The sequence below is a fragment of the Lissotriton vulgaris genome, chromosome 8 (genome assembly GCF_964263255.1).
Source record: "Lissotriton vulgaris chromosome 8, aLisVul1.2, whole genome shotgun sequence".
Lineage (NCBI taxonomy): Eukaryota > Metazoa > Chordata > Amphibia > Caudata > Salamandridae > Lissotriton > Lissotriton vulgaris.
In genome coordinates this window covers 82,646,070-82,790,248 of record NC_141696.1, presented here as the reverse complement: position 1 = coordinate 82,790,248, position 144,179 = coordinate 82,646,070, and the positions used below count along the sequence as shown (strand labels likewise).

The 144,179-nt window shown below is 43.8% G+C and overlaps 1 protein-coding gene across 1 annotated transcript; it reads left to right on the top strand.

Moving 5' to 3' along the window:
* The first annotated feature begins 43,931 nt into the window (after positions 1–43,931).
* Positions 43,932–100,860, top strand: LOC147693456 (vomeronasal type-2 receptor 26-like). The gene is made up of 5 exons (XM_086935996.1): positions 43,932–44,140; positions 48,473–48,764; positions 72,265–72,492; positions 91,718–91,841; positions 99,944–100,860. The coding sequence occupies exons 1-5, from the start codon at positions 43,932–43,934 to the stop codon at positions 100,858–100,860; spliced, it is 1,770 nt and encodes a 589-aa protein (XP_086792122.1).
* The last annotated feature ends 43,319 nt before the right edge of the window (positions 100,861–144,179 follow it).

The window sequence follows — 144,179 nt, the reverse complement described above, 5'->3', positions numbered from 1 at the left end:
GCATTCCTTGCCTCTCCGATATCCTGTGAGGAGAAAGACCCACCTAAGTACCTTGGTACATTTCTGTACCTTCACAGCGCTGAGGTCATTCGATTGAATTACAGCCCTGCAGTCAACAAATTGAAAGCCCTAGGAGATAAATGGATGGCGTTTCCTCTGTCCATGACCAGCAGAGTTGCTATTATTAAAATGGTTGTTCTACTACTATGTCTCCTATACTTATTTCTCAATATTGCTATTGCAGCAACTACTGCGTTCTTTGATACGCTGCGTAGCATTCTTTTACGTCCGGTGTGGGCAGGTAAGCAACCCAGGATTAGCTGGCAGACTCGAACTCTAAAGTATGCGTGTGGGGGCTTCAAAGTACCAGACCTTTACCTTTACTACTTAGTGGTGCAGGCTCACTTTGCGTACCACTGGTATCATTATGATGCACTTCTACAGTTTTTAAAACCTGAGGCATCGCAGATATATCCCTCCCCTCTCCCTACACTTCTCCAACGCGGGCTACCTTGGAAACATAATGAAATCCATACCATCTCCACCACTTGCGCGGCCTGGACCAAGCTCCAAAGATACTTGTGCCACGATTATCTATACTTCCCTTGTATTCCGCTGGCTGACAACCCCTAGCTGCCTCTTACTGCTGAGAAGCCTATGAAGCGCACCCTGACTGACTGTTAATTGTTCACACTGAGGGACTTGTTTAAGGATGCACTTTTGTGCCCCCCACATGCTTTGTAAGTGGGCGCATCGACTTGCACATGGTTATGTTCATCATACATCGACTACACACTTCTGCCCGCGCCCTGATACCTGTGGCTCTGGAGGAGCCCCCAGAATTCCCGTTATTAACGCTGGTCATATCCACTGCATCCATCGTGTGTCCCGTCTATACCATGCTGCTTAACTGTTAAAACCTGTCTTGGAGAGGGGGGATGGGGGGCTGGGGGCAGACCTGGGGAATCCTCTGTCAGACAAAATCTGGCATTTCTGCTGTAAGTAGACTAAGCTGTTTTCCAACAATTACTGGCATAAACTTCTACACTTTAAGTACATACATCTTGCATACACCACCCCGCAATTGTTGGCTAAATTTGACCCCTCAATGTCCCTCTGCTGTGTAAGGTGCACTGTGGGCCACGCATACTTTCTCCACTTAGAATTGGACTGCGCGCAGGTGGCTGCATTCTGGGAGCTGGTGTTTCAGACCCTATCACAAAATGGTTGAGATGGAGCTGGCCCCATCCCCACTAACGGCTCTTCAGGGCTATGTTAAGCCACTCCCAGTTGTTATCAGGCGATATACTGCCATTGCATTTTGTCTTGCAAGGCGACAGGTGTCATTGCACTGGGGTGCCGCATCAGCCCTCACGCTGAGAGGGTAGCTGAGGAACAAAGTTGACTGCGACACTATGAGTGACGAATATGCCACACTGCAGCCCCCATCCTCCAGGCCCAAAAATGTATGGCAGCCCTTGCATCATTACCTGCTGGCTCATACTTCTAATGGTGACCCCCTAGACTGAGTCCTGTATTGCCCCAAACTGGGAAGGGGGCTGATGAGGCATTAAGAATCGGCGCAGAGCCCTGCGATGAGTCCTTCTACGCTGCACTATTTTGACCTGTCCATTATTAGCCCTACTACTGCTGGGTCTATTTGCCTTCCTTGTGATGCTGAATGATGGGATCTACCATGTTTTCCTTTGCTGGCACCATTTATGTGATGCTATAATGCTGTGATTGTACTCCTTAAACACACTGTCCAGGACTGTCTGGTGTAATTATATGCACTTTGATTATATGTGACTTCCCCCAATGATACTTGCGGCATATCTCACCTGCAGCACATGCTGCTCTGTTATAATCTGCATATCTTTTGTCTTCTTTTTTACTTTGTATTTGGTTTTCTTTCTCCTAATTGGTTATAAGGTTCTATAAAAAATATTAAAAACACATTTTTTTAAAAACATGCGTCACAAGCAGGTTACAGACAGATCTCTGGAGCGGGTGCTTAAACAACTGAAAGGAATTTATAGGTAAATGGATGAGTATGTGTCAGGTCCCATCAGGGTGCCACAAGGCAGACGTGGTCTATAGGGCCCCAACAGCTATGTTTGAGATAATTTGCTGCTGAGTCCTAGAACCAGTGCTGCTATGACTTCGTAAATTAGAACAATGACTAGCAGGGTAGTGACGACAAGTAGTTGCTGCCTCTCCAGGGAGAAAGTATGGGAGTAGGAGTTTAGCACTGAACAATCAACCAACAGACACAGCAATAATGAAGTCCAGTCAAAAGTCTATCGTTTGGGAAAAAAGTTTTTTAATTACACAACTATACATGAGATTACACAATTCAGTTCAGGATACAGGGTACCACACTGATCGTAACTCTCTTGTGGGCCTGCACCGCTTAACCCCTGTCTGTGTTTTCTCCCACCAGGATGTCCCTGGCTGGATCTATCCCCCTGCAAAACTATGAATGAATACTACTTAGGTGCAGATTTCATTCCCCGCAAGTCAATTGCATTCTCAGTCACTGTTCACTCAATTTCCTACCCCCCGGTGCGAAGCACTGTGACAGCCATAGTAACAAAGTGGCATATTCATAAGTATTAGCCCTTTTGCGTCACCTTGGCACCACGTAACATGGTGCAGGAGCAGTGTCACATTCAAATGAGATTGATAAAGCCACACATGGTCACCTTGGGTGGCCCCGAGTGGCTTCACAAATCTAGAGTAATGGCAAAAGGTGTGCAAATCGCTCCCACGCAACATCCGTTTCCAGATTTACCAGAAGTGGTAGACCTGAGAATATGCCAAAAACCTATGCCTCCCCAGGTGAGGCATATGAGGACAAATTTATTTATTTCTCCTCGCATCCTATTCTTTCTTTGTGTGCTGCAGCACACACTGAAAGAGGAAATAGCCTCAGGGAGCTATTTTTATTCTGGATGGTGCCCCTTCCTGCAGCAAAATAATACTTCTTACTACACAGGTAGCCTTGTACCATGGTGCAATAGTGCCTGCGTTGGTGCTAGGCAGCCAAAAGGCACCAGCGCAGGAGAGAAGGCAGGAATGTGCCATATTGATTTAAATACGACATATTCCAACCCTTTCCCAGTGGCGTAGGTGGGGGGAGGGGGGTGGCGGTGGGGACGGTCCACCCTAGGCGGCAACATTTTGAGGGGAGCGGCCGCGCAGCACTGGCCTGTTGCGGCGGCCTTTATAATTTGTTTGGGGACACCCACTGACACTACTGTCAGTCAGTGCACCCAAATAAATTATAAAGTCCATCGCAACGGGCCAGTGCCGTGCGGCTGCCGTTTGAAGTGCAAGCGATGCACCCAGCAGGTTTGGGGGTTTCTGCTACAGTGTAACAACCATGCTGTTCATCTGTGCAGCAGCACCACACGTGACTTCCTGCTGCTGCCAGATGCGAAGTCAGCGGTGTCTGCAGTGAGTGAGAATGAAGTTGTGGGCGGCTCCAGGGGCAATGAGCGCACCTCACACCGCAGGAATTATTTTCAAAAATGTGTCCCTGCAACCGGACCCACCCAACCCAACCCCAAGGATCGCAGTAGCCTCCGTAGCCCAGGACTGCTGCTGCTGAACCAGAATCATGCCCGGGCGGCATGGTTTGCCCCGGGAGTCAGTGGGGCCACGAGAAGGCCGGACCGTCCCGAATTGCTGCTTGCCTGCAGTGAGGTAAGTGTATCTCTCAGTCAGCTAGTTTTTAATAAAATTAAGAATGTGCCTTTAAATTATACAGCACTTTCTAGCGCGTGGCGCTGGGACGATCGGGGTCACTGAGCCACACTGTGACAAAGTTGTGGGACAGTGGGAAGCTGTGGTGGCAATCAGCGCTGCTCGCACCATGGGAATTATTTAAAACATCAAGTGAGCCCTGCCGCCTGTGACCCTCCCGATACCACCCCACGGACCGCCGTGGCTGTGGATCCTAGAGCACTTGGTTGTGCAGCTTTGCTGCTTAGCTATGTTTGAATAATGGACAGGCGGCATGGTTTGCCCCCGGAGTTATTGCGGCTATGAGGCAGCCGCGCCGTATTGAATTGCCGCACGTCTCGAGTCAGTGCATGGACTGAAGTAATGGTATCTCTCACTCTGCTAGTTTCTCATAAAATTAAAGATGTGCTTGCCTTTTAAACTAGCAGTGCCTAGTGCACAGTCATGATTATCTTCAGCTGCCTGCTCTGTTACAAGATGTATTTTTGCAGTCACTCACAGCCTGTGTCTGTTGAATCACTCATTTTCACGAGACGCACCACTCCAAATACAGCCGAAAATCGTGTTAGGCGGTCGGGGTTTCTGAGCCACACTGTGTCACTTAAGTCAATAGAGCCTAGTGTAGCTGAGACAGCATGTGGGGGTTGTGGTGTGATCTGTGCCTTGGGCAGATAGATGTTCCCCAGACGGGGAGGGGTAGACGCGGACCTCTCAGGGTTAATGGTGTTTATTACAGTTGGCATCAAGTTAGCTTTTGGCAAAAAACATTTCTACTCATTTATGTTGCATTTTTTTATTCAACTTCAGCTTGTTTTCCTTGTCTTCATTGCTTAATGTTACTCTCGTGAAGGTGTCACTCATTGTCATTGAAATGTCACTCATCCTTTCACTAAAATTATGAAACGTTACACATAGCATTCTGAAACCTTGGCAGCTATGGTGCTTTCTTTGTTATGTGTAGAGGGAGTGGGTTGCAGGCTCTGGCCTTGGCCTTGGACAAGGACAAACCGGCACAGTAACAGGGGCAGTGTTTTAAATGGGCCTGCACTTCAAAATACTCTTCTCTTCAGTAATGGAACTTTTGTTTAGCAGTTTTGTAACAGTACAGAGGTGTTAAAAGTACTATATTGTTCCCTGTATATTGAGCAGTTTTCGGGCAACACACAGTGTCAAGTAAACTCTGGTGATTAATTTACCTGCTGGAGAGAGATGGGAGTTTCATCTAGTGGCAGGTTTCATTTGTGTGAGGTAGCGCAGGTGGTTAATATCATAGCTGTCAAGTATTCACATTGCTAATGTGACATTTCCATTGATGCAGTGACTTATGAAAGACATTCCACAGCTAAATGTGACAGTTCAAAAAAATTTTGTACTGTGTTAAAATAATGAGTTGCATATTCATTGTGCTTTAAGTCATAGGCTGGGCCATCACAGCACTTTAAATACAGAAGTCGTTCACCACCACTCCTTACCCACCACCACCAGGAATCGGGATACAACCTTTACAACGCAACTTTTACAACGCACTACCATTACAACGAAACTTTTACAACGCAACATCCATTCCATCGCATGCCATTACAACGCAACCATTACAACGCATGACACTACAACGCATACCACTACAGCGCAAGTCATTACAACGCAGTCATTACAACGCATACCATTACAACGTATACCATCACAATGCATAGTACCCTTACACTATCCAACACTTACCCTACTGTTGCACCCCCTGGAGTTAGAATAGTAATTTTTACCCCTATACTATCCAACACTTACCCTACTGTTGCACCCCCTGGAGTTAGAATAGTAATTTTTACCCCTATACTATCCAACACTTACCCTACTGTTGCACCCCCTGGAGTTAGAATAGTAATTTTTACCCCTGACTATCCAACACTTACCATACATGCAATGTAATGGTATGCATTGTAATGGTATGCGTTGTAAAGGTAGTATGCGTTGTAATGGAATGCGTTGTAAAGGTAGTTTTTAAAACTTTGTTGTAATGGCATGCGTTGTAATGGAATGCGTTGTAATGGATGTTGCGTTGTAAAAAATGTGTTGTAAAGGTATGCATTGTAAAAGTATGCGTTGTAACGTCATACATTTGCAGGAATCTATTCCTTTACTGTCTGGTTACACTCATATGTAGTGATTGAATTAATCAATAAAATATCATAATACAAACAAATGCATTTCCTACCTATCACTTTAACTTGGATTTATCTTTAAACATATAGCTAGCCTTTATTTTATATGCTGTTACCTGAAGGTGAAGACAATCGAAACTTGGGACAGAATAAACATATTTTGTCCTTCCAGCTTTGTTTTTAACTTACTGCCCCTCCCAAACCTCTTCACCCTCATCCGGCATGGTACTGCCCCAACTGCAGAACTCAAGTTAGTCTAGTGATCAGGTGTATTGGACTCACCTGTAGTATCCTGAAGGTGCTGCCAGGGGAATCATGGACAAACCCAGTGTGGTGGACTGATCTGCAGACATTGCATAGATAGGGAACAGGGGACAAGGGTCCTGCACAAGCTGTGATGTTATGAGTGAGATGTCACAAACAGGGTAGGTAGAACTGATGTAAGTTTTGGGTTTCCTTCTGCTTTTCCTTCAGCGGCGTAGCTAGGTGGGGGCAGTCCGCCCCAGGCGGCACTATTTTGGGGGCATGGGCTGTCTATCCCTGGACCATGTCATGTATGTGCATGTAACTTGCATGATCAAGGTAACTATTAGCGGCGATACTACGTGTTTCTTGAACCTCTTTCAGGTGCTTGCCGTCCTTTTTCCCTAGCACCCCCCCCAGGGGGCGGCAATCTGAAGGATAGCCACAGGCGCCACAAGCTCTAGCTACGCCTCTGCCCTTTCCCAGTCATGCAGTGCAACGCAGAAAGGTGGCTTGCTGCACTGCGTGACTTGGCCTTGGATATGGCTCTAAGCTCTAGTCAATCACAGAGATGCCAAAGTGTATCACAGCGGTTTTGAATGTACGCGCATAAGACACTTTGTAGACCCATCCTCTGCTGCACCTGTCCAAAATTTACTTTGCGCACCCCTATCTTCTCCCAGAATACCCAGCACAACCATCACATCAGTGTACACGAGCCATGGAAGTGGGGCCGGGTGGCCATGTATTCCATCGGGCATTTCCACGGGTGCCTGGCACCACGTGAGGGCCGGTGTTTGAAGGCCTCTGTCTCCAGCACCTTGCCCTATATGGCAGCAGGCAAAAAGAGAGCGAGGGAAAGAGGCAGAGAGAGAAAAAGAGACAGAGAGGGAACGTTTGCAAGGAAAAGGCAGTAAGCAAAGAGATAAGGTGGCAACGAGGCCCGGTATGAACATTTTTGCTAGAGTGGCCCTCAATAGAGGACCCCATACCTCTTAAGGAGCCGAGCAACCTCCCACACCTGCAAGCACACTGTACAGATGTTATTATTGTGGCAATTTCTGCTGACAAACAGCTGGAAGAGAACCAGCTGTTCAGCAGGTGAACCACCTCAATGGTTCACACATCTACTCACCACTATAAGCGATAGAATCTCCGCCTTTTAGCAAACTGAGCACCTGAGAATTAACAGATGTCAAAGACTTGGGCGAACTTCTGTGATTGTGATCAGCTGCACAAACTGGGCATTTCAGGGGCATCATTCCAATGGGTCTGAGTGACAACGTTTTATGAGCACCTAAAATCAACTTAGATGGAGAGTTTTAGAAAACTCTCAAAGAATTATATAAAGTAACACATGCAGAAAAAGACCATTTGCAGCTTCATTTGACAAAATCTGCATCTGGTGAGGGTCACACGCCCCATTGAACATTAATGTTATAGAGAATCCGCCATTGCTGTGCGTTTCCTACGGCACCGATTTATACTTAATAGTGGGGTGAGGGGTGCCCTACGGGTAGGGGAAAGGGCAGGGGGTGGGTAATTGGGTAAAAGGGTTCAAAAAATGGCCGTGAGAACCCTGATCGGTCTCCCTCGTTGGTGCCCGGTCAGAGCAACAATGGAAAAACTACATTGGCTCCCGATTGCATCTCGGATTCAGTTCAAAGCTCTGGTTACGGCGTTTAAGATTCTTAAAACTGAGAGTCCGGCCTTACTACGCCCTTTGTTGACCTGGTATGGCCCGCGGCGCAGCTTCCGCTCGCTGGGCCAATATCTGGTGAACGTGCCACGTATCAAACTTTGCCGCATGGGTGGCTGCTCTTTTCGGTTTTGGCGGGCAAACTGTGGAACTCCCTGCCGATCCACATTCGTGGCATGGAGAACATGTTGGTCTTTCGGAAGGCCATTAAAACCCTTTTGTTTCCATCATTATAGTTTTCTCCTGCTAATTTCTGGCTAGCCTCTGTTTTTGTCTCTTGATCTGGTAATTCCGGGACACCTCTTTGCTGGGGCAGCTGTTGCGCTTAAAAAATCTCTTAACATAACATAACATAACATTTCCAAGGTACTGATGGACCCCCGCAGAGCCAGAACTCTGTGGCTTTCAGAATCGTGTGCACTGGTTTTCTCTCACCTAAAGTGGGCATATTTGTGCTGAAAATCCTATTCATATGTGTGCAAACTCAGTATGAAAAATATCCAAACTCTAGATATTTTACAGAAATCCGTTTCTGTCTGAGATTAAAAATGCATATATTACTTTTCATTTTCAGTAGACAGCCCACTGGAGTACGTAGGACAGCATGTTGGCCCATGGAAATCTCTGACTTGTATGCATTTCCATCCTTACCCGGGAGATATCTGTACACTTGGAAAATACCAGAAATCTATTTAAGAAAAAGAATATTGAGTAGGTTTGTGAATCTGAACACAATGGTCCTCATTTATGAGACCTTGCGTCAGTTTTGCGCTTCCAATGCGTCACTTTTTGTGATGCATAGGCGGCGTAAAACATGCCTCATGTTGCGCACTATTTACAAAGTGACGCATCTAAACAGATGCGTCACTTTGTAAACCCCTGCGCTACATTTTACCTGCGTCAGGTATAATGTATGCAGAGGGCGCGTTCCCCCCACAAAAAGCCTCATAGAAGTGACGCAGTGAAATCTATGAGATTTCACTGCGTCACTTCTAGGATGCTGTTGCGTCAAAATCTTGCGCCTGCCTCACAACAGGCGTAAGACTGACACAGGCCCTGTCACATGGGGCCTGCCCCTTGTGAAAGGACGCATTGCTGGAGTTGCGTCACTTTTGTGACACACTCCAGCAATGCGTCACTTTTGCCCTTACAGATACGTCAGAAATACTGACGTATCTGTAACTCCTTGCGACACGATGCGTCATATTTAATGTATGTTGCAAGGAGTGCGCACTGAGAAGTGACGCATCGCTGCTTTCACGCAGCGATGCGTCATTTCTCATAAATGAGGCCCAATGTTTGTAATTCGGCATCAATCGGATCACAATCTCTCAATCGTGCCACACCCTTACATAAGGTGTGTTTATAAAGCACACAGTTCTACCTTTGGGCATCTTGGCACTGAATAAAATGTCTTTATAGTTACCCAGTTCAATGGCACTTACTTCATCCACTTCAGGATATAGAGATGAAAGCGCCTGCAGGATGAGAGCCTGTGACCATGAGGGTGAACACAGATTCTTGGGGCCGCATCACATAAAGTGATTACTGTGAGCCATGAAGACCCCACCTCTGCCACAGTCCTGAGCTGACTGGTGTAGTTGAAGAGAGGGAGCAACGCTAAGTTACAGCCTTAGACAGTGGTAAATGCTCGCTTGTCACAGGAGCTTTCAAGGCATGTGTCGCACTTAGCTGGAAACGGAGCAGCAGTTTTGACATATCTCAAGTAGAAAAAAGAACACAGCAAAGCACCCTACCCAAAGCAACATAACAACACAATTGAAATATAATGTCACAACAAAATAGTCAAGATAGAACGCAACACAACACTACAGTGGCAAGCAACATTAAAATACGGGTCAGGGCATATTACCCCCAAGACATGAGGATACCGCCTCGGGGACTGGCGCACTGCACCTCTAATAAATGGTGATATTGTTGCAGGCACCGACATATACTACCGTGAGAAACAGGCACTGCCACTGGGATCAGCACATATTACCACTAACACACGTAGATACCACCACCGGGACTAGCAGTGACACATGCTACAAAGGAAATAGAGACAATTTCATGGGGACTGACACATGTTACCTCCTAGACATAGAGATACCGCCACTGGCGCTGGCACAGTTTACCACTAAGAAATGGAGATGCCACCGCTAGGCCCCGCACACACTATCACTAGAACATGAAGATACCGCCACTGGGACTGGAACAGAGAAGCACCGCCACTGGGATCAGCACACATTACCACTAACACAGGGAGATACCGCCACTGGGACAGGAAAAGAGGGGAACCACCACTGGGTTCAGCACAGCTTAACATTAATTCAGGGAGATACCGCCACTGGGACATGAAAAGAGGGGAACCGCCACTGGGATGATCACAGTTTACCATTAACACTGGGAGATACCGTGACTGGGACAGAAAAAGAGGGGAACCACCACTGGGAACAGCACAGCTTACCATTAACAGAGGGAGATACCGCCACTGGGACAGGAATAAAGGGGAACTGCCACTGGGAGCAGCACAGCTTACCATTAACACAGGGAGATACCACCACTGGACTGAAACAGAAGGGCACCGCCACTGGGATCAGCACACATTATCACTAACACAGGGACAGAGAAATACTGTCAGTGGGATAGGAATAGAGGGGAGCCGCCACTGGGAGCAGCACAGCTTACCATTAACACAGGGAGATACAGCCACTGGGACAGGAAAAGAGGGGAACCGCCACTGGGATCAGCACAGCTTACCATTAGCACAGGAAGATACAGCCACTGGGACAGGAAAAGAGGGGAACCACCACTGGGATCAGCACAGCTTACCATTAACACAGGAAGATACCGCCACTGGACTGAAACAGAAGGGCACCGCCACCGGCCCAGGGAGTCACTCCCAGTGTGGGAGGTAGAAGCAGAAACGAAGACAATGAGATAGAGAAATCAAAACATGGAGGCAGACAAACATGCGCAATACATGGGTTGGGTGGGGTACACATCAAGACCCGACCCCCCCAGATGTTAACTCGTAGGGACGCACAGAGGCAAGCATAGGGTACCCTACTAACCGCGGCTGCCGTAAGCCGTTAGACGTAATCAATGTGAAGCTTGGTGCTAGAGTGCAGAACACATCCGAAGCTGTTTCTAATATCATTCATATACACTCCAACTGCGCCTATTGGTTCAGATCCAAAAATTCCACTGCAAAAACCTTATCACAAGCTGAAAGCTGCAGGGGTTGCAGGAGTCCTTGGAAACAGCACAAAGGGCAGACTTCCTGCCAAATACATTTGTGGAGAAGTGTGGCTCAATGATTGTGGAGAAGTGTGGCTCAATGGTTAGAGCGGCAGACCCTGATGCAGAGGTCTAGCCCAGGATCAGGGTTCAATTCCTGCCTCGGCGGGTCTTGGGCTCAAAATTCCACGGACCTGACCTCATAATTCTCGCCTTGTGTCTATTCCAATCATGGAGTCCCACTCTGCAACTCTGGACAATAGCTTGCTTAATCTCCACAACGGCCCCCATAACGCTAAGGATGCCTGGCCTCCACCCTGGGGGTGCCCAGGAGTGGACGCCTCACAGGGAAAGCCAGGATGGGTTCCACAGCAGTATTCGTACAAGCGCCTTGAGACCCTTGCATGTGAGTAGTGCGCTCTACAAGTATCAATTTACATTTACATTTGTTTCAAGTGCACCTAAATAAATAATATGTTACGCAATACATCACATTTTAAAAAAACGCAAACCTACAAGTTAAAATTCCGCCTACGCTTGTATAAACAACCCGACCGTCAGATAATACTCATCCTGAAGGCAAGAAGGAGCATGCTTCTGAACAGAGACTTGTACCAGGAACACGTGACAGGAACTGACGTCACAGCCGTACCTGTCCATGCAGGACGAGTTCGATGGATGGCTCCGTCAACGTGAAGGAGTCCGAAGGCAAACTTACAAACGTATTTTTATTTTCAAGAAGAAATACAGAAGCAGGATGCTATTTTTGAGAAGAAAAAAAATGTTTCCTCTTTGGGAAGGCATCGGTGTCAGAGCAATGGACCTCTGGACCACTGCCTTCTCCCGGGATAGATTCCCCTTTGTAGTGCCCGTTGCAACTCTTGGGTGGGTAACTGAACACATGGTTTGCAAACACATTTAGATTCACAGTTGTTTACGGTTCTGAAATAGGAGGCGGGCGCACCTGTCATGCCTCTCCACATCAGCGATTCGCAATGGGTCACAAAAGCTCCTTTATGAGTTAGAAAGACTTCTCCAAATAGAAAAGGGCCTTTGATGTATTGCAAAATGGTGTTTTGCAGTTGCAGCACTGCTCGGAAAGGAGCTTGACAAGAGAGGCAATGTGCACTAACTGCACGCACTCTCTACTGTGATGCGTTAATTTCTGAACATATTCTAGTCACCACACTCTTTGAACAAACATGTTGCCTGTTCGAGTTGGGGGAGTTCATTAGCTTTGGATGTCATGTAGTAGATCCAATGCTTGCACACCCTCTCCTCCCACTGCAGGGTACCCACCGTTCTCTGGGATCACCCACCGTTCTCTGGGATGCCTCCCCTGAAGTCACCTTCACTTGGAGAAGCCTCTGGATAACCTGGGTTGTTTTTACCAGCCTCTATATGTGGAGTTATTTAGTTCTCTTGTGTTATTCCCACTCTCAGGAGGAAAGTGCGTTCGGTGATGGCAGCTCATTAACAACACAACTTTAGTAATGTAACACAAGAGGGAAAACTGCAAATTAAGCTGTCTAGCGCAATCCTCAGAGTTTCGAAACATTCCTGCCCAGGTCCCAGCGGGCAGTGTCTGAGAGAATGTGCTTTCGGAGCTGACCTTGGTAAAATAATTAGTTTTCTGTCTTGTTTGGTGCAAATGTTAAGTTCTGCACATATTACATGTGTCAGCATAGTGCAAAGGTGTTTGTGTGAGTCAAGGTTAGGTTTTCTGCAGGAAGGGTACCTTTCCTCTACAAAATGCCATAGGGCAAATTTATGAAGGTTTTGCATCACCCTTGCGTCACACAAGGGGGCGTGAGGGCGATGCGAAACCTAAGTCGGATTTACCAAGCCATGCGAGGCCACCTTGCGTGGCCCTGCATGTCCCATGGATTTTGGCTCATTCCCCGGTTTACCAGCACTGGTAAACCTGGAAATGTGTCAAAATGCTACACCTCCCCAGGGGAGGCGTGATGAGGAGAAATACCTTTATTTCTACTAATAATCCATCTTTCTTTGTGTGCTGCACAAATAGAAAGAGGAAAATGCCTCCCAGGATTGTTTCAGTGCAGGAAGGTTGATCTTTCTGACCAAAAACAATCCTGCTTACTTTGCAGACACCTTTCCACTAAGTGTGGGCGGCCAGCTACGCTCCGTTTGCGGAGTGTGCGTAGTGCCGCCTACTCCGCATTTTGCAGAGCCGGCGGAGCCAGGCGGCACTACGCACACTCCGCAAACGGAGCGTAGCTGGCCGCCACCCGCCTCCCTCCCGCCCTCCCTAAATACTTTAAAGTAAAGGAATAAATTAATTTAAAACGCACTTACCTTGCCGGCCGCTGCCCGCCGCGTCCCCGGGGCTCGCTATCTTCCGTCTTCGTCTTCTTTCGTAATGCGCATGCGCGGGCGGCCGCGCATGCGCATTTTCTCGTGAGAAATGCGCATGCGCGGCCGCCCGCGCATGCGCATTACGAAAGAAGACGGAAGATAGCGAGCCCCGGGGACGCGGCGGGAAGCGGCCGGCAAGGTAAGTGCGTTTTAAATTAATGTATTCCTTTCATTTAAAGTATTTAGGGAGGGCGGGAGGGAGGCGGGAGGCGGGTGGCGGGGCTGGCGGCCGGGTGGTGTTTGCGGAGTGGGGCTACGCGGAGTGCGGAGGTGGGCGTAGTTTCTCGCCCACTTCGCGTAGCTCCGCGAAGCCCCACTCCGCCAACTCCGCCCAGGGTTACTTTCCACCATATGCCCCCCAGTCTATACTTGCTTTTAAAATCTGCCTACTTTGTAAATGTGCTGCACAGTACAGCAGATATGCAAAGCTAGAAAGGTTTGGAGATAAGAAAACCTTTTCACTTCTTTGCCCCTGCCTCAAGGAGGAATATGGGCAGATTTACTACAGTGTCAATGTAACAGAGAACAGAAACCAAAGATACTCTGCTACATTGTGTGAAAGAGAGAGAGCAAAACACTTCCATATCTGCTAAGGGATGGCGCTGCTGCCCTCTCCCCAGGCGATGTAGGCTGCTTTGCATCAACCGATGTCAGGCATAGGTTTTGTACCCGAAGAGAATCCTCCAGTACAAGATACTATGCTTTCAAAAAGTTTTACACTTTTTCCATTTTGTATATGTGCTGTACAGTACAGAAGACTTGCAAAGTTGGAAACGTTTTGAGAAAAGAAAGTTACTAATGTGAAGGTGACATCAGTGAGGTTTGTTCTACTAGCAGAAACCAAAGGCATGACCTAGCAAAATACTCCATTTCAAAATTTCAAAAGGTACTGTCACATGTTAAGCGACTCTACTTGCTGCTAAAGACTATTAAAAAAAGATATCACTCCAGAAACCCATGTGCACTGCCCAAGTCTGTGCCCATGCACTATAGAGTTGAGTATTAACAAGTCAAGTGCTAAGAACCCCAATGTACCCCAATCCAGGCCTGGGTAGCTGCACAACCTTTTACCTACATTTATCCTACCTTGCTCTACATAACGGTTCTGGTGCTGACCTTTCACCTAGTTAAGTGCTGAATAAATGTTGTGTGATTTTCTCTGAAAACTGGTCTAATTTATTATGCATAGGGATTCCAAGTATCATATCCTAATCCCCTGCCTATGATGTATACAGCAGTATTACCATCTTCTGAATAATACCTCTGTACAAAAGTCTCCGCTATTGTCATCCTTGGACGACAGGCTCACAGTACCATTACACATCTAGTTAGAACCCCTGAGGTCACCTTTTTTGGTAAAAAAAACACATCTTTGTTGGGAAACCAGAGGAGATGCTTCCATGCTGACACAAGACACTGAAGTCCATCCATGCAGAAACTCCAGCACACAGAGGTCTGACGTCCCTTACAGGGTGTCCAACTCGAGACCAAGATGAGGTCCTTCGTTCTCTCCCACAGGTAATGGGTTGGCTCTTTCCTCTGGGAATTCTTGGCTTTACACCCACATACATGCTAGGTACCCTTAGATAAGGTTTGCATAGTTGGAGTACGCTTGATTGCTGCCATGTATGTATATGCCCGCATAGCTTCACTGTTTTAGCACCATGGTAGAATTCTACCATTTATTTACTTTGTTGGTGCTTGTAATCTTATACATCTGTTTCTGTCTAACGATTGTCACAGCAAACATGTTTTATACTAGAACAAAGCTTGTTCAATGAAGGCTTATTGAAAACGTCCCAATAATGTATTTTGTGTATCTCTCTGAGACTGAGGGGGTCATTAGGATGGCGGACGAACTCAAGTCCATCCGCCATCCTGTGGTAAACCGGGACCATCAGCAATACATGCGGCGGTCCCGCATACCAAATCAGGATGCGACTGCCACCATGGCGGTCACAATTTGGTTTCTAACATTGCAGCGGATGCTGCTCACAGCAGCACACGCTGCAAAGCAAAAAAGCCATGTTGTGCATTTCACTGCACTATGTGGTAGGCCCCACACAGTGCCTGCCATTTGGCGCAGTGAAATGTGGGGAGGTACCATGGGTGCCCCTCCAGTGCAGCCACACCTCCCCCAAAACTAGGAGGACCCAAAGCAATTCTCCACCAGCTTTTCCATGGTGGTATCGCCACTATGGAAAGGCCTGCAAAATCCATCAACATAATCTGGTGGACGGTGCCTGCTAGGCACCGCCACCATTTTATGCTCCCTTGTCCATCCGCCAGGCAATCAGACTGATTGCTTCTGGCGGACCAGTGGCAGACGGTCTTTCCGTCCTCCGCAGACATAATGGGATTCCCACCGCCATCCTAATTTGACGGTGGGAAAATTGAGGTCCGATGGTGGAAGGACCGCAAACGCATGGCTGAAGGTGGAGGTCCTTCCTCCATCCTAATAACCCCCTAAGTGAGCATGAGTGACTGAGCAAAAAGTGCTGTACTGTTTCCACGATCCCTGAGGGGTCAGGGTTGTCATGTCTGTTATAATGCATAATACAGTCTAGTGTTTTGGGGGTGGAGTCGGGGAGTTGCAGGAAGAGGAGGAGCGGACACAGGAAAGGGGCAGTAAGGAGAAGGACGGGGTAGAGAGCAGATGCAGTAATAAAGGCTCCTTAAAAGATATCAAGTGTCTGTCATTATTTTAGGGACGACACTACAGCTGGCGACGAGGGTGGGATGGCAGGCTATGCCATCACCCAGACTAAACACGAGTGACCCCGTCCGATGAGGAGCGTGCAGAAAGGCGCCGCCGTGACACACGCGCCCTGAGCAACCGGCGTCGCAGAGATTGCACCGGCGAGTGGTGAATGTCTACAGCTGCGTGGCTGGCCCGCCACGTGGAGCGAAGTTGTGACAGCGCTGTTGAACGCTGAGTCTGAGCGCCTAAAGAGATTACAGTGGCCAGCGGTGAAGATTGGCAGCTCCGCGGCTGAGCGGTCGCGAGGAGCGTAGTGCGAGAGCGCTGTCGATCGCTGAGAGTGGGAGCCTATCCCAGAGGTGAGCGAGTGTGCAGGACCCCTGCTGGGAGCCCACCCCGAACTCACCGTCTGCCTGGAAGAACACTGGCTGCTTCGGTGAGTGCTGGATGATAGAAACCGGGGCCGGGAGATTGAATGAGACCAAATCTCGTGGGAAACAAGATTTCAACAGCGGCGGCCATCTTGAAGTCAGGCAGTGGCTCCCCATCCCCATCAAGAACACAGGGCGGCCATTTTAAGGTCAGGCCAGTGGAAATTTGGGGAAACAAGCACAAGCGAAGGCAATCCCAAGAAGAAAACAAGCACAAGCAAAGGCAACAAGAAAAAAATAAGACAAACAAGCACAAGCAAAGGCCCTAACATGCGAAGCAAACAAGCACGAGGAAAGATAACAATAAAGAAGATAAACAAGCACAAGCAAAAGAAACATCAAAGAAGACAAAATGGCGACATCGCCGCACAGGAATGCTACAGGTCCAGCTGCAGTTGCACCTGCGCCAGCTCCAACAGCCAGGACGGGTGTCACGTATTTGCGGACCCCAGAACCACTTGCTCTCATCGCTGGAGGAGGAATGGGCCTCAGGTGGGAGGAATGGTTCGAGGATTTCGAGGACTTTATGCTGGGGTCAAAAGTCACCGATGATGATGAAAAACTAGTTGCCCTGCGCAACCTGGTTGGAAAAGAGGTCTGCAAACTAATCAAGGAACTGCCGACTGATGAGACCGGATCGTATACGAAAGTACGTGATGCTCTGAATAAAAAGTTCTTACACAAGAAAAACGTAGCTTATGAGAGATATATTTTCAACCTAGCCTGGCAAGAAAAGAAAAAGACGAACTAATGAGTACGTTCATAACAAAGCTTCGACGACTCTCCAGGTATTGTGACTTTGACAACTTCTCCACAGAAGATGCTATCAGATTACGAATCATCGAAGGATGTCAGTCAGAGACCCTCAGAAGGCGTCTCCTACGGAAAAGTCATACTTTAGATGAAATCGAAGAAATGACCCGAGTTCATGACCAAGCGAATGCGAATGCCAAGAAAATGGAGGGAGGACGTGCTGAGAACCGAGAACAAGCATACCGGATACAAGCCAGCACCACTCGCAGACATTCTTGAGAGAGACGGCGGAAAAGCCAGACCCACTTCCCGTCAACACTATACCGGACACAAGCGCCATGAGTCAGGCCGCAGAGACAAGAGACGGGAACGTCCACTTAAGTGTTATCGGTGCAGATATGATTTTCCACACTCGGATGCCTGTCCAGCGCTTGGACAGCAGTGTCGAAAGTGCGGAAGAGAGAACCACTTCAAGAACGTCTTCGGGGAACATCGTAAGGAAAGGCCAAAGGATACAACAAGATCTTCTCGCCCTGTCACTACGCGCCATCACGCAAGAGCGGTTCAAGATCGTCAAGGGTCATCCTCTGTTTCCTCCCACTCAAGCAGAGAGTCTCGCAAGTCGCAATGGATGAGAAGATCGCCATCCCAAGAGTCAAGGTCAGCGTCTCCAGTGTCGTTGTACAGTGATGAATACGTCAGCATGGTCGCTGACCCGGACCAGTTAAAGAAATTCCCCAGATTAGACATTTGTGTAGGAGACCACGCAACCAAATTTGTGTTATACAGTGGGGCATCACTTAACTACATTCCAGTCACTGAATATCAGAAGATGCAGCCGCAGCCTGCTCTCAGCCCGGCATACGTCCGAGTGGATACGTGGATGTCAAAAAAAAAAACTCCCTTGTCTTGGAAAATTTGCAACCACTCTCAGACACAAAACCATGTCTGTGCCAGCCCACATTCATGTCATCGATGGGCTGGAAGCTGACTGTCTCCTCAGTCTACCCACAGCTGAACGTCTCCGGCTTGTGGAAATCCTGTATCGAGTGAGCGATGACCCTGATATCATTCACAAATTCCCTAAAATATTTTCTGGGCTTGGGAAAAGGGCCAAGTGTCAAATTTGTTTACATATTAACGAACAGGTACGACCCATAGCGCAACACCACAGGTGAGTTCCCTTCCACCTTCAACAAGCAGTGGAAGACGAAATTCAAGAGTTACTGCGAACAGACATCATCGAACCGACAGAAGGCCCAACCCCGTGGGTTTCACAAGTGGTGATCGTGCCGAAGAAAGGCACCCCAGGAAGGTGCGCCTGTGCGTAGATATGAGGGTCCCAAACACAGCTATTGAGCGAGAACGCCATCCAGGACCTCACTTGAGTGATATGATCTTCGCCCTTAATGGCGCGGGAGTTTTCTCCAAATTAGACCTGAACTAGGGGTACCACCAGCTAGAATTGCATGAGAAATCACGATATATAACCACCTTCGCCACTCATCTCGGACTATTCCGCTACAAGCGACTCCGTTTTGGAGTCTCGTCTGCTGCGGAGATTTTCCAAGAAGCCATTTGCCAGATCATACATCACATACCAAATGCGCTGAATTACAGTGATGACATTTTAGTTTACGGTGCAAGTGTTCAGGAACATGACAAGGCACTGGACCGAGTGTGCCACGCCCTCCTTGAGGCCAACCTTACACTCGACAAGGAGAAGGGCGAATTCTACAGGTCCACCCTAAAATTCTTTGGACATGTGTTTTCAGGAGCCGGGATGAAACCTGACCCGAGAAGGTGATACCTATAAACAACACCAAAAGCCCACAATACGTGAGTGACATTACATCTTTCCTGGGAATGGCGAGTTACTGTGCCAGGTATATTAAAGACTATGCTACCATCAGTCACCCGTTACGTGCTCTTTCCAAACAAGGGCAGCCATTCATCTGGACTCCACAATGTGAGCACGCGTTCCAAGAGATAAAAAGAGCTGTCGAGTCCGCTGACAACCTGGCTTATTTCAGTCCCAAAAGAAAGACGGAGATCACTGGTCATGCCAGCCCAGTCGGGTTGGGTGCGTTCCTTGCTCAATTCGACCATGACACGGATCAAAGGCACATCGTGGCATATGCCAGCAGAAGTTTGACGGATACTGAAAAGGCTTATTCACAACCTGAAAAAGAAAGTCTTGCCGTGGTGTGGGCCTGTGAACACTTTCACATCTTTATATACGGCAAGCATTTCACACTTGTAACTGATCACCAAGCACTGGTTACCATATTTGAAAACCCCAGGGCCAAAATGCCACCTCGACTTGAGCGCTGGGGATTACACTTGCAAGAGTACACTTACACCATAGTTCACAAGCCTGGAAAGTCAGCCAATCCGGCCGATTACATGTCAAGACACCCTCAGATGTCGCATGTATCAAAACCATCCCAGGCCGAGGAGTACATTCACTTTCTGGTGGACCAATCCAGACCACCGGCGGTTCCCCTGGAAGCTATATGTGAGGCCACAGCCCAAGATGCCATCCTGCAGAAGGTGAAGCGCCGGTTACAGACCAACAGTTGGCGTCATTCCAATGAGGATGAAGATGAAGACGCGAACTTCCGACAAGAGATGCAGGCCTTCAAACACGTGAGTGAGGAATTGTCGGCCACTGGAGAAGGACTCATACTGAGGAATCACCGTATAGTCATTCCTATGCAACTCCGTCAGGGTGTGATTAATCTTGCACACAAGTGCCACCGAGGAGTAGTGGCCACTAAATGAGCGTTCAGGGAGAGGATATGGTTCCCTTTATTGGACCAGATGGTTGAGCTCACTTTAAAGGATTGTCCTCAGTGCCAACTTGTGAGTCAAGGAGATCCTCCAGCTCCTCTCCAGATGTCAACACTACCCAGCAGCGTATGGCAAGAGCTCGCTTTAGACTTCTATGAACCCCTCCAGTTCGGAAAATATGTCCTAGTTCTCATGGATGAGTACTCCAGATTTCCCATAGCCCAGTTCGTCCCGTCCACCAATGCCACCAGCGCGATTGCTGTTCTGGATGAAGTCTTCGCTGCATGGGGTGTTCCGAAGGAAATTAAGACGGACAATAGGCCGCCATTCAATGGTCACGAATTTAGTGAGTTTGCAAAGCATCTCAACTTTAGGCATCGCAAAATCACTCCCTTATGCCCCCAAGCCAATGGAATGGAGGAGAGGTTCATGGCCACGCTAAAAAAGACATTCCAGCAGGCTACCCTCGACAAGAAAGACCTTCAAGCGGCACCAAATGAAGTTCTGCGAGCATATCGCACTACTCCACATGCTACTACAGGGAAGTGTCCTGCCACACTCATGTTGGGACGACCAATCAGAACGCGGATACCTACCTGGGAAGGTGCCTTGCTCCCAGTATCCTCCAAGAGTGCACATGAAGAGCTGGTTGTTGCTGATCGTGAGAGCAAAAACAAGATGAAGTTCTATGCCGATGCTCGGCGGAGAGCTAGATCTCCATCTATTCAAGACGGAGACTGGGTGCTGGTCAAGCAGGAACAACAAAAGAAAACAGACTGCCAGTTCAGAGCGGAACCTTTAGTAGTTACACAACAAAAAAGGAACCATGATAACTGCGGAGTCAGAGAACAAGAGAATTACACGAAGCGTCTCACACTATCAACGGTGTACTCCGGCAGTGAAAGATGCCCTCAGCAAAGTGACTGAACGACCAAGCAAAGAGAGGTCCGAAACTGACTAAGTCGCACAGATGCCTGAAAATCAGACTGAAGTTGAATCCGGGAATGACGATGTGCTCCTGAGGCCCAAGCGGACCATCCGCCGACCTGTACGACTGATTGAAGAACTATGACCAAGTCAGAACTTTATTTTCCTTTGTTGTTAAGAAAGGGGGAGGTGTTGTAATGCATAATGCAGTCTAGTGTTTTGGGGGTGGAGTCGGGGAGTTGCAGGAAGAGGAGGAGCGGACACAGGAAAGGGGCAGTAAGGAGAAGGATGGGGTAGAGAGTAGATGCAGTAATAAAGGCTCCTTAAAATATATCAAGTGTCTGTCATTATTTTAGGGACGACACTACAATGTCCGATAGTCGCCAGAAACTATTCGCACCTTGATAATGTTGGGGGGCTTATAGTGGCACTGTGAGCTAGCTGATCCACAGGTTAACATATCCTTTGGAGTGTCCAGAATCATTCTGGACACCAAACCCGTAGTTTATGTTGTCTAAATGCGCAGATTCTATATACATTTATAGGAACTACATGACATGGCACCGTCAATGTTGGTTTGGTTCTTAATTAACTGTCAAATCTGAGTAGTTCAGTTGGACATTTACCCAGAGACGTCTGGAGGGGGAAGAGAAAACTCCGCCACACCTCAGAAGGTATATCCTATGTATTGGCTGTAGGTTTGTTCAAGTTTGAAGGATCATAGATTTCCATATTGTGCAAATCTTTTCCTTAAAAACTTCCTCCCATGATGTCTAACCACGGAGAAGCTGCACGAGCAGTGCTAGTACGGGAAGAAGCTGAGCAGGAAGGTGCTCTTAACATTTCAGAGAATTGCAGGCATGCACTTACTATGAAATTAGTCGATTATGGCCTCCCAGCAAAGGGTGGAACTGTTACCTTTGAGATTGAGGCATTCTATTCTTGGATCAAATTCCCACCTGCAGATGAATACACACATTTGTTTCATACTTACACTCCCCCAAGCGCAGAAATCTGCTCTGTAGATAGCGTGTAAGTTTCTCCACCAAATAATTAGGGCCTCTGTTTTTAAGTGCTTTATGGACCAAAGAGCATATTTTAAATGTTATTCTTTAACGAATAGGAAGCCAGTGGAGATGTCTTAGTAACGGAAGAGAAGCTGTTATAGGCGGAATATTGAGGGCCAGTAGTGCTGCCAGGTTCTGAAGCACTTGCAACCTGTTCAGTACGGCTTTGTTTGCTGCTGCTAGAAGAGCATTACAGTAGTCAAGACGATTGATTACCAAGGCTTGAATCAGGGCCTTGCGTACTGTTAAAGAGAGGAGATGGAACATACTCCTTGGAAGCCTCAAAGTATAGAAACAGGTGCCTGAGGTGGAAGCTGCTTGATCTCTCATAGATGTATAATGTTCTAGATAGACTCCTAAGTTCTTCGCAGCCTTTGTAAGGGCAGGGGCAGGGCCTAACTCTGACGCCACCAGTCAGGGGACCACAGTATTTGAAAAATGCTGAACATTAAGATTTCGGTTTTATCAGAATTAAGCTATAGACAATTTATCATCAACCAGTCAGAAATTGCTCTCATGCCTTCTGTGAACCGATTTTGTGGTTACATACGATCCATTATCAAATTACAAGAGAAGTTGGGTGTCGTCAGCATACAAGAAGGGAGTAAACCTGTGGTCTCTAATCATTTTTGCATGAGAGTGTCCTCAGACACATTGAACACTGTGGGGCTAATGCACGAGCCCTGTGGCACCCGCTTCATGAGAGGTCTAACACCAGAGCGAAAGGGACCTAAATTTACTGTCTGTGTCCACTTCTCCAAAAAGCTAGAGAGCCATTGAAGTGCAGACCCTTGAATTCCAGTTTCATGGAGTCTTTGAAGGAGTTTACAGTGAGATATAGTATTGAAGGCTGCTGACAAGTCTAGCAGCACTAGCAATATGGCCTTATTATTGCCCACAGCTAGTCTAATAAAATCTGTAAAACCTATAAGAATAGATTCAGTGGAATAATTTGGTCTAAAAACAGAATGCGGGAAGTCAAGATAGCCTCGGGTTCTAGGTACTCCATGAGCTTCCATTAATATGTCTTTCAAGTAGTTTGCTCATGAGTGGAAGAAGTGATATGGGACAGTAGTTAGATAGCTCTGTTGGGGGTACATTTGGCTTTTTACAAATATGAAGCTCTTGCACTGCTTTCCAGGCCAGGGGTATTTTCCCTCACTCAAGGATAGATTGCATAGAGTGCAGTTTGAAGGAGAAAGGTGTTTAGCCAATAATGCAAACATGCTAGTTGGCATTAAGTCATTAGGAGAGCCCGACTTAGCTGTTCTAATCATCCGTTCTACTATAGAAACCTGTAAAAATGGGAAGCTTGTTAAGACAGCATCTGATCCTCTTGAGACTAAAGGGAGTGTGGTAAAAGTAACTAATCTATCGGAATCATTTGGAAATGGATCATATATTCTATTACCTTTTTCTTCAAAAAAGTTAGAGATGTTATCACATAAATCTTGGAAGTGAGAGATTGAATTAGCACAGGCCGTAGTTCCTTTGAGGAGTTGCCAGCTTGACTTAATTGGGAGGAGATATGGGCTTTCCGAACCATCTTGAGGTTTTTATGGTGAAGAGAAACAGTGTTTTTAAACTTTTCGTTTTCTGTCTGAGTTTGGGTTTTTCTCCACATCTTCTCCAGTTTTTTGCATTTAGATTTCTCTCTGCGCAGTTCAGGAGTAAATCAAGTTGTATGCTTTCTTTTTTTGGGTTAGAATGCTATTTCTTGGATGGAGCCAGCACATCAGTACCTGATTTTATGACTTCCTGCAGTTCGTTTAGCCTGGTGTTGATATCACCAGTTTTATCAAAGTTGGGAGGTACAAACTCTTCACAAACTCCTCACCGGATATGAATTATCAAGTGAAGTAAAAAGACAGGCAACTAATATTTCAGGAAAATGTGCGCTGCTACAACCTCCGAAAACTCAGAAAAGTTTACAATGCATTTTAGGATTCCTAAATTTTGTCAGAGCATACATTTTGGATTACACAGAAAAAGTTAAACCTTTCTATGACTTAATTAGACCTGATATTTCAGTTCAACATCGGACATAGGAACACACAGAAATTCTCTGTTATGTACAAGCTGACATGATAGCTTCGAAACACTTACATATACGTGTAAACACTCAAATTTGGTGACCCGTTTAATCGAGGGTCAATCAGGTTATACTTACCTAACCGTCAATGGAGGCGAAACTGTACCCATTGCATCCATGGAAAAGATACTGATAGCAGTACAGACTCCGCTACCAACCTAAGAAGCTGTTACCAAAGCAGGCGATAAATACAATGGTTTAATTCTCTCACTGTAACAGATGTAGACTACAAATTTAATTTGACTCTATATTGAAAATACAAGCATTTATGCAGTACAAACAAGAATATCCTCTCCTGAATTAAATAATTTCTCTATAGCAGTATGAATACATCATTTACTCTGACGGATCTGCTGGGCATGCTGTCGGAAGTAAACAGCAATACAGTGCAGCAAGTGCAATTGTAAAGGGATGTATGTGGGACAGCAATTTCTGTCCTTGCAATGCACTGACCCAGTCTCTAGCAGATTGCACGGCACAGCTGGCAGAACCAAAAGCCCTGATACTGGCACTGAAAAATACAGATCAGCAATTCGATTTGTTTTACCCCGTCCATTCATACAATAAATATATTCACAATTGGGGACAGAATGGGTTTAGGGATTCCAAAGGTTGCACAATAAAGCACAATTTGCTGTGGGAACAAGTGGCAAAACTGAAAAAAGGCTTGCCACAGACTCATGAAAGTCACACATTGAGTCATCAGCGTGTTGGCGTGCACGTTGAAGGGAATTCACTGGCTGATGAAGCCGCCAAGGCGACAGTGAGAACTGCTGCCATTGCTGGAATCACTCGTTCTAGCACAAGGATAGCCGGACAGATAATGATAGCTGTAAACACTACACACAACAACAGCTCAGCCTTGCCAAAAGGTTTTCCACTCAAGTACTCCTACATGTTAGATGTGCAAAACATTTGCATGCTCAAGTTCCAGGATTGGGGGATAGAGTACTAACAAACATGGATCGCAGATTAGGATTAATTCTGGCGGCACACAAGGGTCAGGGTTCAGAACATGCAAGCATCACTGCAACTGTTTCACTACTGAACCCCTGTTATTGGTGGGCAAGTCTCGGTCTCACTAAACAGACCAAGGCTTTGTCTTCAAATGCAATGTCTGTCAACAGATGATGGATTTCACCATAGCACGTCCACCACAAACACCGTTACTGATATCAGAGAGACCTCTTGCATGTATCTATTTGGACCTCTGAGTGCCCTTACATCAGACAGAGCTAACAAGTACCTCCTGGTGGAGGTGTATTCATGCTCTAGATTCCTGTTGGTTTGGCCTCAGCACTCGGCTGATGCCCAAACTGTTATAAAGAATTTGCAAATCTTTATAGGGGCATACGCAATTGGCACATTACATTCGAACCGTGGGCCTGCGTTCAGGTCTCGAGCTTACAAAGAAGTCATGGAAATTTTGGATGTGGTCATGGGGTACTCCTCTCCTTATCATCATGAGAAAAATTCAATTATGGAGAGGAAAAACTGGGACTTAAAGCAATCCTTAACAGCAAGGGTATAAGGCTCGGGTGGCAGTTGGGTCAATCACCTATATGGGGTCCAGAGGGCACTTACCAACATGTCAAGAAGTTCCTTAGGGGGCCGTACTACATATGAAGTCCTGTTCGGGACTAGAATGTGGGTCCCCAGCTCGATTGTGGCAGGACAGTGGCAGTTTAAAAAACAATTTGGCATCAATTATCGTTTGGCTGTTTTACAGGAACTCAATAGATTCCGAGCATTATATATTTGTCCAGTAATATTTGTCCATTTCCCAAACAATATCTACCTAATTACTTGAAGTGTATAGCTCTTGCACCTGTTTATCTATTTTGATTTGTATATTTCACTTGTTTGTTTCATTATCTTTTTATCTACTTGTATGCCATGTTTGCTTTATATTATCTTCTCATGTAAAGCGCTCTGATACCTCTGGGTCTAGCCAGCACTATATAAAACTTGTTAAATAAATAAATAAAGCAACGTCCAAATAAAATGCACGACCACTGGGGAAGTGAAAGCTGTTTTGGCAAGACATGCATGGGTCCTGAAGATTGGCAAATGGTCAGAGAAATATTGTGGACAAAAAAAGAGTATGGGCCATCCTACGGAGCGCCTGTACCTGTCCTTGGTGTTGAAGGAGCAAGAACAGTACTTCTTCCACCTTTTGCAGGCAAGAAAGAAAAGAGATTCTTCTCAATTGATCTGATCAACCCACACGATGTGGCCGATACTGAATAGTAGGCTCCTGGGAAGTCGCCGATCTCCTCTCGCTAACATACAGGAAGTTCAGACAGAAAGACTATTAACCTTTGAAGATTCTACTCTATGAATCTTAGAGGTTACCAACAATGGAATGCAACTTATACCTGTTGAAATTGAACAGCGACAAAATACAAATGAAACACAGATCACAATCCGGCCTAAAACCGACATCTACGTAAATATGTCTCGAAACAAGTCATCTGCTTGTTCTACAAAACCTGCTGAGCTATCAAAGATAGATCAAACAGTGTCTGCCTACTTCATCGATTTTGACACTTTCTCTCTGAATCCAAGTGAACCCAAATTACCGCCACCGTCTGTTTCCCACAAACAACAAATTTGTGATTTTTACCTTTGTCTGAAAAAGACTTACCTTGTTTCTCCCTGGCTACAGCTCTGGATTGTAATTGGTCTACTGTAATGACTGTCTTTTTCTGCTCCTGAATTGACATTATCTCTTGGTCCTGAAACCACATGCATCAACACACAGTCAAGAGAGAGATCTATCCTTAGTGAACATTACAATAGTTCTGGTTCCAGAAAGAATAGTTTGGGACAGAGTTTCATATGATGTATATTGACCAACTGAACTTTTTTGAAAAAACTACACTTGTTAACATTTCTTTAAGTGATATCATCACCTTCAGGAATTTCTCTGATGATTGAGACTTTGAAACCGAATGTTATGCTGTCTGATTTAGAACAATCTGCTGCATTTTCAAGAGATGAATTATATGATGATACATCTGGTTTTAAAATCATGTTTTGTTATAACACTATGGTCATCATTTCTTGCACAAAGCAAGTATCCAACATAATGTTGTCTCTTACCATCAATAGGAACATTGCCCAACACCACTGAAAGGTAGTTCACAAGCGTTTGCACAAAAGTTTGCTTATTTTTCTGTGTTTAAGACATCAGACCAGACCTCTTATTATCATAATCTTGCACCTACACCTGCAACGAAAAATATGCTCACTAACACAATATTGTGCTTAATTTATTTCCCAACAGTCTGTACAGGGCTTCAACATATGGAAGGACACTATAGACACAAAATCTGTCTGGGGGACTAAAGAGTGGCAAGTTCAAAGAACTGAGGCCTTAATTAGAGCGTGCCTCACACCAAATCAGATTATCTTCCTGAACAACACAGTGCAACAGACTTCCTGTCTTGGACTAGCCAAGGCCAAGGACATGAACATACCATGAATTCCTTTGCTTTCACACTTTAAGGGTTGGCAAAATTATACATCACACAGTGAGGATACTTTAGGTACCATGCTACACACTTAAAATTCATCATAATCCAATTGGAAAGAATGGTTGATTTGGCCTACCGACACACATATTGCTGTCAGTCAAGATTCCGGGGTACCACCAAAGGGTTTAGTGTCCATAGGCCTGTACAACGAGAACACTCGGAGTGGTGACATCTTACAGTGTTGGGAAGTTATACATAGGGTGGCTAAAACCCTCAGCACTATCCCAGGTCAAACAACACTCTTCCTTACTCTCAGAAGTCATGAATCTTAGGTATTTTCTGTTAGGTCCCCAGAAGCCACATCAAAAATGCTTCTTGTATGCCATTTACAACGAGGTATGGAAAGTCTCCCAGCAGAAGACTGCTATCATTCAGGATTTATTCACTGGGCAACATTGGGTCTTCTGCAATAGATATAGTAGAACAGGATTTGTCTATATGACAACATGGACAGTTACAATTGTGATCCATTCTATTATTAAGCTGGACGCTACACTTGTGCTAGGTTCATGTGCCCTGGCGGTATATCAACAGTACGGCTCTGTTTTCTGCATACAATCTAACAGAAAGACAGACAAAAATAGCACAAAGAGATGCAAAATACACCATGCTGCACATTGAAAAATTGAATCAATTACCTTTTACCGTGGCTGACTCACATTCCACCGAATGGTTAATCCATGACCATATTAAACTGACAGTCAAGACATTCCAATTTCAATACTGTCTACGGTATCACCAAGCCGGCAGGTGTGGAGCATTGGGACAGGGATTCATACATGAATCTTGGGATTTAACGTACATATTTAGATGCAGGAATGAGGACACTGAAGTTTTTCTCAGCAGTTCCAATTGTGAGAGTTCTTTAGGTGGGTCTCTGATTTGTCAGGCAATTATGCTTCATGGAGCCTGTACTGCTTTGGTTGCAAATCTATTGTTTCACTTGAAAGGATCCCCAGCTGCCGTGATTCATCCGGTGTTCAAACTGCACTCGAATGGTAGCTTTTTGATGTTGAATTATCAAGGTTGTGGTGGGATGGTACCATCGTATATCTGGTCACAGTAAGTTCCAGGGTTCCTTGTTTTATGAAAGTATTGTTTCCTCTGACCCACACAGTTTGGGAGGTGACCCTATGGCCTTCATTGAATGTTCCTTTATAAGATTCTCTGAGTAGACTGAAAGCATGCTTTCATATAGGCCTTAGCCTTAGACAAGAGACTTTTGATCTCTAGGTTGCAAGGTCTTCAGCTGAGATACAGGCACTAGTCCGAACAAACGTCCTGCTCCATTTTGGGGAAATGGTGTATCGTATCTTTAACATGTCTGATTCTAGGGGAATCGTACACCAATTTAAGAGCATAGGTTCTGGATTATTAAGCAACTTTCAAACAATCTTTGGAGTTATGCCAGCAAATATGCACTCTGTATTGGGAAATGTTTTTTGAAGGGCTTCCGCTGGTCCTACTAATTGTAGTGGGTATCCTGGTTTTAATTTTCCTGCTACGTAAAGGACAGCCCAGTTATACCAAAGATGGAAAAAGCACTCCTTGAGCTACATTGCCGTGAATGCATGGTACTCCATCTGGGTGCTCCCCAACTTCGGGAGCTAAGCGAGCATTGGTTCCACTCTGGGTTGACTACATCATGCCTGTGTTCCGCTGCTTGTTCTGCGGACATAAATGCATGTTGGATATATGTCTGACCCTTCCATCGGTTGTGTCACCCAACATAGATGTACTACTGAACCCCTTAAAGGCCTACGTATTACAGTGGTCTCTAACGTTGGGTGTTTGGGAGAATAAGGCGCTCATACGGGAATACACTAGTTCGAAAACTTTAAATAATAATCTCTTTGGTGCTTACAAACGAAATGGGAGAGAAAAACACCCTACTTCTCTCTATATGCAATCCTAAGATTGAACAGAAATTTTCAAACAATGTTAGCAGCACACCACTGTATCAACATCCGTATTGCACAATAATAAAACAATCCATTGGGCTCTTGATGATTCCTTCTTTCTTTTATAATTTATTTTCTCAACTACAATCCCTTATGCCAACGCGTTTCGCCATGGTTAATGTCCCCCACGGGCTTCCTCAGGGCTCAACTTCGCGTTATTTCGTGGTACCTCCTTGGAAATTTCAATTGGCTCCCCGTAAAGCATCTTTTCATAAATAAAATCTTGTTCCTCAGTATCCGTTGCAATCTGCACGCTCATTAGCCTAAAAATGTGTGCACCAATAACAGAATCTTTCATATGTGGTTGATCAACATCAGCACTCCAATCTCACACTCACACACAACCCATACATACCAGTCAATATTTACAATTTAAATGTCATAAACAAAGAATTTTTAAAGTACACCAAAGAAACTCGTTTGGTTTGATCAGAAGTTATTAGACCATATCAAAAAAAACATTTAGTGAATTGAAATCTTATGGTGAAAACTGACGGTCTACGCGTTTCGAACCCCTAACTGGTGAGGGGGTTCTCATCAGGACCTCATAACTGTGGGGAAGAGAAATGAGATCTGGGTCACTAAATGTGAAAAGTATTGGAAACAGATACTAGCTACCCTTGAGGGTGGATGCCTCTTACCTTCGAAAAGGAGTGTGCACTGATTAATGCCAAAACCGGACGTTGACAACTAAAGAAAGAGGGCACAAATGTACCAATCAGAACCACATATATGCACTATAGGTTAATATTCACCCTAATAGGTTTGAAAGGGAGACTTACTTTGCTGCTGCAATTATGTCTGTTAGATATCTGTGAAAGTAGTGGAAAAGGGAGTTTTAACAACAGTGTCATTTGGACCGGAGTCGGAGGAGGAAATTAAATGCTGCCAGGCTTACTTGTGATGACTTCGCAGGGCTTGGGAGTGCCAGAAATAAATTGTGGACCTGTTGGAAAAGGAGGTGCCCATGAGAAGGATGGTGAGACATAAGATAGGCATCAGAGGTGAAACGTGGCTCGAATTATCAATACAGCGTGTCCGGGCTTACTTGTGATTGTTGATATGCCGCGAAGTCTAGGAAGGATCCAGGACCAGATCAAGGACCTGTGGAGAGAGGGCGCGCCCGTGAGACAAGTAGTTTCATGTAGGCGTCTGAAAGCGCATCGTTCGTTTTCACGGTTTGGATGCAGTTTGTATCAAGCGCGCTTACCTTCGAGGGCTGCCGCTCTCCTGAACGTGGTGTCCGGTAATCAATCGTGAATACACGACTAGATCACTGGTGTCCTGTTTGTGCTGTAAATGCCGATCGCCTCTTTAGTTGCAAATTTTTTAAGGAAACTCAGACAAACCAATTGCCATGAAGTGGCTTGTGTAAGAAAGTGGTTTAGTAATTGGAGTTGATAGTAGTCCACCATAAGCGGTAAAATCACTAACCTGTTCTGACAAAGGTTTCAATAACTTAAACCTGAACACAATTCCTGGTAATTATAATACAGAGCAAATAGGCTTAACTTAACAAAAATTTGTAAAGCATTTACCAGTCACAAAACAGTTAAAAGTCAAAAACACATACAATAAAAATCCCCTTCTAATTTCTAAAAAATCACTAAAATGAAAATAATCCAACAAAGGTAACCGGAAAAATTAAGATTTATTTCAAAAAGAGCTAATCAGTAATCAATGTTTGTGGTTGACCAGGACCTAGGTGCGATTTCAGATGGATGGCACTGAAGTGCAGGTAAGGTACAGTAAGCAGATTGGTCTGGGTCAGAGATTTTAACTTCTGACTTAGTCTATGAAATGAAGTCAAAATAGTCCAGCAGGGCAAATTTGCAGACTGTATCTATCAAAGTTCTTTTAAAGCCAGATACCTACTGGATGAGGTGCTGCTGAAGCTATTGGTTTTAGAAAAAAAAGCTCAGAGTGGGAGAAATTCTAAAATTTCACTGATGTCCAAGTCCTGCATCAGGCAGATAGTTTTCACACTTATGTCTCAGTTTTAGGAGCCAGTTTAGATGTTGGTCTATATCTGCTCATGTACGGTGTAAAGATGGGTTTTCATCCAAACCATGCGAACAGAACAGTAGGACTGCATGCTTGAATTGCACACTAACCCAATTTTCACCATTAGGCCGAAAAATATCTTCAACTCCTCAAGTGAAGTCAGAGTCCACCGGTGTCCCCTAAAATGAGGCCCAGGTGTATTTCAAGGCTCCCTCAGTAATTGTTCTGCATGCAAATGTGTTTGCTGCAAAATTTCCTCAAGAGAGTCAACATCCAAAAGGAGATGAGAGTAGTCAATCAGCAAAATATTTGCTGTATCGTCTTTAGATCCAGCATCACCAGTGAATGGGGGAATGTGGGGCTGCACTAAATGGAGAAGCTGCCAAGGGAGCACCCTGTCTGTGCTTACTATCGTGCGTGCCTTTTCTCTGGGCTGGTTTACCTTGCTATTGTGGCTCTACTGCACATATTGCACTTGTGAAGGGACATCACGACTGTCATGACCATGTTCCTCAGAATAGCTGGAAGACAAGCTATCGGCTGGATCTCCTGCAACTGAAAGATCCCTTCCAGATTCTGCTCCATTCTCCTCTCCCTCAGATAAGGTGTCAGTATCTGATTATGCCTCAGATCTGTCCTCCATTTCTAGAGTTAGGGCCTGGGCAGCAGTCATCAACTGAGATGCCATCTCTGTTGACTATCCAGAACATGTCTAAAACCTTCCTTCAAGAACTCTTTGTCCTACCAAGAAAGGCAAAAGCATGGTTTTAAACTAGTGGGTGAGTGGATGTGTCAGTGAGACAGTGCAAAAGTAAAACAAAACAAAGTATTACTTCAACATGCCCAATAAATAGTTATACAACATACTTTATAGAATAAATAGTTCAACAAAGCGTGAAAAGTTACTGCACTGAGTAACCTTGAGAGAGTAGAATGGCACTATATCTTCAAAGAAATGGTGCACTTCTACTCTCACAATGTGCAGATGCGCTATGTGTTGCCTTGTACCAACACAGGTTGGTACCCTTGCGACTTAGAGCAAAGGTGTTGTGTTATGGTCAGGACAGATTTTGGCCAGGAAGCGGCCTCTTCCTGCATAAAAACTACCCTTTGAGGCTTTCTCCTCAAATAATAGAATATTTTTTCATGTTACACCAGCCTTAGACAGATGCCAAATTTTGCCGCAAGTTCGTGTTTATGAGTCTTTGTAGATATGGATTACAGCAAAAACAAGTGTGATTCACGGAAATGCCTATGGACCACCCACGGAATGGCACCCTGGTGCAAAATACTGCAAGGAAGCACAATGTGCTTTGTTACATTTTTTTATACTAAGCAACAGTAATAGCCATTTGGTTTGCTTTGTAAATTCAACAGGGACTTTTTGTTGACTATGTGTAAAAAACGTCACACAAACAAGTGGCAAGGTCTTTGTATGTCTGGTCCATATTTATTTACTAAAGACAACCATTGTAGTTGTAAAAGACAGTATGCATGTGCACTTGCTGCTGGCAATATTTGTTGTGAAATACCAGGAAAATAAACACTAACAACATACCCATGATGTGGGCCCTCAAACTCTCTAGTGGACCAGTGGATAAAGAGCCATTTTGCTTTCATTTGAGGGAAGCAATTGCAAGATTATTGGTGGCGCTTCCCTGGTCAAAACAAACATTTTTGAAGAAAGTAGTTACCCATGGGGGGAGGTTGGTGAATATCTTGGGAAGGGCCACCCCCAGAATGTGAGGGTGCCATAATCCGACTAGTCGATAGGGGAATCTGGCAAAGTCTGAAGGAGGTGTCTGACAGGTCTGTGAAGGTACCGCAAACAAGCAAAAATGCATACAGTCTCCCATACCTTTCAAACACTTATACAGAGTCTTTTTACAAGTTAAAGACTGCCCTGATTTGTAACTGTGGCCTTCTTTTTTACCTATATCATGAGGTACACATTTCTTCAAAAAGCATTTTTTTCCTTGGGGGTACACTCATGCCCCCACAGTGGTAAAATTGCACCCCGAGCACAAAACAAACATTTTAGCTATTTCCCCCCACAGGCACAATCCATAAGTCGCCCTACCAAGTTTTTTAATTACATGCATGATGTGCTGCTCCAGTCCCAGATTTTTCTTTGTATTCTGGGGCTTTTAGTATTGTTGAATGCATTATAAAACAGGACTACAATTCTGAGAAATAAAAAAAACCCGGATTGGAGCAGCACATCATGCATGGGCATGGGAAACTTGACAGCTATGCTTAAAAGTGCAACTTTGTTTACCACCTGGGGCAGAATCATGCCACCAGGGTGAATAAACATATATTTATGTATACTTATTTATGCCCCGTAGGTGGTCGGACCAGGTCACACCCGGGCCAAATCCTACAAAAAAATGAATGGCTGCGATGTTGTTTTCCCCTGAGGGACACAATCGTGCCCGCCACGTGGGTGCAATCAAACCCACCAGGAAAAAACAAACATATTTTAAACAAAATAAAATTACCCCATGAGAGTCACCCCTATACTGGGGTATCAACCCCCAAAAAGAAATGTGTGCGTGCCGAAGTCTGTTAGACCATTAGTCTTTTAGCGCAGTCCATGTCTGGGAGGACCAGGTGGTGTCAAGTAATAGACTGTACAGCCCGAGACCATCCCTTCGTATGCTACCTACGTCTGAACATCAGATTGTAATGGAGATTTCAACAGGTTACGGCGAGATAGCCCATTGGAGGCTGTGAAGCAATGTGTCTCTTGGCAACTCCATGATAAATGGGTCTGGCAGCAAGAACCAGGCTACATTGGTAGGCATGAAGTCATGTTTTACTTGTCACACTAATGGATGGCACGATGAGCTCTGCAGTCCACATGTGGTATTTAACTTTCCATGCCATGGTTTAATGTCTGCACTATATACTATGGCATTACAAGAGAGTTAAATATGCCAAACAGGGATCAAACAATTTTCACATGTTTTAGAGTCCAAGCCCATACATTGGGCACTGAATAGGAGAGTCCCAGTGTGCAGAGTTTGAAAACAGGCAATATAACTTAGCAAAAAATGGGTGTGACCAAACAGAAAGAGGCATTTTCTTGCAGATGGAATTGATGTCATCAGCGATTCAGAGAGGAGCTAACGTCAATAAAACTCTGTTGTATGAATACCATTGCTAGACACACGCTATGAATGCTATGTTTATCAATAAATTGATACACATATTGAATGCTGTTTGGACAAAATATTGGATTAGAAATATTGAGGTGCAGAAATATGAAAGAAAAAATATTGTGATACGCAAATATTAGGATACAGAAACATCGCCAAGAGAATCAATTTTTTCAATAATATAGTTGTAAAAAACATAGTTTTTTAATTATCTTTATGAGTGTTAGTTCATATATTAATGTTATGAGTTGGTATAATTGTTAATACTATATTTAAATATAGTTTGTAATTTTATTTGATTTGTAAGTTGTTAATTTAATTGCTTTAGTAACTTACATTGTTGTAGCGGGTTTCTAGGTTTGGAGGGGTGCAGAGTGGGAAGTTAATCAATTATAATTAATTAATAATGAAATATTAATGTATTCATTATGTAGTTGATTATTAATTATGTAAATTGTGTACTACATGCAGTTTGTTACAATATTCATTAGGAGTGCACTGCTACGTTTGTTGGGGAATGGGGTAAGTTAATTAAGTAATACTTGGCAGTGAATGAATAATGTATTGTTAATCAATTAACTGAATATTAATTGTTTTAATTGTGTAATAATTTTATTTTTATATATTGGGTGTGTGCTGCTGGGTTCGTAGACTATAGAGGGGAAGTTAATTAGGAAAAAATTGATTACCAACTAATTTAAGTAATTCATCAATTATTAACTAATGAATTGTTTAATAATTATATAAAATGTGTATAAAGCGTATTATTTTCAGTTATATATTATGTATAGAGTGCTGGGTGTGTAGGGGTATTGGGTGGGAAGTTAATTAAGCAATCATTAACTAACAATTATTAATTTATTTAGAATTTTTTAAATAAATAATAAATATGTAACTTGTACATACATTATAATTTTGAAGGTATATATTAGATGTGGGCTGTTGGCTTTGTAGTGGTATCGGGTTAAGTAATGAATAATTAATAATTCATTCTAAATTTATGATTGATTATCTAATTGATTAGTAAATATGTTAATTGTAAAATAGTTGCATTTTATTACTTGAATATTAGGTGTGGGAGTCTGGGATTATAGGGGTATAGGGGGGGAGTTAATTACTGAATAATTAATGATCAAATTATCAATATCTAATTGGTTTTTAATTGTATTACATTTATTTAGTTTTGTTATATTTTAAGTGTGTGCTGGTACGTTTGGGGTGTACGGTGTGGTAATTGAATTAAGTAATAAATTAATGACAATTGTTTAGATGAATAATTATTTGTTTTCTAATCATGTTAATAGTTTAATTGTTTCTCATTTCTCTACATATATTGTGTTTGATTAATGAATAAAGTTCATATTAAGGGTTTTATGTTTGTTTTAAAATAATAGGGTTATGTTTGTTATATGTTATGTGTTTGAAATGAAGTCATTTCCCTACTGTTACACACACTGGAGTAGGACTAGTATTTGTTACCCCTCTGAAGTCCATCAATTTTCCTACTGTTACACAGACTGGAGAATAGTACAATTTACCCCTCCAAAGTTAAATGCTTTCCCTACTGTTGCAAAGAACGGAGAGGGAACGGAGAGGGAATACTAAATGTTACCCCTCTAAAGTCCAACGATTTCCCTACTGTTGCACAGAGTGGCATGGTAATAGTTAATTCTTCCCCTCTGGATTTCAACCCTTTCCCTACTGTTGCAAAGACTTGAGTGGGAATAGTAAATGTTACCCCTCCAGAGTCCAACGCTTTCCTTACAGAATCGAGTGGGAGTAGTAAATCGAACCCCTATAAACACTTTCCTTACCATTACACAGACTGGAGTTGGAATAGTAAATTGTACCCCTCTGAACTTTAACGCTTTCCCTACTGTTGCACAGACTGGAGTGAGAATAGTAAATGTTACCCCTATGAACTCCAACGCTTTCTCTACAGTTGCACAGACTGGAGTGGAAATAGTAAATGTTACCCCATGGCAGGACTCAGAACAAAAAGCAGTCGTGGCAATTCTATCAGACCAGCCCTTGGGGGGACAGGAGGGGTGCTAGTGTGAATCCCTGCTGCTGCTTTTGTTAGGGTGGGCCGATATTGCAGCCCTGCTGCAAAACCGTCCCCAAGTAGCAAAAAAGGCCCCACTCCTCTAAAATCAGCCCCCACCCTTCCAGCCCATCTTGTAATATTTTTATATATATGTCAATTTTTTGTAAATTATTTTGTAAAAAAAAATTATTTACTTTGTAATGTATTTAATATTTTGCATTTATTTTGTAATTTTTTTTGTTTTATGTATTTATATATGCTTTTTATAGTAGTAAATAAAAAGACTGTTGTAAAATATATTTTTATAATAATAGTTTTATATTAATATTAATGCATATATACATAAAATATAAACACACACATATATATTTATATGTGTATATTTACATAAATATATATATCTATATATAGTATTAAAGGATACTTCAATTTATTTAATATACATGATAATAATGTTTTATATCAAAATATTTGAGATTTACTGTTTTAAGCCATATGTTAAAAAATTATATTTTGTATGTTTTAAGCAATATTAGTGTAAAACTATATGTATTCTTGTAATCTATATTTTTGACTCAATGTTTCTGTGCCTCGATATTGTTGGAATTGATATAGAGTCAGAGATCCATAATGAATCCCTCAATCCCTCAATGTAAGTCTTAAAGACTTATGCCCTTATTTTTCTCTTTCTTCAGCACAGTGATTCCATCAAGTGTGAGTGGCCCTCTTGAACGTGTCAAAGCACACTAAAAAGTTACAGTTGGGATCTTTCTCAAGACCAGGGTAGCTGAAACATCATTGCAGTGTCTGGATTGTAGCAAGCTTACCAAAGGGAGCAGATTACAAACCTAGGGCCCGATTATGATGGTGGTCAGACATCTTGTCAGGAACGAGGCCGCACGACTAGCTGTCGGCTGTCCCGCCAATGGGATTATGATGGCGGTCGCAATCTGTATATTTTGTCTTGCTGCGTGTGCTGCAGGCTGCAGTACATGCACCAATACGAAGTAAACACATTGCACATATCCCTGTATAATGTGGCAGGCACCATGTGGTGCTTGCCTCATGGTGCAGCGATATCCAGGGCCCATTTCAGAGGGCCAGTGGGGAAGGGGGGGCCGCTACGGGCTCCAAGTCACTTTCTGCCTGCCTTTTCATGGTGGTTTTACTGCCATGAAACATCAGGCCACAAGGGACTTTGTAATCCTTATGGCAGTGCCTGAGCACCACCACTGTTGTAGGGATTGCAGTCCCTCTAATGCACCAATGGGCTCCTTAAGGCCATCGGATTCGTGGCAGTCAGCCTCTCCGCCCACCCTCCATCCACCCGCCATCATAATGTGGTGTGCGGACATGCAGGGTCCTATGGCTGTGGGACCGCCACCAAATGCCTGACGGTGGTGGTCCCACTGCCATCGTAATGAGGCTCCTAGTTCCAACATTGTTTTTTTACTGTGGGGGGGACTTTTCATTTACAATTGTCTTTTATTACTCCAGTAGAGGCTTATGCCTGATGGTGTTAATCCCAGGCCCATAAATATAGAGATACGCTGTTACCCAATCTAAAGGCAGCATTAGGGTGATTTAAAGCTTACTAAATGCAGTAAGGCAATCACTAATCTCTAAATAAGGATTACTTTCTTCTTAACTTAAAGCATATTATTGGTCTAGCAATTCATCCAGCAAACCTTCATTCCAAACAATTAATTCTTGTTTTCCTACTACTCTTTTACCACTTATCATTTCTATCTTGGGATATCTTGGCACAACACTGCACCTGGCCAGCACATCTTGGCATTGAATAACAAGAAACCAGAATGATTACAATGATTATAAAGCTTACCTAAAACACATCCAGTTATGCAAAATAGAACATTGACAATGAGTATGAACAGGAAATACACTGCAGAAAGTAACAGTAATACAAAAGTCCATCACCTTATTAAACATGAACATGAAACAGCATAAATGTAAATTTTTACTGAAAATATGGAGGAAACAATAGGCAACATAAAGTAACCTGCCCAGTTGCACACAAACATAAATTGCATTTGTTATGTTAAGTTATGTTAATTCTTTTTATATAGCGCACAGCTGCCTCAGCGAAGAGGCGTCCCGGCGGTAGTAGCAGTGTCAGTAAGGAAACAAGGGACTAAGCCACGGGAAAGAGGTAGGTTTTGGCAGCCTTACGAAAGGACAGTAGGCTATCCAGACAGCGGATCTGCGTAGGCAGGGAGTTCCACAGCTTAGCCGCTAAACAGCGAAATGATAGTTCTCCAGCTCGGAGGACTTCCTCTTTGACATCAGCTCAAAGCCACTTTCAATATCAATTGTACCAATGTCATTATTACTTCCTTTCTAAATGTACTCAGGGAAATGAACTATTTTTTCCCAATTCCACACATTACTATCACGTCAACCATCTTCTGACCATCATAAAAAATTGGAATAATATTTCTCTAAATAGAGGAATGGCCTGAGTTGTTTCACATTGGGGTTCATGGCAAAAACAATGGCATTCATCACACCATCTTTGGTAGCAACCTCATTAATGCTGATATGAAAAATTATACGACAACTTAGTGTTTTTTTCTTTTCTATTGTCATAAAATCATTCTTTAAATGCCATGAAAACCTTGTGCAAGATGGCATAATTGTCTTTCTTTTTAACAGCATATGCCAGGATATCATCATGAGTAATATGTAACGTTATATAAACATGTACGGAGCTCGTATATTGCCCTTTGTAGTTCCACAGACACTGGCATTAGTTTAAGGTACATGTATATGAACTTGAATTCCATGGTATATGTTATCAATGTCACCAAAGCTTGGGTAGTGTTATGCAATTTGTTGAATGCTGATGACAAGACAAGTGCATAAAAAAACTGTGGCCCTTTGAGTGTCAACAGCATCACACAAATGCACTGCAGAAGTGATGGTCTACCCAAATACACAATTTTACATCTCTTAAATTCACATGCATCCTTAGTGTTGCAGTAGTGTTTCTCACAAGAACAGCTAAGACAAGCCAAACAAAAGTCTCATTCTCTTAAAAGATCTCACATCAGCACAATGTTTCCAACTCCTTTGTCAAGTCCTCCCTCCGCATCATACAAATATTCTACATCAGTCTCTGGATATGTTTTGTCTTTCTAAAAAATGCAGCACCCTTGAATCTATGATACCAACGAAGAAATAGATGTATTTATTAACTTATTTATAAATACATGATGCCTAGATATATACTAAGATGTCTGTATTTTCAATATATGTTTTGCATAGGAATCAACTCCACCAGTGGATTTGTAAGGATTTTCAGGGACTGCTAGAATAGTTGCATTAGCCTTGGACTGACCAAGCTGCCGTAGGGAATATCTAATTCGAACATTGCAAGTGATAACATGAATATTGATGTAAGGTCTTTTGTCCAAGGAATCGCCGAATGAGAAAAGGGGTGACATTTGTTTGCTAAAGCAAAAGGCACACACTCATCAAAGAAATTTTGTACTGCAGAGAAATGCATCCCTGCTTTTTCAGACTTCAGAGAGATAGAAAGATGATCAGGAGCCACAGACTGAGAGGCACATGAGAGGAACTGGACACTTTCTCTTACCAACAAAAATGTCAAGTTTTCCCTATAAAAACCTGTCTCCAGAATAATACTGCATGCCAGGACTGGCATTCACTCAGAAAACAGCCTCCCGCTCCATATCAGAGCCTAATCCTCTCTTCGTGAATGTCGTTAAAAGCTGAAGACATGGCTTTTCAATTAACCAACTACCACAGACAGGGTTCGGCACACATATCTGTTCAGCACCATGGACCCTATTATCAAGAACAGGCGATAAAATTATTGCTGCTTTATCGGCAGTAAACTGCCGCTAAAACGGCGATAATGTGCTTGATAATATGTCCTTGTGAATTCCCATAGAAGCCCAGGTTAACACCAGAACCTGGGCTGCTATGGGAATTCACAAGAGCATATTATCAAGCCCATTATCGCCGCTTTAGCTGCAGTTTCCTGCGATAAAAGCGGCGAAAATTTTATCGCCTGTTCTTGATATTATGGCCCCATGATACCCTCACATGTGATAGTGCAGTTTACAAATGCACAAAACATAACTCTGACGGTGGCTGTCAGTCTGATTTATTGACTAACCCACAGCGATGAGCAGATATCACACAGCTGTTGTGAAAAATAAAAAGGCAAGTAAAATTTAGCTAGTATTTTGTAATATTTTGCCCTAAAGCTAATTATTGAAAAATAATGCATAGCTCATTAAGGTAAGACAGTGAAAATGAGTGTTATTGATCATAATATTCAAAAGCAATAGTCTGATTATGGCTATTACTACTTTCATGTTCATAACAAATTATTTTAGACTACAAAAAGAAGTGAATGCATTGACTGTGTCCGTAGATGCATTTCCATTAAAAACAACAGCTAAAGCAGAATGCAGCACACATAGAAGTTGCAACTCGTCATTTCTTTAAATTATTTTTTTATGTGCAGGAAGGAACACCTTCAATGGTGTTTTGCTCTTTCTATTTGTGCTGCACAATGCAGCACACACAGAAACAGCAAAAACGAGGAGAAATCAAGCATTTCTCCTCATTTCGTCATGTTAAGATCAGGTTTTACCTGGTCTTAATTTTGGCACTGCCCCATATTTACACCAACGTTGTAAATATGCAGCAGCATCAAAATAAATAGGTATTGCGGCGGAATGCCCACTACAACACCCAAGTGTAGCGTGAAAGGGGGCCTTTGTCACAAGGCGGTGTTAAGCCACGTTAGGTGGCTTAACGTTGCCTTGTGAATAAGGCAAAGCCCCTACCGCCACAGGAATGTTGAAAAAAATGACGTTCATGTGCCAATAGGGGCTTGTGAATATGCCCCTACATTTTTATCTACCGATATTTAGGCCACAATATTCAGGTGGTGTTCCTCTTCGTCATGCATTATTCATTGTCCAACATATGCACCAAAGCACACCAAAAACAATGTCATTTTTATCCGTAATTAGTAATGTGGCGAAGAAAGCACAACCAGTTAGTGAAGTTTCATTGACGATTTTTCAATAACTAATCCACACGCTTGCCTTCTGAACTACCTGTGCTATATATTGGAAAGGACTTCATATCATAATTTTGAGAGAAGCCTTGAGAAAGTCCAGGAGGACGAAACGTGTGCCGGCTGCCGTTTTCTGTCTATAATGGAATAAATGTTATTGACCAGACACTTTTACAGCTGTGGATCAGTGTATTTGGGTAGACCATCAAGACGGTCCATCTTTCTTGCAGGAATTCTTTATGTGGAACTCTTCCCCCATACCCTACGGCCTATTACTGCCAACAAATTACAAGTCCCCAGAATAAGAAAACCTATTCGGGTGAGAGAAGATTTACTTATACAGCGGCAAAATGGTGGAATTTACTATGAAACCACCTACAATCTCAATCCAATTTACTGAAATTTAGAAAGGATTTAAAAACTTGGCTTTTTTCTTTAACCTAATTATCCTGTTTTCCTCAAAAGTCTGAATTTGTTTCTTATTTGAATATTGACAATGCTTAGGGTCTATGTCACTAGCGCCAAAACGCCCATGCAGGTCTAAACACGCTTTTTAAAATCTTTTAATATTAACATCAAGACTGTTTGCAGGTTGGGCACTCTATAAAAGTTGTAAGTGATCGCAATTAGTATATCAAATGTTATCAAGCATTGCGTGTGTGTGTATAAATACATATCTATACACACACACACACACATATATCACTCACCCCAAACCTTCTGACTGCTATGAACTCCCACACGTCCTTTTCAATCTGTCACACTTGGACATTACTCACAAAAACAACTCACTACTTCTGCTTTTCTAATCCACTCTTATAATGCTATCCCTACCACAACTCTACTAAACACACGGGAACCAAAGAGCTCAATCCTAACACAACTAATGCACAAGGAAAAAAATTCTACTAACTACAAATTTTGGATTCTGCCGGAGTAGAGTGCTACCCGTTGAAAAAAAGCGTGCCAATGCCTTGTCAGGGGTCGTAAGCACTATATAAATACATTTACATTTACAATATTTCCACAAGCTGTTGTTTTTGCAAAGGTCAGTTGATGCAAATGCTACTGGAAGATTGCCTGGCACTTGTGTAAATTTGCTTTGAACCAGTGCATAAGTGGCCTGCACCAGTCCAGTCCAGGGTATATGATCCAGTCCCTCATGGGGCAATTTAAAGTAACCCTACCTAAGAATTGACCTTTGAAATATGATATATTTGGTTCATCTTTAAATTGGTGAGATCAATTATTTTCTCTTCGTCTCAGTCTCTTACAACACAGGCCTGATAACTGCTTGTCTTGCTAAGTTTCTGTTAAGGAATAGAGGCTTGCACATCATACATCTATTTGCTTCTTTAATTGAAGAACTGTTTTATTTTATTTACCAGTACACGTTCAATGTTTGTTCTGGCCATTCTTCCATATGTCACAAGCAAGAATCAGAAATCTGTGACGTCCAAAGGAGCATCACCTGGTGTACTGGCGCAATTCCCTACATCTCCACCCAGCACGCACATTAGAATAATGGAAACATCTGAGGAGCAGATCTACTTTGCTTCCACCATATAATTACCAGCACTGTTATTATTAAAAATGTGGTATAATCTGCAATGATACTAATTATGCAGCGCCCAGGAGTGACACTCAGAGGAGTTCAGGATTATCTTTTCACATCTTGTTTTCCATTGAATGCTCTCAGAATCCTTTATAAAAACGTAATCAGTTACCACCAAACTTTTAGAAGGACCTGGGCTCGTATCAGCATCTTCAGCAAATAGGTCGTTAATCTAGTCTGACATCAACTGAAATTAATGTACAAACCTTGTGCAGGTCGGAATGCCATTGGTGGGTTCCATAATTTCACCAAAAGCAACATCCTGACTGATCTGACTGTGAGGTCTCAGGTCCTCCATGGAGCTCAGTTTGGCTGCCCTGCTTCTCCTGACCAGCTCTGTGTGCAGCAACGCCCAGGTGTCCACATGCAAACTGAAGGGTTGGAAGCAGGAGTGTTACTCCAAGGATGGGGATGTTCTCATCGGGGCTTCTTTCGGGGTCCACGCGGCTTTCACCTCCACAGAGCCAACCTTTAAAGACGAGCCAACCCCAGTATCCTGCAGGGGGTAAGCAGCAATGCCACAAAATGTGTGACAATGTCACAAATGTACAATGATTTAGTGCAACATACAAAGAATCCATTACTTCGATACATACCACTGCACACTTGTATACGGTAAACAGCACTACGTTGATGCTTGGGCTGCACGACTGCATAAGTGTTAGGGGTAGGACAGTTATAATGGTTGGGGTAACATTATGTTTAGGGCTTGCCTTAGGGTGAAGAATAGGTTTAGGCTTGGGCTTAGTTTAGGACTTAGCTTAGTTTAGGATTAATGTTATTGTAAAGTTTAGCATAGGCTTAGAGTTTTCTCTAATGTTAGGTTGAGGGATGAGGATACTGGAATGTTGAGATTTAGGATTAAAGTTAGGTTTTGAGTAAATGTAAATTTAGTATTTGGTGTTACTCCTAGGATTAGATTTAGTGTTGGGCTTCTTTTCAGGTTTATGGGAAGGGTAGGGTCAGGTTATGTGTTAGGTTTAGAGGTATGGTAAGACCTAGAGTTATGGTTAAGGTATAGCTTAGGGTCAAGATAAGTGTTACGCCTAAGTCTAGGGGTAAGCTTCGGGGCAGGTGTAGGGTTAGGTTGAGTGTCAGGGTTAGAGTAAGGAATAGTTTAAGGATTAGGTTTAGGAAAAAAGTGATTTACTGTCAACGCAGTAGGGCAAATGTAATAGCTGATTGTTGTATATACCTATGCCGTTGCTGTAATGGTAACTCAATGTATTGGTTCTTCTAGTAGTGACAGAATCCTTGTGAAGTTTAATACTGTCCATTAATTGCACAAATGGTGCCCTGTGAAATTTAAGCAGGAAATTCGCTTTACAGGTGATCTCTTTCTACGTTGTAAGGACATATATAAGGAATAAGGAGTGTTTGCAATCATATACATATTTTACTTTACTCCATTATCATCTTTATTATTACCATATTGTTGGATCTTCACCCGCATCTTTTGAAAAAGCGGAGTGGTGTGGCTCATTGGTTAGAGGCGGCAGACCCGTAAGCAGAGAACGGCCTGGGACCAGGGTTCAATTCCCGACGCGGTAGGGTCGTGGACCAGGGTCAAAAACTGACTCGATAATTCTCGCCTCGGTGCCTACTCCAACCAGGGAACACACTTTGCAACTCTGGGCATTAAGCTTGCCTCATCTCTACAACTGCCCCCCACAGACGCCGGGGATACCTGGTTTCACCTTGGAGATACCCAGAAAGGGGCCATCTCACAGGGAAAACCAGGACGGGTTCCCCAGCGATCTTCAGTGCCAGGATACTCCATGGAGTCACAGTGCACTTTACAAGTACACCCACATTTACATTTACTTTAGATGGTCTTATTCACAGGAATCATAGGAATAAAATTATTATCAGTGATAGAAAAAGGCACCGACCATGGTAAATATAACCAGCATGCCATACATTAATCAGCAATTTCATTCCCAAATTCTGTTATTTCTTGGCCACTCAGTATATTCTGCAACCCTGCCAATCTATTAGGGATTTTTCATCTGCACTAAAGACTGTCATTCCATGAACCTACTAACTGTTAACTATTATAATGACAATTACATCTTTTTACCATGCCCTCTCTCTCACTTATGTGCATGGTTTCTCTTCCTGGTAGTCAGTTTGCCCATTCCATCCTCTTCCTTTAGCTCTTCACAGTTCTTTATCTTTGAGGCTGTCTTAACTCAAAGATGATGGACTGGAGCATGGGAGGCACAAGCCAGGTATTGGTGAGTGCCAGTCTCTGTTGTGGTACAAGATATTACTATACACTGACACATGGGCTACAGTGACACAACATAACAAATACAGGGGACATGGTAAGACCTACTGCCAGTTAAGAGTATGCAAGGGGTGTGTCTATTTTCATCGACCCATGTTTGGTCTTAATAAGGAAAACAAACTAAGCTACGAGGGCACATTGAAAACCCTCCAATAGCACCAAGCCCCACAAAAGTTTTTTTAACCTGATATGGGAATCTATATATTAAAGGTTTAAGTGGCATACTCTAATCAGTTTTAGCTCACTTCATCACCAACACTTTACACCACCCCACCAAGACATCTATCGCACTCATCAGATGGCAAAAACAATCAAAGGTTCTCTGCTAAAGTGACCCTTTGGGGGACCTGTAGGGCATTTCAGCGGTGGCCCAGCGTGGAGCAACCGCCCAATGATGAAGTCTTGTTGACTTTCTCATACGTTTTGCCAAAATCCTAGATACCCTGTTGTCTTTCCTTTCCCAGGAACAGTGACCCCTCATCTTTGAACTATTTTAAACATATCGTAGGTAAACCTTAAATTTAATTATTAGACAAATCAAGATTCAATGGTTTCTTGCAGCTGGAAACCAAGAGGCTTGGAAAGTTTTCTTCCAATTGCTAGTAGTTCATTTGTACTTGAGGTTGCCAGGGGGGACCACAAGCATTTAGTATCCTGCCCCTTCACATTGTCTTTCCAATACTGATTAAGCATCTGCAGCGGAGTCATGCTCATGGTGGTGGGCAGCTTGATTTTGGCTCACAGCATAGAAAGTTTAATAACTTATTTTCTGTAATAGTTAGTATACATCCATCAGCGGAAAGTTGTTGGTGTTATCGCAACTATTCATTTGATACCTGGAAGTATATTTTTAGATGGCTCTTATCAATATTTACTTTTAAATAAAATATTACAATGTTAGCCTATGGGACCATTCACTACTATGGTAAACCTTGAATTGACAGTTTTTCCCTCACCAGGGCTTAAAATACATCTTTTATATTGGCCCTGCTTATAGTTACAAGGCACCCTACCCCATGGACACCTGGTAAGACCTTGGGGGTGACATACATAAAACTAAGGTAGATTAAAACTCTGGCAGTATCTTTAATTCCAAAGTCGGATTTGCATATAATTTCAATTTAAAAGCAGCCTGCAAGACAGGGCTGGGTTTTAAAATGACAGCAGGCACTACAGTAGTGCACACTCTAGGGCAGGAAATCTACTGGGCCTCTAAAACGCTGTGCACCATTATATACTAAGGACTTATGGGTAGTTTGTATCCCCCTTGTCTTATTCACTACTAGGGGCTTACAGGGGTCTGTCATTGCCAATTGTAATTAGACCATATACCTTTACAGCATAACACTGGTCCTTGGTCTGTTAAAAGAGCCCAGGGCACAATTAGATTCAGTTACCACTGGTACCAAGCAAAAGAATGGAGGTGATCAGGGCAAAAGGGATGAATATCTCACAGTAATGTTCTTGTGAAAAAAAAGAAAAAATAATTTGACGGTTCAAATGCACTAATTGCTACATTCACACATGCAGATATGAAGACCTGCTGCATTTCCATATGAGTAAATGACAAGAAATATGTTTACTCTTGAAATTTAGGACTACTGCTCGAATTCTTGGAGAATTCCAAGAAAGTCAGTAATTTGCTCCAAATGTAGGCATTTTCCTGGAGGAACAATGTTTCTTCTGCAGCCTCTCTGTAAATCAAGATGAATATTTGTCCTTAGCTACTTGAGCAGTTTTTCACTTTGCACCCCTTGCATCTAAAAAGGCTTGATGTAAAATAATCAGTGAAACCTCTCTGTTCATGGAAGAAATACATTTGGTACATTCTCTATTTCAAAGTAAATACAAATTAGAGGAATCAGGTTTATATGATGTTTCATATATTTGTAATATATCTTCCAACAGCCCCTTCCCCTCTTATTCATTTTTTCATTGTGCACAGGATATGAATTTTCCTCTCACATAGAATTTGAATGATTCTCACGTTGTTGATGGACCTTGTGCGGATCCTACATTGTCCTCAATGAAGTCATCAATATCCCCAAATTTATAATATTATGTCCTTTAAAAGTATGGGGTTCTGCCTCCAAACGTTCTCTTTTTGACCTTAGTATGAATCTACAGTAAGCTGCACTGTGACTATTTTGTCAAGTGTATATATGACATAGACTACATCTTTAATTGAAATCCAAGAGAATGGATATTGATGTTATTATGTATCTACTATTTTGTATTTTTCCGAACTAAGAGAAAAGGAGTGCTAATCCCTTTGTGAGTCTACTGTGCCCTGCAAAGTTCTGATTGTGAATCAGTGATGGGATGTGCTGTTGCTGCACTGAAACGAATTTCACTTTTAGACAGTTAATGTCATTATCTGACAGTCAGGAGTAATTACTAAATTATCCTTATGGAATCTTGTACTATCAATTCCCATCTTTTTGTTGTCATTCACATTGTTGACCATCTTATCTGACAAACCATCTTATGTGACTTACCACAAGAAAAAGAAAATCAAATGTATGTATTTTGTTGTTGGCATTACAGGTTCTACATACGATATTATCGGGTTGTGCTGGCCATGGTTTTCGCCATAGAAGAAATAAACCAAACTCCTGGTTTTTTACCGAATATTACCCTTGGCTTCCGGATCTTTGACTCCTGCATATCTGAGATAAAGGCTGTCATGGGGACCTTGGAGTTACTCTCAGGGAAGAAGGGCCCAGTTCCTGGATACAGCTGCCCATCACACCCACAGCTTGCTGGAATCATTGGGGAGACAATGTCTTCCTTAACTGTCCCCATGGCCAGGATTATGGGGGTTCTGAACTACCCGCAGGTAACGGAATAAATTGTGTTCAACATTCTCCCTTATACAAGGTATAAACTAACGGTGAGATGATGTATTTATACTTTAGTGTATCTGTTATATTTAACCTGTCTTCTTTCTACCTCTGGGGTTTCATGGTCACTCACATGATGTCACCACTAGAACCTTGGGTGACACCATGGAGTGTTTGGGGCTTAGCCTGGTGACAACTGGCAGTTAGAACCAGGCAGGCTGAGTGGCAAGCTAGTCACTCCTGGTGGGTCTTCTCTGTAACTTGACTTAACATCCTGAAGACTTCAATAAAGTAACCTACATGATACCAGGCTCCAGCTTCTATTTACAACAGTATCCTCTAGTTTTTAATATCTCTTTGAAAGCTCAGCGAATTTAACAATACACTATAAATGATTTCATATTATTAAAATCATTTTTTATAAACGTGTTAGAATTTGTTTCAGCATTTACAATTTAACATATTTTTTTATTTACCAGAATTAACAAATTTGTCCAAAATTATTATAACTGTACTGCATGAAAAGAAAAGAAACTAATGTTCTATACCAATTTCCATATCATTGACCATTACATATAAATTAAATTGTCCACTTTTTAATAATCTCCCCACCATTATCCCCTAAAAACCCAAAATCTCACTGCACTCACCAATGGGACTACTAGCCTCTCTCTCAGTAAAAACGACAATCTGCACTGGCAGGCTGAAAGACAGGTTTTACATTGTTAGTCTCAGGGTGGCACAATTCTGAAGCCCAATAGCGACAGTTTAACTTACATGTCCTGGGTACCCTTGGCACCATATAACATGGACTCAAAAATAAGTTAACCCATGGCACATGGGTATAAACCAATCAAACATATACTTTAGAAGGTCAGAGCACTGGCACTGAGGTCTGGTTGGCATGCCTCAGTGCACTCTCAGAGAAGAAAAAACAGCATTGTGAGTGCGCAACTTTGGGGGTGATAATGTAACATGAAACATTTCCCTACAAAGTCATAGACACCTTTTTGATGGAGCGCTGTACAAATATAGCCCAGCAGTTCATTCCAGTCAACAGTTTTAACTTCTGACTTAGGATCAAGTGCCATTGGATATAATGCAATTGTCATATGGCGGACAGGATATCGATTACATTTTTGAGGGAAGTCTAAATCAGGCCACTAGTCAATCAGATGGAAGTCAAAACTCTTCAGCTCTGTCTTTCTAACTCCTTTAGTTTTTGTGTAAAAAGCTTCTAGCTGTATCAGTTTGAAATCTGTAGCCACTGATGTTGCTTTCCCATGAAGCTTACTTTGTTTTGTTTTGCCATGACCACGCTGTATCTTCAAACTGTGTAATTTTTTCAGTTCTCAGAATCCTCTTACAGGACAAGGCTGAGAACTGAAGCTGGGAAGCCCTCAACCAAGTCGGGTTCCTGGCTTCATGATCAGGTAGAAGCCTCAAATGTCATGGAAAACTGCAAGTGGGATGAACCAGACATTCTTCCCCACCTAGGACATTCCTTTCTTGGGCAATCTTAACAACTTGTTCTGGTCCTGTGGAGAGCTAATATTTTTTAAGTCCAAGTTTATTCAGATACTGAATTTCCTACTTCTTTTACCACTAAAGCTCCAAAACTGAATGTGACAGCTTCCACAGACGGGTGTAAGATACATCACAAACAACTCACTCCTGCCAGGGAACAGCCACAGCCCACACCACATTTCACCAAAACAATCTTCTTTTTCACCTTTACCTTAATGGAGCTATAGGAGGTATGGAATTTGAGAAGCACTTACAAAGCTTGGTACAAGAGGGAATCAGATTCCTTATCTCAGACCTTTCTTCAGACAAACCCTGGCAGCAGGTCCTTCCCTCTTCTGTTCACCTTCAGTGCTGAATTCTGAAAGTTATTTTTACATGGGAGCCATATGTTTTAATATTGACTTGTTAGTACTCGGTGAAGGGTCCTGCGAAAATGGTAAGCAAGCTTGCACAATTATTTATAGAACTGTTTTTGCAACACTTGCTCTACTTTACTAAATAACAATCCCAGAAAAGCCTGTATTGTGGGTCTTCAAAGGTGGCAAAATCCCAGAGACACCGTGTGGAGTTCTTTCAGCCTTCCAAGGGGCTGGTCCATTAGAATGGGATCCTCCATTTTCTACCAACAAGAAATCCCCTCGCAAGTTCTGAACCCAGGCCACCTGTTGAGGTGAAAGAGTCAGCCTGGCAATAGGGAAACCACCTTCGAGGCAAGAGCACATCAGAGGTTACTATATAGATGCTACTATTAGGGTCCCTTATTGCTCTTTCAGAGTAACTAGTGTTTTCCCCCATACATTCTTCGATGACTATGGATGAATGTTCATGTGATTAGCTTCCCCGTGTCTTTCAGCCAGATATTTGTCAGTAAACAAACAGCTCTGATAGGTCCTTTGTTCTTTCATGGGAGCTATTTCATACCTTTCAGCTGTGCAAAGAAAATCTAATTATGGTCACTGTCAGATAGGATCCAATCAGAACCCTTTTTCAGACTGCCCAGGCTTTTTTTAGGGAATAACACTGTTCATGAAAATCATCTTTGGAGCATATATCACAAGAAGATTATTTTTATGTCACTTCTTAGTTAAGTCATGAAAGTATGACTTTTACATTCAAAGCAGCCCTTTATCACAAGGAAAGGCCATTCCTGCCTATACAGTAAAATCCTACTTGACATGAGATTTGTAAAGTGCACATTCACACAGAAGGTTATTTTAGCACTGAAGTGCTATGGTATTCATTTTATTGACCTCAGAAGGATAAAAGGCTTAGTGGAACCACCAGGATTTGCCCCTATGATCACAATGTCAAACACAGATCCTTGCTTTGGATGCATTAGCCCCAATGAGCCTCATACCTATTATTGTAGTTAGATCCCTAGACCATATTTGGCATATCTCAATTTCATACCTTACACTCCCAGACTTTGTGTGATCCAAAGCACTACTTAGAAGTGCTTGTCTATTACTTAAAGTAGATTTTTAACATGTGAAAAAGGTATAAATGCTGTGAGCTCGCCGTGACTTTAGGCTACAGCAATGGACTACTGCAATAGCAGTCCTGAAGCAAGCTTTTAGGTTTAAAATGTGTTTGTTAACATCAACGTATGTAAAAGGCCATTCACATTAACCCTGTGTAGGTCAACCACGCAAGACTCTGCAGATGTATGGATGTATGGATGTATATATGTATGTATGTATATATGTTTGTGAGTATAGTAGTTCTGTAATTCAAACTTAACCAAACGATTGGAGAGCACTGTACATAGTAAAAGACAAGCATAAAGTCAATATTTAAGAGGGGTAGAAGCTGAGTTGTGGATGGTTAATGCATTGTGCTGTGTATTCTTTAAACAAGTAAATCTTCAACTCTTTCCTGATTGGAGCTGTGTTGGGGCAGCTCTGATGGATACAGGGATATTGTTCCAGATCCTGGGTGTATAGATGGAAAAGACCTGCTGTCTTTTCTTTTCTTTTTACATTTCTTAGTCTGCAGTCTGATGGTGTTCTTGCTCTGGGATTCACTAGACATGGTGAGCGTGTCTGCAGGATAAGCAGGGGTTGTTGGTCTTGATAGCTTTGTAAATAATATGACTGATTTTGAAGATGGTGCCAGTGGAGCCAATGCAGTTCATTCAAGATGTTGGTGCTATGATCATATGTCTTCAGTCCTGAAGGAGTCATGCTGCAGCCTCTAGGACCCCCTTAATGGCTACCAGCATGGAGTCTGAGAGGCAATGGAGAAGGGCATTATCTCCATTCCAAAACAACCGTACCTGTTGTAGGGTGGGGTTGGTGTATAGGGTGAATCCAAGTGACCTTGCATTTGGTGAAAAATGGTTTTGGAACTCATCATGGTTCATGTGACTGGGCCAGGTTTATACTGTATCTTGGTTGTTGTACTTCGCAAATAACAAGGATTTCTGTCTTGTAGCGAAAATACTCCAAAGACCAAATGTTAGTGAGCATCTCACAGCAAGAACATACTCCCATTTCTGAACCACAAGAATAAAATAGGAATAGTAGAGAGAAAAAAAAGAAAGAAAGCCAGCAATATAACTGAGGCACTGAAGCATTCCAATGTTTTTCTGGAGAGTACCTCCCCTCGCCTTTACTTCTATACCAGAAACCACCCAGTCTCCCGGGATATCCCCCATGAGTAATATAGCAAAAACTCTACAAAGCACTCAGCATCCAGATGTAAACCCTCAAGAATGTCCCTCACTTATTTCTCATCTTCCACCCATAGGTGAAATGCAAAGTCCACTGATGCATCGAGTCCAAATGTGACCCTTTGGATCTCTAGTAAGGCCCTCTTATGAGCCAGGATGCCATCACCCAAGATTAAAAAAGAAAGGAGACTGGAGGTACCCATAATCACTGCCTTCCTTTGTATAGCCTTGCTTAGGATCAGGTCTACCAGTTCTGGGAATGAATCACAGTTGGAAATATTTTCAAAGTAACTCCCGGCTTCTCACAGGTAATATTTAGAGCTTCAACTATCATGAAGCACCAATAGGGCTCAGAAAACCCCACAAGCCACTACTGCAGTGGCTAACTGTGGCAGAAATGCTCAACACTCTCATTATCTTATACCTTCTAGCATTCTCCAACACTTCTATCTTTGTATCTATTTGATCATGGCCTCAATGCCCTCTGTTGCTGCTGCCAGAATGCTCAGGCTCTGCACCCTGCTCTTTATCTTGTCAGTTCTGTGGTCTACACCAAACACACAACCACTAAGGTCCTTCAGCTTCTTCTTGCATCCTTTGCATGACTGTCTCACACAATGTTCACAAGTAACTTTAAGGCTTCTAATGTTCTCTAACTGCCAAGAACAGTTTAACAATGTTGGCAGCCTCCTCAGGGACTGCCAACAAAATGGGACCATGGGCTTCTGTGGCAAACCCATGGTTTCTGGGGTCTCAGACACCATCTTCCAGAGGAATGGGACATACCTACATGGGATTGACATCACCCACTCCACTTCTTTTTCTTCTCCATTTCTCCTCTGTCAAGAACAGTAGGCAAGTCCATGCTGGCTCTCTCTTCTTACCCTTACCTGAGATCAAAGACGCCTACCAGCACTTGGGGCAGCCAAACAAGGGTAAAGAAGGGGACTTGAGCAGAAGCCCTCAAATACCAAGAACATCCTGGGACCCAGTTGGTTGTGCACCATGAACCCATGTTGTTTCAATTATTCTGGTGGGTGGTGTAACTTCATACTGATACCCGAATGTGGCATCTGATTCAGATACCACTGTTGCAATTTCTGTGCCACTGTACAGTGGCCTTACCTGAAAGTTGCTAATATGATAATTGGGTTTAGCTCATGCAATTTGTAGAATTCTGAGCACATGCACTGGGCGGTGTTTACCATCCTCTCAGTGTCCAAAGTCCAAATAAGCACAAAATCTGCCTAAAAATAGGGGATCCACGCAAAAAGATGCACTTTCCTACCCATCTTTGTCTCACAATTCAATGTAAAGTGGATCTCTGTGAGTTTCTTCACACAGTCAATAATATATTTACCATTTCACAATGCTGTTTTGAATCTGCAGAGACAACAATGATGTTTATTGACCTCTGTGTCCCAAATTGACATTATCTGCCATTATCTGACAAAGCTATCAATTATAAAGCATTATCAGTACACACACAAATGTTCTAGTCAAGAAAATGATGTAAGCAGGTGTGATTAGGCTATTAAGCCCTCTGAGATGTGATGAATCATTCTCATTGAGTCTTTAATTTGAGTGTTAACATTATTAAAGCGCCTCATGTGATTATTTAGAAACAAATGACGTTGAATATTGTCATTCTAGTACCAAGTCTATAAGCAGATAAAACATCATTCCCAGGAACCAATTGATTACTTCCAGATGATAATAGAAGCGTCTCAATATCATACTTCAAACTATGGATAATTTGCTGCCATCTCTAGAGCAACTTCCAAATTACTTATTGTGGAACTGAGCAGAAAAAGCATAACGGAGCAACATAGGGCAAACAGAGGGCCGCAAAATGAGCAGAAAAGGCAAAACAGAGCAAGAAATGAGTAGAGGAGGCACAAACAGAGGGCAGCAGGTAGACAGACAGCAGGGGGTAGCGGATTGTGGGCAAGCTGGATAGGAGAGCTTTTGCAGAGAGAGCTGGCACGTGGACCATGACTGTTCCTCCACCACCGGAGCATTGCTCCCACGTCTTGCCAGAAGTCTGTATGGTTTTCTGACCATGACCATTGTGCCACCCTCCTTCAAATCCATCAAGTCAGTCAAAGCTGCCATTGTCTAGGAGAGCCTCATTCGCTATCCCTAAAGTAACCACCAAAGTTTTGAGATTGGTATTTCTCCTAGCATTTTCCAGCACCTCTAATGGAGCTCATTAAGCACAGAAAAAGTGAAAAGGAAACAAAAATGCAACCACATCAAATGGATAGCCTCTGAGAAGCGAATAGCTCCTTAAATCAATTGGGCGGGCTTATAAAATGTATATGTTGTGCTGGTTGGTGCCCCAGAGGGGCAGGGGACCCACCAAGACCTCCAGGAAAGATTAGAGTTGCTTCGGTGTGCTGCCAGGAGGGTGGCAGGAGCCCTCACAAAGTGCTCCTCAGCGTTTCACAATTTCAACACTCTTTTGGCCAGATTTACTAAGGGCTTGTGCTGCCCTTGTGTCTCTTAACTGGTATTTAGTAAGCTACGCAAAGCTACCTTGTGAAGTTCTGTGTGGTTTATTAAATCCAAGGTAACATGAGGCAGCACGTTTTGCTGCCTTTCGTTACCTTGAGGCAGAGAGTTTTTCCATGGGTGGAGTGTGGACTTTTCCACTCATCCATATATGGATTGTGGTGTATTTACAGATTTGGTTAGATACACAAAAGACCGCTTGTAAATTCACCAGTGGTCAGGGGGGTTTGAGAGGAAGGAGACTTGAGTATGTCCTCCCAAGAAATCAAATTCCTAAAAAATACTCCAATTACACTTTTTTTAGATCGTTTCTCAATTAGTGTATTTCGTAAGGACTGACATCTATTGTGGTATGGAATATTAACCTAACCACTCAGGGAAAGGGGATCATGCTAATCATGTCCCTATTGCATAAGGGAAAAAACTAGTTGTTTTATAGTTACCCTCACACACCCTAGTGGTGTCATGCTTCATCATCGGGTCACCCCGACCCCTAAAAGTCGAGGTGGGCACAACCACAGTGTTGGGTAGCTCTTAATTAGATGAAGGTAGGGGGACTTAAATATAAGAAACCTAAATCTGACCCCTGGTTTCCCTTTATTATTGGGTCAGATCGGGTTATTAAAAATTAATAAAAAAAGGGTCTCTTTGGAATTCAATGGTCCTAAGACCATATTGTAAGTGCCGACATGTTTCAGTCCACTAGGGCCATAAAGGTCCAGGACTTTTTTCAGGGCAAATGTAGAATCCCCCTCTATGTGTAGGGAATTATAGGAAGGGATGAGCCTTGAGGTACGCCGCAGATGAGCCCAGTGGCTTCGGAGCGGAAGGGGGGGAGGCGGACGCTCTGTGTTCTGCCGGAGAGGAAGGAGGAGGTCCAGTCCAGGTCCTTCTCTTGGATTCCGGCGTTGGAGAGGCGTTTTCGTAGTGTGCGGTAGCAGACCGTGTTGAAGGTGGCTGACAGGTCCAGGGGATGAGGGCTGCGGTTTGTCCGTTGTCAAGCAGGGTCCTGATGTCATCAGTGGCGGCAATGAGGGCAGTTTCGGTGATGTGGTTGCTGCAAAACCCGGACTGGGAGGGGTCCAGGATGCTGTTCTCCTCGAGGAAGCTGGTCAGTTGTTTGTTGACGGCTTTTTCAATGACCTTCACCGTGAACGGGAGCAGGGAGATTGGTCGGAAGTTCTTGAGGTCCTTGGGGTCCGCTTTGGGTTTCTTGAGTCAGGGGTTGATCTCTGCGTGCTTCCAGCTCTCCGGTATGATCGCTGTCTCGAAGGACATGTTGATGGTTTTCCGGAGATGGGGTGCAATGGTGCTGCTGGCTTTGTTGAAGATGTGGTGTGGGCAGGGGTCTTCTGGGGATCCGGAGTAGACGGTGTTCATGATCTTGATGGTGTCATCTTCGTTGATGTTGGTCCAGGCGAGATGGTGGTTGGTGCGGGTGGTGGTTGTGGGGGCTGCGGTCTCAGTGGATGCCGGGGTGGTGACGGCGTTGAAGCTTTTGTGGATGTCAGCGATCTTGCGATGGAAGAAGGTGGCCAGCGAGTTGCACAGGTCTTGTGAAGGTGGGATGTTGTTGGTGTTGGAGCTGGGGTTGGAGAGTTCCTTCTTCACAATGTTGAAGAGCTCTTTGCTGTTGTGTGCGTTGTTGTCTAGGCGGTCTTTGAAGTAGATCCTTTTGGCGGATCTGATAAGGTGGTGGTGTCTGCGGGTGGCGATCGTGTGGGCTGTGTGGCTTTCCGGAGTTTATTCATGGATCCAGTTTTTTTCGAGTTTTCGGCAGGTTTGCTTGGAGGCTTGGAGGTCTTCGGTGAACAAGCTGGCTTTCTTGCTGGTGTGGGTAATGGAGGGTTTCTTGAGCGGGGTGAGGGTGTCGGCGCAGTTGTTTATCCACTGTCTGAGGTTGCGAGCGTCGGTGTCGGGTCGATTGGGTCTGCGAGTGGGCTCCGGGCGATGGTGGTGGAAAGCTGGTCTTTAGTGATATTACTCCAGAAGCGGTGCTGCATCTGTTGGGTGCAGTGGTGCATGGTGGGTTTCCGGAAGGTGAAGTGGATGCAGCGGTGATCGGTCCAGTGGAGCTCAGTGGTGTGGTTGAAGGAGACGTGGGAGCTTGCAGAGAAAATGGGGTGCGTGGCCGGCAGAGTCGGTGAGTATATTGACGAGTTGTCTGAGTCCGAGGTTGGCGAAGTTGTCGATCAGGTTGGTGGTGTTGGTGTTGTTGCTGTTCTTGAGGTGGAAGTTCAGGTCCTCGAGGAGGATGTAGTCCATGGAGGTGAGGGCGTGAGTGCTGACGAGGTCGGTGATGGAGATGCTGAACTGTGCTCCGGGGCCGAGGGGTCTGTAGACGAGAGTTCCTCTGAGGGTGGTGTGAATCTGGAAGTGCATTTGTTCAGCAGTGCTGAGGGTGTCGTCGGTGTTGGTTGAGACTTTGAGAGTGTTCCTGTGGACGATGGTGATTCCTCCTCCTGCTCCATTGGTGCGGTCCCTGTGGGTGATTTTATAACCTTCCAGGATGGCTATGGCGATGTCAGGTGCAGAGGAGGGGTTCAGCCAGGTCTCCGTAAGGCCCCTAGCTTTAGGGGCCTGGAGTAGTCAGAATTGCCTCACTGGTAGAAGTGAGATGGTTAGTAGTTGTCATAGTATTATCACTGGCAGCGCTGACAGGGGTAATATTTTCAGCATTTCAGGCCATTGTTTTTAACTCAGATATGCCATAAAAGACAGGGACAAGCCATCTGTCAATCATTATCATAAATGGAAATTCAGAAGGTTTTCCGGGAAAACCCCTAGCAACCTGGCAATATTGCAGCTTCCCATGAGAAACCTTTGTGAAGCCCAAATATTCCGAAAATTACCCCACATGAACAAGGAAATCTACAGTACTTTATTTATGATCTTTTTTTGTCACAAGTTCACATCGTAATATACAGAGGATCTAATTTAGATCATGGCGGTACTGCCACTGTCCATCAGTGGAAGTGGTTCCAAGCACTCTGTCAAGTTGACAGAGTCCCGGCTGCTGTATCTAGATGTGTGCTGGCTCTGCTGGCTCCGTCTCTGTCTTGGATGTGGTTTGATGTGGGAGTGAGTCCCTCGTGGACTGGATACTTGTAAGTAGTACTTATTTTTGTGCCATACACCTATGTGTTGTGTTTGCCTCAGAAACCTATGTAGGTAATGTGTTATGCCCCATTTTGTTACATATCACATGCCACACAAACAACACACACATACTATTGAATGCATATCCACAGGCACCACAGGCACAACACCCCCAAGGCCCACAACAACAATATTTTTTTTTTGTTTCAATACAGGTGTGTTCATTTTACCTTGATAAGTTGGAAGATGAATACTAATGCATAATACATAACAAAAAATAGTATGTAAGAGCAATGCAAAACTACACAAGGCTACAGCAATTGTCAACACACGATTCATAGTAAGACAATTGTAAAAGTTGCTTACATTAGATCCCGGTGACAACTGAGTCGGTTGGCCTCGTAGTGGAGTCGGACCAGCAAAGATGGCCATTACCACCAAAATCTAAATAAGACCCAGATTTCAGATACAAAGAAGTTTTGTGATTATTTTGGAAAACGTGAAATATGGAAGAATTATATTACATAACATGTTGTACGTATTGTTCCTATTCGTTTTGCGGGAAAAGCCTTTAGCTGTATTGGTTAGTATATGAGGAAAATGCTATTATAAAAGTGATAGCAGTGCAAACACTGAGCATTGTAGGAATTACAAAGATGAAATTTGAACTTTGAAGCAAAATAGACTAGGAAGCTATTGAATACATCAGTGTACATCTCAAAATGGAAAGTATATTGATTTTATAGGTGACTTCATCTTTATTAGAAAGTCGGCAGATTCAATAGAGAACATGTTCGCTGACAATAGGTGACTTGCAATGGTATTTAACAATATTAAAGCCATTTGGGTACATTCCTAGGAGACAATATAACCAGTATGTTCTTCATTTAAAGTGTTCATATGCGTTGATATCTTGGACTTAAAGTAATATTCTAGTGTATTGTTTTTTTATTTTCCAATAGATCGGCCACTCTGCTGCCTTCTCCATCCTCAGTGACAAGCTCCAGTTCCCTTCCTACCTTCGCACTGTGCCTGGAAACATTGTTCAGAATATTGCCCTTGCACAGTTGACGTGGCACTTTGGTTGGACATGGGTGGGAATGATCATTTCCGATGACGACGTGGGCTTGCAGGGTGGCCAGCACGTAAAGATGTTGATTGAACAAAATGGCGGCTGTGTAGCATTCATGGAAAAAATTCATCAGCCGTACTCCATGGCACAGGTCCGTAAGGTGTTTGACGTAATACGTAGACACTCAGTGGGAGTGATCATAATTCATAGTGCAGAGGCACACGTGAAGGTGTTATTGGAGACTCTTTATACTCAGAATGTCACCGGAAGGACCTGGATACTCTCTGCATACTTCAGTATATCTGCAGGGTTATTTGCACATCAGGCATGGAGAATACTGAATGGAACTATAGGTCTGAAGCCTTACACGGACGTCATGTTAGGCTTTGAAGACTTTCTCTACCAACTACATCCCAACAAATTTCCGGAAGATGTCTTCCTTAAATATTTTTAGGAAAAAGCATTTAACTGCAGATGGTTGGAGGACAAAAGTACTGAAACCACTGAGATGGAGCAGCTGGGAGCACAGGTGGTGCCTTGTTCAGGCAATGAGACATTGGGTGAAAGAGCATTTTCTGTGTTTGAACTCCATGACCTGAGCTTCACCTACCATGGTTACCTAGCAGTCCATGCTTTAGCTCATGCTTTGCGCACCCTCCTATCCTGCACACCGGGATGGGGGCCCTTCAAAGACAATACTTGTGCAGACATCAACAACATCAAACCATGGCAGGTCAGACCTATTTCTTAACATATTTACTCAGGACAACTAAAAAGCGTTGATTAGCAAAGAGAGAAATGAATGTGACAAAACCTAGGGCCACTGTAAAGAATGGGATATGAGCAAATGGAACAGTTTTATGTCATGTGATAAAGGTATTTAATGGGCACTAACAGGGTGGGTGGTGAAAACTGTATAGGTCAAGAGATTTAACAAACTGTGTCAAAAGAAGCCACGCTACCTCTCCACTCCATTCCTATTCAAGTCTTATTTAATGGGGGGTGTCCTCCTCTCCCAAAAGTTACTCCATTGCCAATGCCCAAACAAATGTAATGGGCACAAGCCAACCCCTCTCTGAGCCCTTTTCCTTGGCTTAGAGTAGCCATGAACAGATGCAACACTCACAATCTCATCTGGGTTTGTCCGATAAGGAGACAGGTTCACTGAGTCCTGGCAGCCCTATTGCCCTATAGTGTACCAGATGCTGTGTTCAGGTAAGTAGGCTCACTAATGCTGGATAATATTGTTCTTGGGGACACATCAGAAGATGGTTCTTCCCAGATTCGAGCTAGCTTGGTGAGAGCAAGGATCAGGCATTACCGGAAAGGAGAATCTGGTGATATGATTATGATTCAAAGGTTTGAGGTGCCATTTAAATGCTGAACATTACACCAAACCTGCCAGGGATCCACTTGAAGAGATTCATAGGCAGATTGCCATAGTGGCAGGTGGGAGATTGGCAGAAGGTATACAGAACAAAAATGACCATGCCTTCTTGAACAACCCTCACCCATGTGCCCAGTGACTTATGTCTTGCCTAAAGTGCAATAGACTGTTAAACAACGTGTAGGGTGGCTAATAGTATGCAGATGGGATTCAATACTGCTTATGTCTGTGAGGATCTTCTTTTTGATTGAAACTTACAAATATTAGTAATTCTAGACATTCCCACAGGCACCAGTTCCCCAAAATGGATGCCTTGAATATCTTAGAAGGAACCCTATGAAACAAGACCACCTCTGGTGCAAGTACCAACTACCCTTAGTGTTAAACTAGTATAGATTGACCTCACTAAGTATTACTTTATTTTCCTGGGTGACTAACGGTATCAGAGAAAGGGCACAGCAAAGGGTGCTAGTTTTGCACCCCATCTCACTCATTTGTTTCTGAATGATTTCGAGCAAAACTATATATTTTCTCCTTCAAACCCTTTTCAAGATAACCAATAACTTACATTTTTCTAATTTGGAATGGCTACATTGATCTACTGCAATCCCTGATGGATACATGTTATCAGCAAGTATACCATTTACCATGAACATATCAATTTACTTCACTATTAATCTAGTAGAAGGCAAACTTTGCATCAGATTTCTGGAAACCAATGTAAGGAATTATTTGCTCAGCTACACAAGTCACCTTTCCAAAAAAACTTGCTCTCTGAAAAGTTTTTTAAATTACAAAGAAAGTGTAGTCCAAAATGCAACTATTTTTCAGGTTTAGCGACCCTGATTATACTACTGAATCAACAGCCCAGAGTGACTGTTCAACAGAGCATGTAAAGAGAGTTGATCTGTCCTCTAGAAGAAGTGCTACATCTCAAAGAGAGGAACAGTGGAGCATACCCATGAGACTTGATGATTCACTTTAGAGACCCTTGTGCACCTTCAAAACAACAAGAAGTTAAAAGTATCACATTATGAGGGTGCTTAGACTAACTAAAAGAACTACATCTCCTATTACCAAACAGGGATTGGCAATTAGGAGCCATTACAATAGTTAAAGTTGCAACACATGCTTTTACCTCACAGATAAAGTCTTTTCAGCATCAGAATATACAAACCATGTTAAAAAATCATGCTAACAAATGCTGAATATGTAAATCACATAATTTGGAATCTTTGCAATTATATTAAGAGTGCCTAAGAAAAGAATTAATGTGTTCATCTGTAACAAAACTGGTACTCATGTAAAGCGCTCTGATGCCCGATGTCTCGGGTCTACTTTGCGCTATATACAACTCTTTAAAAAAAAATCATTATTTGTCAAATGACACAAAAGATCAAACATTTCATTACTTTCTGATTTATAAAGGGCGATGAACCTCTCTCAAGGTAAAACTGAATTTTTAGAATATTGTCATTTTTTCAGCAAAGCATTATCCTCCATCAATTAGAATTTTCTCATCACATTATTCAGTGTTTTTTAAAAGTGGTATAGGTAGATGGCTGACCCCAGTGAGAATTTATCTGGAGAATCTGCAAAGAGGTTTCCGGTTATCTTCTTGCAAGCTGTTTTGGTGATTTTTGTGTTCTTGCTCTTTGTTTTTGGCAAAATGTCATAATGGCCCCCTGTATTGCTATTGTTTGCTTGATTAAACCAAACTCTGGAAGTATCTGTGCTGGGGAATCATTTTTCAGCAAGGAGAAAAGCTACCTTATGTTCTGGAGACAATGATGAACACTGGGATTCAACACTGTTGAATCCCAATTGCTCAACTCTTCACTAAGTTAGTCAGTAGCAGTTTTGCAACTTCTGTTTTTAGTAATGTTTGAAATACTACCATTAGAGTACACTCTTAAGCTCCAAGCTGTCGCTTTTGGGGTAGAGGAGCCTCTAGAACTGATAATCAGTCCAAAGTATGTATACTCATGCAATATCCCAAATTGATTTCCTCTTTTTTTTAAAAAAAATTCTTTATTTTGTTGTCTGTCAGCACTGCCTAGGTCTTTTGTTAGGTTTATTTCCATGCCCTTTTTTTGCTCTATACAATGCTAGGGCATCAATAAGTTGTTGCAACCCCACTTTAGTTTGACTTGCCAAGATTTCATCATGTGTGCATCACAAGTTAGATAACGAGTGTCTATCAAGTTGAGGGAGTGAGAATTGACAGTCTGCAGGTTAGAGGTAAAGTTTGCCAGAAAAAGATTGAAAGGTTGGGGGGGCAGAACGTGCCCCTGCTTCAAGCTGAGTCATTGTCAAATCTTCCTGGTGACACAAGAGCCATCATCAATCTTGATTTTCATACAGGTGTTCGTGTATAGGAGGTGGATACACCTGAGGAGTAAGAAAATATGATTGGAGTAAATGTAATTCCTTACTAGATTCCTCTATGTCTCTACATTTCAATAACACCTAGAGTTTATAAGATTACCTGGTTGCTGGCTGTACCCATCCTAAATACTATTTTCCCCCCTCCATTTGAATTATGTGGAAACTGTGCATTATGGAGCGAAGATTTGACGTATGGATGGCATTCTGTCTAAGCCTACCATTACCTGGTTGCTTGCTGTACCCATCCTTGCTGTAACCATCCTTATTATGTGGAAATTGTGCATTATGTAACAAAGATTTGGCGTATGAATGCCATTCTGCCTAAGTCTACCTTTACATGTATTTATAATTGCAGTTGTATCTGTAATCATATTTGTATAGCACTTCATACACCCTACAAGGTGCTGAAGTGTACTATCTGATGGTAGCCTGCTAAACCATGAAGGAATTCTTGGCTTTAAGAATGTTGTTTACAGGGTGTTAGTCCTGGCATTCTTGGAATTGTTTTCACCCTAACGTTTTTGCCTTTAACACTCCTGTTTCCTGATTTCGTTTTGCTGGCTTTAAGACTATGAACTCTTTACCACAGGTAACCAGTGATAAAGGGATTGTGCTCTCTCCTTAAAACATGGTAAAATTGGCTTATACTAAATTTCCATATTTAATTTACTTGTACGTCTCTAGTATGGTGGCACTCTCCGTGCCTATGGCCTGAATATTCTATAGTGGACTGCAGCACTGATTGTACCACCCACTTAAGTAGCAATGTAAACTTGTCTCAGGTGAGCCATTGCAGCTTGTGTGTGTGCAGTTTAAAACTGCCATGTCGACCTGGCAAAATAAACCTTTGCCAGGCCCAAATGTTGATTTTTATTACATATGGGTAACCCCTAGGGTAGGCCTTTGCAGCCCTGGACAGGTCAGGGTGCAATGTTTTAAAAAGTAGGATGTGCTTTTCAGTTTTACATGTCCTGATAGTAAAAACAATCCAAAATTAGTTTTTCACCACTGCGCGGCCTACCTCTCCCACACGATAACATTGGGGTTACCTTATTAGATTTAATAAGCTGTGATTTCCAAATGGAAACAGGTAATCTGTTCATGTTTGGTGTCTTTGGAATTGTAATTAAAAATCCTAACTTATGGTGAAGTCAGATTTTTTGATTACCATTTAGAAAATGCCACTTTTAGAGAGTTGGCATTTTCCTGCCTTAGACAGTTGGTGCCTGGAGCCTGTCTCTAAGTCTCATGACTGGGTGTAGTTGATAATTGGGATTTGTGCATTCTTCCTAGACAGCCACACACAAAAGGGAGTCTGGGCGTTGCTGGATGTGCCATCACTAGCAGGATGGGAGGAGGAGCAGGAAACAGCCCCACTTACACTTGAAAAGGCTGTGTCCAGCCTCCACACAAAGGGATGCATATATCATAGAGCGAGGGCCTGGAATGCAGAGCAGCTGTGCACAACAAAGGCATGCCTCTAGTAGCCTCTCCCCACTTCAAAGGCACAACTGGGTATAAATGTTGCACCTCTGACACCAACTCTTCAGTACACTTCTGGATCTATGTATACCCTGCGAGGAAGAAGAACTGCTGTGCTATTAAAAAGACTGCCACTGTGCTGGACTGGTCTTCTGACCAGAACCGATGCATTGCTACTGCTCAGTGGATTGGACCAGTTGCAAAGACCCACGTCGCCCTCACAACCCGCAATCACCTTTAATCCCCTGCTGCATGACTCATCCTCAGCACAGCCCTCGCATTCCTCGTCAATGGCAGCCTAAATGATGATACCATACTCCGCATCTCAGCCTCGCAGATCCTCGGAATCGGTGCATTGCCCCAACTGTGTGAAGCATCTGCGATGCCGGACTTTACATCATAAGCTCTAATTGACAGGATCTTCTATGACAATGCAGGCTCCGTACCACAGCCTCACTGCATCTCTCAGGCTGTGCCACTCACCTTTGACATGGATCCTCGCAATGCTCCACAAACCAGGATTTAAAGTCCTTTGTTCAGCGGGCCTAATTGGGTTCCAGTATTACTTTTAATATCTATGGGCTGCATTTCCTGCGGTGTTTATGTTTGAATCCTTTACACATTGCCTGTGTTAAGCCTGACGCCTGACTTATCTGTGCCAAGCTACCAGATGGCTCAGCACAGGTTAATCAAGGATTGGCTTGTGCCACACCCTAACAAGGATTGTGGTTGCTGCCTGACCAGGGCTCACACCCCAGTCAACCAACAAACTAATTTAATACACAGGGAGACCTGTGTAGAATGAGTTTTGGTGTTGCCTGTGAGGGAACAGAGTGGTGCTCTTACCCTCTCTTGGGTTGGAGCACTTAATAATGTAGTTGAGAGAAAGGCATTGAGAGATAGGGCATTATGGGCAATTTACATCAGTGTGAGATATATATTTTTATCAGTAGAAATGTGGGAACGCTGGATGGTATGACTTTTACCATTGGCTGCGAATTCCGATGCCACTGCTACCCACTTGTGAGAAGCAGGTACTTTTGTCCTGTATTCAACAGTTGGAGGGCATTATGGATAAGCAGAGCAACACAGATATGTTAAATGTTCCTAGATTCTATCAACCTCTTCTCTTTAAAATTGTGTGGGGATGACAGGTTTTAGTGGGGACAAACGCTATGGACATAATACTTTATTTTCACAAAGGGATCTCTAAGATAACTGTGAGGGGGCAGTGGTCCTGTAAAATTCTAAGTTAAAGAAAATAAATGATCCCTTGCAGTTAGTGGTTCCCAACTTCCCCATATGGCATCCGCATAGGGCGCTGTATTGCAGAGGTTGACTGGTACCCACCAAGGTACATATTTGTCCAAGGATCTCCAATTTCACACTTCGTTGTTATTTTCTTTACAAAAAATGTACCTATAGATAGATAATACCCCCATTCTGGTGCTCCAGAGGATCTGCAATGTTGATAGCAAACAGAGCCCAGAGAGAAATGTATTGTGCCTAGAAGCCCAGCTTCACACTCTGTTATAAGTTTTCTTTTTCTTATCAGAAAATGAACCCAGGAGTCTAAGGGACATTTCAGGGTACATGAGAGAGGCAGATTATAAGTTACCACATGGATCTGCTCCCCTGGAGAAGTTGATGGTAGGGGCATACTTTACTGATTGAGTAATGGAGGCTCACCATAAGTTGGCAGGGTATGCTCAGACGTGAGTCCCTTGCTCACTTTGCCACTGGATTCAAGCAAGCCAGGCTGAAGACGGCTGAGATGCCAGAAACCTCGGAAGCTTGTTTCCGGTCCAGGGAAGGCATGACTTGGCAGTTCGGGCTGGACTGTTCCCATGAGGCACAGGATCAGACTGATTTGCATATGCCATGTCTGAACTGGGGTGGCAGAGTGGGCTAAAGAACGGTGATGGATTAAACCCAGATCTGTTGACTGGGTGTGAGTGTTTGATTGGTTCGGATGCTCCGTCCATCACCACCCCTTTTTGTACCGCTGAGTAATGGACGCTGGCTGATGCCAGGTGGGGCCGGACTCTGCTCCACATATCATGTTTTCCAAGTTATCATTTTCCCAGGGGCCTTTTGATGTTTCAGACCCTCTGAGATATGCAGATTTGGCAGTGCTCCACCCCAATATTCCCTCCCAGGACCTAGAAAGTTAAGTATGGCTAGGGAGGTCTGGGAAACTTGTGAAACTCATACCAGGTGGTCCAATGGGTGTATCCCTGTGTAAGGATTGCTCTCCTTTGGTTCTCATTGATAAGGAAACAATTTGGGAGGAAAACTGCTCAAAATGAAAGAGCCTCCCATTTCCAACTGTACCACAATCAGTGCTTGGATGGTAAGTTGTCTGCCACCTGAAAGTAATGTCTCTGGCACCCTCTGGATTCCCTTCCATGACATTGGCATGCTGGATGTCCTGAGCATCATTGATAAGTAAACCAACCTTAACAGAAGCGATGCTGGTGCCAGGCTGGATGATTACGAAGCCTGCCAGCATATGTATCAAGGGGTCCCTGAGGCTGGTGCATGGACATGACCACCACATCCATACCACCTGTCAAGTAGGGCCAGAGATGGGGCGATTACAGGCAATACACCCTTGAGCTCAATCCATGGAGGCTCATTTACAAGCCCTGTGTGTAGGCAGAATATCACTTGTTGTGACATTCCGGTGGCGCACAATGCGGGGCCATATCTACCAGCCCAAGTAAATCTACCCTGAGTGACTTTTCATGGTCTTGTAGATGTAAATGTTTTTGGAAATGTTTTTGTACTTGTATAGCGCACAGCTACCCGCAGTGGGCTTCCCGGCGCTTGTACGAATACCGCAAGGGAACCCTTCCTGGCTTTCCCTGTGAAGTGCCCACTCCTGGGCACCCCAATGGTGCAGACCAGGCATCCCTCGCGTTGTGGGGCCGTTGTGGAGACTAAGCAAGCTATTGCCCAGAGTTGCAGCGTTGGACCCATGATCAGAATAGGCACTGTGTCGAGAATATCCGGTCAGGGGAATTAATGCGCCCAAGTCGCCGCCGGGGCAGGAATCGAACCCTGGTCCCTGGCCAGAGCTCTGCATCGAGGTCTGCCTGCTCTAACCATTGAGCCACACTTCTCCACCACTAGATATGGAGTGAGGCAATGCAGTGCATGTTGATGTGCTGCCTCACACTACAATGGGGAGGTGTGCGATGGGCATTACGGTGGGCGTTCCCACATAACACCCATGGCATTGACACATTCTCAGATTTACAACAAGCTGTAAACCTGGAAATGTGTCAAAAACCCATGCCTTCCCATTGGTGTCGGAGGGGAGGTGCAACGAGGAGAAATAACATAATTATTAGTTAAGTATGGCTAGGGAGGTCTGGGAAACTTGTGAAACTCATACCAGGTGGTCCAATGGGTGTATCCCTGTGTAAGGATTGCTCTCCTTTGGTTCTCATTGATAAGGAAACAATTTGGGAGGAAAACTGCTCAAAATGAAAGAGCCTCCCATTTCCAACTGTACCACAATCAGTGCTTGGATGGTAAGTTGTCTGCCACCTGAAAGTAATGTCTCTGGCACCCTCTGGATTCCCTTCCATGACATTGGCATGCTGGATGTCCTGAGCATCATTGATAAGTAAACCAACCTTAACAGAAGCGATGCTGGTGCCAGGCTGGATGATTACGAAGCCTGCCAGCATATGTATCAAGGGGTCCCTGAGGCTGGTGCATGGACATGACCACCACATCCATACCACCTGTCAAGTAGGGCCAGAGATGGGGCGATTACAGGCAATACACCCTTGAGCTCAATCCATGGAGGCTCATTTACAAGCCCTGTGTGTAGGCAGAATATCACTTGTTGTGACATTCCGGTGGCGCACAATGCGGGGCCATATCTACCAGCCCAAGTAAATCTACCCTGAGTGACTTTTCATGGTCTTGTAGATGTAAATGTTTTTGGAAATGTTTTTGTACTTGTATAGCGCACAGCTACCCGCAGTGGGCTTCCCGGCGCTTGTACGAATACCGCAAGGGAACCCTTCCTGGCTTTCCCTGTGAAGTGCCCACTCCTGGGCACCCCAATGGTGCAGACCAGGCATCCCTCGCGTTGTGGGGCCGTTGTGGAGACTAAGCAAGCTATTGCCCAGAGTTGCAGCGTTGGACCCATGATCAGAATAGGCACTGTGTCGAGAATATCCGGTCAGGGGAATTAATGCGCCCAAGTCGCCGCCGGGGCAGGAATCGAACCCTGGTCCCTGGCCAGAGCTCTGCATCGAGGTCTGCCTGCTCTAACCATTGAGCCACACTTCTCCACCACTAGATATGGAGTGAGGCAATGCAGTGCATGTTGATGTGCTGCCTCACACTACAATGGGGAGGTGTGCGATGGGCATTACGGTGGGCGTTCCCACATAACACCCATGGCATTGACACATTCTCAGATTTACAACAAGCTGTAAACCTGGAAATGTGTCAAAAACCCATGCCTTCCCATTGGTGTCGGAGGGGAGGTGCAACGAGGAGAAATAACATAATTATTAGTTAAGTATGGCTAGGGAGGTCTGGGAAACTTGTGAAACTCATACCAGGTGGTCCAATGGGTGTATCCCTGTGTAAGGATTGCTCTCCTTTGGTTCTCATTGATAAGGAAACAATTTGGGAGGAAAACTGCTCAAAATGAAAGAGCCTCCCATTTCCAACTGTACCACAATCAGTGCTTGGATGGTAAGTTGTCTGCCACCTGAAAGTAATGTCTCTGGCACCCTCTGGATTCCCTTCCATGACATTGGCATGCTGGATGTCCTGAGCATCATTGATAAGTAAACCAACCTTAACAGAAGCGATGCTGGTGCCAGGCTGGATGATTACGAAGCCTGCCAGCATATGTATCAAGGGGTCCCTGAGGCTGGTGCATGGACATGACCACCACATCCATACCACCTGTCAAGTAGGGCCAGAGATGGGGCGATTACAGGCAATACGCCCTTGAGCTCAATCCATGGAGGCTCATTTACAAGCCCTGTGTGTAGGCAGAATATCACTTGTTGTGACATTCCGGTGGCGCACAATGCGGGGCCATATCTACCAGCCCAAGTAAATCTACCCTGAGTGACTTTTCATGGTCTTGTAGATGTAAATGTTTTTGGAAATGTTTTTGTACTTGTATAGCGCACAGCTACCCGCAGTGGGCTTCCCGGCGCTTGTACGAATACCGCAAGGGAACCCTTCCTGGCTTTCCCTGTGAAGTGCCCACTCCTGGGCACCCCAATGGTGCAGACCAGGCATCCCTCGCGTTGTGGGGCCGTTGTGGAGACTAAGCAAGCTATTGCCCAGAGTTGCAGCGTTGGACCCATGATCAGAATAGGCACTGTGTCGAGAATATCCGGTCAGGGGAATTAATGCGCCCAAGTCGCCGCCGGGGCAGGAATCGAACCCTGGTCCCTGGCCAGAGCTCTGCATCGAGGTCTGCCGGCTCTAACCATTGAGCCACACTTCTCCACCACTAGATATGGAGTGAGGCAATGCAGTGCATGTTGATGTGCTGCCTCACACTACAATGGGGAGGTGTGCGATGGGCATTACGGTGGGCGTTCCCACATAACACCCATGGCATTGACACATTCTCAGATTTACAACAAGCTGTAAACCTGGAAATGTGTCAAAAACCCATGCCTTCCCATTGGTGTCGGAGGGGAGGTGCAACGAGGAGAAATAACATAATTTCTCCTCGTTTTTCCTCTTTCTATGTGTGATAAAGTCAGCAGGACACATAGAAAGAGGAAGTCACCTCCATTGAGTATTTTCATGCAGAAAGGTGCCCCTTCCGGCACAAAAACAATCATGCCTACAACGCAAACACCTTTGCACCATGGTGCAAGGGTGTCTGCGATTGCGCATGGCAGCCAATTGAGTTTCAGGCAGGGAAAAAGGACAGGCACGCGCTGTATTCGATCGATACGGTCCATTCATACCCTTTTCTTTTGCCTTAGGGCAGCGCAGCAGGAAGGGTTGCGGCATTGCCCTATGGCAAAATATTGTAAATAAGGCCCTTAGGGCTAGATGTAGGTGGCCGTTTCAGGCCATTTACCGATCGGTAACGGACGATTTTGGCCATTACCGATCGGTAAATGGGTGACAGGTATGTAGGGGGCATTTTTTTACAGATTCGGTAAAATTATCCATTCGGTAATTTTACAGAATCGGTAAAATAAAAATTCTGTAAATTTACCGAATGTGAGGCTCCCAGATGTAGGTGGGACTCTTCTGAGTCCCAGAGGCCTTAAAGAATCGGTATTTTACCATCAAATCCAATTTGATGCTAAAATACCGATTCCGATGTGCATGCACATGTGTGCATGCACACCTATGCCATGTGACAGGCAGACCTGCCCTTAGAGCATTTATGCCTGCCACATGGTACCCGAGCCTGTTTTGGGGGTGCCAGAGGGTGTCAAAGTGACACCCCCTGCACCCTTGTGAAAATCGGTATTTACCGATTCGGTAAATACCGATTCGGTAATGCCCATTCATTCCTATGGGCTTCAAAGCCCATACCGAATCGGTAAATACCGAATACTTCCGATTCGGTATTCCAGCACATCTGGAATACCTACATGTCCACAGCTTAGATTTACCGATTTTTAATTACCGAATCGGTAAAATTCGGTCATTAAAAATCGGTAAATCTATTTTACCTACATCTAGCCCTTAGTTTCTTGCATCTTGTAAATGTAATGTAGCATAAATGTGACATCTGGACTGTGAAAATAAATACACCAATGTGCATCGTCTAGTTCACCGTAAGCACATTCTCTAAAGAATTTATTGCAAGGAACTTGTAACCCCAGCTGTTAGCTACAATGTTGTAACATGCTGATAAAATCCTTCTTTTCGCTGCCTTTCTTCCTGCAGCCCAATTAACACGTTTTGTCCTATACATGCCTCATAGCGATTAATTTTCACTGAAAAATGGTCAAATGAAAAGGAGTAAGTCGCAATTGTTTCAAGTGCTTAAATTCAGTTTTAAATTCTTCTTTAGTGATATGTATTTAAATTTGCCTGAAGACCCCAGCACCAGGCACTGTGCTACCTCGATCCACCTGTAATACTTTATTACAGTATAGTAACCATGTCATTTTCGTACTTTACTCTGGATTTTGACCATGAAATGAGATGCAGGTTGTATGCAGGTGTTTAGCATTCCAGGTTTTATATAAAATCCAGTGGGGACTGACTGTAGATTACAAAGGGGGGACCGGGAGTGTTTTGAAGAGACCATAAGAAGCATGGAGGAACAAGACTTTAGTAGAGCAGAAACTATCTTTACACAAACCTCTGTTCTATCACACTCCACAGATTCTACATTACCTGAAAAATCAGCACTTTACGACGCGCAGTGGTCGGGAAATATTCTTTGATAAAAATGGAGACCCTCCTACCTCTTTTCATATTGTAAATTTTCGGATTTCTCAGGATGAGGAATTCCAGCTGGTAAAAGTGGGAGAAATAGATCCAAATAACCCAGGGGACAAAGGGATAACCATCAACATCAGCAACATCTTGTGGAGCGGAGGATCACGTGAAGTAAGGATGGAGTGAGTGAACTGCAGTGGAATGAGTATTTGAAAGACTATATAATCTTTCCTGTTCAAAGCTTGATCTCTTTCTATGTTAACCAACTACACAGAAAGGTAACATGTTCCAGACATGGAAGTTCACCTGAAATCCATATAATTTAGAATGCGTGTGGGCCAAAATATTGAGTACCGGACCGTTTTGAATTTTTATCATAGGCAAAAAAAAATCTCATCTCTCACAAATACGTTTTGTATCTTTACCATATTATGTGACATCAGATTGTTTCTTGGGTCACTAATAACAATATAAATGCAGATAATATGATGGTAAAATATATACCACATTCTGAAAATTTAAATACATGCCTATCCCTTACCATAGTCCTGAATCTAACCCAAGCCCTGAACCTAATCCTAGCCCTGAACCTAACCCTAATCCACCTAACCATGAACCCAACCCCATTCCACCTAATCCTAGCCTTGAACCTACCATAGCCCTGAACCTAACCATAATCCGCTTAACCCTAGTCATTAGCCCAATCCTAATCCACCTATCCGTAGTCTTGAACATACCCTAGTCCTGACCATATCCATAAATCATCTAGCCCTAGCCCTTAACCCAACGCTAACACACCTAACCCTAGCCTTGGACCTACCCTAGCCCTGAACCTAACCATAATCCGCTTCACCCTAAACCTTGGCCTAACCCTAATCTGCTATCCCTAGTCATGAACATACCCTAGTCCTGAACATACCCGTAAATCAACTAACACTAGCTCTTAATCCAATGCTAACACTCCTAACCCTAACCTTCAACCTACCCTAGCCCTAAACCCAACCCTGATTTACCTAGCCAAGAACGTTGAATCCAACCCTAGCACTAAACTTAACCCTAATCCACCTAACTTTAGCTTTGAACCTAACCCTAGCCTTGAGCCAAATCCTAATCCACCTAACCTTAGCCTTAAAACTAACCGTAAGGCACCCAACAGTAGCCTTTACCCCTACCCGCGCCCGAGCCTAACCCTAATCAAACTAACCCTAGCCTTGAACTTAATCATAATCCACCTAAACCTAGCCTTGAACATTACCATAGTCCAGAGGCTTACTGTAGTAAAAAGGTACATCCAGACCAATGGGTTCAAAGGTAGTTTATTAAAGTATATTCAGTCCAGGTGCTCCCAGCTTGTCGAGTATCATCTCAGTCACGCTCCCAACATTCTATCGCTGACTTCAGCTGATAGCACGGGCTAAACCAAGGTGGGGAAAGCGTTGGGGGGAATAGGAAGGGTGGGTGAAACCATGGGGAAGTTACAACACATCATCCTTCCTAGGGTGAACGCAAAGGATAGAAAAGCAGGGAGCGTAGAGCCAGAGAGTGAGAGGGAGAGAAAGAAAAAAAAAGAGAGAGATAGAAGTGGCTGGGGGTAACGGGTGAGAAGGGAGAGGGTGCAGAACAACAAATCCAAACATTACCATAACGCCAAAACATAGGGTCTTGCGCAGAAGACAACTTCCTAGGTTCCCTACATGGGTTTAACAGATAGGGGTATAATGAGCCCCCTAGAAAATGGCATCCCTGACCGTTACCTCATGTTGTACTGTCTGTGCCAGAACGGGGTGTTTTTTTTGTCTGAAACGTTCTCTTCTCTGCCCCGTTTCCTGCCTTCTGTCACCTGACTCCGAATTCCCCTCACTTAATTGGTTGCCTCTAATAGTAACGGGAACTACCTGGTCTTGGCTCCACATTTTCCTGTCCTCAATGACTACCACATTGCTCTTAACTTCCTTTATTTTCCCTGGGGCGTAGAACCAGTCTCCTCTTTTCCCTAATTTGTCAGGCTTCCTGATATACACCATCTGTCCATCCTTGAGGTTCTTCTCCTTTACACCCCACTTCCTGTCGTACCACTCTTTGTATTTGCTTTGCTTGTCTTCAATTTTCTTCCTCATCTCCTCCTGATCAACTTCCACATGAACATTTTTGCCTATCCAATTCGGGGAAAGCTTAGATCCAGCCTTCCTTCCTCTCAACAGCTCAAACGGTGAGTGTCCTGAAGTGGAGTTGGGGGTGTTATGATATGCCCACAGCGTTTCCATGATGGCATCCTCCACGTTTTTCCCCGACTTGCTGGCCAGATTCATGCAGTCCTTCAACAGACGGTTCGCTCTTTCCACTTTTCCATTCGCCTTTGGACAATACAACGGTGTACAGACATGGGTAATCGAGCAGTCTCTTAGAAACTCTTTCATCTCCTCCGAGATCAGTTGCACGCCATTGTCTGTTATCAATGTTGTTGGAATTCCCTCTCTTGAAAACACCTCTTTCAAGAAGTGTATCAAAGACTTAGTATTGATATTACATACCATTTTGTGAGTTATCCAGTTTGAGTAATAGTCAATCAATACCAACAGGTACCAGTCTTGGGAGCCTCTACCATGAATGGGGCCCGTAATGTCAAAACGCAGTTTTTGCCAAGGCGCCATAGGTACTTCAACCGGGATTAAGGGAGAATGTTTAGTTACTTTTGATTTGTCACTTAAGCTACATGCGTAACAATCGCGTACTTTTTCCTCCATTTCTCGATCCATTTCTGGGAACCAGTAGTCTGCTCATAACCTTGACTTGCACAGACTTCTGCCCAAATGACCTTCATGGGCCAGAGAGATCACTTGATTCCTCATCCCCTCAGGAGGAACTAGTTTTCCTGACTTCAAGATGAAGTTCCCCTCCACCGATAGGTCTTCCCTGACATTCCAGTACGGTTGTATTTCGGTGTCCAGTTCCTTGCACTTGTTTGGCCATCCTGACACAATATACTTCTTTACCTTCTTCAAGGTTTCGTCCTGTTCCATTTGGTTTTCCCATTTTTCCTTTGCCACTGCCGCCACGCCAACTTCCAGAATAGTTTCATCTACTTTTTCCTCCTCTTCATCACAGCATATTGGAGCCCTTGAGAGGAAATCTGCCACCCTGTTTTGTTGCTCCAGAATGTATACCGCTCTGAAATTAAAACCTTGCAGGCCCAACACCCACTTTGCTATGCGCTGGGTCATTTCCTCCATACATTCGGGGGGACCACTCGGTCCCCCCGAACGTATGGTTGGGTGCCCCGATCCTCCCGGGAAACCATTTTGGGCGGGGGGCGTGTCTCGGCTGGTATGCCCGAAGCGGCGTAGCCGGGGGGCGCCTTTTTCCCGCCCAAGAGGGGTTGTCCTAGACACCTACACCGATGACCACGCCCAGTAGGCGTACCGGAGGAGGGTACACGCCCTCCCGCAGAAGAATAAATAGAGCAGGAATCCGAAGAAGCGTCCTCTTGTTCCTGTGCTCTGAAGGCTGCACCCACTCGTTGCTCGTGAGCCCTCGACGGAACAAGCAGCAATTTTGACCCACCCACCAGCCCCTTATGGCAATGTTTGTTTTGTAATAAAGTTTTGCTGAAGTTAGGCCCTTTTTCCTTCGTAGAAAAGTAAAGGAATGTTTAGGTTAAGGATGTGACTTCTGTCTGTAGGATGCTGTTTTTTCTTTTTAGGAGTAAACAGTCTTGATACAATTAGGCATGCTGAATTTTTCCTTCCTTAGTAGGTGAACAACTGTCGTATTTATTTTTTGGTCGGGCGGTAAGGTCATGATCGGTGAGCAGTAATTTCAAGGTCCCTAGAGGGGGGCGCCACCCAGAATGGATGGGAGCACCCGGGGGGAGGCGGCCATTGGCCCCTCCCACGGGGAGGCGGCACCCACTAAGGATGGGTCGCCTAAGGGGAGACGGCCATAGGCCCCTCCTACTAATTTCCCGGGGGCCGGATATCCGCGACGGCGGATAGAGAGTGTGGGGATGGGGGGGTGTCCACGCTGTCCTTCCTACAGATACCTCACACGGGAACTCAGACGACCTTTAAGATGGCGTCGAGTGAAAAGGGGGCCCCCACCACGACAAGGGAAGTTACAGTTGGCAATGAGGGTAGAGTCCTCTGCGCATGCGCCACTCACACCGTGAGGGCGAGAGTTTTGGTAGTAGGGATCTGACACCGGTTAAGACCTAGCCGTTGGCCCTTAATGCTAGGATGTACAATTTTAATTTAGAATGTATGCATTTGCAGGATGTTAGACTCGGCTAGGAAACCTTTGTATTAGAGATCTGTTAAGGTTAGCCAAAGAACATGTCTTCATCGAAATGTAATAAATGTAAAATTGTACATGATTATGAAACTTTTATTTAATGTTTTAAATTTTGTTTCATATTTTAATAAATACGGCCGGGAGGGTGACTCCCTCCCGCCTTCCAAAAGTTCAAGCCTGCGTCCGACTTCCCATCCTTGGGGATTGTGTTGGGAGGGGGTGACGGGCATCCCGGCCATAGGAGCCCTTGAGAGGAAATCTGCCACCCTGTTTTGTTGCCCCGGAATGTATACCGCTCTGAAATTAAAACCTTGCAAGCCCAACACCCACTTTGCTATGCGCTGGGTCATTTCCTCCATATTTTTTTTGTGAACAAAGGCACCAAAGGCTTGTGGTCTGTATGCACCTCGAATTGCACTCCCCACACGTAATACTTGAAATGTTTGATTGCCCAATATACGGCTAGGGCCTCCTTTTCCACCGTGGAATAGTTGGCTTCAGGAGCGGTGAGGGTTCTGGTCGCAAAAGCTACAACTTTTAACTCCTTCTCCACTCGCTGTGCTAAGGTGGCGCCTATACCTCGGTTGCTGGCATCTGTAGAAATTATTATGTCTCTTTCAGGATCAAATTTTCCTATAAAGGGTGCCTGTATGATAGCATTTTTTATATCCTTGAATGCCGTTTTTTTTGTCTTCTCCCCAGTTGAAGATGCTGTCTTTCTTTACCAACTCTCTCAAAGAATAAGATCTGGTGGCGAAATCTTTGATGAATTTCGCCATGTACTCCGCCAGTCCCAGAAATGACACTACCTCTTCTCTGTTTCTTGGCGTGGGAGCATCTCTAACTGCATTGACAAGATCACACTTTGGTTTGATGCCTTCTTCCGAAATAGTGTGGCCCAAATAGTGCACCGAGCTCACACCCAACTTACACTTGCTCACTCTGGTAGTGAAACCTACGTCCCTCAATTTCCTTAACACTTCTTTGATGTTCTCATTATGTTCCTTTTCACTTAATCCATATATCAGGATATCATCCTGGAAGCACATTGTTTTTTCGCAGTCTTTAAGAATGTGCTGCATTACCCGTTGGAAGGCTGCCGCCGCAGACGCCAAACCATAAGGCATCCACAGAAATTAAACATTTCCAAATGGGGTTGTGAAAGCCGTCAAGGACTGTGACTCCGGATGTAACTCTATCTGATAATAGGCAGAGGACAAGTCCAAGACACTGAAGAATGGTGCTCAGCATCTCACCAATTCTTGGGAGGGGATATCTGTCTACTTGAATGTTTGCATTCAGGTCTCTCAAGTCTACACATAGCCTAATGTTCTTTCCTCCATCCTTGGTCGTGATGACGACCGGAGCCAACCATGCAGAACTTTCAATCTCCTTGATCACCCCTTGGCTGACCAGTTTTTCCAAGTCACTTTTCAATGGCTCCTTCATGCGCAGAGGAATGGATCGTGTTTTATGTACCACCTTGCTCTCAAAAACCACCCCGTTCTTTTTTTTCTCTCTGGAAACCCCCTCATGTATTTTCATCTCCTTCATGCACAACGCAGTGTAGAGAAGATACACCATGGGACGGGTAAGTCTCTATTTATTTTCTTTACTCCGACCAAGCTTCCAAATCTGCTCCAGGGGGGAACACCTTGCTGACCCTGGCTCAGCCTCCATCCAACGTCGCCAAAAATGTAGTAAAAAGGTACATCCAGACCAATGGGTTCAAAGGTAGTTTATTAAAGTATATTCAGTCCAGGTGCTCCCAGCTTGTCGAGTATCATCTCAGTCACGCTCCCAACATTCTATCGCTGACTTCAGCTGATAGCACAGGCTAAACCAAGCTGGGGAAAGCGTTGGGGGAAACAGGAAGGGTGGGTGAAACCATGGGGAAGTTACAACACTTACCCTAATCCAACTAACCCTAGCATCCAGCCACAGTGGTTTTCTGATTACCTTTGATAATCATAGGAACATATTGACCTCAATACATACAGGTGTTTAGATTTAAATCATCTAGATTTTCTCATAATTGTACACCACCACTGCATACAACTAGGTGGGTGTCATTCCCACCCAAAAGAAGGAAGTGTGCATTTTATTGACAAGTCTTGAAATGCTGTGAACCGCTATGCAGCTTGTGAACCCCACAAAACTTGTTGACCCCCCACATAGGCATTCACAAGCTGATTTCTGACCCTTTCTCATATAGGAAATAATCAGACAGTTGTTCCTGACTCGACCGGGAGTAAAATGATTTCCAAAGTTGGAAGGGGGACATTCCCCCCACCCCCAAACCTGATAATGGAGTAGAAAAATGGGTTTAGTAACAGCCACAAAATGATTCCCTGGTGGGGAAAAACGTGCAATGGCACATAGGCAATGGCCTTTTATCAAATAATCAAATTCAGAATTATATTGTGAGCACCATTCCCCTTAGGAACATCCCTAAGCCTGAAAAAAAATCACATTGCTTTTCTGGAAAAATGTCTGGAAACCTGTGACTAGTGCAGCTTTTCAGGTGTACTGTGACAAAGTTTGTGAATTTAGAACAAGTGTTAAAGTACATTCCAGAGGGTGTGTATATCTCTGGATGTGTTTCTGCACTTTTTTTGTGATTCAGGCTCACTATAGTGGGACTTTATAATATACATGTAACGTCAAAGGTTGTCATACAACCTGACACCTCCCAATGCTTTATTTCACGACGAGCTACAAATTAGATTATCACAATCGAACCCAGGTTTTCTGTTCTTTTACTCTTCTTGATACTATGTAAGACCTCTTCTCGAAATGCAATGTAGTTAAGAGTTAAGGAAACATTTCTACTCCTTCAAAAATGTGCCTAATGTGGTTAATCAGATTATCATACATTTAAACCGCATACCTGTTACAGTAATGTGGTTTCATCTCAATACAGAACAAGCTTTGGCAAAGCCAATAGATCTGGGGTTGGCCGCCAGCCATCTGGCAATTCCTGCTTTGTTTTAGCATGGTTTTTGCAAAACTTTATTGTAAAGCATTATGGTGAGCCCTCATAATTCTAAAAAAAAAATCATTAGCTACAGGCAAAACTTTTAAGTCTACAAAAACACACATTACCATAGCACCCACTGGCACTGAAAGGAACTACTTTATGTGTGAATGTGTTCCTTGTGAAAGCAGCATACTGTAACTCATAGGGAAGTCAGCCAATGGGTGAAGTGGGCTGATACATTGCCGCTTTATAAATGCTGGAGTGGGTGGAAGGAAAATGTGAATGACAACAACTGCTGACTAATGGATGAAGTATGGCTGAAAACCCCTATAAGTAACTATGTTATATACGTATAGTTTTATTAAAATCAAAAGGTCTTGCTAACAGTCGTGCAAATATTGATTAATCAGGAATTGGGCTGCAAGTCGAGAGAAAAATAGAAAGAAAGAAAGAGAAAAAAGGAAAGATAAGATAAAAAGAAAGAGAGTAAGGGAAAGGAAAAATTAAAAAGAAGGTAAGAATGAAAGAAGGCAAGAAGGAAAGACAAAAAAGAAAGAGAAAGAAAGAAAGAAAGAAAGAAAGAAAGAAAGAAAGAAAGAAAGAAAGAAAGAAAGAAAGAAAGAAAGAAAGAAAGAAAGAAAGAAAGAAAGAAAGAAAGAAAGAAGGAAAGAAAGAAAAGTAAAAAGAGGATAACTTAATCCAGAACAGTTTCAATTGAACATAATCTTATCTGGCATACTTTGAAATAGCAGCAGCCAAGAAAAGCAAAACCCAGCAAAAGGAATTAACAACAGCATTGGCAGGAGATGGGCTCAGATAAAGATGGAATGTGCATCAGAAGCGTCCTGCTATCACATCAGGCTCTAAACACAAAGGCAACACTGAAGTAATTATAAAGTGAAAACAAAAACACTGGCACTGAAGTGAGCTAACATTGGTGTGGATGTGCTCCTCGTGAGACAACAAAATGCAGTCACTCAAGGTGAAAGTAACAAGTGTCTTAATTGGACTGAACCACTGCCCCATGCTAGGTGCTGCAGTGGGCGGAAGCAAAATGTGAAAGGCACTGCAAAAAGCCAATGGATGAAGAGAGGTGGCTCAAAGCCCCAGCATGTGAATATATTGTTGGTAACCGTTCCATATGTAAATGCAGAAACACCAACAGTAAACATGAATAGAGCTAACGAACGTCCATTTGTGTTCAGAAAATATTAAATTGCAGGTAACAACCCCCATTCAGATTGCCATATTGGAATAACCACTTTGGTGTTTTACCTTCAATTCTGCACAAATTTAAGATTCTCACAAATCTTAGACCTCAACTTTGCTCTGGTATGAAACCCGCCACCACCCTGCCATTACCCTGCCAATAATCACCTCAATTAAAGGGACTGTTCAGTTGTGGTGGAGAGTGGAGAGAATTGGCGGATGTCTGGTTGGTGGTTAACTGTCATGCAAGTATAGAAGAACTGCCTGCTATTTCTGAAGCTACATTTATGGACAAGTTCGTGCTGGCCAGACTACGGTCAGCGCTGCACGACGAGTTCTCGGAGTACCCCATGGAACCGCCCTCATTTCCCCCACTGACTTTGGTAATAAATAGTGAAAAAGGGCTGCACCTATTATCGCAACTCTATAAAGCCTGCTCCGCTGTGATGCCTTTGGATGACACAAGGGTCCGCTCTGCCTGGGAGTCTGATCTGGGCACCTCTATTACCAACGAGCAATGGTTCGCATGCTGCAGAGTTACCGGGTCAGTGTCGCTGAATAGTAAACACAGACTTTTACACTTAATGGGGCAGATTTATGAGTTCTGGTGCATCTCTGCAAATCAGCAGGGATGCGCCAGAACTGATGCGTCACGCAATTCCCTCCTTGCTGCACCACAGATACGCCGCATTTACTATGCGGCGCACCATGGTGCAAGGAAGGTCAGATGCGCGACGCATCTTGTGGTGTACGGGCGGCGCATTGCTGGAGTAGCGTCGCAAGTGCGACGCAACTCCTGCAATGTACAGAGGTCACCCATACATAACGTGCTGTGTCACTCCTTATGCCTGCTTCAAGCAGGCGTAAGGATTTGACCCAGCAGCGTCGTAAAACTGACTCAGTGAAATCTTGTAGATTTCACTGCGTCAGTTTTACGGGGCTTTCCTACGAGGGAACGCCCACCCTGCGACAGAACGCCCACATGAAACCCAGCGACGGCCCGTGGAGGGAGTTACGGTGGGGCAGGAGGGCGGGGAGGGGGAGGGGCAGGGTGGAGGTTGCTAAAAACCGGCATATGGATAATTGCAGGTAAGTAAACAATTTAATTAATAAAACGAATTTCGTAGCTCGCACTGCATTGCATTTTGCGATGCAAGGCGCACTACGAAATTCGTTTTATTAATTGAATTGTTTACTTACCTGCAATTATCCATATGCCGGTTTTTAGCAACCTTCGCCCTGCCCCTCCCCCTCCCCGCCCTCCTGCCCCACCGTAACTCCCTCCACGGGCCGTCGCTGATGAAACCTGACGCAGGTTTCATGTGGCGCAGGGCTTTACAACGTGACGCATCTGCCTAGATGCGTCACGTTGTAAATAGGTCGCAGGGATGCGCCACGTTTCCGCGCCCTGGCATGACGCAACAGCGGCGTAAACGTGGCGCAAGTCCGACATGAATCTGCCCCTAAATTTCTACACAGACTCTATGCCACGCCCGCCAGAACACACAAGATAGACCCCTCCAGGCCGCACACATGTTAGCGCTGTCAGGCACCTCAGGCAGATTTCGCAGATCACAGTAAAAGCTTCACTTACAGTGTCACACATAAAGCATGGAAGTCACACCTAAGTACGTTTAAAACATGGTAATGTGACAAATAAGCAAGCTGAAAACTTGGAGACTTTGATAATCAATACACTGCCTCTAAGGAGGTATTTTCAAGTGCGTCCTAAAATAATTGCATAAATCAAGAAGAAGTTTCAGGGCCTTTCTGGAGAGTAAAAAGGGCAGGAACAATCTCAATTCAATCAGTATTTGTAGAGCGCACTACTCACCTGTGAGGGTCTCAAGGCGCTAAGGAGTGGGGGGGAGAAGCAGCTAGTGGTCGAACAGCCAGGTGTTGATATGTCTCCTGAAGGTCAGCAGGTCCTGGGCCTAACGCAGGTGGGCTGGGAGGGTGTTCCGGGTCTTTGTGGCGAGGTGGGAGAATGATTTGCCACCGGTGGTCGTTCGGCGGTTGCGTGGGACGGTGGCGAGGTCGGCGGAGCAAACCTTGCGGTTCAGGGTGTAGAAGGACAGTCATTCGTTGAGGTATGCTGGTCTGCGTTGTAGAGTGCTTTGTGAGCGTGGGTGAGGAGTTTGAAGGTGATCCTCTTGTTGACCGGGAGCCAGTGCAGATCTCTTAGGTGGCTGGTGATGTGGCTGTGGCGAGGGAGTCCAAGGATGAGGCGTGCGGAGGCGTTCTGTATGCGTTGTAGTCTCTTCAGGAGTTTGGTCATGGTTCCTGCGTACTTGGTGTTGCCGTGATCCAGCTTGCTGCTGATGAGTGCTTGGGTGACCATTCTCCTGATTTCGGTGGGGGTCTATCTGTAGATCTTGCGGAGCATTCGGAGGGTGTTGAAGCAGGAGGAGGAAACAGTGTTGACTTGCTGGGTCATTGAGAGCGTAGAGTCCAGAATGAACCCCAGATTGCGTGTGTGGTTTGTGGGTGTCGGGGCAGCTCCCAGTAAGGTCGGCCACAAGGAGTCGTCCCATGCAGAGGGGATGGAGCCGAGGATGAGGACCTCTGTTTTGTCTGAGTTCAGTTTCAGTCAGCTGAACTTCATCCAATCTGAGAAGGCCTTCAATCCCTCGTGGAGGTTGGATTTGGAGACAGCCAGGTCTTTGGTGAGAGAGAGGATCAGCTGTGTGTCGTCGGCGTACGAGACGATGTTGAGGTGGTGTGCTCAGATGATGTTGGTGAGCGGTGCCATGTAGATGTTGAAAAGGGTCGGACTGAGGGAAGATCCTTGGAGTACGACGCAGGTGATCGTGGTGCTTCAGAACGGAATGGGGAGGCGGACTCTCTGGGTTCTGCCGGTGAGGAAGGAGGTGATCCATTCCATGGTTTTGCCTCGGATCCCTGCATCGTGGAGGTCTGTGTGCAGGGTTTGGTGACAGACGGTGTCGAAGGTGGCCGAGAGGTCCAGGAGGATGAGGGCTGCGGTTTCGCTCTTGTCCAGTATGATCCTGATGTCGTCGGTGGCGGTGATGAGGGCGGTTTCGGTGCTGTGGTTGCTGCGGAAGCCGGATTGGGAAGAGTCCTGGACGTTAGTCTCCTCCAGGAAGTGGGTCAGTTGTCTGTTGGCGGTCTTTTGTCAATGACTTTTGCCGGGCACGGGAGCAGGGAGATGGGTCAGAAGTTCTTGAGGTCCTTTGAGTCCGCCTTGGGTTTCTTGAGGAGGGTGTTGATCTTGGCGTGTCTCCAGCTCTCTGGGAAGGTGGTGGTCTCGAAGGAGCTTTTGATGATCTTTCGGAGTCGGGGTGCGATGATGGAGCTTGCTTTGTTGAAAATGTGGTGGGGGCAGGGGTCGGACGGTGAGCCGGAGTGGATGGTGTTCATGATTTTGATGGTGTCATTGACGTTGTTCCAGGAGAGCAGAAGGTCAGTGTGGTTGGTGGGTGTTGGGTCGGGGGTGTCGGCGTCTGTCGTTGGCACCTGGGTGTTGAAGCTGTTGTGGATGTCTGCGATCTTGCGGTGGAAGTAGGTAGCCAGGGAGTCGCAGAGTTCTTGTGACAGCAGTACGTCAATTGACCTGGAGCTGGGGGTGGAGAGTTCTTTCACAATGTTGAGGAGCTCTTTGCTGTTGTGTGCATTGTTGTTGATGCGTTTCTTGAAGGAGGTTCTTTTGGTGGAATGAATGAGTTAGTGGTGTTTGTGTCTGGTGTTCATGAGGGCTGCGTGGTTGTCTGGTCATTGCGCCATTGCTTCTCGAGTCTTCTGCAGGTGTGCTTGGAGTTCTGGAGGTTGGCGTTGAACCAGATGGCTCTTGTGTTGGTTTGCCTGTTGGAGGGTTTCTTGATTGGGGCGAGGGTGTTGGCGCAGTTGTCGATCCATTGTCTGAAGTTGTGGGCTGCTGCGTCGGTCTCGGAGGGCTCGGGTAGGGGGTCTCGGGCGAGTGTGGTGATGAGCTGGTCTTTGGTGACTGTGTTCCAGCTGCGGTGGGAGATTCGTTGTGGGTGGTTGTGTGCGGTGTGTTTCTCGAAGAAGAAGTGGATGCAGTGGTGGTCGGTCCAGTGGAGTTCGGTGGTGTTGCTGAAGGTGACGTGGTCGCTGGCGGAGAAGATGAAGTCGAGCTTGTGTCCAGCCGAGTGGGTGGGTGTGGTGACAAGTTGTTTGAGTACGATATTGGCGAGGTTGTTGATCAGTGTTATGGAGTAGGGGAGGGAGAAGGGATGAGCAGCTGAGAGGCGGGAGTGGGCGGAAGGGGAGGGGTCATCGACAGAGGAAAAACGGAGGCCACAGGAATAGCAATGAGGGGGCACAGATGAACAGAACCAGGAAAATAACTGTAGCAGTCACAACTACAGAAATTAACTCACGAAAAACACTACCAGGCACTCGTAATTACATCAAAACAGAATACTCAGGGTCAGGATCTGGGTTTAATCAATATGTCTGAACTGGGGTGGCAGAGTGGGCTAAAGAACGGTGATGGATTAAACCCAGATCTTTTGACTGGGTGTGAGTGTTTGATTGATTCAGATGCTCCGTCCATCACCACCCCCTTTTGTACCACTTTTGGCCGCCATAAGTGTGGCAGGTATGCTCAGACGTGAGTCCCTTGCTCACTTTGCCACTGGATTCAAGCAAGCCGGGCTGAAGACGGCTGCAATGCCAGAAACCGGTCCTCGGAGGCTTGTTTCCGGTCCAGGGAAGACATGGCTTGGCAGTTCGGGCTGGACTGTTCCCATGAGGCACAGGGTCAGAATGATTTGCATATAGCCATGTCTGAACTGGGGTGGCAGAGTGGGCTAAAGAACGGTGATGGATGAAACCCAGATCTTTTGACTGGGTGTGAGTGTTTGATTGATTCAGATGCTCCGTCTATCACCACCCCCTTTTGTACTGCTTTTGGCCGCCATAAGTGTGGCAGGAATGCTCAGACGTGAGTCCCTTGCTCACTTTGCCACTGGATTCAAGCAAGCCTGGCTGAAGACGGCTGCAATTGCAGAAACCGGTCCTCGGAAGCTTGTTTCCGGTCCAGGGAAGACATGGCTTGGCAGTTCGGGCTGGACTGTTCCCATGAGGCACAGGGTCAGACTGATTTGCATATAGCCATGTCTGAACTGGGGTGGCAGAGTGGGCTAAAGAACGGTGATGGATTAAACCCAGATCTTTTGACTGGGTGTGAGTGTTTGATTTATTCAGATGCTACGTCCATCACCACCCCCTTTTGTACCGAACCCTATGATGAAGCATGCCACTACTAGAGTGGGTGAGGGTTGTATGAAAAAGGTTTTCCTTTTTCCCACCACTAAGTGCTGAAGGAGTAGAGGTGTTTTAATCTCCTTACCACACTACCACCTACAGAGGAGGATGCCACATAGGTTATTGGATATTCAATAGGGAGTATGTATCCCCTTTCCTTTCACTTACGAACGGACCTCTCTACTCTTCTGGGTCCAGGAGTCGCTCTCTTGCTCCTAATTGTTCGATGATCTTCTTGGTCCTTTTGTCCCTGGTCCTGATCCTCATTTTCCTTCTAACTCTGATCCTCCTGGTCATGGTACTCAAGGTCCTGATCCTTTTTTCCCTGATCTGACTCTGCTTGCCAGTGTCCCTGGTTTCCGATGCCTTGCATTCCTGGCCATGGTCATGCTATTCTTGTTTTCAGACTTTTGGTACGTCTCAAGATTCTCTGTACACTGTCCCTGGTCCTTTTGGTCCTGATCTTTATAGTTTGAGTTCTCCTGGGCCTAGTTCTCCTCGACCTGACCCACTTGGTCCTAGGCTTGGTCTCCTTGGTTCTGGTTGTCCTGGTCCTTCTTGTCCTACTGTCCTAGTTATCATAACCTTTGCCTTTGGCTCTCATGGCTCTTCATGTTTCCCCAGTCTTAGGCCATCTGGCCCTATTCCTTTGTAGTACTCTTTGATCCTGATCACCTTGTCCTGGTTCTCCTCACTAACAACCTGCTATCCCTAGTACAGAAGGCAGCAGCAGCCCCTCTGCTATGGTAGAGGAGTGTAGTCCCACTTGCTAGCAGCCAAAGAAAATGAAAAATAAAACGATAATAAACGTATTATCATTTTATTTTTATCCCAGAGCCGAGGCTTGAGGGTGGGGCCAAGGTGGGGACAGGCTGGAGGGAGAGTGTTGGACACTTCCTTCACTGCACATGTGGGTTTGGCTGGCCATCTCAGGCTGGCCAAACCCACATGTGCAGTAAAGCTATCTCCAACCCCAGATGCATTGCTGGGTTGTAGAGAGCAGGCACAGACTCCGACTCTGTGTGGGAGTACAAATCATCAGTGATCAGGCCTATCTGATGCTGCTTTCAGCAGCATGAAAGCAGCGTCAGGATTGGCCACAGTGCACTCTAGAAGCCTGTGCCTGGAGAAGTGAGTAATACAATGCAGAGAGCAGGTAATTGTTTAAAAAATAAATTATTTGTCTCCCCCTGTCCCTGTTTCATACCTCCTCTGCCCCACCACTCTGGCAACTCATCGGCCGCTACTGACCGCAGGTCCTGGTCCATCTTGCTTCTCGTATTGTAGCACTCTTAGTTCTTGTCCTCCTGTTTTGGGTTGTCCGGGTTCTCCTGGATTTCTTACTTGTCCATTTGGTCTTACTGGTACTTCAGCCATGGATCCAGGTCCTCCTGATCCAGATACTCCTTGTTTGGGTCGTCCTGAGCTTGGTCATTTTGGTCCTGGTCTTCTTGACCACCACTGTCCATTCCACCTGGTCTTCCAGATTTTGGTTGGCCTTCTTATATCAGAGCCTCCTCTCTCTGGTACTGATATTTGTAATGATTGGTAATCCAAGCAGTAGTCCCGTAGGTCCTAATCTTCGTGACTGTCCCGGGGGCTCAGGGATGATAGGAGGTTCAACCACTGGTGCTGGAGAGGCCGGCTCAAAGAGAAACACTGGGGCTTTGATTAAGGGTTTTAAGGAGGGCGTTTATTGTTATATACGTTTTCTTCATGAAAAGGTCATGAGTCTCTAGTCTCTTGTTATCGCTGAATGCCGCGGTGCCTTCTGGTCGTGGAAGTCTTTGCCTTGATACGTCTCAATAGCAGGATCCCACGTGGTACCGGAAAGAAAAGGAAATCAAGAGAAGGCGGATTACTGCCTGCACTCTGGGTATACATACACAAGGACCGGGAGTGAGGGAAACGCAAACCCCGTGAAGTGCTCCAGTTATCTACGGGCGTGACGGAAGGTGCTCGTGCTCAGGGAAGGGTTTGGTTGCAGGAAGTGTCACACCGGGGGCTGTCTCCGCCTCCCAACCCAACCCGCGACCCTGCCCCGTACCTCTTTTAGCCACGCTCCTCCCGTGGGCGCGTGGCAGGGCGACTCGTCCGACCGTTGGCCTCCTGGCTTGTCGTTTCCGTCTGCTTCTCTTCCTCGACCTGGTTCCGCGCTGCTCTCTTCATCGATGTCCTACGCGGGGGAAACGCCGTCCGTCGTCGATGCCGTGCTTCCTGCTTTTGTCGTCACTAGGGGCGTGACTCCATAATCCCAGCCTTCGGCCTTAAAGGAGCCGTATACGTTCACCCCTGATGGCCATTCCGTTTCGGGGTCTCCGTCTTCTTCATGCCACGTAGAAGTCTGCGGCTGTTGAGACAAGACGCAAGGTGAAAGGGGGGTGGCGCACCACCAGTCTTTATGTTCAGGTGTCTCTTGAAAGTCAGACCCGTGACAGTGACCCTCTTATCCCTGTTTCAAGTCCTCCTGGTCATGATTCTTTTAGTTTACCTAGACATCTTGCTTTAATCTTTTTGTTGCCCTTGGTACTGCCCCCTCGGTCTTCCTAGTCCCTGTCCTCCTTAACATAGTATCCTGGACATACAGGCCATTGCCCTTCAGGTACTGATCTTCATAGGCTTCTTTAATATGGCACTGATCCTCCTGGTTCTTTTCCTTCTGCTCCTTGTCCGCATGGTTCTGCAATAACTTGTCTTCTCACAGATCATTCTAGCCTTTCCAACTTCTGATGTTCCTTGACCTCTGTTTCATGCTAGTCTAAGAACATCTAGAAACAGTACTTCCTTGACCTGGTTTGTCTAGTCCTTTGTATCCTGGGTCTCCTGTTTCACAGGCTCCTGGTCTTGGACCTTTTCATCCTCCTCATCGTAATTCTTGTCCATCAGTGCTCCTGCTCCCATGTGTTATCTAGTCTCCTTGTTTGCCTGTTCCTAATCTTTCTGATCCTGCTCTCCCTGGTCCATGTAATCCTGGTCTTTATTCTGGTACTTCTTTGTCTGGTCCTCATGTATCGGGTCTTCTGGTTCTAGTTCCACTGCCTTGGTTTGACTTGCCCTCCTTGTCTCCTGTCCTCCTGCCCCATCCTTCTCCTCCTGGTCTCCTGGTTTGCCTATATTGCCTTGTTCTTGTCCATCTGACCATGGTCCCTTCTATCATGGTCCTCCTAGTAATGGTCCTCTTGGGTATGGTCTTCCTCCTACCTCTAGCAGTGGTTCTCCTACTTCCCATGTTGTGGGTAACCCTGGTTAATGTAGCTCTTGTCACCCTGCCTTAGGATCCCACGGAGTCTCTGGCACTCATGGACCTTCCAAAACTGGGTCCTATACTTTCTCATCCTTTATTTTCCCCCAGGTCATTATATTCTAGGGTATCCAGGTCCTGCTAGCCCTGGCCCTTTCTGATCATGGTCTTCCTAGTCCTGGCCTTCTGCATCTGGCCCTTTGGTCCTACTCGATCTAATCTATATGGTCTTGGCCCTCCTATCTGTTCCTTCTTTCCATTGGTCTGTTTGTACTGGTCCTCTTTTGTTTGCCTACTTGGGTCTGCAACTCCTGGCCCTGGTTGTCCTCATCTCTCTGTTCCTGGTCAGCATGCACAGGCCCTCATAGCCCTCCTTGTTGTTATGGTCCATGGCCTTGTGTTCCTTTTACCTCTGGTCCTTCTGTTCCTTCATACCCTTTTACACTGGGTCCAGACTCATTCTCTTGGTCCCCCTAATCCCAGTACCCCTAACCCTGTTTTTCACTGTCCTGTTCCTCAACATCCACTTGTTCCTGTTCTGTTCTGCTCTGGTATTGGTAACCCTGGTCCTCGTAGGTTAGATCTCCCTGGTCCTGGTTCTTCTTGTCTTGATCCCATGGCTCTGGTCGTCCTAGCCCTCCTTGTACTCATAGTCCACTTCCAGGCCCTTATTCTCCTACTTGTCATCCTTCTCCTCCTCCTCCTACTGCTTCCTTCCCCAGACTAAAGTCATGACTTTAGTCAGGCACAGCCTCCAAGCCTATCACATAGATTTGTATTCACTTTTGTTTGGCTTCCTCATTTCTTTTTCTGAGACAGCACTATCAAGAAAAGAAATGAGGGCCTAGAAGAGACAGGACCTTGCTCATTTAAAACACTGCTTAACATGTTAAATATCAAAACTACCATTCCTAAGAGGCATTGTGCAGGTGACTAAAATGTCAGTGTGCATGAGACCAATAAGAATCAATGCCCTCGACCTACTCTGTTGGGTAAATAGTATGCAAAAGTGCGCATATTCACAGGTAGCAGAGTGAATTCCTTACCCAGATGCTTGCCTGTCTTCTGCTTTCACTTCCCCATTTCACAGAAGCCTCATTACAGTGTTTTACACAATTTACCTCCTGCAAGTGCCCCAAAGCACTGTGCCCCCAAACACCAATTGCCTACTGAATGTGCTCAGATACCACCTGTCGGTCGGCATTCCCTGTTTTCTGCTGCCTGTTGACTGCTGCTGTGTTGCCATATGTGAAATCCCAAGCAACCACAATCCCCCTTAAACAGAAACTTAAAGTGACAAAAGGCCTTCCATAAGAGGCCCAAAAACACCCTAGCACTCAAAAATCATCAAATGGAGCATTATGAGCATTAAACAAATTATGGGCCCGAGTCACAGAATTAATCTGAGACAAAATCCTAAACTTACTACTTTTGGTATTCACTGAAGGTGTTTAGTAGTAGTAAAGTTAGGAGTTTGTCTTAAGTCTGTCTTAAGTCTGTCCTAAGTCAAACTTTACTACTGCTAAATGCCTTCTGTGAATACCAAAAGTAGTAAGTTTAGGATTTTGTCTCAGATTAGTTCTGTGAATCGGCCCCTCTGTATTCTCATGAGTAAATAAAACTCTTATGTAACATGCTTTAAAACCATAGTATTCTTTGCAGATAGCCAAATAGTCCAAGACTGCAGCGAAAACTGTCTGTGTGCCATGTCCTGACGCTTCTGTTTGATTTCCAGATGTCTTATTTGAATATTAAAATAATGTAAATGTTTTTATTCAAAATTTATTTTACTGGTGTTTCAGCTCTAAACAGCTTAGTTTAATTCATGCACTTACCTTTTTAAAAACTATTGTACAAAACTATTGTACATTTGTGTATGCACTGACTTTCAAATGCTTCACACATGTTGCATCTTCATTACAAGATGGACACCACACTACCATTCACTGGAGTCCCTCTTTTCTTTATGGCTGGCTAGATAGAGACCTCCTGCACACTATTTATCGGGCTGACAGTCAAATTGTAAAGCATCTCTAAGTATTTAGACTATATCTGGCTAAACAGAAGAGATTATGTTTATCTTTTGCCAGCCTCTTGGTAAAGAGCCAAGATGTTGCACTCTTTGGCCAGATAAGTAGCCACTTCCATTTGAGAAAATAATAGATCATGGTCTCTACTATGTATAATTCATCTATGTTTGACATTTCATATGCCTACTAACAGAAATTACTCTTGTTTTGGCTAAATAGGGTTTCCAAGTGGCACACAGATTTTGTTTGGAAGATCTTGCTAGTGAACCATGGTCTTGTTTCTGAAGTGGCCCACTTACCCTCAACCACTATATAAGAATTGTCACAAATCCTTGTTGCACCTCATCATCCTTGCACAGACTCCTGCCATCTTTATCTCACTCTGTGTCCCTCCTTCAGGTCCCGCGTTCCGTCTGCAGTGAAAGTTGTTTGCCTGGGTTCAGAAAAGCTGCACGAGAGGGGGAGCCCATTTGCTGCTTTGACTGTATCCCCTGCTCCCAGGGAGAAATCAGCAATAGTACAGGTAGGCCAGCTAATGTAAATAAAACACCTTGTATACCAAATATATCTATTTTTTAAAACAAGGCCACTACACACAAACATTACTTCTCACATATTGTATTTTCCTATTATTATTGTGTGCGGATGAACTTGGCCTCCTCTCTTACACTATCATTAGCAATAGCCTGTCCAAGCCTCAGAGGCAGTGTTGTCAATTTCTCTCTCAATGTAAAACATATTATTCTAGCATAAACTCTCCACATCTTTCCATTTCCACCTTCTAGCAATTTAGCAATAATTTGCCACAGATGGTGTTAATTTCTGCTCCTCCAAACCATATCAGCACAAATTCTCCCTGTGCTTTCATCAATGCCATCAAGTAGTCTTCAATGTCACTTAAGGACAAGTGCACCCCACTGATGTCCGAAGAACTCTGGCCTGAAATAAGTGATATCCAGACAGGATCCTACTCCAGGTTCCACCATTCAGTAATAACCCACCCATTCCCATCTAAACCTGTCCCCTGCTGGGGTTTTCCTGGCATCTCGCCAAACCCTCCTTGTCAACAACGTTGTCCACCTACACTCACCAGCAGTAACAGAGTAGCTGGTGCTTAATTTGTAAAATAATAAGTGCAGGGGCATGCGGTTTTACTCAGAAGCCAGCAGATGATAGTACGAAAAGTCAGGGTGCTGAATACCACGATTATGTCATCTTGATTCCACCTCATGCCTCTTTAATCCACCACTAGACATCATCTGCTTCTTTATTTCACTAGTGCAAGTTATTTTTCATCCTTGCTTTCTTCCTTGCTTTTCCATCTTTCTCTTCCTCCTACTTTCACCCTTTTGTGTTTTTCTCTTTTTTATATGACTCTAAGTCTTTCAAACAAAAATAAGTATTAGTCCCAAAATGAGTGTTGTTGGGCTCCATCTGTATGCACCAGCACAATTTACACACTGAGAGTTGATATCCCAATCAGGTCCTTCATCATACCTTGTAACAGAGCCAGACCAGTGTTATGTTGTAATTTATTTACCCTGTGTCCGGTTTCTATCATTTATTTTCCAATTTGCAAATTATTGACAAAAACTGGGACAAGAGTATGCTCCCCATCATGCTTCACTTCCCTTAGGGTGAAGCCTGATTGTCTCCAGGAGCCTGTGATTTCCCATACTTCCCTGACAACTTAATAATCAAATGGGTGCAAATCCATAACTTCAACAGCTGTACAGAACTGCCTGCCAAGTCTGCACTCATCACAGCAAACAAGGTGAAGACCAAAGGTACCTGCTTCCTTAAACCTACATACCCTCATGCATGTAGGGCCTATAATGGTCTGACTTCCCCCAGCCGATCTCATAACTTTCTTCCTTGCTATCCCTTTTACGACTGCTTCCATGGCCAGAACAAGGCAGAAGGAATTGATTGTGATCCTGGCAGCTGGCAACTCGTATCTCAACAGATATTCCTTTACAACCACATGTACCTGACACCCTTTCACACCACTGCCACCCTTGTACCAGAAGACATGTCCGCTCCTCTACTCCTTAACTCACCATATGCTTCCAAGGCTTCCCTCGGGCATATTGCCCCCTTCCCAAAGTCAACAGTCACACAAAGGACTCTAGGACCCTATTCCCATTTATCCTGTTTCTCTCTCTCTCTCTCTATCTCTCTCTCTCCCTCTCTTTCTCTCGCTCTCATCTACAGCCAATTCCCCCATGTTGTCAGGGGGGCAAACCTCTTAGAAATCAACCACAACACATATTGCTCTATATCAACCCGTCTCAAACCGCTTCTCGTCCTGTCATTTGAACAAACCTATGCCCCCTGCTGCTAGCTCATTCCAGAATGTCCTGGAAGTACCTAACCTAGAGGGTGCAGATGAGACGTCCTACAATCCTCTTGTAGTCATCATCATAGCTGCCACCGGACCAGGGGTCTTTTAATCACCTCCAGTACAAAGCCACAGATTCTCTCCCACTGGGAACAAGATAATGCACCAGCTATTTTTTGGACATGCCTGGTACATGGCAAGCATGAAAAGAACATTTAGTATCAAGTACTTCAACACCGTGTACTTGCGATGTAATAGCTTGCATTGTAACAACATGGTTGTTGTAATGACTGCGTTGTAATCGCATGCATTGTAGCTCATGCTATGTAAATGCTGTTTCCTGCCACAAAGTGCCAATGGTCAAACGTAAACTCTAGTATCTCAAATAATAGCTCTATTAGGCTCGTCATTTTTATAAACCAATTAAAGGTGCCCTTCATATATCAATAATTTCAAAGTTCGTTAATATGAGGATCTGGGGTCAAGATATTTGGAATATACATTTTATCCTCCCAGCATAATGATTCACATTTGTAAATACTCCTTCATTCTCCACAAACATATTCTAAAAAATAAGCATAAGTCATATAAATTGCCCTTTAAGGAGTTTCTAAGACTCAAGGTATTTAAATGTGTATGAAACCCTTCAAGTGATATCTGTAAATGGAATTCTAGGTCTGGAAAAATATCAGATTCTGTTTTTAGGGCTGCGATCTGTTAAATTAAATAAAAGTAAAAGTGGTATCATAAAGTTAATGAAAGACAGGAGTAGAACAAGTGTAGCATGCTGCTATCTTTGTGCCCAAAGTTCCTCATCACTTCTTAACCATGCTGAACCACCAAAACACAATGTTCCCTGTTTATTAATGTCTAGATACTGAAATAAACGCACACAGAGTTCTGACACTCTATCGCATAGTGTTGGCATATTTTGAAAATGCAGTCTTCCACTTCTCTATCCTATATGGAACTTTGGTTCTTTATGTCAAGCCCCTCCCCTCTTTCAACCTCTGCTTTGCCCACAGTTCTCTGTGTAAAAGCTTGAAAACCTCCAAGTAGTCTCCTGATTCAATCTTCACACGAAATGTGAACATAAAGCTTTAGTAGGCCCCTTCTATTTTACCAATGTTCCTGTTGTACTCTTTGTATACAACACTGTGTTGTCAGTGACTGCCACCAGGGGGTGATGGCAACAACAAGGTCCTCTGACCCCTCCCAATTGTCATCCTCTCCAGGCCTCTCAAAAGAAAAAGGCACTTGTTTCAAAGGGGGGGGCCAAGCCCCTCAGCACAGCACTCTGGCTGCAGAGCACCTGACTGAGCCCAGAGGGGGTCCCTCCACGTGCCTTACAGGGAGGCCCCCCCAAGTTTTATTAGGCCAGTGATGGTACCAAGTAATCATGGCCTTCAGCCATCTCTCCTCTCATCCACCATGCTTCTGTGTGTTTTGCTTTCCTTTTGTGGGGTAACCTTTCATCTGATCTCTGTTTGAATAAGTCAATTTCTGTAGCTCTCAGTCACTCTCATTGTGATACACTTCATTTCGATGAACCCGGAATCCTAAACACGGCATTCAGTGCATTGTGCATGTATGTTTGAAGTAGTAGAGTGCATGCAGGAATGTTGCAACCCTGTCGGTTGCATTTGGAAGCTCAAAGTAAGGACCAGAGTATTAAAATGCCAGCCTTCTTGTAGTCAAGATGATTTATTGTTTGAACTCAGCACCACCAACATCAACAACATGCCAGATCCTTTCAGGGACACCAACCGACCCAGCACAGAATTCTCAACCAGACGTCTCTTACCATTCTTGGAAATCTCCTAACATTCTTGGCATGAGCTGCCTGTATCTTAAAGGTACAAGAGAGAGACGATTACAACACATCCCCTTTACTTAATAATAAAATAACTAAACTTCTAGACAATAAAAGAAGGTGTAGAAATGAACCAATAAAAAATCAGAAATAAAAGAGAACATTAACGGAAAACATAATCATGGAAACGTGCAGGTACTATTTTAGATCTTGCGAACAAGGTCTCTGTGATCGATCCTTGGTGGCATTTTCTAAAGAACAATTATCAGATGTCTCACTACTGGGCACGTTGAATTCTGGTGTGCCCTTGGAGTACTTCAGAAGTATGGACATACTCCACATGCCACCAGAATTCAACGTCAATACATTTCGCCTAATAGCAGTAATGATGAAAGGGCCCATACATCTAGACATTCCCTTTTTCCTCATTTTCACCGGAACCAGATCACCCACGTTCTATTTCTTATATCTGACTGAATTCTTCTTGTCATACCTTTCCTTATATTTTTGCTTGTAAGTCCTGAGATTTGCTCTCCTCTCATTTTCATCCTGAACCTTAGGTTTTCTGGAAGGCAACCAAACAGGATTCAACTTATAGTTAACTATTCTGCCCCTCAACGTCTTAAAAGGGGACCTCTGCGTTATGGCATTAGGAGTGGTGCGGTGTGCCCACCATGTCTCCCTAAAAACACTCCTAAAAGAGACTCTGGTTTCCAAAGTTCTTTGTGCACAAGCCTTCACTACTCTTTTCATCCTCTCTGCCAAACCATTGGCCTGTGGTGCATAGAAAGCTGTCTTTTGATGCACAATTTCCAATTCTACCAAATATTCTTGCATCTCCTGTGAAGCAAAATGTGCCTGTAGGAAAGTAGTACCGGCTTCTTATGGTTACCCTTACTTTTTGCTGATGTCACACTGTTTTTGGCCTAGTCTGACTGGGATCCTGCTAATCAGGACCCCAGTCTATATTCTTTCTCCTGTAAATGTATATGCATGTACTTTCGGTAAACTCCGGATTGGATTCTGGGGTACCCTCATCAGTCCCCAGTATATGGTACACCATGTACCCAGGGCATAGGTACCCCAGAGGCATCCTAGGGGCTTAAGCATGTATTATGCCACCCCTGAGAGCGCATCCAAATTGACACTACCAGCCTGCTACAGCAGACTGTGTAAGGTGGTGCTTGAACCACTTACTCAAGATATAGGTTCACTATATATATTTCAAACACTACACTTAAATACCTGTCAGTCACCTATGGCAGGCCTTAACAATCCTGAAGGCAGGGTGCTGGGTTTTACGTGAGAGGGTGCCCCTGCATGAGCAGGGCCCCTCTGCAGCCTTTGGAGACCATTCTCCGCGGTTGTCTATGATGCAGCCAGACATATATGTTTATGTGCATTATAAATGCTAAATTTAAAAAAGGCTGCTTAGAAACATGTTATGTTTGCTGTCAAACACTTTGGAATCATACCTCCACACCAGTAACTGGACATATGTGGGTCACTGGTCTACCCGGTACCAGCTTTCCCGACCTGGGCAGCACAAAATGGATGCTGCCAGTCACAGACACGATTCTGCTCTCTTGCTGTTGAGCAAAGTTCGAGCACAGGAAGGCATTACAATAGGCATCTTGTCACAGGGAAGTATGAACACCTCCCAGACAAGGTTTGGTGTATTGGGGCTGGGTGGGTGCACTCTGAGTGCCAGAAAGTCTTCACTATCTGCATATTTGGAGTCCCAGTGCATAGTCAAGCTCAAACCAGTTCTGGGAACCATTTGCTCCTGCTCTTGCGCAAAACTAGACACAGGACACTTGGAACTAGGGCTAGGTGTGTGAGAACACTAGTTCCGAAAAGGGGATTCCCCCTTCATCTTCAGTGTGGGGCGACCCCCACCTCCAGTATCTCCCTGTTCTTTCACTTGGACTCAGGGGCACTCCATACCCTTCTTGCGCATAGTACTATTGGGGCATGTATGTTGGACCTCTTTAAACCTGCCCCGGTGTCCCCCCTTTTTGGAATCATTTCAACTCATTAATACTGTCATAAATATAGCATCCGTCATAACCAAGATTATGCAGAATGATGGGTTATTTCATGTGAGCAGAAAAAAATTCCTCCCCCAATGGCCACTATATAGGAATCAAACAAATTTCTCCACCCATCCATGGTTTCAGACTAATCTAACTGTTTATAGAGTAGCTATTTGTACGGATAATGCACGTGTGTCTAAAGCATTGTGGTACTAAATAAAAATGCAATGTATCTAGGGCATAGTAACAGGGTTCTTTCATCCAGGTGGATGAAATGTTTTATATTCACAAGCAGTCTGAATCGCTGTTTACTACCGCAAAAACATGTTACTCTACGTACTAAACACATTTTAAGAGTCTGTAAATTGTTACCAACTCAAAATAGGCTTTTGATCCCATACACATTCGGTATATGGATGGGGCTTGTTGTAGGCATCCTTTGGAAACAACTAATTGGTATGAGACATATCAATGTTTTGTGATCACAGTTCGTTCCCAAAACAGTGAAAAGTCAGGTTAGAATCCTAAAGCAAAAACATCCTCTTTGTGAATGAAAAAAAAAAGATGTGACACGTCCCAAATCTCAAACCAACTTTTTTTTAACGTAGATTTTTTTTTTTAAACACACAAGGGCTTAGCATCAGGAGAGGTGTTTGGGGGTGTTACACCCCTCTGAACAATTTATTATATAGTAAATAATTAGGTACAGGTGCTTTCAGTCGGTATGATGAGCTATTTGTAGGATATCACCTTGCATATACATGCCCAAATTGACAACAACACACACATTCTCTTTCCTCTCTGCCTTACAACTCGTTTACAAGCCCATTGTCCCACCGTTGCATCACTTTGTTAGATGCACCGGCAGTGCAGTGTGCCTGCCCATAATTACAAGGCCTTGTAAAGCCACCCTGCATGGGCTTTAATGGCCTTTCACGTATTACTCTGTGTCGAAGGGGCATTCCATTGTTGTTTTTATGGTTGTTTCCATGAAACATCCATGGAACGTGGCAGATTCTCAGATTTACAAAGAGTTGTAAACCTTATATAATATAATAATAATAATCCACATTTTTAAAGTGCGAACCATCGCCCATTAGGGTCTCTATGCGCACTGGGGGCCGTCGGGAAGATTAAGCAAGCTATTGCCCAGAGTCACATGGTGCTGGGCTAATCTGCCGCCGGCCCCAGGGATCGAACCGTGATCCCCAGATTCCGGAGTCAGTCACCCTGGCCACGGCGGCACACCTCTCGCCAGATTTCTACGCCTCCCCAGTGGAGGTGCAAAGAGAAGAAATACCTTTATTTCTCCTTGTTTTTCCTTTTTCTATGTGTGCTGCATCCTACCACACACATAGAAAGGAGAAAACACCTCTAGTGATTGTTTTCAAAATAACTTTCTTGTCGCAAAAATACTGGTCACAAATTGTGACCAATTTTTGTGACCTGATAGTTCGTACATCTGGCTTGCGTCTGAAAATACATATGGGCACTGCTGTATTGGGGCAATGCAAGTGTTTCTAAAACCGCATAGAATCAGCACAAAGGAGCAGGGTTTATTCCAGTCTGTTTTGGGACAAGTGCCCAGATGCATCAAAGTACTGTTTTGCGATTCCTAATTTGCGAAAATTACCGAATCGCAAATTAGGAATCTCAAAATGGTATGCATCATTTTTTACGCATTTTTTTTTTGTGATTCGGTAAAAATCGCAATTTTTACCGAATCGCATAAAAAATGCGATTTTCAAATTGCGAATTTGCAATTCCCATTCATTCCTATGGGCTGAAATGCCCATAGGAATGAATGGGAATTGCGAATTCGCAATTTGAAAATCGGAATTCAACAAAGCATTTCAAGGGTGGAGAGGGGGGTCCAAAGGACCCCCCCCCTGCACCCATGAAATGGACTTTTACCTGTAAGTTACATACACACACGTCCTAAGGACATGTGTGTCTGTAACTTAACAGTTTTAAAAATACATTTTCGTGCATTTTTAAACAATTTTGCAAATTACCACGAGGTTCAACTTCGTGGTAATTTGCACTTGCAATTTCTAAAATCGCAAATGTTTTAACAATGATGCATTGCATTTAAGGAATCGCAAATTTGCGATTCCTTAAAAGCAATCGCATTTTTGGAATTCGCTAAAAATAGCGATTTTCCAAAAATGCTTGATGCATCCCAGAAACCAATTTAGGAAGTGCAAACGGCCGATTTTTGCGATTCGCACCGTTTGCACTTCCTAAAAAGGTTGATGCATCTAGGCATTAGCAACTTAGTGAAAGAAGGAAGCACAGGGTCGGAACAATGTAACTATCCAAACAGCTTCCAACACAATGTATCATGATTTTTAATTGCACCACTATCTACTTGAAACTTAATGCATTGATATTCTTACTTCCAAAGAATTCATGTTCTTTTATCATTTTTGCAGATCAAGTCAAATGCATGAAGTGCCCTGACAGCCAATGGCCCAATGGAAGACGCGACAAATGCCTTCCCAAAGTGATTGAATTCCTCTCCTCTGAAGAGCCTTTGGGACTGACTCTTAATATCTCTGCTGCCTTCCTGATCCTTCTTGCTGCTTTCATACTTTGGGTCTTCATTAAGTATAGAAACACTCCTGTCGTCAAGGCCAACAACCGCGGACTCAGTTACCTGCTCCTCGTGGCCCTGATGCTCTGCTTCTGTTGCTCCTTCACTTTCATTGGTCGACCCGGGAAGCTCACCTGCATGCTTCGGCAGGCTGTCTTTGGGATCATATTCACCATTAGCGTCTCCGCTGTTTTGGCTAAAACTATCATAGTTGTCATTGCTTTCAATGCAACCAATCCATGCAGCGCAGCAAGACGGTGGCTGGGAGTCAAGACACCATGTTGTATAATTATCTCCTGTTGCATGGTGCAAATTTTCATATGTATTGCTTGGCTGATGGCTTCACCTCCATTCCCAGAACTGAACTCAAAGTCTAGCAATGAGAAAGTTATATTTGAGTGTCATGAGGGAAACACCATCTTCTTCTATTGCATGTTGGGATACTTGGGCCTCCTGGCTACAGTCAGCTTCTTGGTTGCCTTTCTCTCAAGGAATCTGCCTGGAAGCTTCAACGAGGCCAAGCTGATCACCTTCAGCATGCTGGTGTTTGTCAGTGTGTGGATCTCCTTCATCCCTGCGTACCTGAGCACACGGGGGAAGTACATGGTGGCCGTGGAGGTCTTTGCCATCCTGTGCTCCAGCGCCGGGCTGCTGGGGTGTATATTCTTTCCTAAGTGTTATATCATACTATTAAGGCCTAATGAAAATATAATTAAACTTGTAGCCAGCAAAGCTAACTCTGCAAGTAAGGGATAGAATCACCAAAAATCTCCAAGGTTTAGATGTTCTTTTTAGTTGGATCACATCTCCTATACTTCTTTGTTGACCTGTGATAAATTTAATGTGGAGGACTGACAGCACTGCTATCAGGACATTTTCGCTGAAAGCAGCAATGGCAGAATCTTACTTTTTTAAATGTTCCTGTTGAGTGGTGCCAAGCTAGAAAGTAAAAAGGGGAAATTACTGACACATAAACAGGAAAGGCTCATGTGCTCAGGCTGCATTCATCACATAGGCTGCAAAGCAGCCCCGGAAGGGGTGGGCTTACCATTGTTGTCCTAAATGGGGGCCCAGCTGCTTATCAGAAGGATGCAACCACAGAAACCTGTTTTGATCGATAGAGATTAGCCAATGAGAATTGCTGAAAAGCAACTATGGCTGCCTTCAGCCAATTATATTAGGTCTCAATATTTAAACGCTTCTGATTAGCTTCTGGAAATCCATTGAAAATAGCAAGATGTATGCCCACTCACCCTATCATGGACTTTCCATGATGGGATGGATGGGGCACTAATTTTGCTGCATTTGTGCATCACTGCAGTATTTCACCAGAACAGTTTTGTGTTTTTCTGTGAGCAGTATCTGGAAACAGGCCTAGGAAAAGGTGGGTTTGCGTGGAATTCACTTCTTCTTACCGAGAACTAAAAAAAGATTTGCCCTGCCCTGGTTAACATGCAGCAAGTTCAGGGTTTCAACTGATTCCTCAATAGATTAGCCTGCATGTCAATGATACCTGATCGCAGACCTTGAGTTGGTCCATTATGCATCAGTTTCTGGACCACGAAGGAGACCCTTGCAATAAAAAGGTGATGATATGTGCACACGGATTCTAGAATATTACGATATAATGATATATACGATATGAGCAGACCGTGCAGGATCACAAGTGGTCCAGATATATATTCTGTGCCTTCGTATTGGACAGAATTTAGCTGCTAAGACCTGAAACTGTTGAAGCGAAGAAGAAAATATTGAGACACATTCAGATGTATAATGCTGGAATACTCAAAGCATGTCATCCGGAGGGTCGAAGCTCCTTGAACCTTATGTGGAAAGCAAGAATAAAGGAAACATTTGTCCCAGAAGGTAAATGGAAAGGAAACAGACCATTATCACTACAGCAACTTATGGGGAAAAAAGGCTACTCAGTGTCAAAGGGGCACATGCATCACACTTTTTTGTCTTCGCGAATGGGCCGATTCGCAGAATTGGCCTGTTTGCAAACCCCAAAAATGCTTTTCGGATGCAGCAAACCATATTTTGGGATTCGCAAATTGGTTTCAGAATGAGATTCGCTATTAGAAACGGGTGTGTTTAGGGCCTCCCTTCCTAATACTGAATTGCATTGGTATGCATGACTGTTTTGTGACCGAAATGCAGTTTCAAAACATTCACATTTTACCAATTACTTCAATTAGGTGATAACTCATTCGAAAATGTGAAGGATCCCCAAGAGACCCCTTGCCCTTTGAGAATATTTGTAAAAGCATTTTTAAGAAAAGGCAGTGGTCCCACGGACCACTGCCTGCCCTTAAAAAATGAAAGGAAAATGTTTCATTTTTATTATTGTTAAGCATCCTGTTTTCCTTTAAGGAAAACAGGCTCCTTTACAAAAAAAATATTGCCACAATCCCATCCCTGTAATTTTTGCGATTCCTAGGGGGTCGCAAATTGTGACCCACCTCATTAATATGCATGGCGTAGGTCATTTGCAATCCTCTAGGAAACGCAGAAAGTGATCAACACACTTTCAAGTATGCAGTTTTGCGATTTCCTAATTGCGAATCGCAAAGATTCGCAATTAAGAATCACAAAACGGTGTGTTGATGCATCTGGCCCAAAGAGTTCTAAATGGACCAGGAGAGAACATTCCCTTCAGAGTTTCTACCAAAGCTCCCTTTTATTTAGTGAGTGTCTGGTTTCTTGACCATCAAATTCTCTGTCTTTTTATATACTCATCTTAAGTGAATTGTTGACATGCAACAATTGATGCTTAGTAGACTCTGGTTATAACATTTGTTTCAGCTTTCTTCATTACATATTCATTACAAACTCTTTTGGTCAAACTCCTTAACGAGCTTCTGGAGTAAGACTTTGCTGCTTACTGTTGGTACCTTGGGAAAGGCAACTTTACAGAATGATTAACTCGATCATCCAAATGGGATGAAATAGTCTGGTGATCTGAAAGACGAAATAGTCGCAATACAGGTAGGGAGTGCTATAAACACCTTGACCAAATGCCTATAAAGTTGGCAAGTCACAGAGGTTGACAGATACCACCACTAGACCTAACATCTAATCCTGGCTTTATGCCTTTACCTAAATTTGTTGTAAATTAACACAGAATGTTTAATCTGAGGATGGAATGATAATACAATAAAATTTCCATGAAATAGGGATCCCTTGGCTTTTCCATGAGAATCGCTACCCCCACAGGTGTGGTCTAGTGGGCTGGCAGGAAAGTGTGGAAGAAGAAATGGTTTTTAGTCCAGGCCTCCCCATTTGTAAAATTGTGCGCTCTTGCACCCTCACCTTTTGTATTTAATCCTCTCATTTTTTGTCCAAGTATGGGAATATTTATAATTAAGCTAATAACTGTTAGTAGGTTTGTTCTTAAAAAAACCTGAACTGAATATTACCTGGTGGCAGAAATTGGGGTATTAGCTAAGAGAGGTGAGTAACCCTGTCAATTAATAATCAGAACCATCATCAGAATGAACCATAAATGTCACTTAATTAACATGAGCCCAAACCCCTGGTAGCTATGGCACAGGGCAGACAGGCTTAACTTAGAGGCCATGTGTAAAGTCTTTATGCACTACCAAATAGTAATAAAGTCAAAACACAGAACAAGAAATATCCCAAACCAATTTATAAAAATAGAGTACATTTAATTAAATAAATTGACACCAAAACAACAGAAATCCAATAAGGAAATTGTGAGCCTATAACATTCAGGGATCAAAGTAGCATCATAAACCATTATGGCCAAATGAATCATTTGGTACCTAGGCGCACGTTAAGGCTGACTGCAATAGAGCACGGGTCACATACAGAAACCAGGTGCAACCAAGTTTGAATTTGTAATCCTCAGTGTGTGGTAAATAAGTTTTACCTATGCAATTTTTCCATATAATTATCAATACAAGACAGCTCATTAAAATGAGAGGCAGAGTCCGTGGTATCTGAGTCATACGGGCTTTAATATTATGCTTCGAAGCAAAGGAAATCGGATTCCATCACCACGCAGGTTCAGGAAGGGACATTCAACGTTTTATTAACATTACACATTATATATAGTAAATCGTTACACTTGAATCCCATACAGTAGGCGTAACAGGTGAAAAGAGAGAGATAAGAACACATGTGCGTAAGAGGAGGCGGTAAAAGAGGCGTACACATGGGCGTGTACTGTACATGTCAGAGAAACGTCACAAGATACGTCACATGTGGGTGGATGTAAAGTGAGAAGTTGCAGAATCAGCAGAAACCCTTCGCCTATATGCGCGCGCAACTAGTATGACGTGAAACTGGGGGCTTTGACTTTAGCACTAGTGGAGGAGACTGATGTCTGGAGTGTCAGGGCAACCTGTACCTATAGCATATCTAGTATCTGTTGTTTGGAGGATGTAGTGTCTGAAGTAAAGGTCTCTCGGGCAGGGGCCGTTCAATACCGAATGCTAGTGCATGCATACGTGTCTTGGTGCAATGCGCGGAGCCAGGGGCCTACCATGGTAACGGGTTCAGTAAATCACTTGCAAGGAGGACAGGAAGGCCAGGCCCTTTGCTCTGCAGCCGGGATTATGTTAACCATTTCACTAGACTGGAATGTGTTTTCGAGGAGGCTGAGCAGATACCTGTAGGCAAAACATGAATTTGGCAGGCAGTCCAGGCCGAGCCGGGCACCGTTGCGCTGGCAGGAAGTAAGGCAGGGGTCAGGGATGCATACAGCTTCGGAGACAGGAGAGATGAGGCAGAGAGGCCTCGTTTAGGGCCTAGCTCGACTGGGCCAGGAAACATGGAGAAAACGTGTGCGAATTTCAGAAGTGCATCACATAAAGACGGTGGCACCGTATGCTTAGGAACACAATTAACGGGATTTCTTGGTATGGTTGGATAGCTAACATGTTAAGGATGGACGCAAATGTATTTGCGTCTCTCTGGCATGAACAGAACGGAGGTTACACGACATACAAGGAATATGGGTGCATGGATAGGGTGCGAGTTGGGGGACACTTTGGCTACCTGAAAATTTCTATTACCTCATTCCCTCCTTGGACCCTACTACACCCTTCAGGATATATCTATATTCATGAGACCATCTATCTGTTCATAGAGCATCATTTGTTCATTTTTCTTTATTCAGGAACGGGAACGTGTACTTGGACGGGGAATACAGACTGTGGCGCACAAGCCACAAATCGCTGGCCCACATTGCAGACAGAGATAACAACTGAATACTATAGCCAATATTATTCCTAGGAACGACAACAATTTCCATCCCCAGGTGGATATCACACTCCAGAACCAACCGGACCAAGACCAGGAGCCTGGATTCTGATGCATCTGATGGGCTATTTCATGAAGCCGAGTTATGGCCTTATACACGGATGGTGCGTTATTTGGAATAAACACGCAACAACTGGATCCGATGACTCTACAAGCTCCGCCCCTATCTGCCAAGATGACGTCAAGGACAAGGCGATTTTGAAGAACAACAAGTCTCATAGCAGACTGTTCCTCGGTCAGGTTACCTAAAGCAGAAGCAGTCTCATTCACTACTGCTTCTAATGTTCTGGTCAATTTACGAATTAGTTTACTATTTGAGACAGTGCCTATGAATGGAAAGAATCCTTTATTGAAATCTATATATTGTTCTAATGTGGTTTCAGTCTGATCGACAATCGGGATCTTGATCTCCCTTCTATGTCGTACATGAACAAGATGTGAATTTCTGTGATAATCAGGCGGGACTAGGAAAACAGGTGGCAATAGGAACGCAATATAGCACGTCCCATCCCAATCAGGGGGCAGATGAACATAAGCTGTATGTCCACAAATAAAATATGAATGGCGAGAGGCTTTGAAAGTAGACTTTCCTTTGTCACTGAATTCGACCACAGTATTACAATCACTGTGTCCTAAATGTACTGAGCCATTCTTTCTGACGCATAATTCACCCCTCACTGGTAAAACTGTAATGAACGGTGAGTTCGAATTAGTCTCGGACTGGACGTTCAGGATCATGAGGTTGAGGGAGAAGTTACCTAATGCATACACTTCATTTTCTAGATCGGTCCCAGTCCTTTGTGGGAGACCGTCTGCATCTGGGAAACATGCTTTATTCATGACTGTATTCAGGTTCCCCCATATCCAATTGCCTTGGGAAACTTTGGACTTACTATCTAGGGAGGACATTAAAGAAAACCATGCACCACACGAACCATTATGTGTGAACGGGTAAGGAAAGAGAGGCAGAGCTCCCTTGTACTTCTGATAGGGAGGGAGTCGGCCACATACCCAGCAATTGGTGGCATTGCTGGTCTGGTGAGTGTGATGTAACATACGAATAAATGTATTATTGCGCATTGCTAATCGATAGGATAACTCGTGGGGAGGCAGGTCGCTGAAAGTGTGTTCCATAGTGTCATTAGAGGAAACATGTACATGTGAATCAAGAGGAAAAAAAATGTGTAACATTAAACTTATACAGATTATCGTAAGACTCAGAAGAAACATTGAGATCAAGGCAATTATGCATCCACTGTGCAAAACTTTACAGTGCTTTTTCCATTTCTCGTTGCGCCTATCTCTCTGACTACTGGGGTCTATTCTATACATGTCAGAAACCTGTCTAACCGCTTCACCCGAGGGGGACTTAAACAATTAAACGCTGTCTGACTTACTAGACCTCAGCTTCGCTCGATACTCCTCTTGGGGAGTTTTCTCTAGCAGGGGGAGTTTAGTATCAGTCTCTGAAAGGGGGCAGTCCTTAATTGGCAAGTCTGGACACAGTCCGTGAACTTTTTTCAAATGGCTCGAATGGAGCCATCCTTTTCTCCCCTCAATTTTAACTGCAGTTCTGGTAGATAATAAAACCAATTTGGGCTGCTTCCATCTGGGTTCCAGCGGACTCTTCCGGTCAAAGTTCCCAATCAGCACCAGATCTCCCGGGCGGACTTCATGCGGTTTTACTTGGGTGTTGTCCGGAAAGGCAGCCGCGACCTGTGAACGACAAGATTGTAGTGCAGACATCAAGGAAGCTAGGTAATCGGTCAGCATACAACTGTCAACATCAGTTATTCTACGGGGCATAGGCGTCCCCCACATATTTGGAGGCCTACCGAAGACCACCTCATTCGGGGATAGCCCTGTCCTGGAATGAGCTACCATTCGCATGTAAAAGAGTGCAACTGGCAAGGCAACTATCCAATCTACTCCTTTCTCGGCACAGATTTTTGCTAGACGTGTTTTCAGGGTCTGATTATGTCTCTCTACGAGACCTGCTGCTTCAGGATGTCGGACACAGTAGAACTTCCATTGGTAACCTAACAGAAGTGAAACCTGTTTCATGAGCTCGGACGAGAATGGCTGTCCATTATCAGAGTACACGACACGGGGCAAGCCGTACCGTGGGAAAAATTCACGAACCAGCTGCTTAGCAGTGGTCGGGGCAGTGTAATCTGGGACTGGATATGCTTCTGTCCATCGGGAAAGAGCACATACGACTACGAGGACATACTTGAATCCTCGACATCGGTCCATCTGGATATAATCCATCTGGAGGACTTCAAAAGGATGGTCAGGAGGATGAAATCCAACCTGTTCCACGGGGACACCTTTTCCGGGATTGAACTGACAACAGATCATGCAAGTACGCACTTTCTGTTTTGCGGCTGCTCGTAAATGTTTGTTGTACCAGAGATTTTGTAAGCTGTCTAACATGGCTTTCTCTCCTAAGTGTGCTGGACTATGTGCTGTGTTAATGATGATTTGAACCATAGAGTCGGGGAGGAACCATGTGGCTCTTCCCTTCGTCATCCATCCCTGGTCTGTATGGATCCCTCCTTGTTCAGTCCATTTCTTGATTTCGTCTGGTGTTGCATGTTTCTGTATGTCGAGTACATCTAGAATGGGATCCTTAACTGTCAGGCAATGTGTCAGTGTAGTCGGATCAGTCTTTGTCATGTCAGTCGGGATATCTGTCTGAGCTGTGAGTTTGGCTGTACGATCTGCCAGGTCGTTGCTCTGGGAAATCCTGTCAGTGACTTTGGTATGTGCTTTGCATTTCATAATAGCTATGGCTGTAGGCAAGTATATTGCTTCTAACAGGGCTTGAATGAGGGGACCATGCTGGATCTTGGTACCGTGAGACGTTAAGAAACCTCTCTCTTCCCATAGGACTCCGAAGTCGTGAACGACTCCGAATGCATATTGTGAATCAGTGTATATGTTTACTTTTTTATTCTTGGCTAATATACAGGCTTGGGTCAGAGCTATGAGCTCTGCTGCCTGAGCAGACAGTGTGTCAATGCGATGTGTTTCTAGAATTTCAGTTTCAGTGGTCACTGCGTAGGCGGCCACTAACTCTCCTGTGTTTGTTCTCATACATGAACCATCCACATAAAGTGTCAGGTCTGGATCGGGTAATGCAATGTCTGTCAAGTCCTGTCGGGGCTTTGTCACTGTATTAATGACTTCTACACAGTCATGTGGTGCTGGATCTGTTGTACTCGAGGGTAGCAATGTGGCAGGATTAAGTATGTTGCAGCGCCTGATTTCTATGTGTGGCTGGAACAGTGTCAATTCATAACCTGTCAGTCGTGCTATGGTCAAGTGCTGAGTCTGGGTTCGGTTCAGAAGTACTTCCACGGAATGTGGAACCTGTACTGTCAAGGAATGTCCTAACACTATTGAATCGCTTTGTCTGATAGCTAGAGCTGTCGCTGCAACTGATTTTAAGCACGCAGGCAGAGCCTGGGCTACTGGATCCAATGTACTGGAAAAATAAGCACAAGGCTTATGGTGTCCTGCTTGATCTTGTGTGAGAACGGACAACGCTGTGCCATCGCGTTCTGTGACAAAAAGTGTAAACGGTTTGCTGTAACATGGTGTCGCTAGAACTGGTGCTTGACATAAAGCTTTCTTCAAGTCATTAAAAGCTTGTGTATGTTCCTGAGTCCAAGGGAGGACAGTCGAAGTCGCTGCCTCCTGTGTAGTCAACTGTATAAGTGGCTTGGCTAGAAATGCATACTGGGGAATCCATTGTCTGCAGTACGAAGTGAGGCCAATAAAGGCCCGTACTTCCTTTTGAGTCTTGGGTTGTGGCAGATGTGCTATTAACTGGATACGATCTGGTGTCAACTGTCTACCCCTCTTGGACAGCAAGTGCCCAAGGTATACCACTTGCTGGGCACAGAATTGGAGCTTCGAAGGGGACACCTTGTGCCCCTTTTCGGCAAGAAAAAACAAGACTGTCAGTGACATACTCTCGCAGTCACGTTCGGTCCGTGCTGTGATCAGTAGATCATCAACATACTGTAGTAGAGCAGTGTCAGTAGGCATGTGAATACTGTCTAGTTGTCGTTTCAGGGCTTGGCTGTAAATACTGGGACTTTCCGTGAACCCTTGAGGTGCACGTGCAAATTTAAAACTTCGGCCATTTAATGAGAATCCGAACAAATATTGGCTTTCCGGATGAATGGGGACACTAAAGAAAGCGTTCTTAAGATCAATTACAGTGAAGAACGCAGCTTCGGAATCAATAGCAGTCAGTAGTGACGAAATATCTGGAACCACTGGGTACTGTGGTACAATGCATTTGTTGAGTTCCCGGAGATCAATCACCAGCCGATAGACTGGAGGTGCATTTGGGTCAGTTCGTTTAAGAATCGGAATGATTGGAGAATTACATATATTGGAGTCAGTTTCTACGACTACTCCTTGGGCAATGAGTTCGTCAATAATTTTCAGTAAGGCTACTACAGCCTCGGGGGGCAATTTGTATTGTCGGATACGGGGCAGTACAACACCTTGCTTGAGTGTGACACGATAGGGAGTAATGTGCATACAACCTACATCAGTTGGACCTTGCGCCCATAAATGCTGTGGAACATTTTGAAATCTGACATCAAAATCTCTCAACACATAATGGCCCTTGAAATCACGAAGGAACAGTCTCACTCCTTCCGGAGAACAACATATAACAGCTCCTAGAGCTTTCAGTGTTTTAATACCAAGCAGGTTTTCAGGACATGATTTCGTAAGCAACAAATCTGTAGTACGGGACAACGGACCAACTGCAAGGGGAACTGGCTGTGATACTTCGTTAACAATAGGTTTTCCTGAAAATCCAAGGGAAACATTCTGTGAGCCTGAGAGGGGTGCCCCTGGAACCTCGTCATGACTAATGGTAGTTCTGCTCACCCCCGTGTCAATCAAACATTTTCTGTCTTTCCCTAATACCTGACTATGTACATAGGGACCATCGTGATCTACAGGAACCTCGATAAGAGGCAAGCCAACCTCCCTCTCTAGGCTGTTTCATGTGTACTGCTGATAATCGGGGTAATCTGACTGTGCATACTGGTACATTTGTGACGTGACATGTTGAGTTGCAGCAATAGGCTGGGGTTGGGGTACAGCTACTGTCTGTTGCTGTACATGCTGTGGAGGTTGCGGATTCTGTGGAATATTCTGTTGAGCATGTTCTGGTCTAGGCGGACGTGGTCTTTCTTTAGTTTTGCCTGTAGCAATATTGTGTCGGAGAACGGCACAATCACTTATAAAGTGGCCTGGCTGCTTACAATAATTGCAGTTTCCTTTAACAGGACCTGTAGAATGACTAGTCTGTGTGTTCTGCGTGTTACCACCCTTCTGACCATTTGCTGGTACAGACTGGGCAACTAGTACTTTCATTTTCGTGTCTTTCATACGCCTCTGTTCATGATCATGTTCCTCTCTAATTCTGTTCTGGTGGTACTGTAACATCTGTAACATTTGGGAAGGCGTATTAGCTTGCCATGTACTTTCTACTTTCAATACTCTGTTTTTGACCTGGGGTAAAGAATTCTCTACTAATTTGGTCACAAAAAGATGTGGGAATGACTCGCTACTTGTTTTCAGGCCACTATTGATAATGAAACATTTCTCGAATCTCGAATAAAAATCACTAGTGTCTTCGTCTTGTTTTTGTTTGCAGGCTGAGATCGCATCCCAGTCTTCCTTTTTAACTGTCAATAATCTAGGCAAAACCTGTACTAATAATCCTGGTAGTGCTTTAGCTTTCTCCCCAAGACCCACACCTGGGGTTCGTCCATTTTCCTCGTTTTCTAATTCAGTCCAAATAATCTTTTTATCACCCACCTCCCATTCTTTTTCTTTCAGTTTTTCGTAAATCCCTGCTGGCAACATTACTTTTAGCATTTTAAGAATGTCGGGATACGTGTAATCTCCCATAAGTAACATGTCTTTTAATTCACGGTGGAAGCCTGCAGGATCTTTATCGTGACAAGGTACGATTTTCTTCATTTCCAATAATTCCATTTTAGTCAAAGGAGTGTATACGAATACGCGTTCAAGTGTATCATCTGGCTTCCGAATTGGATGTACTTCTCGTAAGGGGTTCTGTCTATCTAGTTGATATGGCTGTCTAACTGGGGGTGGAACGGAAACATGACGTGGAGTCAGGAAAGTTCTGTATTTATGACGTTGTTCTAGAATAATATCAATTAAATCAGTACCTAGGCCTCTGCATCTTCTCAGGAGTAAGTCTTGCAATAAATTATACAATGGACCTGGATCGGATTGCTGATTTTCATACAAGGTAATGAGATGTTGGGTCATGTATATACCAGCTAGTCGCTGTTCTTCTGGAGTAAGGCTTAAAAATGTTTGCACTACTAAATCATCTTGATATATACTGTCATCCCCGGCCCATTGGACTGCTGACCGGGCTAGTTCCTGATCACGTAAGGTATTGAGTTCATGATAACCTATCCTTTCTTTCATTATTTTATCAGTAACTTGAAAAACATGTTCAAGAGAACCTTGCTCTGGTATCGGGGAAAGGAATTGTTTTTTGTTTTCTGAACGAATGGACCTGTCAATAGTTCTATCAGAAGAATACTGTTTAGGGAGTTTCACTCTACCTACGTACGCTATTGTATCCTGATTCCCTACTGGATTATCTATTTCTTCCTCCTCCGAGGATTCATTCTTGTCTGACTCGGCTTCAGCCTTCTGTCTTGTATGTATTGCTACTATTTCTTTACGAATCTTTCTAGACATGGCATCTATACAGGTTTGTTTATCATGTTTACAGTCTGCAATATTTTGACTCCATTTTGTCAGTACATCCATCTCTTCCTGAACAACACCTGTCTGATCTTGTTCCCTTATCAAACAATTAATCAAGAATCTTAATAGTAAACCCTGTGTCTCAACTTTCTGATATGCCATGGCTTCTCGAATACATTCTGGCTTCTCCCCCGTTCTAACAAAATGATATATGTTGTCTAGATGTTCTGGCATGTCTGGTAATCACATCAGATAATCTGTAACACGCCGTAGTCGTAACGAGGCTAACATCATATCTCCTGTCTTGCCAGGTACTGGATCATATCTACAATCCTTAAGATACTGTTTAAGTTTTTCATGAGGCATTGCTTTCGGAGTTCGCTGTGTTGCTAATTCTCTCATTGTCACTCGATGTAATTGTGGTGGGGTGAGGAGTTGGCCTCCCACGGCACCGCCTGAAGCAGAACCGTGAGCATGACTTGACGTCATGGGGTGCGGGAAAGCCACATGTATCGGGGACTGACTCTGGGTCGCGTCTTTCGCAAAAGGATTGTGAGGACCAATAGTAGGGGGACCAGTGGCACCAGCAGTAGAAGGGGAAGTGACAGCAGGTGCGGGAAGTGAATCTCGTCGTGGAGGGGTCGTGGCTTGATCAGCCGGAACATGCTGCGGTACATTATTAGCAGGTTGTGCGGGTATATTGGTATATGCTGAAGCTACATCATCTAAATAGGAAGAAAGGAAAATGTCTGCTGCGGTCTTTTTGTGACGGAGTTTAGTCGGGACCATTGGTGGTGGCAAGTTACGGGGTACTTCCGGGGTCGCTTTGGGCAGGCCCTCGGCCAGAACTGGATACATGCCTGTAATGAGTGCATTCCTTTGGCGGTCTAATTGTTCTGATCCGACCTGTTCTCCTTCCTCTATTAACTCTTTTTCTCTGGCTTTTTCGGATTCTTCTCTACTTCTCTCGGCTTTTCTGAATTCTTTTTCTGTTCGTCTGTGTGATTCTTTACGCCATAATTCTATGGCATCTTTCTGGAATAGTCTGGCTTTCTTTTTCCATAATGCTTCTTCTACTCTCATGATGCACTCGGCATCCCATGTCCCTGAGGCAGGCCATCTAAACTTCTCTTCCAGATTCTTGGTGTACTCCACCCATAAGTCTAAATACAGAACAGCATCTAAGCCGTGTTTGTGGTACATAAAATATCCTGGAGTGTCCCGAGGTGGGACGGGAACTGCTTCTTCGAGTATCCCTTTCCTAGTACCTATCTGACGTAATTTTGAAAACAGCGGCATGGTCGAATTACCTTAAACGTGGACACAGTAAAACACAGTAATGAATAGCAAAACAGTCACTCATACCACAACATTAAAACACATTAAAACATGTTACCTGATACACAAAAACACATAAGAGCCAGACTGAAAACTCAAGTTGCAACACTAGAATACTGAATCACTGAATTGCTAGACTAGATGCACTGCTAAAACAGTACAGACCGGTCCCATAAAGAGACACGTCGGACCGTATCCACCTAAGTGAACACGTCAGGACCAGATTGTGTACCCAAATCTGTCTTTACCGAGCACAAATTAATGAACCCGTCTGGATGCGTTCCCAACAACGGTACTCACCGGGAAGCAAGAAACTGAAGGCCTCGGAACGGAAACTGGACTGGACTGGACTGCGTCAGGTGACGATTCTCCTACGCATGCGCTTCGGAACAGGTGGGCCTCCGGACACCTCGGACCTTGCTCTCTCGACTAGGGCTCTGGTCGGGATCCTCCGCATTCCTCACCGCCACGTCTGGACGCCGGACCGCAGTCTCTGTCTCCCTCGTGGACCCGAGGGAAGATAGCGGGAAAACCCGCAAACGTGCACGGTTTCTGTCGGGGTTGTAGAAGGGGTCAAAGGCCGCGTGACTTCACCGGCGAGTGGGAAAGGGGGGTCCCTGTTCGGGCGCCAAATTATGTGGTAAATAAGTTTTACCTATTCAATTTTTCCATATAATTATCAATACAAGACAGCTCATTAAAATGAGAGGCAGAGTCCATGGTATCTGAGTCATACGGGCTTTAATATTATGCTTCGAAGCAAAGGAAATCGGGTTCCAACACCACGCAGGTTCAGGAAGGGACATTCAACGTTTTATTAACATTACACATTATATATAGTAAATCGTTACACTTGAATCCAATACAGTAGGCGTAACAGGTGAAAAGAGAGAGATAAGAACACATGTGCGTAAGAGGAGGCGGGAAAAGAGGCGTACACATGAGCGTGCACTGTACATGTCAGAGAAACGTCACAAGATACGTCACATGTGGGTGGATGTAAAGTGAGAAGTTGCAGAATCAGCAGAAACCCTTCGCCTATATGCGCGCGCAACTAGTATGACGTGAAACTGGGGGCTTTGACTTTAGCACTAGTGGAGGAGACTGATGTCTGGAGTGTCAGGGCAACCTGTACCTATAGCATATCTAGTATCTGTTGTTTGGAGGATGTAGTGTCTGAAGTAAAGGTCTCTCGGGCAGGGGCCGTTCAATACCGAATGCTAGTGCATGCATACGTGTCTTGGTGCAATGCGCGGAGCCAGGGGCCTACCATGGTAACAGGTTCAGTAAATCACTTGCAAGGAGGACAGGAAGGCCGGGCCCTTTGCTCTGCAGCCGGGATTATGTTTACCCATTTCACTAGACTGGAATGTGTTTTCGAGGAGGCTGAGCAGATACCTGTAGGCAAAACATGAATTTGGCAGGCAGTCCAGGCCGAGCCGGGCACAGTTGCGCTGGCAGGAAGTAAGGCAGGGGTCAGGGATGCGTACAGCTTCGGAGACAGGAGAGATGAGGCAGAGAGGCCTCGTTTAGGGCCTAGCTCGACTGGGCCAGGAAACATGGAGAAAACGTGTGCGAATTTCAGAAGTGCATCACATAAAGACGGTGGCACCGTATGCTTAGGAACACAATTAACGGGATTTCTTGGTATGGTTGGATAGCTAACATGTTAAGGATGGACGCAAATGTATTTGCATCTCTCTGGCATGAACAGAACGGAGGTTACACGACATACAAAGAACATGGGTGCATGGATAGGGTGCGAGTTGGGGGACACTTTGGCTACGTGAAAATTTCTATTACCTCAAGTGGAGCAAGGCAGTGACTGTCATTGAAGAGGGCTCCACGTCGCCGGACAGCTGCTGGATCAGATCCTAGTGAAGCTGTTGACTTTTGGTGGAAAAGTTCGGAGAGGGAGAAATATGAATTTCATGCCCTAAATTCTTCGCTGGCCAGACACCTTTGATGCCTTTGCCCAGTGAAGATTTTGACCTTCGGACTGGTCACTCTTTGGAGCTTGGATTCCTCCATTGTGGCAAAGCTGCAGGCTGTAGTTGAAGAGGGATCCACAGGGCTGATACCTTCTCTGGGAGGTACCGCTGTATCAAATTTGCTGCTATGAAGAAGCTCATAGCTGTAGAAATCTGAATCTTTGCCCCAACAGCAATGCACCTTCATTGGATTGGATTGGCTTGGTAGGTTGGTCGGGGTAATGCTACCCATTTGCAAGACTTCCTGTCTGCACTGATACAAACACCTAAATCCAATATAGCAAAATCATAGTCCCCTTGGGCAGAGCCTGTATGCCCACCCCAGAGGAATGGCCAGGAAAATGAACAACCCTTTCACTCTGGTCACTCTAACCAGTTCTGGGGCAGCGCCACACTCCCTGCATCCCACTGTGATTGGTGCCTGCCTGGCTGGAGAAACAAAGGAGCACCCTGCCCAGATGTCGGCTAACATTTTCCTGTGAGAGAGTAGGCCTCTTTGAAGTTAATCAAACTCCTATGTGCAGCCCAGATTGTCCGAGGGCATTGAACACCTCCCCATATTATGTGTTTGTGTCTCAGCTCTGGATAACACCTTGTCAAGGTGGCTATCTAGCTCCTATGTAACAGTTCGGCCGTATGCAAATGGGCATCCTGAAGCTTTAGGCAGAAAACAGGTAACTTTCTAAAAGTACTTTTCCAAAACATTTACTACAAATCTGACACCAGTAAAGTGGTTTGAAAAAAATATTTCAAAAAGTCCAAGAATTAAATTTGTAGGTGCTTCCTAAAAGGAAATAACATTACTTCTGTTTTGGGGGGTTATATATCACAAACTCAACCCAAGCGAGCGCTTTACTTGAGCACCAGTTGCATTACAGATGGACACATTCATTTTATTAGGCACAGGGAGATTAAGTAAATTGCCCAGAATCACAGTATGTTGAGCATCCCTGCCGAGACTCAAACCCTGTTCCCCAGCTTTGAGGTTGACCGCTCTAGCCATTAGGCCATATCCTCTCCCAGATGCAGTGAAAATAGCTTTTGCTCATGATAAGGATATGTTTAACACTAAACATATACTAACCTACTTTTAAATACCATTCACCCTGCCTTATGGGCAGTAAGGCCTACTTACGGGTGACTTAATAGTATTTAAAATGGTTTAAGCTTGTTAAAGGAGGTTATTTTGAAATATCAAATTTGCAGTTTAAAACTACACAGGGTAGCCCTGAAGTTATGTTTACACATGGTAGCCTTGCAGTTATGTTAACACTGGTAGCCCTGCAGTTATGGTAGCCCTGCAATTATGTTAACACTGTCTCTGTAGTAGATACCACAGTGGATGCTGCAGTCCACTTGTGATATTTAACATAGAGGCCCTCTGTGCACTTTGTACCATGAACTATGGGCTTATAAATAAGTTAAATATGCCAATTGGGTATGCTAATTTCATCATGTTGAAAGTGGGAGCAGAGGCACTTTATCACAGTGGTGGAATAATAGCCTTTAGAACAAGCAGGACTGTATAACAGCCTCTGATCTCTAACTTTAACAAAATGTTTGCCCTTGGGTGAATCATACTCTCCCAGTTCCTCTGTCCCCATATCACACAATAAGTGTCAAGCCTGAAGGAGGCTTAATGAAAGATATAAATGTCAAGGACACAATAACAGCATACACCGCTAGCATGCTTTTCATTCATACATTTCATTCATACATTCAGATTTGTTCAACTGTATGTTTCTATAGTCCCTATTAGTTTTGGTAAAAGCGACCCTGCCTCAAAGAAGTATTGTGCAGGACCTCCCCGAGCCACATACAGGCACCTCTATCACAGCTTATAGACGGCTGAAACAGTGAGATATGGATACCCTGTCAAGCAGCTCGAAGTCATCTGGCAGGTAGATAGCAAAAAGAGGGACTTTTGGCAATTTCCACCGGCTGACTGTGGGCAACAGGCCAAACCATTCAAATGAAAGACAAACATGCATAATATGGGATGGTTGTGGAAATGTTGAATTTCAGAAGCGACCCGTGGTCTTTCTTTTCACAATTTTCTCCCAATTGTGGCTAAAATTCCACCAATACATTTTTCTCTGGATTTAGGAACTAAGCGGATTTTTCAATACCACCAAACTCTAAATGAGGCACATACTATTTACATAGACAGTTGGTAAAGTGGTCATGCATTTAATGAAAAATAGGACTTAATTTAACCATTGTGTGTGATTAATGTACTTATCAAAATGAATGTAGAATGAATGCAGTTGATAAGCAGTAATAAATAAATAAAATACATATATAAGGGGAAAAAGATCTTTAATCAACTAATGTTAGCCAAATATTGGTAAAATGGAGACGAGAGGTGATATAATACCTTTGAAAGGAAAGGTCTTAATCCAATGGAAGGAGAAATTTTTCATACTCCTATTGTTAGCTTCTCTAATGTAAAATCATATAACTGATCGTGCCAGTGGCTACCAATACATGTAAAAGAATGAGCTCTTCTATCCGTGTGATCAAGAACGGGGACAATAAGTAGCTCCATGCATTGGGAGAAGCTGGACTGCATTGGATTTAAGGTATAATAATACTGAATAGACTCCTGCAGCTATGCAATGACTACCCTAGGTTCCTAAATGATATCATCCCATCAGTCTTCTTGCTAAAAAAGAGGATATTTGTCCATGTAAAACTAGTGTGTGATATGCTTTCACATATCTCAGAAAATGCAGTTCTCTTCTAGGATCACAATTTGTCTCTAGAATCTCTGTTGTGTGTTTTATTGTGGTGTGTTGCCTCTACTAACTAAAGACTTAGCCACGAGAATGTAGTTGTTTTGATTTCTGAAATTTCACATTCTCTCATTTATATACATATGTTGGATATTTTTCTGCTATGCTATGGATTTGTCTTGTTCACTGACTTTCACACTCTCGGGGTATCTTGGTGGTATGGAAGTAAGTACATTTCTTCGTAGGGGGTCACAGACCAAACTGTGCATAAAGACTGGATGTAATCGATTGGTCATTGACTATAGTTTTCTAATAGCATTGAGTCAGAAGTCTATGGCCTAGGTCATGATTTTGCAGAGTTGAACAAAAAGTGGAACACTTTTCGCATTTTTTCTTGTTTGGCTTATCACAAAATCAAACTCTTTAATGTGAACCACAGGAAGAGCTCAATCATGTTTTCTGTCTACACTTCCAACTGCTCCTTCTCAATTCTCTGGTGTCTCATGCTCTCACCACCCACTCACCGACAGTTTGGTACCCACTTGTCTAATTACTAGGATTCTTCCTTTTCTTCCTCTACAACATTACCCCCACCTTGACTTCTCACATCTTTTATGCTAACAAAAGACAGATTAACTTTTCTTTGCCTCCCCCATGCCTATCCTCCAGTATAGAGTCTCTTGTTCTCTTTCAGCCACCATCAGTCAGTGGGTATCCTTTCACTCACCCATGCTAAACCACTCAAAAAAATAAAATTATTTACTTCCCTGCATCATCCGCTTGACCCTGTTAATATGTCTGATACCTCTTTTCCCCCTGAATTATTGATGCCCCCTGCCTTCACCTATGAATGTGGGAGCTTTTTACAGCTCCAACATACCCATAGACTGTTACAAATGTCCACTGCCACAGTTCAAGGTTCCAATTTCTCAATGCTGAGAATATCTATCCATTCCTCTCAATGATGGTAACCAAGACCATGATTAAATTGATGAGTAATTCTTGCAATAATTTACTAACAGGTCCTCTGTAATATGCCTTCCCCAGCTTTAATATTACTACAGTAGATAATCTGTTTCATGTAACATACTAATTTCACCTTTAAATGTTCCTCTACCATATTGCTCTGATAAATAAAACTAGCAAAATTGTCCACACTCCTGACCATAGGTCCTCTACAGTCCTGACAAAGACCCTGTTAAAACACTTGAGAAGTGTGCCATAGTTCTAAATATAATGAACTACAACTAAACCCTCTAATGCATGTACATGGATGGAGAAACAAATAGATTACTATTAGTTTCGGTAACCATTGTCTGCACAAATTAAGGATATGAAAGAGAAGGGAACAAAAGATTTTACCTATTCTGTGTCAATGGGAAAATGTGTTCATACATATGGCCCAAGACTCTCTTCAAATCACATTGTAGTTACGAAACCACCAAGAACCAACGTTTAAAAAGTAGATATCAATTAGACCTGTCAGCTGTAGGGTGGTCTTCTCCCAAATATTTTGCCTTCTCCCCTCCTGTTTCCTGAAATTTGCTTTTTTTGGCTGTGCGTACTTTACCACTGTTAAAAAGTGCTGCTAAAGTGCTTGTGCTCACTCCCTTAAACATGGTAATACTGGCTTACGCCCAATTGGCACACTTAATGTACTAATTAGTCCCTAGCAGAGTGGTACTACATATGTCCAGGGCCTGAAAATTAAATGCTACTAGTAGGCCTGTTGCCTGTAGCACTTATTGTGCCACCCACTTAAGTAGCCCTTCAATACAGGTCTCATGCTTGCCATTGCAGCCTATGTGCTGTTTTAAACTGCCAATTGGACTTATCAAAACAATCCCATTTTAATACATATAGGTACACAACCCTTAGGGCAGGGCACAGTGTATTTGAAAAGTTGGACATGTACTTTTAAGTATTAAATATCCTGGTACTGAAAAACTCTTAAATTTGCTTTTCACTACTGCAAGGCCTACCTCTCTGATAGGATAACATTGGGTTACGTATTCATTTATTAAGTGATAAGATTTGTTTGGAAATAGGTAGAAATGTTCCCTGCCCCACTGACATTTCGAAGGAGCAACTTCAGCACACCCTCAAAGAACCCAACACTAGATTTTTGTCACCTCAGACCTCTTGGAGCCCGGATACGTAGGAAGGAAATTTCAGAACCATCTGTGGGGGGAAATCTCCAGAAGTTTCTTCTAGTTCAAAGCTGGCACCAGGTATGAAAATAGGACCCTCAGACCCACTTTTCAGTTCATTCCTGGACCCACAGAAGAGACTCATGCCTTGTATTTCAGAGGACTCTCATGCTGCTTGAGCCTGTCTTGTACCCTAAGAGGACTGCCATGTTGCTTAAGGCTTGCCTTGTTGCTTGAACGCATGACTACCAGAGCCACTCCAAAGCCTAGTTGGTTGTCTTCCTGTTCTCAGCTTCAGGGACACAAAAAGCTACAACAACTCTTAATTTGCACCTTGCCCCTGTCTGAAGTGGGTCCTACCCTCCAAGTGTCCCTTAACCAATCTTGGACCCTTGAATGTGGTGCTAAAGTTGCCTAGATAGCCCAACATCCAAAACTTAGAACTTTGAAAAATTTCAACCAAAAAGTGCCCTTAGAACTGACAGGAGACCGAGACCTACCTGCTCGCCTATCTGCCTGACTTTGAGGTAGCTCCTGCTCTCTCTCTGCAGCAACAAATCCTTTTCCGCTGCTCCTATTTGGAAGGGTATCTTGCCTCCTGGAACCATCATCAGCTACAGCCTGAAGCTTTGTCCTGCTGGAGATTTGTGACTTCACAAAAAAAGAGTAAGTACAAACGTAGAAATCTTTGCCGTGACTTCATCCAGTGGCTCCCCAACAACTAAGCTTCCTCCTCGGAGACTGCTGGTACCTTGCCCAGCTGAACGTTACCTTCTTATGCAATGTTCTTCAAAATGTTTTCTATGTCCAACAGTAAGTCAAGACCAGGCCAAATTCACTTCATCAATTGTACGAAAAGGTCATACAATCAAAGTATGGAACAGAGTGAAAAATGATAAGGAAAACTTACTTTCGCAGGTTGTATAGAAAGAAATTGAGGGCAAAAAGAAATCATCTGCCTGGCAATAGCTGGACAAGGCTCTGGACGAATTTGGGGTCAGGGGTATTTGGACTTCTACCATAACCCAGGAATTTTTCAAAAAAGTTGTGAACAAAACAACAGATCACCTATCATTGGTAAGCGATAAAGAGACCTTCGTTAAGAGGAAACATGCCTGGTCCATAATAAATGGCTACAAAAAAAAGAGGCCGCAGCAGTATCTGAACACAGCATGGTCGTGGAGAAGTAAAACTATATTCATGAAAGCACGATTCGGAATTCTGCCAGGAGAATCTCATGTACTACCGTGGAAAAAACTGAAAAATAATACATCGTGTAGGTTGTGTAAAGCTGGAGAGGAAAACATTAAACAGCTTCTGTGCCTCTGTCCGGAACTAAAAAATTAAAGACTAACTTTACTAAAAAGGCTATTTAATGAAAGAGCGATAAGGACTTGTAGACAAGCATTGCTTCAGTGTCTTTCCTCAGATGATGTATCTATTAATTCTGCTTTTACAAAAATGTTAACAATTGCATGGAAAAAATTAGAATGAGATAATATTAATCCTCATACTGACTGTATTCCTAGCCAATCTTTTTAAACTTATGAATTTGTTTTATTCAAAATAGCTCTCACAATGTGTGTGTACAATTTTAAAGACTTAGGGCCAGATGTAGGTGGCCATTTACTGGCCGGTAACGGCCGATTTTGGCCGTTACCGACCGGTAAATGGGTTTTAGGGATGTAGGGGGCCAATTTTACCGAATCTGTAAATTTACCGATTCGGTAAATTTACCGATTCGGTAAAATACCGAATCGGTATTTTTACCGATTCGGTAACTTCTAGATGTAGGTGGGACTCTTCTGAGTCCCAAAGGCCTTTCAGAATCGGTATTTTACCACCCAATCCAATTGGGTGGTAAAATACCGAATCCAGGTGTGCATGCACATGTGTGCATGCACACCTATGCCATGTGACAGACAGACATGCCCTTAGGGGTGCCAGAGGGTGTCAAAGTGACACCCCCTGCACCCTTGCTGGAATCGGTATTTACCGATTCGGTAAATACCGATTCGGTAATGCCCATTGATTCCTATGGGCTTCAATGCCCATAGAAATCAATGGGCATTACCGAATCGGTATTTACAGAATCGGTAAATACCGAATCTCAACGATTCGGTATTTACCGATTCTGTAATACCTACATCCCCCCCCTCTATTTTACCACTTCTTAAATACCAAATCGGTAAAATTCGGTATTTAAGAAGTGGTAAAATAAAATTACCTACATCTAGGCCTTACTGTTATCTAAAAAGTACTTTTAATGAGTTATCTTAATCTGAAATGTTCTTAATTGTGTTTTTCTTTTTGTAAAGATTTTAAATAATCAAACAATAAAAAATTACCACTAACACTTAATCAATTCGAACTGCTGTCCATCGTGGTCTGCCAAAACTTTCACCTTTGCCCCACTTTCGCACGATTAAGGGTCTGTGGTTCCTGCTTTCATCTTTTAGGCGCTAGATTTTGCTAACAACTTTAACAATTCATAATTTCGGTTGTAATGATTGAATTTTCTTTGTAGAAGTGTCAAATACTTTATTGAAAGTCACTCTATTTTTCTAAACGGGTGTGGAATGTTTCTTTTTCTTGTGTAGTGTATCACTTTATCACTGTTGAGTGTGCAAAAATACTTTACATAGTACCTTAAGTTAAGCCTGACTGCTACAGTGCCAAGGATTAAGCACAGGTTAATTTTGTGACTTTTTGTAAGTCACCCTGACAGGGATGGTGGCTTTTGCTTGAGAAGGGTCTTTGCTGAACCTCAATCAAAAACACAATTTATTACAATAATTAATGTTTTCACTGAGAATACATTTATAACTACATTCTTTAAGGAATCCACAACTTGTCAATAATTTGTATATGTATTGACTTGTGTGTTGTTTTCTCCAAATTGTATAGAATATGCAAATCTCTTCTTCTACACAATAAAAGTCTACCAATCACTTTCTTCAGTGAAACCCTGCTAGAAATATACTGTACATAAGTGTGCAATAAATGACCAGACAACTGCGTAAGCTGGTATTAAAATGGGCAGGCTTAACAATTACGAATGTGAAAATGCCTTGCACATTTGTCCCTTAATTATTTAGCAGTTACTTCTTAGGACTTTCTTCAGGGTAAATTTGCAGAAAAAAGTGAGTGGTGGAAGGCCTGTATTAATCTTAGCTGCTGGTAAATACTCTGGGCCGCATTCTAGTCCATTATTCTTTTGCCCATTGTGCCACCTCAGACAGGAACCAGCCATGCCCAAATTAATATTGACCCTCCTCCTACTTTCTCTTCATTGCAGCACCTTAAGTGTAAAGAGTTTGCCCAGATGTGGGTCCTGTGCTCATTGTGCCACAGGCACTAAGCTGCACCCGACTGATGAGGCTCAGGTAGGTTAAAACTAGTCTGGGGTTGCTTATGTTCTGGTTACAAAAGGATCTGGCCTGGCAGTTTGGGCTGAACTGTTCCTATAGGAGCAGAAACAAGGCTGATATGCAAAGGGCTGGTTCAGATTTGTGGTGGCATGGTGGGCAAAAACAAAGATGGGCTGCGATGCGGCCTCAAGTAGTTACCAGTGGCTGAGAATAATTCAAGCATTCCACCCATCAATGTTTTGTATTCCTCAGTCAAACAAAATTACAGCATCAATATGGGAAAGGTGCATCATTTACTTCCTTTTCATCACTTCACCACACTCCTCGGTTGTACCGCCACGTAGTTGCCCTGAAACACATACTTCATCAGAATCAATTTAATCAGATTGAAATGGTTGCTTTTCTAATTAGGCAACAGATGCAGGAATCACTGAACAGGAATCTGAAGAATTACCATGAAATCACATGATGATGCTGCTTCAATCAATGGACATCCCCGGGCACCTTGTGCTCACCTACTAATTTCATATATATATTGCCCCCAACCTTACAGCAAGGTTGTAGCCTGATTCTGTTGAAAGTTACAATTTGGTAATTTAACTTATGGGTTCTGTTTAACATCTAAACCCCAACACTCTCTGTACTGGTCTGCCATAAAAGTCATAGATCTGTGTGGAAGAAGTGGTAAATGGATGCTGGAGCAAATGAGTGGGTCTGGGCAGGAACATTTGCAGCTCCCCAAATTGTGTGAGGGAATGAAAGATTGGACACCAAGAAGGTCTGTCAAATGCCCTCCTACATTGCCTCAGAAACTGGCAACTCCTCCCAGTAGCCGAAGAATTATTAAGAATTATATGCGTGAGAAGTGACATCCTTTATGTAGTCACGGCTTAGAGGAAAAACCACCTTTGACAATTTTAGTAAATCTTGGTTGAAGAGTGTTTGTGAAAATAGAAAGTCACTAAGCTCCTCCTTAATTTCAGGAAGGCGTCAACAGAGAAGTAGATCAAGCAAGCAAGGAATGAGCCACAAGCCAGATCAACCAGCCTGCAAGAGAGAAAAATCAGGGCCAAAAATCCTGGCAATTGGGTGCGGAGCACAATGAATAACCAAGGAGCAAAATGCATTCCTACATATTATGCCCTTTCAAGAGCAGTGTTATATGTGCTAGGAACTAACATCACAGAAAGTAACTTATCTAGGAATGGGCACTTTAGTGTCTTTCAATGGAATGGTCACCATCTTGAAAAGGCCATTTCAAAATGCCTCTTTGAAAATTCATGATGTTTGTTCCACCTCAAAGAAGAAGCCCTGTGGCTGGCTAGACATGGCATTCTGCAATTCACTGATGTGAAAGACATAAATGACTTCTTCCTATTCTGAATCTACAGGACCTTATTTGAGTTCCTGGTAATGTCTTCCTCACAAATGTGATAAGAGCAGGGCGAACAGAGGCCAGGTGCTGCAGCCGCCACAGCTCCTGCAGCACTACACATGGGTCCAAGTCTGATGTCCATGGGGTCCCTTTGGACAAAGACCACCTCAAGAGGACTCATGTACCCTCTGCAAGCATCTACAGCTGGAGAAGCACTGAATGTTCACCGCTCCAGAATGGAAAATATTTAGTGTGTGCCACAGATTCCTGGTTGCTCTTATGCAGTTTTCTGGCATATGCCAAGTATGCAAATTAAAGAATGTTTCTTTTTTCAATGAACAGCTGCTGTAGAGACACATTTCATGTTACAAAAAGGGTCGAAGTCACCTCATGTGATATGAAACAGTGCCTTCACCAGGGAAAGGACACTGAGGGGCATATTCACAACAGAATGGAGTGGTGTGGTGTTAAGCAAACATTGCTAACGCCAGACATCTCCATTCTGAAAGTGCAGGGATGCACTGTATTCACAAAAATGCGGTGAACCTCTGCGTTTCCCCTAGTGCTAGTCCTGAGTTCAGCTGCCTAGCGCCAACACAGGCACCCTTGCACTTTAGTGGACATGATAATTCATGGCGCTTTCAAACTTTCATGTGTGCTGCTTAATGCAGCACACATAGAAATTGCAAAACACCTTTTTTATTGTTTATGTGCAGGAAGGGACAGCTTCCTGCTCATAAACAATCAATGGCAATTTGAATAAATAAATAAATAATGAAGCATTTCTCCTCGTTTCGCCAAGTTAAGACCAGGTTTTCCCTGGTCTTAATTTTTGCACTGCCTCCTATTTACGCTGCCCTTGTAAATAGGGGGAAGCGTAAAAATCAATGGGTGTTGCGGTGGAAAACCCACCACAACACCCATTGCCTTCCCCTTTCACGCTAAGTACAGCGTGAAAGGGTGGCGTATTTACAAGGCAGTGTTAAGCGACGTTAAGTGGCATAACATTTCCTTTTTTTTTTTTTTAAATATCTTTATTAGGTTTTTTCCCAAATTTACAAACCCCTCTCTTCCCCCCCCCCCCCCAGTCAGACAAGTTCAACAATAATATTTCAAATATAAATACAGAGAAATTATGAATTTTAGGTAAGTTCATAAATCATACATTAATAGCTAAATAGGTAAATAGGTTAATCAACCAGCCAAAACATTTCCAGTCTGTTTGGGTAGATACAAACAGCATCTAAATAATTATTATTTACAAAAAGAAAAAAATTACAGCCATAACAAATTCAATTTTGGCAGTTCTTAGATCACGCTGGTTATGGCCTTATGTTACAGAGAATTGCCTTGGGATTGAGACCACTCAATTAAGGGATTCCAGATTTTTAATCCCCGGACCCTCCGTCTTCTGCCTTTTCTTTTATATATAGCCATTTCTAAGTTAAATATAGCTAACAATCTAGAAAACCACTGTTGAAAAGATGGTGGGTTAGGGTCTAGCCAGGCGGTGGCGATACAGATTCTTAAGACCGCCATTGCGATAAATATTAATTCGTGTCCAGGAGATAGTTCTGCAAGACTAGTCGCCCCAAGCAAAATCATTTCATTAGAAAGGGTTATTTCTGTTTTTAGAACATCAGTTAGAAACCGTTCAATGTTCAATTTTAAAGAGGATAAGTTTGCACAGGAGGAAAATATATGTATGCTGTCTGCATTAGATAAAGTACATCTAAAACAACATGTACCCCTCCCACTTCCCCATTTGGCGATTCTATCAGGGGTATAATACATAAAAAAGCAGGTTTTATAAAACTGAGTTTGCAGTTTAGTTGACATGAGGATAGTTTGAGATAAATCATATGCATAATTAAATTCTTCTATGCTGATTGCTAATTTCCCCTGCCACTTCTGTGCTGTTTTCTCAAGATTGTTTGGAAGGAGGAATAGCAGGTGAGAATATATCTCACCAATTGTGAATTTTTTGGTTATTTTTAAGGTTTCTGCTGTCGGTATTTTATCAAATGGGGTATTTTCCCTAATCCTTCGTGTTAAAAAATCTCTGATTTGCAGATATTTAAAAAAATCCCTCCATTCCAAGTGATATATTTCCCTCAAGGTTTCAAAAGAGTATAACCCTTCATTTGAAATAAGACATCCAAAATGTGTAATTCCTGCCATATTCCATCTATCAATACAGGCATCTCTGAATATTTCGGGGAGGGCCGGATTGTTGCTTAGAGGAGAGTAAAGCGAGAGTCGTCCTATACCCAGTAATTTCCTCACAGCTTTCCATGCTTTAAATCCTCCCAATAAGGTTTTCAGGCGGACCTTTTTGTGGTAGCTATCGTAGAGAAATCGCCACATATAGCCTTTGCTCTTATTACCTAATACCAGCTGGTGAATCGATGGTTGGTCTTCCCCTGAGGCTATCTCATTATCATCTAATAGAAAGAAGAGTTCATGATTATATGAAAGCATACAAGCCCAATAATATAGCTTAAGGTTAGGAAGGGCTAAGCCTCCTTTTTCTTTAGGGAGAGTCAAGAGCTTGTAGGCTCTTCGAGGTTGTGAATAAGACCAAATAAAACTGGAGAAAGTACGCTCCATCAGTTTAAACCAATATTCAGAAATTTCCAGATTAATTGCTCTGAACATATAGAGCAATTTAGGGAAGTAAACCATTTTTAGTGCATTTACACGGCCAATCAGAGATAGATGCAGGTTATTCAAACAGTGAAGATCTTTCTGCATTTTATCTAGCAGGGGGCTGAAGTTTAATTTGACCACTGTATCGAGTTTAGAGGAGATACATACCCCTAAGTAGGTCGCTTTTGTTGTCACACGAGGATCCACCATAGTGCATTTGTCATTTAGGATTACTTGGGTTTTGTTCTGGTTGAGGGCATAGCCGGCCATTTTGCCAAAGTTTTTTGCCTCAGTTTCAATTATAGGTAAGGCTAATGCCGGATCTGATGTCACTATGGCGATGTCATCGGCATAGGCAAGAGTTTTAGTCATATATCCTTGGGTCAGAATAGGGATAATCCCAACATTAGATTCTAGACTGCGAATAAAGGGATCAATGTAGATAGCAAATAGCAATGGGGAGCATGGGCAACCCTGGCGAGTTCCCCTTGATATTTTAAATTCTTTAGAGAGATTGCCATTTACCATCACTACAGCTTTAGGGTCAGTATATAGTTTTTGTACAGCCTGAATGAATCGGTGTTTAAAGCCCAGATGACCCATTGCCAGCCACAGAAATGACCAGGAGACCCGATCAAATGCTTTTTCAGCGTCTAAAAGGATAAGCGCCATTGGGTCTCCCGTCACTTCTGTACTGTCAAACAGGGTAATCACTCTATGAATGTGGTCTGTAGTTCCTCTTCCTGGTACAAACCCGTGCTGGGAATTTGAGATAAGTTTATCCCTCTATCCCTCTAGAGTTTTATATTACTTTCCTAGATCAAATCAAAGAGATTTTTTTAAATCTATGTGTTCATATATTTAACAAGGGACAACCACCAAAGTCCTGGTCAAAAGCCAAAATAGTCATATTCTTGAAGAAAGATAAACCACCAGATCAGATGGGCTCCTACCGCCCTATCACTTTAATGAACGTGGACTCAAAAATATATTCCAAATTAATAGCGAATCGAATAGCACCATTAATACATAAACTTATCTCAAATTCCCGGCATAACATTTCCTTGTAAATAAGGTGAACCCCCTATCGCCAACGTAGCATCACCAAAAGTAATGTTGTGGTGTTGATGGGACCTTGTAAATATGCCCCTGAGTGTTTTTTTATGAATTCATCTTTCATGGTGACTTTTCCGGTGGCCTTTGGTTAGTTTTGTAAAAGCTCTAAAAAAAAGAAATTAATGTACAGTCCAATTTTGAAAGAGGGCCTTAAAATTTCCCCTCGGTTCTGCTTCTCACAAGGGCTATTTTCTTTCGTTTCATATGGATTGCGAGTGATAATTATTGTTTCTGGAATAGTAAATAGGGTAACAAGTATTGGTGTTGAAGGATTGATGTTGTTGTACAGATACATGTGTTGCTGTTTGTATATAGAATTTGTGTTGCATATATTTGTGCTTATTGTCCTATTAAAAATATATATATAGATATGAATACTACTTTGGACCTTGCTCTTGTGTTGTTTTTTTAAACACAAGAACTTTGTGGATGTATATTTCCGTGGCAGGGACTAATTTAATTTTCTTTTAAAAAATAACCTGTTTTTTAATCAATTCCGCTGCCTTATTTTTTGTATTTCCAGTGTCTTCTTGCCCAGATGCGGTCAGAGTATTAGGGCAAACCCCTTCATACGAATAGTTTAAATCATCAGCGCTTTTTTTTTGTGTAATCGAAGTGACTTGAGTCAAAGGGACATATTACCAAGCAATAGCGATAATTATCGCTATTGCTTGGTTAGCGAGAAAAAATTATCGCCGAGCTGCGGCGATTTTTATCGCAGATAAACCTTGGTATTACCAAGGTTTATGGCATATGCGATAAAAATTGGCCGCAATGCATGAATATCTCTGAAAAATCAGAGATATTCAGGAATTACCGAGCTAATGCTTTTAGCCATGTTATCCACCTCCCATTGGATAACATGGCTAAGAACTGCTCAGGGCAGGTGTTAGCTTTTGGAGATATTCGCGCTTAGCGCCATTATCTCCAAAAGTTGGTAATAGGGGATAGCGATGTTAGAGACTGTTCCAGTCACTAACATCTTGGTACGCCCACTTTGCATGTCATTAGTGATCAATTTTTCTGACATGCAAAGCGGGGCCCAAGATGGTCGCTATCTCCTACTAGCTGTCGCTAACTGGTGTTAGCGACAGCTAGGTAATAGGGAGATAATTTTATCTCCGCTTTCTTGGCTTTTAAAGCCAAAAAAGCGGAGATAAATCCCTTGATAATATGCCCCAAAGTTCTTACGTTCAATTTGGATGACCCATCTATCACCTTCATACTTCATCGCTTCCTAAACATCATCATAAAGGTGAGCAAGAAGAACACCTTTTACCGAATGGATTGGGTCTGCCTATTTAAAGTAATGCCAAGTAGTGAGGGAATGATTTTTTGTTATGTTACGTTACGTTACGTTACGTTACGTTAAGTTACGTTATGTTATGATATATTATGTTATGCAGATTTGGTGAGTTCACTATCATACTGGAAATGCATCCTGGTGCTGACCAGCTGAGAGTCTTGCCAAACTACTTTAAAACTGCAAATCTGCTTAACAATAGTTATCAACAGCAAAAGGAAAATTAAAGAACTAAACACTGCAGTAAATGAGGAAAAATGATTCGGTACCACAAAATATATTGCCTCATTTGAAATATTGAAAGGATGCTATTGAAGAATGACTCGATATATATAGATAGACTCCCAAAATTATTTTATGAATAAAGTGCAGTGCATTGGTGAATGGATCATTTGCAAGCTGGAGATGAGTATCTCATTATGAACTTAAATGCAGGCCATATTAGTAAATAGCATCCACAATCTGAAAGGCACAATATTGCATTACAAGGAAGCTTAAGTCATTAATAGGGTCATAATTTCGAAAATGTACTGTCTTTGGAATGCTGGGGAATTCCAAATGAATGCAATAGATACCAAAAGGAGAATAAAATAATGTTTATGTGAAAAGCGAGTCATGATAAAACAAAAATTCATGTCATTCTATAAGGTGATACATTTACTGAGATATTGTGAGGAAGTGGGTTATTGTTAGAGGTGGATGGTGGTCCACCAGAAGTATTAATGCCGACTTAAGCTGGTGGTGGGTTCAACGTTGTTGGATACAGCTTCAATGGTGATCCCGATCGCACGGTGGTTCTCTTATTGGAAACTTGTGAGAAGTTTCTAAGTCTCAACCTTTGGAGTTAGGCAGGAGAATTACACTCCGGCACCAGGCAAGGGTTCCAAGACCTCAAGAACAGTACTTGGGGGTCATGACACAGTCCAGCAGAAGCCAAGAGCAAGGTCCAGGACAGGTCCAGAGGAAACTGGTCAGCTGGGCGCTTCCAGGAAAGTGAACTTTTAGCAGCTTTTGTGTCTCTGTAGCATAACAGGAGGTCAGCCAACTGGCCTTTGGAGTCCACTTCTTTGTCCTGGGAGAAGGTCCAGCTTTAAGATTCTCTCCACAGGTCTCAAAAGCAGGTGCATTCCTTCTTCTGTCTTGTGTTCATCTTTGTCTGACCACCACTCTTTCAAAAAATGATTGCGTTCAAACACCAGACCTATTAGTTAAGGACTGGTAGTAGGAAGGTTGACTATTAATTTAATATTTCTGTATTTATTTACTTACTTTTTTGCTTGAAGATTTTTGTAGTGCAGACTAGGCCCAGGGAGCCACAGAGAATTTCACATCTGACTAATTACCAGTAACTGGTTGGAAGGCAGAGATTGCCTATAAAACGAAAAGCAGATCAGAAATACAAATTATCAATACATAAAGTTTACATCACTCAGACGACGATAGCACCAGTGTAGTTATGGAGGAATCAGTTTCTATAGGAAAGGCATGTTTTGTCTTCTTAAGAACTTTGGTGCCATTTAAAGAATATGCATGAAACGCTTACAAAAAAAGTTCACCCACTTTACATCCTTCAAGGCACGTTTTGTGCAAATCTGTCAAGTTAGGGCCAGTAACAAAGGGTCGGTTCCTAAAAGTGCAATTTCCTATTTGAAATCACATGGGGTTCTTTCTCTTTGGTAGAGAAAAAATGGTCGAACAGCATTACAACAAACTTACCACAAAGTTAGAATGTTTCTCAATAATCTATAATGCCCAACCCCTTGCTGGCTGACTATGTGATGTCACAATATATAGGGTGTTATTTTAAGCAATGCAGGCTTGTTTACTCTGCAAAAGGGTCAGAACACTAAAAAGTATAGAAACAGTGTCAATTGGCTTTATCAAGGGGTCAGCATATCAACATATATAAAACAGACCTATTGTCTTTGTCAAAAAATCACCAATTATTATAATCCACTGTATATTTCATTAATTCACACATTGCAATATTTAATATAAGTGCTTGTCATAGAATATTTTTATAAAATCCCATTAAAAAATCGACTAGAAAGGGTCCTGCATTCCAGCTGAAGAGCATAGAGCTCCAGCTGGGAGTGCTTCAAAAAAACATGGCAGGCTGTCCTGGGGTCATGGATTTAATAATGGTTGCTGCAATCCCGCAGGACTTTCGCCGGAGCCAGAGGAGCTCCCTTACTCCTGCGGGATTGAAAACAAACAAAAAAATAAGTGGGTTGGGTGTCTCTTATATCAGGCTAACACCACCACACGCACGATGGAAGGCTGGGCATGGTGGGAGGTTGTGTGTTTGTGAGAGGGCCGCAGGGCCTGAGTGTAGACCAGGCCCTGCGGCCAACCCCATGCCAAGAATGGTGAAAGGCCATGCACAGCTTGGCATGGCCATCAGTGGAGTTGTGCACTGGGCATGATTGCAAGTCAGGCTCTGCAGCCACCCCCAGGGCGTTGGCATAGTTATGTATGGTAATAAAATCTACCTTTACCTGACGGTATAATTAGATATGGTAAGCATATCTTACTTTACATAAAAACAACTTTAAAATTCACAAACAACAAAAGTTAAAGAGACATTATAGCAGGTGAAAATGGCAGGTTAAACGTAATATTGTAAACTAAAACAATTAGCCATACATATATTTAACTGAAGTACCTATAACTTGCGCCACTAGGGGTGACTGCATTTGTCTGCAGGTCGATGTGTGGGGGGTCCATGGGCCCCTCCTCTCCATCCAAAGGGGTGCCTTTAAGAGGTGCACTGATAGGGTGCCACCTTATTGTGGCGCACTCCAAGTGCACATCCTAAAGGCCTATTTGTGTCTGTGCCCGCATCCATAATGTGACACAAGCACAGATGCAAAAAGATTCCCTCATTTGCATGTGGCCACACCCCCATGCAAATGAGGGAATGCCCTGGCATGATAGCCCTACATGTGACCAGCACTATCAGTATAACAGAGGGGGGCAGCATAAGCGTCTGTGGCCCTTCTGTAATACCATTGTGCCCCAGGGGCGCACAAAGCAACCACACACACCCCGGGAACAATGTATAATTCAGCCCCAGATATGAGTCCACAACAAGCGAAATCAGCCTCGAAAGGGATGTCATGCGACTCACCCCAACTAATAATCCCGCCTCCCCAATCATTATACATTGTCAGCTAAGATAAAAAGTCCTTGTTACCTGCTGTAATGTCAAGAGGTCAGCATCCAAAGCCGAAGTGTGCCTTGCAGATGAACAGCTTACACATTTTGCCTTCTATTACTTTCCAACTGCATCATCACTTCGAGCCTATCATAACTGTTTAACATGGGCTATCCTGTTCATTAGAAGGTGTGGAACAGTCAGCAGTTTTTCCACCACAAAAGGTCATATTACTTTAATCTCCTGGTAACGAATTGGATATGTAGTGAAAGCTAGGCTGATGTTGATTACAAACACTGCAAATTTAGTTGTGTCACCATAGAAACATTCAGGTGAACTTAGTCGAATATTGGAAGTTTAAGCAAGCTGGATTGGGCCCTGAGACACTGTTCCTGAAGCCAATGCCAACAGAGGATGTACAGGTAGTGGCACAAAAAAGGTGAATAAAAAGGAATGTTTATAGGCCTTGGTGGCCCCACTATGGAGGGCCCAGCACATGACTAAGTGCTGTGGAGACAAGCTTTTAATAGAGATAAACCTACTTGCATCAGTCCACCCTTTGGGCCAAAAATGATTGAAGGACCCTTTGTGATTATTAATTCCGGGTAGATTTTAGAGTGTTATGCTTGGTTTAAGAGCTCGCCACACTACCCTCCTGCGATAAGGTCGCCAGAATATCTATCAATATGGCCACTGTAAAAGCACTGAGATCTTCTTTCGGATCAGTCACTCAGACAAGGCAAGTAACATGGGCAAAGCAATCTGCCAATCTCAGGAAACACATGAGTCACGATTACTCAACCTTGCCCGCCGGCCCGAGGGACAGGTCTAGCAAGGGAAGCATGGGTGCACAAGGGAAAGGAGAATAGGATGAAAAGGAGCTGGGCTGATCAAGAGCAGAAACACAGCTGCTGAGAAGGACTCTTTGCACCAAATATCTGACACCAACGAGTTCCTATTGTCAACCTAGATGCACACTAGGCATAAGCAAGGAGACGACACATATGTATGAACACTCCCATCCCCAGTGTTGCTCACTTCTATAGACTTTTCTTACAATCTGATATTGATGACATTTGTCTGAACAGTAATGACAGTGGTTAATGTCATGTTTACTGTAGGCCTGATTCTCACAAGTTAAGTTCCACTTCTAAGGTTCATTTTGTAGTAAGTTTACATCTTTTGTTATTTAAAAACTCAGAGTATAAACATACTACAAAAGTGAAAGTTACTTGTCTCGACCCCCAGAGTACTGAGATTGACTTACTCTTGTCTGGATAGGTCAAGTCCCTAAACTAATCTCTACCGCCCCCCCAAAACAATTTGACTCCTGCCTAATGCCACTTTCCCCCCCCCACTCTCTATGTCCTTCCCACATTTACGACTACAATTTATACTTACATGTGTGGGGACTCGACATTCGGGGTGGAGAACTGCACACATATAAGCATAGGCAACACCTACACTTTGTAGTACACGTTGTAGCATTTTTCCTTTAGTAATGACATGCACTGGAAACAGTGTGCCATTAATGTCCATTCGTTTTTTAATCCTTCTTTTCTAAACTGTCTGGTGAAACCTGACACGCTTGCTTAAGGAAACAATTGTGGATTGCATTAATGGGTTGCCAGGCAACACAAAGGTTAGCCGCAGTGTAGGTCACAGCTGCTAATCCTGGTATCAATGCAATGCACATCACTCTCAGAAGGCCTCTGGTCACATGGGTCATCACGCAATACAAGTATCCTGGCAAAACGCATGAAAGACACACATGTCGCTGTAGGCTGCAACACTCACAGACGGCAGCTGGTCAGCGGAGTCACCGCACGCCCTACAGTCAATGTCTGGGGGCTATGCGTGTGCTCCCACTCCAGTCCCTTACTATGATGTCCGAAAGTTGGGTCCAATTACAATGCACCAGGCCACAGCGGTACCGCGGCTCTTCTTGTGGGACGCGACACTCCTCCACACCATCAGATGGTCCAGTTCTAACAGCAGCGCCGTCCAGTCACTGCTCAGCTGCCGATTGCTAAACAGGATGCCATTGACATGATTACAGATGACAGGTTCTGAAGGTATATATAGTTGCATTTATTCCTAAACAAGATGAGACATCAAAGAGAAAGCTGCTGCCCAGCTAGCCAACCATCCACTCCTTCCCTCTGCATTCCTCCTTCCCCTTGGCAACCCATTCCTCCTGGAATTCAGGTAACATTCTCTACATGAGACCATGCAGCAGGTGGCATGAGATTGCATGAAGTGGCATGAGATTTGCTGTTCTCGCATGGCTTCTGGCTCCATGAGTCTTTAAGCAGAAGTCTGACTGGATTCTGCTCAAGGATCAAGAGTTCCAGAGCATACTGCATGTCTCCGCCTTTGTGCTATCTGTGACTTTGCATCAAGTTTACTTACCTAGGGAAGCCACATGACCTGCGTTCCTTAGGTCTATGGCTCTCTGTTCCTTTGCCCCTGCATATCAACCAGTGTATTATGAATATGCACACCCAGATCCATGATAAAGGCTCATAGTCAGTTCTTAACCATGATGTAAGGTCTTAGGTGCAACAGCCAATGAAACACGAGAGCCATACTATTCCAGTGATGACTAGTACTTCCATAACCAATCCCTATTATTGTGTTTCTCAGCAATGATTCATATTGCTTCCTTGTAAATGTATGTGAGCTCCTAGGTGCCCGAGCACTGGCTCTGCTTACCATAACTAAGAAACAAAATGCTGCAAGAGCAATAATCTTCTCAGAGAACATGTGCACCAATGGCCTCTAACAGTTTATACAGTAATGTCAGAGATGGTATATGCATTAATGCCCTCAGGCAGTATATGCATCAGTGGCCACAGCCTGTATATAAATCTATGACTCCAGACATTATATGTGTGAGTGGTCTGAGGCAGTACATGCAGCAAAGTCTACGTATAGTATATGCTTATATTGCAACAGACAATAAATACATTTGCAAAATATGTTATACGCATCCAGAACCCACAAAGTAATATGCATTGATTCTTTGATAAAAATAGGCATCACATGCCTACCTAAAAGCATGCATCAGTATACTGAGAGCGTAAATGCAACAATAATCTGCAGCATTACATGCAGCAATTGCCTCAGACGTTATAGTTCTCAGTATCCCCAATCAACGCATGCATCAATGGCAGCAGAAAGTAGTGTGCATCAATGGCCTAAACAGTAATGTGCATCAATGAACTAAACAGTAATGTGCATCAATGGCCTAAACAGTAATGTGCATCAATGGCCTAAACAGTAATGTGCATCAATGAACTAAACAGTAATATGCATCGATGGCCTAAACAGTAATGTGCATCACTGGCCTAAACAGTAATGTGCATCAATAGCCTTAGACAGTAATATGCATCAATGGCCTAAGCAGTAATGTGATCAATGGAAGCATAAAGTAATGTGCATCAATGGCTGTGGGCGTGGGAGTAGGGATGACCGTGACACCAGGTAGAGGATTCAAAGATGGTTTTATTTTAATAGTTCTCAGGGGTTTTAACATAAACGTCTTTCGGTTTCTCAATGTCAGTCTCTCTCGGGCAAAAGCACTTGGGTCCGTGGTGATGGTCTTCTCCCGTCTCTTGGTGGGGTTTTGGTAGGTCCTCACTCCGGATACCGCCGGCTCCGTGACATTCAAGAGACCAACAAAGAGGGAGGCCGTTAGATCAAAGTCCTCAGGGGGGGTTGCAACAGGGGGACCGGGTGAGGTGAGGGCGAACCCAGTAACACGTGCTCAATCTATGTATAGTGCTCGGTGAACGAAAAACAGGGGGGGGGTTTGAAGTGAGGAACCGGGGAGGAAAAAGGTAATGGAAGGGTAGGGAAACCACAGAGGGTAGGGACAGACCGGGATATGTACACTAATTACACTCGAGCACTCCGGCTCCCCACCCAGGCTGCCCAACGCCGCCGTACCTGTGACAGCCACACTCCTCCCTCGGGAGTGTGGCACGGCGGTTCACGGGGTCGTTGGCCTCCTGGCTCTCCTCTGGTCTCGGTCTCTCCGTCTTCTCCGCGATATTCTTTCGGGTTTTCTCTTTCCTCGTTTCCTCCGCTCTCCTCCGTACCGCTTACTTCCGCCTTCTCCTCCGGGGTGATCACACACCCAGTGTACATTACTTCCCGTCTATTAGCCAATCCTGTCTTGCTGACGTCCTTCGGGGGCGATCTTCCTCCTCGGATGCGAACGCCCAATTAAAGGAGCCGCTATCTTCTTCGTCGTCCGTTCCAATCAGACCGTCCTTCCACTGTCTAGTCTGTAAAGAAGGAGGTGATGCAAGGTCAGCAGGGCAAGGACTCCACCATTCACGAGGAGAACACATCCCTACCTCGTTACAATGGCCTAAACAGTAATGTGCATCAATAGCAGCAGGCAGTGATGTGTTTCATGGGCTCCAACCAGTAATGTGCACCAATGGCAACAGACAGTCAGAACATCAGTTGCCATGTGATAAAACAAGCATTAATGGGCAAAGACAATATACGTGTAAACAGCCCATGTCTGTAACAAGCGTCAATGGACCAAGACAGCATAAGTAGGGATGCCCATTTGCTTCTACAAGCATCAATGACCCAAGACCGCAAAAGGATCAATGGCACTATGCAGTAAGACACTTCAATGGCCTGAGACAACATAAACATTAAATGCCTTCAACTATAAGCATTATTAGTACCAGGTTGTAAGAAGCATCATGGCCCTAAATAGCAGGAGCAACAGTGGTTCTATATAGTACACACTTCAAAGGCCCCAGACAGTGAACATAAATGGCTTCAAACAATATAAAGCATCCGTGGTCCCAGCCTGTAACATACAAATGGCAGCAGACCATGCTGGGCCTCAATGGTCCCTTCAAGTTTAAGAATCAATGGCTCTGGCATTCAACATTTATGTAACAAGTATTACAGGCCTCAGGTTCTAACAAGCATTAAAGGTATCTGAAAATGCATACAACAACAGCTTCAGGACTTTACATCAATGGACCCAGGCAGTAACGTTCAATAAATCAATCAATCAGGATTTATAAAGCATGGCTCATCACCCGATAGGGTATCCAGGCGCTTTCTATTAATCAATGGCCACAGCCAATATATGCATGAATAGCCCCAGGCTGTTAGAAGCATCATGGTCTAGATAGAAGAAGCTTCAATGCTCATTTGCTGTATCGAATTGTAAAGTCACTGACAGTACATTCTTCAGTGACTCAAAACAGTAACCTGTGGGTAGGGGGGTTCGAAATATTTCAGGCATAGTTATTGTGTTAATAATCATTTCTATATATATAAGTGGGTTTGTTTACATTATGGGGAAAATGATATATAACAAACGGTGGGGGTGGGGGACTTGATAAAGTATTTGCATTACAGTGACAGCTCTTTGACAATTAGGGTGCTAAACTAGTCAATTTGATAATATAAAACGAGGACAGTTTCCCTGTATAGAGCTATAGAGTTGAGACAGCAGAAGCCAGCACTAATGTTGGGTGGTATATGTAAAGAGATGTTACTCTTTCAAACAAGCATTGTTGATATAAGCCCAGCCTTGCTTGGTTTATTACATGCAAAAGCACAGACTAGTACTTCATAATTGTCCTGTAACAAAACAAAACGTAAAATGTTGCTGTGTTTAAGATTCATACAATCACAATACTCTACATGAGCAGAACTTCCTGAACTGTCATCAGCCTATTTATGATTTTTGATTGAGATGTAGCATAATAAATACAGTTGCATCCTTCACAGATAATGCTGAATTTGATTACCACAACATGAGTTTTCGGATGTTTTTTCTATTTGAGAATGATGGAATTTCCTGAAATTTATGTGACAAGACTGCCATCAAGTGGTCGAGTTATCCTCTAGCACACGGTGTTATTGTCGGTGCTCTATTAGGTGTCAATTATGTGCTAAGAATGAGTGCCTTAATTGTGTATGATAAAGTTAACTGTGATCTTGTTAACAAACATATGCAAGGTGTAAAACCATCTAATGCAAAAATGTTCAATGACGTGCAAAAGTAAAGAAAAGTTATAGTGTGGTGTCTAGCATTGCCCTGAAGGCATGTTCGTGTCACCATCTGCCTGATATACGTCCTGGAAGCGCCCCATGGGTGCAACGGGCGTTTGCGCCCGCTATGCATGCCCCTGGGGCACTTTGGTATCAGAGAAGGGGCCGCTTGTGCGGCCCAGTCTGTAATATTGATAGCTCTGCCGCACATAAAGCGGCAGCACTATCTTCAAGGGGTGTTCCCTCATTTGCATGGGGGTATGCCCCATGCAAATGAGGGAATCCCTATGCCTCTGCGCCCACACCGTTGTACCGACATGGGCGCAGAGACAAATGAGCCTACAGGAGTAAGGGGATACTATGGACCCACCAGACGTCCCCCTGCAGGCGGGTGCAGTCAGTGACTTCTGCTTCAGAGGAAGGCTCAACCCATCCTTCATACATTCCGGTGTCCCTGGAGATTCCCAGAATGGTACAAATTCCGAGTAGTACCCAATATTTAACATCTTTCTCACTCTATATCAAAGTGTTAATGCTGTCTTTAAAACCTTCAACCTTACTTTTGAAAAAATATTTTGGACCCTGAGCTTATATAGACAAGCTGCTGGTCCAAACTGGTTGATTATTTCCCCAATAGTGTTCCCAAAGTGAAAGAATCGGCTCCCCCAAAAGCATACAAAGGTTTTTAAATTGGAATGCCATACAGTATAGATTAAAATCTGGCCAACCCACCCTTCTTATGGCAACGCCTTAGCTTTTTCCAGGCAAGCCTTACTCCACGAGAAGCACAGATAAAGCTGGTTATGTTCCCCTGAATTGTATTGGTAGCTTTCTTGGGAAATTTAAGTGGGATACAAGTAAACAAATATGTAAACTTTGGGAGGATCGACATTTTTACAAGGATCACCCTCCCATAGATGGTTAAAGGTAAATTCTTCCACCTGGATAATGATCTATTGACCTCTTTGTCAGCCCTCTTCAGATTACGCAATGGGATCTCATCAATTTGATTGACTATGACAATCCCTAAGTATTTTATCCCTGCACATACTCCCCCTCCCCAATCCTCCATATACCAGCACATTACCCCTCTCTTAGAGATGTTCACTAAATATCCGGATACAGCCCCAAATTCCTTTGTCAACTGCTCCACCCTAGGGAATGTTCAGGCGGGATCGGAGGTATAGATTATCAGGTCATCTGCATATAATGCTTTTTTGCTACTGAAAGGGAATGAGTGAATAGTGACTATCTGGTCATCTTTCCTTAGAAGATGTGCCAATGGTTTGATGTATAGATCGAACAGGAGAGGTGACAGAGGGCAGCCCTCCCTTTCTTCCTCTTTGTATTTTAAAGCTCCTCATCAAGGAACCATTTAGCCGTGGGACTCTCATATAGCCTTCAGAATGTCAAGAGAGAACCAGCACTAAATCCCATTGATTCCAAAACTGCCCACAGGAATGTCCAGCCAATATGATCAAATGCCTTGTCGGTGTCGATTGTGATCACTGCTAAGAGAACCGAACGTGTAATGGCAAGATCACTAGTCCTAATTAATGACAATGTGAGTTCTTGCATTTGTCTTTTTGGAACAACGCCCTTCTGGTCTGCGTGGATCAACTGAGGAGCCAACTTTGCCAATCTCCCTGCCAAAATGATAATAAAGAGTTTATAATCCACATTTAGCAAGGAGATTGGCCGATATGAGTCAGCCGTACTCGAGTCTTTTGCAGATTTGAGGATCAGAGCAATTGTGGCCTCCCCTCCATGTGCTTGGGATCCGTCCTTCCCCCTTATAGATTGAATCAAGAAATAACTTAATTTCTGGGACTATATAATCTGTAATTAATTTATATAACTCAACCAGTATTGTGTCACGTCGCCTTCCCATTCTATATACATGAGAGCTGCTCTCTGATTTCTCCCTCAGTAATTGAATGTGGCCCCGGTAGCTAAGTCGCTGCCTTGGGAATCATTTACAAGCCCGTTAAGCCACCAGTGCATCACTTTTTTGAGGCACCGGTATCTTATTTCTCCTTGTTTTTTGCCCTCTTTCCTCATTCTGCAGCACGCATAAAAAGAGGAAAATGCCATCAATTATTGTCAGATCCTGCACAGAAACAATCCTCTCCCAATGCAGGCACCCTTGCAACATGACGCAAGGGTGTGTGCACTGGCGCATGGCTGCCAATTGTGCGCCATTGCAGGGGAAAACACACGGATGTGTCATATTGTTATTAATATAACACATTCCTGTGCTTTTAAAATGACGCAGCTCGGCACAGCAGGATGGCTTGCAACACCGTGCTGTGTCATTTTTTGTAAACAAGGCTCCAAGATTCCAGGTCTAATGTGGGCATTTAAACATTGGCCTCTTTTACAAGGCGAATGATGCAAAGAAGAAGGTTTTTTGCGCTGTAAAGGTGTTCTTTTTCTCACTACAAATAGAAATGCTTGGCATTGCTTTGGTTTCTTTGCAGATCACCACAAATGCTCAGAGGCTGTGGCACAAAACCTTATCTACTAATAAAGCTGGAACAGGCTTTGCATGAAAATGTTATTGTAGGATTTTGGTTTAAAGGTAAGTTGAGGCTGACACAGCATTAAAGTTGTAAAGAAGCTCAGGTCTATTCCAGGAAAGAGAGACACATCCAGATCCCATCCAAGTGCAGGGCAGTAACAGTCTGTGCTTCAAAACATACATACTAGTAACTGTGGTTACAACATAGATTCTATGACATCACACTGTGCACTCCACAGCTAAGCCTGAGAGTGAAGGATGCTACACATCTTCTCCCCATAATAAAAAAAGCAAGAGAAACAGAGAAAAGAGAGAGAAAAAAAAAAACAACATCTTACCCCAAACTATTCATGAACATATACATAAAGTAACCATCATGTAAATTAAGACACATAGTCTTTCAAATGAGAAGGTTTCCTGACAATTCTGGATGAGCGTCAAAACACCCTTGGACTTTCATTGTTTGTGTCATACTCCGAATCACCAACTTTCGAGTCAAGTTCAGAATCACAAAGTTGATGATTGCCTGAGATAACACAAACTCTATTCAAGTTCCAGATTCTGTGATCCAACATTCTCACAGCATTTTTGAATACTTTTATCACTTTTATTGGTTCAGAAAATGTAACTTTTTTACCTGGAAGCTTAATCACAACAAAATCACCAACCTTTACAGATGTAACTTTTGCAGCATGTTTAGAATCAAAATAAAGTTTCCTGTTGGAGGAATTCAGCATCTCTTTCTCACGCCAGTCTAAATCATCACTTACATTGCAATCCCTAGAGCAATTTATTTATTTATTTATTTATTTATTTATTTATTTATTTATTTATTTAACTTATATAGCGCGTTATAACCACCGGGGTCTCTAAGCGCTGTTTTGTCCAGATTACATAGTGAGGTATGGCATTCACTTGATCCCAGTAGTGCGCCTAGGGTCTGCTCCATGCTTGCTTAAAAAGTACAGTTTTTAATTTTTTCCTGAAGGATAGCAAATTGCTTTCCTTCCATATTCTGGGGCCAGTTTGTTCCACAAAGATGGGAGTGTGTTGGAGAAAGCACGTCCCCCCACCGTGGCCAGTTTGAAACGGGATTGGGACAAAAGGGTAGCGTCCGACGAGCGCAAAGTCCTGCCCGGTATATATGGGAATAGGCGGGATTTCAAATATCTTGGTGCTTTACCATACAGCGCCTTGTGTACGATGCACAATCCTTTAAATACAACCCTCTGCCGAATCGGGAGCCAATGTAGCTCCTGCATCAGGGGGGAAGAGTGGGCAGTCCTGGGTTTCTTATAGATCAACCTGGCTGCAACATTCATAACCCCCTGTAGTTTATCCAGCAACCGCTGGGGTAAACCTATATACAGGGAGTTCCCGTAGTCCAGCCTAGCCAAGATTGTGGCTGAGACCACGTGTCTCAAGGTAGAGAATGAAAGTAATGCAGAGATCTTCCTTAATTGTCGTATCGGGCCTATACAAGTACCCACTACCGCAGTGACTTGCTTTTTCATGGATAGTTTGTCATCCACATATAGGCCTAGACTTTTGACTGCAGTCGCCGGTTTCGGTGGCACACCCAGATCCACAGGCCAAAATTTCTCGCTCCAGGGGTTACCCGAGATGGAAATGGGCAACACTTCCGTCTTGTCCGGGTTGATTTTTAAGGAGTTCTCGGACATCCAGTTAACCGTGGCTTTAAGTATGTCCTGCAACCTGGTGGGCGCTCCCGGGCCATCATCCAGCCGGATGATTATCTGGGTATCATCGGCGTAGTTGTACACTAGGCAATCCATCCTATTCAGGAGTGCGATTAATGGCTGCAGGTAGATATTAAAGAGTAGGGGTGACAAGGCAGATCCCTGTGGAACCCCGCAGGTGATGGGAGCAGAGGTGGAAATAAGTCTCCCAACTGTACTCTTTGTGTCCTGCCCATTCATGTGCTGTACCCCTGATACCAAAAGATCTCAACCGCGACAAAAGCTGTTCATGACACACGGTATCAAAAGCCGCGGAGAGATCCAGTAGTACCAGGGCGCTCGGTGTTTTTACATCAGCCCGAGTTCTCAGTTCATCCAGGATTGATAGCATGACTAATTCCGTGCTATGGTTAGCACGGAACCCTGCCTGATTGGACTCCAGCAGGTTGTTACTCTCTAGATGACCTGAGAGTAATGCTAACACATGCTGCTCGATCACCTTAGCCAGGAAAGGCAACTGGGAGATGGGTCGGAAGTTTTTCAAACACTTCG

Bases quoted from the DNA above. Each gene is read 5' to 3' on its own strand.
- LOC147693456 (XM_086935996.1), top strand. From the start codon at position 43,932: ATGGAGCTCAGTTTGGCTGCCCTGCTTCTCCTGACCAGCTCTGTGTGC. The intron at 44,141-48,472 runs GTAAGCAGCAAT...TTGGCATTACAG, and splicing joins ACCCCAGTATCCTGCAGGGG to GTTCTACATACGATATTATC. The intron at 72,493-91,717 runs GTAAGGATGGAG...TCCCTCCTTCAG, and splicing joins GGAGCGGAGGATCACGTGAA to GTCCCGCGTTCCGTCTGCAG.